This window comes from Rissa tridactyla, chromosome 4 (genome assembly GCF_028500815.1).
Source record: "Rissa tridactyla isolate bRisTri1 chromosome 4, bRisTri1.patW.cur.20221130, whole genome shotgun sequence".
Taxonomy (NCBI): Eukaryota; Metazoa; Chordata; class Aves; order Charadriiformes; family Laridae; genus Rissa; species Rissa tridactyla.
In genome coordinates this window covers 20,836,527-20,976,979 of record NC_071469.1, presented here as the reverse complement: position 1 = coordinate 20,976,979, position 140,453 = coordinate 20,836,527, and the positions used below count along the sequence as shown (strand labels likewise).

General features: G+C 45.0%; 2 protein-coding genes across 8 annotated transcripts; one reads left to right on the top strand and one right to left on the bottom strand.

The window, feature by feature from the left end:
- Positions 1 to 2,724: 2,724 nt before the first annotated feature.
- On the bottom strand, positions 2,725 to 49,437 carry HRAS (HRas proto-oncogene, GTPase). 2 transcript variants are annotated; one of them, XM_054199959.1, is made up of 6 exons: positions 49,060 to 49,437; positions 13,160 to 13,313; positions 8,398 to 8,576; positions 5,928 to 6,087; positions 5,071 to 5,195; positions 2,729 to 2,941 (listed from the first exon to the last, which is right to left on the bottom strand). In XM_054199959.1, the coding sequence occupies exons 2-5, from the start codon at positions 13,268 to 13,270 to the stop codon at positions 5,076 to 5,078; spliced, it is 570 nt and encodes a 189-aa protein (XP_054055934.1). In that variant the 5' UTR covers positions 13,271 to 13,313; positions 49,060 to 49,437; the 3' UTR covers positions 2,729 to 2,941; positions 5,071 to 5,075. The 2 variants fall into 2 exon arrangements, with proteins under 2 accessions (XP_054055935.1, XP_054055934.1); XM_054199960.1 differs by lacking the exon at positions 49,060 to 49,437 and having other exon boundaries at positions 2,725 to 2,941; positions 13,160 to 13,288.
- Positions 49,438 to 71,743: 22,306 nt separating this feature from the next.
- On the top strand, positions 71,744 to 137,988 carry LRRC56 (leucine rich repeat containing 56). Of its 6 annotated transcripts, none has more exons than XM_054199730.1 (15): positions 71,744 to 71,837; positions 73,024 to 73,175; positions 75,760 to 75,981; positions 84,104 to 84,268; positions 94,262 to 94,349; positions 100,607 to 100,667; positions 120,340 to 120,436; positions 120,844 to 121,041; positions 125,132 to 125,309; positions 127,441 to 127,641; positions 129,123 to 129,187; positions 131,668 to 131,798; positions 132,558 to 132,751; positions 135,560 to 135,926; positions 136,717 to 137,988. In XM_054199730.1, exons 3-15 carry the CDS (start codon positions 75,904 to 75,906, stop codon positions 136,907 to 136,909), a joined length of 2,016 nt encoding a protein of 671 aa, XP_054055705.1. In that variant the 5' UTR covers positions 71,744 to 71,837; positions 73,024 to 73,175; positions 75,760 to 75,903; the 3' UTR covers positions 136,910 to 137,988. The 6 variants fall into 6 exon arrangements, with proteins under 6 accessions (XP_054055705.1, XP_054055704.1, XP_054055707.1 ...); XM_054199729.1 differs by having other exon boundaries at positions 71,776 to 71,837; positions 72,997 to 73,175; XM_054199732.1 differs by having other exon boundaries at positions 71,776 to 71,837; positions 72,997 to 73,175; positions 136,697 to 137,988.
- The last annotated feature ends 2,465 nt before the right edge of the window (positions 137,989 to 140,453 follow it).

Below are 140,453 nucleotides of genomic sequence, written 5' to 3'. Positions count from 1 at the left end.
AAACACGAGTATAACCAGCCACCCCAGAAAAGAGACTGTCAATATCTGGTACCACTTGAGATGTACAACAGATCAAAACTGTGAAGTTTCAACTAGACTTTTCCACCGTGAAGAAAAGTCTGTCTGGTGCCTCGTGGTGTGCTGCAAAACACGGACACCAACTACTGAACCGCTGACGGAACAGCTCATTTTCAGCACCCTTCAGTGCAACAGCCACGAGGAGCGGCCCAAGGAAGCAACAGTATTTTGCAACTAGAAAACCCTCAAACAAGTTACCATAACAACATAGGACTTGACCAGACCCAGAGCTTTTCTGAGCAAGCTGGAAAACCTCAGGCTGAGGGACGCAGACATGTCTCTAAAAGGGAGATGCTCGTTTTTTGGCTTCCTGCTCCTGACCAACCTGCTGAAGGACTTTGTATTGTGGCCAGTGCTGCTCCAGGACACCCCTGCCAAGACGTGCCAGCCTCTTGCAACTGCAGCTGCTGCCTGTCCTGCGAAGACACCTGACCCCTGGTACTCCCTAGAGCTCCTCAGCTTGCTTGACCATGGATCCTGGTCCTTGACTGTGTCTTCTGGCTCCCAACCAGAAGATACTCTCAGTAGTTAGAGCCATCCAGAGTCCAGTCCTTGAGAGAGCCCTAAACACTCAATGTTAGAGCCCCAAACACACCAAGGGCCTGGTGAAGGATGGGATAAGCTCTGTTGCAGAAAAAGAGCACCAGGTTCCTAGTGTAGTAACACCACCAAGCAAGGGCTCCCACATTAACCCACCCACTAACTGTTAAGGCTTTTAGTCATCTTCTAGAAGGATGAAGTAGCCCTGCCCTCTGCCCTGTGGTTGCAGGGCACACAAGCTACCAACTTAGGAACAAAACCCGTACTTCCAGGCTTCACACTTGAAACAACTTAAGTTGGGAGGTTTTCTGGGAGCCTCTGGTCCAGCCCCACGCATGCAGAATCATAGAATTGCCGAGGTTGGAAGGGACCTTTCAGATCATCTAGTCCAACCATCAACCTAACTCTGACAAGAAACCACCACTAAAACCATATCGCTAAGCAGATGCAACACCAAACTCAGCATCTTCGGCACTTCTCCAGCACGGGGACAGGCGCTGCTGGAAACAGCACACCCAGGTAAAGGCAGGCCAGCTCTTCCCTTGGGTAACTGCTCCCACTCAAGCTGGGATCAGCCCTTCTTCTGCAGAACTGGGTGCCAGGCAGCTGCAGCCAGGGTGGGGGCTGTGCCCCACAGCAGTTCAGTACAAAAAGCAAGCCATTAGCACAAGTCCTCTCTTGCCCGGGCCAAAAGCAAAGGCAGCAACTCCAAGCAGTGCTGGCGTTTAATTCTGCTGCTGCCTGGCATGACAGACAATGAGGAAGAGGACAGGAGGCTGCCCACATGGATGCTGGGAACCCCTGGGTGAGCTGTGGCTTTGTGCCAGGGCTGACCCGGGTTTCCGTACGGGTTTTGCCGTGTGAGGGATGTGACTCACGCGCTGCCCTCGCCGCTCCCAAACCCTGCCGGCCTCGGCTGCCGAACCCAGCGCCTTTTCAGGCCTGGGCTAGCCCGTGCAGAACGGCTCCCGGCCACTCTCGGCTGGATCACCTCCCCACTTTGATGCTCTTAATTCTGGATGCCAGCTAAATGAGCCTGTGCAATAGCTTGGGAAAGGGAAAGGCGTCAAGCAGCCCGCTGCACTCAGTGCAATGCCTTGTCTTGGCTCTGCAAGTGAAAGGCACGGGAGAGAAAAGCCAGGCAGACTCCAGGCAAAAATCCCAAAGGAGCAGGGCTGAGCGAATTCAGGCTTCCCAACAGATTAGCCCTTATCCAAAACACTCTAACCCACTCTAAACCCGAGGACTGGAAGTCTGAATCCTTTAGTCTTAGTTGTTAGGATAGCCAGACAGCTGTCTGCAGTGCAGGAGAGCCCTTCTGCTACATGCTCACCAGTAATTAAGCTGTGCACAGGGCAGACGAGGATTTGCATACCATTATACACTGCTGACAGACTGGAGCATCCAAGGTGTATGCGCTATGCGGGTGTTAGCGTTAGCTAGGTGCTGGAGGGGAGCAGAAAGGCCTAATTCTACCCTCTGGAGCACATAAACATTTGAGAGGTGCTGTGCCAGAAAGAGCTGCCTAGAAAAAAAATCAAGGAAGCAACAAACTGGCACCAGCTGAGGCGAACCCAGCTCTCAGATCTCCTCCCCGATGCTTCTTCCCTTCCAGGCATCGCATCTGAGGCCATAAAAAAAATCCCACAAGGACTAAATTGAAGGCAAAGCGCCCACGGGAGCGCCAAGAACAGGCTTGGACTAGTCGCACTCTTCCACCCCACCAAAACTTGGGGCCAGCAAAGATTTTCAGGCGGGCTGGGGAGGACGGGGACATGACGACGACTTGCTGGAGACAAAGAGAGCTCTTTCCCTGAAGGATACCCCACCCCAATCGCCTTCACAGTCTACAGCATGACCTCAGTCTGTGGAAAGTAAATCTCAGCGCCCTTCCCTCCCCACCGTCCCACCAGCGGTCCTCCTGGACCACCAGCAGCAGCACCCTCTGGAAGGAGGACACAGCCATCAAGACGGTTTGTCGAGACCATCAAATAATAATTTACTGTGATTCAATCTGTGGCTCTGTACAGTCGCCGGGGAGGGAGGAAGCCAAAGGAGGAGGGGATGGGGAAGGAGGGGGGGGGGAGGGGGAAAAAAAAAAAAAAAAAAAAAAAAAAGAAAAAAGTCGTTTGCGGCAGGCTTGGGTGAAGTGCGAGATAGTCCTTGGAGGGGCTTCATGCTCCCCCTGTCCTCTTCCTCCTCCTCCTCTTCCTCTCCCCCTCCCCCTATACTCCTCCCCTGAATCCGTTTGCTTCTTCCTTCGCTTCACCTCTTGCCTTGCACTCTGCACAGTGGGAACCTCTCCAAGACACGGTCCAGTCAGCTGAAACCAGAAGAGGACACTCATTAGCACCCATTCGCTGTCAGAACCAGTGGGGCCGTTTCCATTACCCACCCCTCACATTTTGGGATAACCCTTCCAGTGACCACAGAGGGAAAGCAAAGGGCTATACAAGTTTTGGAGGTCTGGACCTAGCTCAGCAAAACATCCGCACGTGTGTGGAAGGGAACAAGCACATGGTCTGTGGAGTGATGGGTGAGCCTCGGGCATCTCACCAGACCTTCTGCCTCTGCCCAAACCTTGTCGTCGGAAGGGGCGTTGTTTGGTGAGATCTTTCTCCCTCCTCCAGGGATGATGAGAACCACAAAGTGAGTCCAGGGCAAATACAGCCAAATCTCCCTGGCCACACACCCACCCCTCTCCTCCCCAAAACCCAGTGTGCCCTTGCCTTACTTCTCCTTTTGTGCCCTGATGTTCCTCCCTTCTCTGCTCTTGGCCACTGCAGCTAGAGTAAGCTGGGATGTCTCATTTCCAGTCTCTGCCTGAGCAGAAAAAGATGTGGGCAGTTCACAGGGCATGCTCTCTTAACAGAGGGGAGTGTTTCCAAGAGACTCCTTCCCACTCCTTCTTGCCCCTCTTTTTGAAGGCACTGCCCATGCCGGTGCTGGCCACCAGGCTGTGACGAGGACTGGGATCCTGGCAGTCGGTCTAGGGGAGCAGACACATCCGCCAAGCCCATGCCGTCAGCTGTGAGCCAGAGCAGGAAACGAGCCCCGAGCTCACATCCCCATCCGGAGGAAAAGGTCCTGAACATCTGGAGGACCCGAACATCTGGAAAACCTCCCTTAGCAACGATAAGTGTGCTGGGCACAGCATTCAGCTTGTCCCCCAGGAGACCTTGCACGCCTCGGCTGGGAGCGGAGGGGTGGGGTGCTCGGGTGGTTTCTTTGCTCATAGGAAGCAAATGCTGCCAGCGTTTCTTTATATTTTTTTTTTTTTCAGGGAAGAACTCTGCTGCGCTCACAGCCTTTGTCTCAAAAAGCAACGGAGGAACACCAGCTGCCCACCTCCACCTTCAGTGAGACCCTCTTAGCACCATCTCTGAACACGATGTGCTTCTCTTTAGGACTCCAGCAGTTGTGCAATGGGGGGAAGGGCCAATTCAGGTGCTTGGAAGACTCCCCAAAAGATGCTAAGGGTAATGTTTGTGCAGGTTTTTCTCCCACACCCCAGTCCCAGATGTCCTTAGACGTACTTCTCCCCAGTGGACTCATCCCCCATTGCCTCTCTCTCCACTACTGCCATGGAAGGAGCTGGTTACACAGCCAGATGTTCCCAGGCATTTGGCTTAAGGCCACCCAGCTCACACAGAGTCACCAAGAGCTCCTCCTCACTGCTATCCAGCAGGATTGCAATGATTTAAATAAACTCATCATTAAAAAAAAAAAAACAAAAAAAAAAAAACAAAAAAAAACAACAACAAGGAAAGAAAAAGGAGAAAAACAGGCAAACGAACACGGACAATCTGAACGACACTGTTTCTGGCTCCAGCATGCACAATTCATAAAAGCGAAACAGCCCCCTTATGGCTAGTTCTCAACATTGCATCAGTTCCAAATATCCCAGGGGAATAATAATGGGGAAAACTCTTCTGAGGAACACAAGACTTTCACGGTGAGAACAGGTCTGTTCTGAAGCTTTAGGACAAGGCAATTTGCACGAGTGCATTCGGAGGCAACACGCTCACCCTGCTCTTCGTCTGAACTCTTCCTAGGGCCAGCCTGGTGAATGCGCGGCGAGCCGCACACCTGCAACACCAGCTTAACTCCTCTTTCAGAGGGGTGGCATGGGAAGGAGTTTTCCCAGGAAAAGTATGACAAAGCACATATTTTTTTTTTATTTCAGTTCTGTAGAATTTTGTTCCAAAAAATGAGGAGAAAAAACAAACAACCCTTTCCTCCTACACACTTCCTCAAGAAAGGGGGAATTTTGACTTACCTATGTTTTCACAGAAAAATGCTATTTCAGTCAAAAAGGTGTTTCATTAAAAAAATATGCGTTGCTGGAATTGTTTGTGCTGCATTTCTTTGCAGACGAGTGCATCTGCAGTCACCTCCTGCCCTACGTCTAATATACCCCCGCTGAACCCATCTCCTGCTTCCAAAACTCACCGTAGTCACGATATCACACATTTACAGTTCATGCAGCCGGGGCCGCTCTCATCTGGGGGATTCAGCTTGCGCAGCTTGTGCTGACGGATCTCCCGCACCAAGGTGTAGAAGGCATCTTCAACGCCCTGGAAGAAAAGCATCGCTTGAAGCAGCATCCCACTTCGAGAGGGGACAGTGGAGAGATGAGAGGGCTTTGCTCCCCAGCTAGGTGTCCCTAGCGCTGTCTTCCACCAGCGCGGGTTGGAGACTTAAAGGCATGAAACCAAGTTGGGAAGACTAACAGGGATCTTACTGTGGCCACCAAACAGCGAGCAAGTTCGAATGAGCAACCACAAGGCCAAGGATCTCTTAAGTCCTTGAGATTCATCAGCTTTCAGCAGCCTGAATGAGGTCTACCACTCAAGAAAAAAGCCACCACTAGACCACTGGAAGTATCAGTTGCTCCGCTTCCACCCTTGTGCTCTGGGAGCCCCACATGTTCCTTCCAGCACTGGTATAGTCTGCATGTAGGTCTGCCAAAATAGACCATGGATGAGGTTGGCCAAGTCCCCTGAGCTTAGCTGACCTGCAGTGACTACGGGGGTTATTCCAGAGCCTTGGAGAAAGCCTTGTAGAAAGCCTTGTAGAAAGCATCTTCCCTTCACTGCTGCCAGAGCATGAATTAGCACTTAGGAACGGAGGCTCAAGCCCGGCGAGGGGAGGGAACATCCTGATGGAACATTTAGCCTTCAGGAAGCAAGTAACCCTGGCCCTTGCACCCATCTGTCTGCAAGGTGGTGTCTGCCCGTTCCTCCCTCTCCAGGACAGCACTGGAGAAGCGAAGAAAAAGAAGATTTTGTTTAAAACCCTCCTCCTACCTGTCTGGTTTTGGCAGACGTTTCTATGTAGGGGATGCCGTAACTCCGGGCCAGGTCCTGCGCTTGCCGGGTCTCAACTGTCCGAGCAGGTAGGTCACATTTATTTCCCACCAGCACCATGGGAACATCATCAGAGTCTTTCACCCTCTTGATCTGCTCCCTGTAAGAGTAAGAGGTGCCAAAATGAAGGGAGAAAAGGCATCAGCGGGCAGTTCCAGGACGCTCCCCACCATCTACACTGCACTTCGTTCATGCCAAGTGCCTTGTGTTGGGCTTTCAAGAGAACATAAATGACCATGGCACATACATGAGTAAACAGCAAAATAGCTAGGGCACTTTTGGAAATGAAAACTAAACATACTTCTGCTCTTTAAATACAACTGTTTACAAAACACAACTCGAAATTATGACAATCTATATTAAGCTATGAGTTTAAGATAGTTTAAGTTAAATAAAAATGCATACTTAAACAGTTACCTGTGTTATTTCCAAGATTTTGGATCGAGTAATCCCCCTGAATGGGGATAAAAAAAAAAGGAAAAAAAACAAAAAAATCACCTGCAACCAGAATTTGCTGAGCTGATAAACCAGCTTTTGGCAGCCGTAACCTTTTCTGCAGATGCACAGGCAGAATTTGCTTCCTTTCAGTTTAGTTCAGGTCACTCAAAGTTGAGAAACCAACTGGGAAGCAAAAAAAAAGCTGTAATGCTTGCTTCTTCATTCCAACATCGGATTTAAAATTAGGTGGGCGAGGATGAGATCTACCACTTCTAAAAATCTTAAAGGCCATTATGACCGCAAACAATCCATTCAATTCCCTCCTGATAGATAATAACTTCCTTTGCCTAATAAATCACTTAACTTCAAATGCAAAACAGCTTTTCTTTTTTACTTGCTCATGCACCCAGAACATTTAACGTGGTTTTATTTAACTAATAAAAGCATTAGTTAAAATGCTGATTTCTGCATTTTAATTGACTTCAAATTTCCATACAAAAGCAACTGGACATGTATCACACACACACAAAAAAAAAAAAAAATCAATCATCATTTTTTAATGCAGTAGAACCTAGAAATGAAGTCTGACTATATGTACAATATGCCATAAAGCCACTTACATGTTCCATGTAACATCCTGATCAGCAAACGCAAGTACTAAATTTAGTGCACGGGCTACACTTAGCTGAAAAGAGATACCTCCTAATGGTTGCTAACCAGGGAGAGCCAGCGTTTCTCTGGGGAATGTTCTTTTAAAAGTGCAAACACAAAGAGCACAGACGAAATGAGATGAAAGCCAGCGATTTACATCATGATTAAAACTGAGGCTTGAAATCGAGCCATCCTGCGAGTGATTCACAGGGACCAGCCCCAGCACAAGGATGAATGCTGCTGAATCCCTCAGGTGCTTTAGGAAAATCCCATCCTTTGTCCTCCAGTTCAGTTAAAACAAGCCAAATTAGTCCAACCATATAGTTATTACACGGAACAAGCCTGCTAGCTGAAGACTGAGATATCTTGACAGCTCGGAGCAGCGCCTCTGACTGCGGCACAAGGAAGGGCTGTGCCTGTGCTCGGAGCTACAGGATTAGCTGGGACCCAGGTTTATAATGAGGGCCTGAAGTACACGGTCCCTTGGTGGGCAGTGGACAGTGGGGATAGGCAGAGCCATCTCTTGCATCCTCTCCAAGTGCTTACCATCACAGCCAAGCCTCAAAAAAAGAAAAAAAAGGTGCAAAGCAGAGATCCCTCCCTAAGCTAGCACTGGGGTAACCGGTGAACGTTCCTGCTGCGTTTATATCACCTCCTGGGCTCTCCAGCTCTGCAGGTGAGATGGCAGCAGAGGGGAGAAATGGGACGAGTAACCTGGTTGCAGCCGAAGCAGGACCGTGCCGGGATGGGGTCCCTGCTCTGCCACTGCCTGCCCAGTGGGCATGCTCCTGGGCAAGTCACCTCGATGGGGCTCTGACTCTCCTCCTGCTCCGTCTTTGCCCCGGTTGAAACCGAGCTCCAATGTGCCAGGACTGCCTCTCCCCGCATGCCTGAGGCCGGCAGACGGCAGCCTCGCCAGCAGCACTCCCTGCCCTTCCCAGCCTCCTCTCCCAGCTCCCAGGCCCAGCAGAAGCCGCTGAGATCGATTGCACTAACAAAGCAATTCCATTAATTAGGGAGGGAAGGGAGGGGGTCATAGAGGATCAGCTCTCTCTTTAGTCACCATAAACACTTAAACATTACATTACTGAGTCCCCAAAGGCCACAAGCAATCCCTTCGGATGGGTTTTATTGGAGTCTCTGACATTAGCCGTCTGCTCCTTCTCTTCCCTGGGGAATGGCCACTTGAGCTAATTGTCTTTGCTGGCAGCCAGTGCTTCTACTGCAGGGCCTGATCTAAAAGGGAGGGCAGGAGGGCGCAGCGGCAAGGCCTCCCTTTTGCACAGGACAAGAGGGAAGGGGCCCTTCCCAGGATACCGACCTGTACTGGTGAATATCTTCAAAGGACTTGGTGTTGTTGATGGCGAAGACGCAGAGGAATCCTTCCCCCGTTCTCATGTACTGGTCTCTCATGGCACTGTACTCCTCTTGCCCTGCAGTATCCAAGATGTCTAACAAGCAGGTCTCTCCATCGATGACGACTTGCTTTCTGTAGGAATCCTGCAGGCCAGGAGAGGGAGAGAAAGGGAGGAGGATGCATTAAGGGAGGGCTCGGGTCGGGCCAAGCGCAGGGATGCAGCAAGTGCATCCCTGGGAAGATGCCAGGTCACGCTCTGCCGGGGTTTAGCTCCCATTAAATAGCCGATTTAAAAATGGGAGGGAAAGGAAAAAGAAGTAGTTAAAAAAAAAAAAAAAAAGAAAGGAAAAAAGGAGCAGCTGGGCAGGTTTCCCCTTCTCTGGCAGAGCCATGGAGAAGACAGCCCCTGGCTTGCTCTCCTCATTCCCAGCCCTGCCTCTGTCAGACCAGGGGCAGCTTTGTCTCCACCACACCACATAGCCCTTGACGACTATTTTCCCAAGCTTTATTTAGTCCCGACTAATCCCTTCTGCTGCCGCCCAGCCCAGGTGCTAGAAGGGGACACCCAGGAAAGGCAGCTCTGGCCGGCCAGGGCTTCTAGCCACTGCCTGTGATCTGCAGGGCTGGAAGGTGTTTAAGATCACCTGGAAATCCAGCACCTCCAATGCATCTCTGGTCGGGCACCGGAGGCGATATGCCACCAGTAAGGCTGCAAACTGGGCTTGACAGTAAACCTCTTCTTCAAACATGAGAGAAAAAAAATACCACGCTGTGAGGAGGGTGTTTCCCACAACCAGTCTGTGCCCAGAGGGCTCCAGGAGAGGTAAGGGACTATCCAGGCAGGTCCTTTGAAGTTGGGGGTTTTCCCTGCAGCAGAGGCAATTGCAACTTATCCCAGATGCGTGAAGGCCTGGAAATCACCCAGGGCATTCCTCAAAAGGTTTCATTTTCAAGGCAGGCTCCTCAAAGCACCGCTCCTCCCCACCATGCCTCTCCCCGTGTGCCCGGTCTCATCAGGGGATGCTGATGAACAGCTGCATCCCTCTCCAATAGTGGTCCCCTGGGTACGGTGCAGTATCCTCGACTCTCAGTAAGAGAAGGAAGCCAAAACCAAAGGTAAGAAAAAGGTGCAAGTCAGCAAAACGACCACGACAGCTCTTTGCAGCCACTCACAGAGGCTACGGCTGCAGTTTAAAATTAATTCAAAAGTCTGCTGCTCTTCCAACGACCACAACAATGTTATCAGATGAGCTTTGCAGGTCTGTAGACAAACAGCCGACGCAGCAAAGGTCACCGACAGGACCAGCAGCAGCACGGAAAGGGAATGGGGCCAATGCAGCCTCCACCCTTTGGTTCATTACTGCAACAACATCATCTACTGGGGCTAATTAAAGTCTTTCCTCACCTTGCAGAAAGGGCTACAAAATCAGACGATGACATCTACTCCGCCATGACCTTCTGAGCCGTGCTTTCCCAAAAAGGGGAACTGATGACCCACTGGGAATAAGCGTGGAGTGATGGACTGGCTTCCAGCCAGCTGCTCTGAAGGCAACTGGATGGCTGCCCTGCAGGGATGCGCTCCCATTTCTAATCAATAATGTACCTGGAGCCTCCTTGGTGCAAGGCAGAAGAGCACTGGTTCCACCTCTGGGGTCCCAGTGCCTGGCAGGGATTGGCAAAGGGGACCCCAGTGCTCTGCTGGGCAGAGCATCCTCCCACCCCTCCACCCTGGCTTGTGGCCAGACAACCAGCCTCTCAGCACATGTGCTCACAATTAATCATTAAATTCCCAAATACAGGAGGTCTCACCAGCAGACAGCACACCTATGGAGAAGCAATCCCACACCTTGGCTCAGCTCATCAACAGGCTGCTCACTAACGAAGCAAAGGCATTAGCAGTCTTGCAGAGAATGCTTTGCAACACGCTCCCCAAAGGAAGGGAACAAGCTTCCCCCACCCTTGCTTTGTGCCCAGCTTCATCCGAATCCCTCCGGGATGCTCAGGACGGTAGCTCAGCCATCCCTGCCACGCTGCCAGGTGACCTGGCTGCCACTGCAGGGGTAGCTGCCACCAGCCTACGTGTCCAGGCACTGGCACCCTGCAGCCTCAATGCTCCTCTGTAGCCCCCCATGTCCTACCCCACCTTCTTGCACAAGGAAAAGTGGCCCAACCCAGCTGTGAAGTGCCAGGCAGCAAAAACAATGTCCAGTTGGGGTTCAGACTCAGGATTCCCAGACGGATGCTGGGAGCACCCCATGTATGCTGGGGGACCACGCCAAGAGGTCTATTTGGTAAATGCTACGGTCAGAATATGACCGGAGGCTCAGGAAGCTCGTTAGTACCTGACTGCTAAAAGCTGGAAGACGAACCCAAGAATTTCTCAACACAGTCTAACTCTTTACTCCATCCCTGCTCACTCGCCGTGGGACACTGCCAGCAGCATACATTTCCTTGGTGCCTTGGCCCTCCCGTTCACAAAATAAAGGTCTTACGGGTCCTCGGCAGCCCAAGAACACACATGCAAGTGTGTGCTGTAACAGGTCAGTTGGCACTGAGTTACAAAGACAGGTATTTGCACTAGTCAATCAGGAGGGCGGGCAGGGGTCAGTCAGGGTCTCTGCCCCAGAGGGGGGACAAACTCACTTCTCCATCCCTCCTCGACTCATTTAAGTGATAGGTAAAGCCTTTGCCCCATGAACATATACTTTTTTTTACCCCCTCTTTTATCCTGCTCATTTCAGCATTGTTGTGCTGTTTGTTAGCTGGCTGAACAGTCAAGAGTCAGCTCCTGGGCACAATCCAAAGCAGCTTAGTCACAGCAGGGTGGTTTGTTGGTCACATTCAGATGGCTGGCAGGTAACTCTCTGTGCATCCTAAAATCCCCATAAAATGAAGCGTAAGTGACAGGAATCACCCTGGAATGAGTGAGAAGATGGCCGGGGTGGGAGGGGATGCGGGGCATGACCAAGGGAGCTGCAAAGGCATCAGGGCTGGTGGGATCTGCAGGTGGAAAAGCATCAGGGGTGAGAGGGGTGAAGAGTGGCTCATGGCTGCTTTAGGAAGAGAAGAGGAGGAGGAGAAGAGCAGAGTGGGGCTGGGGAGAGCAGGGGAGGAGAGCAGGCGTCTCCTGAGGCACAGGAGCGGGCAGGGTGAGGAGGGTGTGCTGGGAAATGCCATGCAAGGTTTACATTCCCCACTGCCTGTTTACATGGAGAAAATTCCCTGGAGGGTACGTACAGCAGGGAGGCAGCTAGAGACAAAAAAAATAGGATGCCAAAATCCAACACATCACTGGGTCACAGCTGCCTCTGCCCACCTTAAGGTCCAAGAGAGGATCCATCCATGCAGATGTCTCCCCAGGGCGGTTGCTTTCCATCAGCAGCTCTTTTGCCAAAAACCCGGAACAGGCTTCTAAGAAAAGCCTATGATGCTACTGGTGATGAGCACTTGAGGGAAGAGGAGCAGGGGAAGAAGGCAACGGCATCCATAAGCAAGGTGCAGCACCGAGAAACTCAGGAGCCCTTAAATTAAATTCCAGCCTCTGCCGCGGACTTTCTAGGTGACCTTGGCCAAATGATGTAATAGCACGTGCTTTTAAGTGCTTTCTCTCCTTCTCATCTGTAGGATTGTAAGACTATTTCAGCCTTTCTACCAGGCCTTGTCTTGCTAGTTTATTTAAGTTGTAAGCTCTTCAGGGTGGGGACTACACTTACAACACCTACCAGAGTAGATTTCTGGTCCCAGCTGGGGCCTTTTAGCCATTATGATAATAATAACTGCAGCAACCACAGCTGCATTTATACACATCTGGTAGAGAATCCTTTAGGACTGCAGACAGGAAGGTTATTGTCCAAGAGGCATGACAGAGCTGCAATTTGCCTTCCCAGGGTGGACTTACTCCTCATGCAGAGCCACAGCTGCTGCCCACATCTCCCCTGAATGAAGGTGTAAGTCATGCAGGGTGTAATTAGCATCTCGCTAGCAACGGTGAAAGCGGTCAGAGAATGGAGTATGTTTTTAAAAAGTAAAAGAGAAAACAATAGTGTAACGGAGATTGAAGACCAGACCCTGCCTCTGCACAGCCTGGAGGAGGACAGGGTCCCTGCCAGCTTCCCCAGGCAGGGTGCTGAGCTAGACAGGTCAGTGCTACCATTCACACCGACTATGAGACCCATACATCAACCTTTACCTCCTCAAGATGGAGCAGAGGCAACACTCTGAGAACCACAACAGTTCAGCTGCTCAACCTACAGGACACACATAATACTACCAAGCTCTGATAAAACCCATTTCAGCAGTAAATCTCAAAACATCCTGCGTGAGAAGTCAATATATTTACTCTGATTTCACAGGAGGAGAAATGGAAGCACAGGCACAAAATGGCTCTTCAATCCCAAGCCTTTAACCCCTCCCTACGCTGTTGTCTCATCAGAAAGGAGGACTTTTGCGCTACCTCGCAGGTCCTGCCCAGCTCTGCCTGCTTTTGCCTCCCTCACCATCTCTCTTCAGCAGACACCACTGTCCTTCTGCAGGAGGCACAAGTTGGTCATTGTGACCTCCAAACACGCACCTAGCAACTCAGAACAGCTCTGTGAAGCAGACGAATATCCCTGCTCAAGTTCAGGGACTTGAGACCAAGCCAAATACACTCTGGGTTGGAGGCAAAGTGGAGAAGAGCAAGAGGAAAACACACAGAGAGACAAACCCCATGCCCAGAGCCGCTTACCTCTATCGTGGGGTCATACTCGTCAACGAAATGGTTCTGAATGAGCTGTATTGTCAAAGCACTCTTTCCGACACCACCAGCTCCCACCACCACCAGCTTATATTCAGTCATCTTCCAGCCGACTCCAGCTCAGGAATTCCAGGAGCACCACCACCTGCAAGGAGAAATATGGCCACCATGTTAGTAGAGGGGGTCCCTCCCCATCACCGCCTGCTCTGCAGCAGGGCTGAGTGGTCAGCCCCCCCTTTTCTGCCAGGGAAGGCAGAAATCTGCAAAGCACAGCCTCATTCCTTGGGTACTGAGCGTTCCCAATGCCCTCTGCACATCCCAGGAGCACCCAAGTACTTACTGCAAGGTAGAGACAGCAAGGTCTGGGATCTGGCACATAACACAAGAGACACCTAATTCTGCAAAGCAGAGGTGAAGGGATGCGCCCCTTAAGGTTTTAATCACCTTTTAAGCTGCTTGACTTCGTAGGGATTGAGGATGGGACAAGGTAAACCCACTTCACCGCTATTCTGTATGGCAAAGAGCCAGCCCTCACTCCTTGGGGTGAAAACCAGCAAGCCACCCATCAGGGATGCAACATGCATTTAACATAGGTTTATAAAATTGTCCGTGAAACTGCCACCACAGGGTATCCTGCTCCAGGACCACCCCGGCGAGCCTGGCCTGCAAACGGGGAGATGGTGGAATGGCCTGTGTGCCCCAAGGGTCAAAGGCTTTCTTGCCTTCTTCCCACCCAGCAGTCTGACCACCCTGGGAATCTGGACAGAGAAAACTACACTTACTTCAGCCTGTCACTCCATACTGTGCCTCCAGAATCCACTGTCTTTTTGCTTTTATGCTCTGGGTGTCTCAAATGTGAGATAGCCTCACCTAAAACCATGAAACCACGGCAGCATCCAGAGCTATTTAACCCAATACTCTCCGCTAGTAATGAAGGTTACTTTCAAACAGGCAAAATAATCCATCAAACTGAATATAAAACTATGTTTATCCTGTGATACGCTGCAATCCTTCAGCCTGACGGTCGGGATGCAAATTTCACACATTCCCCGAGCAAACCTCAAGAGCTAAGGGAGTGTTGCTGATAGGAAAACAAAAGTACAAGCTGTGTAAATCAAAAGTAAACCCTACAGTAACAGATTTAAGAGGTCTGGTTTTCCAGAAGTAGTCAGCACTGTCTCTAATTTGCCTTATTTCAAGCTAGCAATTCAAAAATCACTAGATAGAATTGAAAGCCTTGGCCAGTGTGGTTTGGATGTCAATGCCCACGGGAGCGGGGAAGAAGTTCCAGCCCTGCCAAATACACTGTTAGCACCATGTCTTCACCCTCAAGGCTGCATTAAACCTCAGACCACAGGGCTGGTTTGAGATGGTGGCACATCCACACCCTCTGCCCATCCTCCAGCTACCAATGCCTCTCAGTGTGCTGTCCATCACAAAAGGGAGGATGACTGCGGAAGGTGCACCCCTGCTCCCATGAGATGAAGCTGGCATGCCCCATGGATGAGCAAGAGATGCTATGAAGAATCACAGAATCATAGAATGGTTAGAGTTGGAAGGGACCTTAAAGATCATCTAGTTCCAATGCCCCTGCCACGGGCAGGGACACCTCCCACTAGACCAGGCTGCTCAAAGCCCCATCCAGACTGGCCTCGAACACCTCCAGGGATGGGGCATCCACAATTTCCCTGGGCAACCTGTTCCAGTGTCTCACCACCCTCACAGTAAAGAATTTCTTCCTAATAGAATGGCATCCCTGCCCTCCAGCATGTCAACCACACCGCACAGCTTGGTGTCATCACCAAATTTGATGAGGGTACACTCAATCCCACTGTCCACGTCTCTGACAAAGATGTTAAACAGCACCAGTGCCAGTACTGACCCCTGAGGAACGCCACTTGTCACTGGTCACCACTTCGACACCGATCCGTTGACTGCAACTCTTTGAGTGCAGCCATCCAGTCAATTCTTTATCCACCGAGTGTTCCATCCATCAAACCCGTGTCTCTCCAATTTACAGAAACGGATGTCATGTGGGATAGTGTCAAATGCCATGCACAAGTCCAGGTACATGACGTCAGTTCTTCTCCCCTTGTCCACCAACACTGTAAGCCCATCGTAGAATGCCACCAAATTAGTCAGGCACAATTAGCCCATAATGGAGCCATGTTGGCTGTCACCAATCACTTCCTTATTTTCCATGTGCCTTAGCAGAATTTCCAGGAGGATCTGCTCCATGATCTTGCCAGGCACAGAGGTGAGACTGACTGGCCTGTAGTTCCCGGCTCATCCTTTTTTCCCTTTTTAAAAATTGGAGGTTCTGTTTCCCCTTTTCCAGTCAGTGGGACCTTCACCGGACTGTCATGACTTCTCAAATATAATGGATAGTGGCTTAGCAACTTCATCTGCCAGTTCCCTCAGGACCTGCAGATTAATCTCATCAGGTCCCATGGACTTGTGCACCTTCAGCTTCCTTAGATGGTCTTGAACCTGGTAGTCTCCTACAGTGGGCACTTCCTCATTCTCCCAGTCCCTGTCTTTGCCTTCTGTCACTTGGGCGGTGTGGCTAGAGCCCTTGCCAGTGAAGACTGAGGCAAAAAAGTCATTGAGTCCCTCCAGCCTTGTCCATATCGCAGGTGACCAGGTCTCCCGTTTCCTTCCGGAGAGGGCCCACATTTTCCCTAGTCTTCCTTTTGTCAGCGACACACCTATAGAATTCTTTCTTGTTGCTCTTGACATTCTTGGCCAGATTTAATTCTACTGGGGCTTTAGCATTCCTAACCTGATCCCTGGCTGCTTGGAGGATTTCTCTGTATTCTTCCCAGGCTACCTGTCCTTTCTTCCACCCTCTGTAGGCTTCCTTTTTGAGTTTGAGTCTCTCCACTTTCTCCATGCAGGCCTTGGTGGTTTTGCTTTATTTCCTCTTTGTTGGAATGCATCGCACTTGAGCTTGGAGGAGGTGATCCTTCAATATTATCCGGCTTTCTTGGGCCCCTCTTCCCTCCCAGGCTTTATCCCACAGTACCCTATTAAGCACGTCCCTGAAGAGGCCAAAGTCTGCTCTCCTGAAGTCCAGGGCAGCGAGCTTGCTGTGCACCATCCTCACTGCCCTAAGGATCTTGAACTCCACCATCTCATGGTTACTGCAGACAAGGCTGCCCTTGACCTTCACATTCCCCACCAGCCTCTCCTTGTTGGTGAGAACAAGGTCCAGCATGGCACCCCTCCTCATTGTCTCCTCCATCACTTGGAGGAGGACGTTATTATTGACACATTCCAGGAACTTCCTGGATTGCTTGTGCCCTGCTGTGCTGTCCCTCCAACAGATATCATGGTGGTTGAAGTTCCCCATGAGGAACAGGGCTTGTGAACGTGAGGCTGCTCCTATTTGTCTACAGAGGGCCTCATCTGCTCAGTCTTTCTGGTCAGGTGGCCTGTGGCAGACCCCCACTGTAACATCACCTGTCCCTGGCCCTCCCTTTAATCCTGACCCATAAGCTCTAAAACTAGGTTGCTATCACAGAAGGTGCTAATTGTGAATGATGATTAGGGTTAGGAGGAGCAAATCACATTTCCGCAACACCGTGTACTTGCCATGGCCCTTCAGCAGGAGAAAATTCATTCCCACACACCTCCTCCCTTACATTTCTGCCCCAGCTCCGCTGAGAAAGAGGAACTTTAATTTGGGGAAGATTACAAAACCCCAAAAGTTTAAATAGAAATCCACCCTCATCGGACTACAAGCCCTGCCCACTGAAAGTCACCCCAGGGTCAGATACTCCTCCACAGGCATCATCTGCGAGCTCTGGGGAAGCCACCCGAAACACAGCAGGTAGCACGAAGACGAGCTCACGGTTGCCCTGGATGGTCACCATTCAACACAGGCTGCAACACCATTGCAGATTAGACACGCACACACCCCCTCCCCCTCCCCAGTCAGTTAAATCACTCTGCCCTCCTCTCCAGGCTCACCAGCCCTCTCCTGAAACCCTGGAAGCTGGTACAAACTGTGCCACCAAAAGCCACTCTAGACTCAGCCTGCATCTGATGCATTTGCTAACACAGCAAACATCTAATGGAAAGCAGGCCAGAACTTTCTGCTTTCAATCCCTACCTGACTGCAACCTTAAACCACTCAGACAGCTCAATCATCCACTCGAGCTGGGAGCAGTCAGACACAACCACCTCTTGCCAAAGCTCTCTTCTGAGCTGCTGGCTCAGTAGCAGGAAGGCAAACAAAGCTCACGCCATTCTCAGCATCCAGGATCCTGAAGAAGGGCAAGGGAGGGGGTGCAAAAGAGCAACCAGAGCATAAGCATGTTACCAAGGAAGACCTCTGGTTGCTGTGCCGTTCCTCACTGCTGGAGAAGCTGAAGGTCGTTAAACACAGTGTAAAAGCAGCGATGGTGGAGGAAATGAAATGCAAATAATGTGATACTCTAGGTCCATACCCAAAAGTGCCACTGCTTACCTAAAAAGTCTGATGTGCCTCTGTTCTGGCAGCCAAGGAAGAGATGCAGGTTGAAAGCAAGGCTGCAGGAAACAACCTAAATGACCACACGAATTGACCATGCACACGTTGCTCTGCTCTGTCCCCCACATATATGGACTTCTCACACACACTACTTCTCAGGGACAAGAGAAATCCCCACCCCAGGCTTCTCATCTCTCTCAGATGGGAAGGGACAATTACCATGAGGGACGGTGACAGGCTGAAATGGGGACTGAGGAGCAAACACTGACTGACTGTCTCCATCGACACTGCTGGGGATCACTCCTGCAGCAAAACAGCTTCACAGCTGAACACAGAGGGGTCCTGCGGGTCTGAAGAAACTCTGCAAGCAGCTCCCATCTTGCATACAGAGCAGGGAGATCTGCAACCCCTGCAACACACAGAGCTGCAAATAAAGGCCTGCAGTGGCTACAATGGACCTTGCTCTGCATCTGGTCCTGATGATGGAGCAGCTACCGTGATGACGCTCAAGGGGAACTGTACAACCGCACAGGTCTGTGGGCCTTCCTAAGGCAGTGAGAAAAGCCTAGACTCAATATGAGGAGGAGAAGACATGAGTCCTCGAGGAGGCAATCATCCCTCGAGACCACCCCAGTGTCAGGCACTGCTTGGCCCACAGCCCACACAGCCACACCAGCCTCCTGGTCCACACTGCAGCAGGAGGCCGTCACCCACGGCAGCTTAAGGGTCTTCCCGTGCTCCAGAACCCAGCTGAGCTCCACTGCGCAGCAGAGGGGCAACCACACACCAGCAAGCCCTGCACAACACCACCCCAGCCCACAGCTTTGAACTCTGGCTCTTCCAGAGAAACACAAACCCCTGTCTCCCTACTCTGCACTCACCCAAGAGGTGGGGGAAAGGAGGGGAGCAAGAAAGTTATTGTTCCCCACCACTCACGGCCAGCACACAACAATTCACACACAAGAACTCTGCAACGTTGGTGTCTGCTCACTCACATCATACCTAGAAGGTGCTGGTGCCTCGGCTAACTCTTCACAGCTCTGCACGCCATCCTCACCCCAGCAATGGCAGGGGAGAGTCTGCAGCTTGCAGAGGATGGTGAGTCCAGCCCACCCAACTGTTTCATACCATCACCGCAAAACGTGTCCTAATGTAGAGCGGGAGTGTGGGGAATGATGGACAGCTCTGGGCACGAGAGCTGCCTGAATTAATGTGTGCTAAAATCACTGTTCAGACAAACTTGATTCCTTTCCCAGAGGATCCTCGATGCAAGCTCTTCACAGGCAGCATGCAGACCCAACTGCTCATCAGAGCACATGCAAATACCACAGGAGAGGGAGCCTGGCCAAAGGCTGCAGGGAAAGCGGGGATTTCCATATGGCCAGGCTCTGTCACAGAGCTGGACAGCTGGTCTTATCCCTAAATTGACCTTACCAACACCACCTCATAGCTCCTCATCACGCTCTTTGCTCCTGAACATGGGAAGAGCAAGGCTGCATGCACGGGTTTTGATGCAGAGGTGGCTGTTCCTCAACGCCACATGAACATCACGACTACTGCATGGTCTGGTTCAAAGAACAGACATCCCAAAGACAATGTTTCTGTCTTTCCAAAAAAACAGAGGCAGGGAAGGGAGAGTGGGACTCCTGACAGAGCGATGGTAACAGACACCCCAAGTTTTCACACTTAGTATGGGGACACACCGGACAGAGGTTTACAGCCTGTTGGTTGTTGTGAAAGCTTCTCCTGTAGTGAGGATTTCAAGAGGAAGAGTTTTTATTTCTCAGCAGCTAACGCAGAGCCCAGAGCTGACCACAAAATAACAGAGGGAAACATGAAAGCACAGACTCCCAGTCCCACGCTGAGCAGGAACAGCGTTTATTCCATCCTCTGCAAGCTCTTCAAAATCTGAAAGCCTGATGTCTGGTGTTTTCCCTGACTATCCAAATTTATCACCTCTGCAGTACTCAACTGTCGCACCCTGCAAAACCCACGCAGGCCTGTCGAACAGACAGCTGAGCGAGACAGTGAGGAGGAGAGCCGTTCAGGAGCACCGTCCAGGAAGAGGAGGGCTGGGATCCATGTGCCAAGCCAACAGCCCCAGCGTGGAGCTGGACTGCTGCTGCTGTATTTCCTGACCTCGTGGATTTTCTCCTGTAGCGAGAGGGCTCCTGGCTCCCATTCAAAGCTGTCTAGGAAAGCCTCGCCGAGTGCTTCCGCCTGGCAGCAGCAGCTGCTCCCAGGCCAGTAGCTGGAGCCACGCAGCTTCAGCAAACAAGAAACATCTGCCAGCCTTGTGCAGGAAGCTAGGAGCACCCAGTGGGCATCAGCGTCTTTGTCTTGCAGGGAGGGGATGAAGGTGTAGGTGAGGGTAGAAGGCACATCTCCTTATCTTCTCCCCAGCCTGCACATGCGGGACAGCACAGAGGCTTTGCCCACAGAAGTGAGGACCAAGGTACTTGTCACAAGTTTTCGCAGGGCTAAGACCTAAAGCAGGTGTAGGCATCAAGGCTACAGGTGCTACCCAGAGGCTTAGCTGTGTCCTGCAAAGAACAACCTGATGTTCTTTATGGTCCCTCTTCTCCAGCACAGAGCTTTATCTGCAGGGGGAGAGGTGGTTTTGGGGACCTGACTGTGAAACCTCCAGAAATTCACTCAACAGAAGCAGAGATGAGGAACTCAATGGGCTCAGCACCATCAGTATGTCCCATCACAGCATCACATTTTCAAGAAAAACTCAGGTGTCAAGTGAAAGGGATTTGCAGTGGATTTCCAATGCATTCACCATGAGGGAGGCTCTGACACCCTTCCAACAGGATCACTGAAGGAGCTTTTCTCCTGTCGCCTTCTTTCTCCCTCAGGATGGACACCAAGCAAACTAAACAAGCCAAGAGACAGATTTTTGCACAGCACTGCTGTACTGAGGCCAGCCACGACAGAAGTTTTACAACTTTTCATGACTGAACATTTACCCTCTACCTGTCCGTTGGGAGTCTCTGCATTTAAAAGGCATCAGAAGTCAGTTTCACCTCTGCAAATCTCTTTGGACACGTCTCAGATTGGGTGCCCTTTCCTCCAAAAGACCTGTCCATAGGATCCAAAGAGCCCTGAAGACCACCACTGTTGCAGTATTTGATTTTATTTCCCTTCAGCAGAAATGTCCTGCAGGCAGAAGTGGTCTGCAGTCCTCTAGAAGAACAACGCTCATCTCAGCCTTTTACTGGCAGTCCACCACACCCGCAAGTCAGGAATCCTACTCCATGATTTTAGAACATTGACAAGGCAAACCCTGCTGGCTCGCCCCAGTGACTGTCCAGGCTCCTCCATTTGTTCACGCATAAGACTGTCACCAACGTCACAAAACGTAGCCTCTGGAGGGACTGAAGGAATCTCTCCAGCTGTGTGAAATGCCACCTTTTGTTTTCACTCAAGAGTTAAAATGCTGACGTTCTCCATAGCCCGCCCAGCCTGAAAGAGATTAGGGAAATGGGGCTGGCAAGCTGATGCTCTGTTACAAATCACAGCCCATCCAACACTTCATTTTGATTTACTTGTTGCTTTTTAAATTAACAAGTGGGCTGCAAATCTAACCCAGCATGCTTGTTGTTGACTTGCTGGCTGCGTACCCACAAATTCAGACAATGCAGCCCACAGACGAAAAAAGAGAGAGGGATGCCAAAGATGGAATAAAAGTTGCAAATGGTGGCCCTACTTTGGAAAAACAACTTGGAGACAATAAACGTCTTCTAATAGGGGAAAAAAGAAAAAAGCCTAAGAGGAACAGAATGGCTTCTTCCAGCCCCTGCAAGCTCTTCAAGATCTGAAGGAAGAGGCAGCCTGTCCCAAGAGACTGAGCACAAAAATACTGCTTCAGAGGAAAAAAAGAAAAGGGGTAAGGAATGACATAATGTAGGAGGCTCAAAACACAGGCACACATTCAAGGAGAAACCTGGGAGGAAGAATAGCACAAAGCTGTGGGCAGGGTTGAGGCACAGGCAGGTCTGGAAGAGAGGGATTGTCTCTCCACAGCAGCCATAAACGTGTCCCAGCAGCAAGGTGCAAGCCATGGCTTTACACAAGGTCTTGAACAGGCACAGACGGGTCCTTGCACCAGGCCCAGCCCTTGCACAGTTTCCAGTTGAAGCACCTCAGGCAACACAACCCCTCTGCCAGAGACTACCCAACCACAAAGAGCTTGTGAAGTCCCTGCTCGTCTTCCCTCTCCGGAAGAGATGGAAGGACAAAGCAAAACAAGATAGTACCACCCTCACCAACGTTGCTGTCGGTTTTCTGTTCCCTAGCTCCTGCTTCAGCCGTCTGATAGTTGAGTAAAAGACAAAGCTGCGCAATAACCAGCTGTTAGCAGTAAGCAGGTCAGGTCCAGCTATGCTGTTCTTGCTTTCCCTCTCAAACAATAAATATTCTAAATAAATTTCTTTGTTGCCAGCTTACTCTAAGAAAAGCATCTGGTAGGCAGCTATGCCTAAACCGCCCAAACAACATACACAAGTCAGTAATGCAAGAACCCCAAAGAACAAACCAGCTACCCAAGAGCTTTCCCTCTGTATGAAGGAATTGCTCCCCCAGCAAATACAGGCCACCAAAATTACTCTACATATCGTAAAATTAGCAGGCCCCTTATCTCAAGACCTTATAAACCAGGACTGCTCATGGCCATGTCTCCAGCATCATGGACGTGGCATGGGGAACAGCATGCTATCAGCAAGCTCTGGGAGGTGCTGGGACACGCTTGTGATTCATGGTGGGACCTTAACCTCCCACCATGAGCACTCTACCCTCCTCCCTGAAAGCAAGGAGTCTGTCCCACCATAGTCTCTGCAGAAGAACCAATCTTCCAAGCTAACTTCCACAGAAAGAAAGCATGCTGCTCTGCAGGTTACTTGCTGCCAGTCCATGGAAAGGTCTGAATAAAACAAGCAAGCAAATGATACATCCCACCCCACTGCTGAACATAGACCTTTAAAAAAAATCACAACCACATGGAAGAAACCACCTTGGGTAGCACCCAAGTAACCAGCTGAAAACACCAGTTGTCTGAATCTGTCAGGGCCAGCGGTTTGAAGAAACAAAAGACAGTTTTTAAATTATGCCCATGATTTATGATCTAACACTTAAATGCTGTTTGAGACTCTAGATGAGCAAGAGTAGCCTGCGTAAGGAAAGAAGAGACTGGAGTTTTGTCTGAAAGCCCGGTAAAGGTGGATGCATGAAGGCATAAACACACCGTGAAGCAGGCTGGGACAACAGGGGACAATTAAATAAAAAGTGAGCTCTTATCTTGCAGTCAGGACTTAGGACCTAGTGTTGACTCTGCCAACGCATGTGGGGGAGGAAAAGCTCTCACTGCCATGATGCAGAAGACTGCAAACTCCAGGGCTCCTCCGCTTTCATCTCCTCTCCAGCCTCCCAGGGCCAAGCAGGTGGTTCAGAGGCAGACGCTTCCCCGACTGGGCTGGCAGCTCTCCACCTCGCCCTGGAAAAGAGACTTCTCCCAGGCCTCCCAGCCTTTTTCAGAAAAACAAATGAAGAACATACTCTGTGCAACAGAGAGGCCAAGGCAGAGCTCAAGAGAAGAGGCAGCTTTTAACCCTCCTTTGCATTAAAATCCCATCTATAAATATGAATGGGATGGGTGAAAGGCAGCGCGATGTACCTTGAGCATACAAAGAGACAGACAGCTACCCAGGAAAGTTTAAAAACAAGACCCACATTATACATGATAATAACTATAACTGCTAAAATGTGTGGTAGGCAACCACAAACCCAGGCCCTGTGCAACCTCTTGACTTGCTAGACTCAGTACAAAATTGTATTGATTTTCCCACAAGATATAAGGCGCAACAAAGTAGAAACTTGTACCAGAGAAGTACCTAGCGCCAAGTATAACTGGATCTCTCTAATTACAGCTATTAACAGGCACAGAGAACATCAGGCTCTGGGGCAAATGGTGCCAGTAAGAAGCCATCTCCAGGCTGTTTTTTTTTTTTAAGGTACCTGATGTCTTCTGCCTGGTCCACTTGGTGATGAAAGGAGCAGCTGCAGGCAAGCTGCCAGGGAAAGGTACAGCCTCTCCCAGGACCAAGCAGCCCTGCCATCACACTATGGCAGGTCGCAGCCGCCTGGCTCTCTGCTGCAACAGCGTAAGACGGGACAAATTCAGACCTCACTACCGAGCTGCAAGAGATAGAGCATGCAGTGCTAGAGCTAGGGTTGGTGGCCACGCACGAACAGAAGCGCCATCCTCCTCGTTGTACAGACAGGCAAGAGAATACAAACAAGCCAAGGAATGAGCCTAAAGTCATCGATGCATGGTAAAGCTAGGAACTAAGTTCAGGCAGCGTGACTTCCCATCCAGGGTCTTCTCATGAGACAAAACGCTCCTAGTAGAGGTTTTGGATGGGAAAGCCGTTGGTGTCCTGCTGGGTCTTTGTGTTCAGCTGTCAGAGCTGGCAGCTCACCCCCAGCCCAGCTTCCCTGGGCAGAAACGGCTGGGGAGGCAGTGTACATCAAGTGGGAAAACCCAGAGTGCTGCAAGAGGCACCCTGCTCTCCAATAATCTTAATGAAATCACAACTGGGTCATGGCACAGGCAACCGGCAGAGGTGGATGCTCTGATGCACAGATAAGCAACAGGAGATGCAGGTAGGGCTGGGAAAAGAGGGGCAGGCTGAGCACCGCTGCTGTTTTCCCCACTCAAAGCCCAGCTACAAGAAAGTGGAAAGCCACTGGTACAAGGTGGCCTTGCACATCACTTAAGAAAAGGGCCAGTCCCAACCTGAGCACCACCAATGCATATCAGGCCAAAAAAAAAAAATGTACCCCGTAGTCAAGAAATGCATTTCCCCTATGAGATTTCCATTATCCTTTCCCTCCCCATCCTCCCGTGTTCCTCCCAAACAACCGCTGACTAGGAAAAATTAGGAAGCTGGTTTCAGGAAAACACATCCAAGTCATTTTCACTGAGAAGAATTTACAATGGGAACAGGTCTGGCTGTTCAGCTTCCTGCTTGCTTCAAATCCTAACACATTTGTATTTTTACAGCAAACAAATGGATAAGAAAACTGGGCATTTGCAGCTGGGAAGGTTCAAGAATTGCTTTCATAATGCTTTTAGGTTTTTTTATTTTTTTCTTTTAACACTTAATGGATCAGAGACTTTTCAAAAGGACAGGTTTTGGAGCAAAATAATATTACAAGAGTATTGGTGAGCTCCAGTCTCCAGGAATGAAACAGTGCACGCAGCACATGTCCTATAGCACTACAGCTCCTGCAGCAGAAAGGTCCAGACAGTGAGCCAGCAGCATTGGGATCGGGTGGAAAAAGGTGGAAGCTGTTGGCCAGCAGCAGAGAAGTAGAAAAATTAGTGTCTTGGGACAACAGGAGCCTTGTGTGCTCCTGCCCATGCAGCACTCACCCGCTGGATGACTAAGCAGCCCCGCAGAGAAATAGGGTCCTCTTGTCTGGGGACGGCTCAAGTCCCCCCGAGAAGGAGAAGAAATACAGAGGAGCAAGAGGGATCCCTCTCTGCAGGGACAGGCAGCTCCAGCTGGGCTGGACTCAGACAGGCGTATCTTGGGGTATCCTTTGGTTAGTATCCAACTTGGTTCCCCCAGCTTCCCTGGACAGCACCTAGGATCTCGTACTGGAAGGCGAAAAGCAGAGTCAACCCTCACCTGTCCTCTCTCACATGTGATATATCACAAAGCCACTGATCATATCCTCCAAAGTTTTATCTTTTCCAGGGAAAAGTGGTATAGCATCCTTTTTTCCCCTCATTTTTCAAGACAAAGGGTAGAGCAGCACAGGTGCAATAGCGTCAACTGTGCAAGTTAGTTCCGGGCGAGGGACAGTCCATGTTGGGATGAGGGAAGAAGAATAATTTTCCTTCTTGCCTTTCCATTCCCAATGGTACACTGATAAAAGCTGCTCATACAGTTCCTTCAAAGGCACAGCTCAAAGGAACAGCTTTAGTGACCCCAAATAGACAAAATCAGATACTTCCAGAGTGTCTCCTTTATTAGTAAGCCATTTAATTTACGTGATCAAATATAACGATCATCCTTCTACATTCATTTAGCCCTTGCAGCGCCTTTGCAGGCACACACCCTTATTTATTAGCAGAGCAGGGACGAAGGGAAGAAGGCACCACAGCAGAAAGCAAACCTGCAGGGCTCTCTTTAGCAAATCTGGGAGAAGGAGCTGGGGAAAACGCATTAGAAAAGCAACCAATAGGGCATCTTAGGGAGCCAACAAGGGGGCAGCAGAAAGAGGAGATAAAAGGAAGCGAGCAGGCACCTGCTGCCGGGACCCCGTCCCTGCTCTCCTTCCCATCGGGACACGTTATTAGCAGGGTGACACAATGCTGTCACAAGCATGAATATGCATCAGTCATTATGCAGCAGATACTCAGGGGCACAATGCTGATTTACAGACCTGGCAGCTGCAGCACCAGCCAGCTGCAACCTAGAGGGATGGGGACACCGAGCATGGCTGGCAGAGATGTCTGGAGAAGACCTCCAAACCCAGCCCTTCAACAGCCAGGGCGAATGAATTCATCACAAACAGGTTTGAAGCCAGGCAGAGCCAACCAATACATTGTGTGTGCAATAATGAGCAACCACCACACGCGATATTTACGTTTGGATCAGCAGACTTTGTTAAATTTGGGTCCCAGATTACCCAAACCTCACTTTGCTGTTCATGGCAGATCCCAGTCACAATAGGTTTGTTAATGTGATGCTCATGTCTGCTCCCTCTGCAGCAGTCTGGATTTTAAATAAATCCAAGCAATGTTGCTGTGGGTGGGTTATTGAAATGCATCACTGTCACAGCACAGACCTGCTGCAAATAAGACTGAAGATGTACAGATTACAGCTCTCCATACTCGAAAGGGAGGAATATCCCTCTTTTCGCTCTGGAGCAGCAAAGGGACACTGCACAGGGACTCATCCTGCCTGTCCCGCAAGCATCATAGCATAGATGCACAAGATGTGCTCCTTCAACTCCAAGTAGCCTCCACACAGGTTCATGTATCCAGCCTCATGGGAACACACAGTGTAGTAGATCAAGGAAATAGTAACTCCACCCTGCAACGAGGAACCCGCAGCAATTAAGTGAGTTGCTGACGGTCACACAGGAAACTTACGGTACAGCTGGGGATTTCTGCTCCCCCACATTTGAGCTTTTGCCACAAGACTGTGCTTCTCGTCAATGGCTGTGGTTGATTATACAGGGGACAGGAGCACAACGTCACAGCCTCCAGCATCTGCTGGCAGACCTGCACAATCAGCAGAAGCGGGGGGGGTTTCCTTCCAGAGCTTCCTTGGGAGCCCACAGCGACGACAACATGCAGGATTTGGGTGGGCTCACAGCCAGCATCCACAGGCACACCAGGGCTGAAAAGAAACCACAGAAAAGCGAGACACCACGCCTGTGTAAGACGTGGCTCCACCTCAACACTGAAGCCTGACAAGTTGATTAACAAATAAGCAAAGCCTCTGAGAGCAGCAGAGCGGTTGAGGTCCCTCTGATAATGCCTAAAGGTTAGGTATACCTAGGTCTTCTTGAAATCCCTTAACTGATCCCTAGTCCCTCAGGATGTCCCAGGTAGAGGCAATGAGTAGGTCCAGATCCGGCCTTGCTGCTGCACTTGACATGGCCACCAAGCTCCAGAGACACTGCCCTACCTACCTCTTTGACTCAACCTAGGTGCTCCTCTACACAGATCAACAAGAAAAAAGGCAATGCAGGGCTCCGATACTCACTTGGACCAGCATGACAGCACCAGCAAGCGCTTCCTCCAGCCTCATTAACCAGATTTGCTTGTTTAAAAGAGGTATGGATAGGAAGCACACCATGCCCTCAGCTTCAGAGATGATAAATTACTATGGAAAAGAGAATCAGAGGGTTCATGAAGTGAATGGACAAAAAGATGCAAGGGAGCTTGGACACAAGCTCCTAACTGCAAACAGTAACAGGAAAACCTTCAAGTCTTTAGAGGGAGAATGTCTTTAAGCAGGAGGAGATCTCAGTCAGAGACCAGCACCTGCCCACAGTTAGAATCATAGAATGGTTAGACTTGAAAGGGATCTTAGAGATCACCTCGTTCTAACCCCCCTGCCATGGGCAGGGACACCTCCCACTAGACCATGTTGCTCAAAGCCCCATCCAGCCTGGCCTTGAACACTTCCAGGGATAAGGCAGACACTACTTCTCTGGGCAACCTGTTCCAATGTCTCCCCATGACTGCCATGACTTCTCATATATGATGGATAGTGGCTTAGCAACTTCATCTGCCAGTTCCCTCAGGACCTGCAGATTAATCTCATCAGGTCCCATGGACTTGTGCACCTTCAGCTTCCTTAGATGGTCTTGAACCTGGTAGTCTCCTACAGTGGGCAGTTCCTCATTCTCCTAGTCCCTGTCTTTGCCTTCTGTCACTTGGGCGGTGTGGCTAGAGCCCTTGCCAGTGAAGACTGAGGCAAAAAAGTCATTGAGTCCCTCCAGCCTTGTCCATATCGCAGGTGACCAGGTCTCCCGTTTCCTTCCGGAGAGGGCCCACATTTTCCCTAGTCTTCCTTTTGTCACCAACATACCTATAGAAGCTTTTTTTTGGTCCACTATCTGGGCTTTAGCTTTCCTAACCTGATCCCTGGCTGCTCAGACAATTTCTCTTTATTCCTCCCAGGCCACCTGTCCTTGCTTCCACCCACTGTTGGCTTCCTTTTTGGGTTTGAGATTGTCCAGCAGCTCCTTGTTCATCCATGCAGGCCTCTTGGTGTTTTTGCCTGATTTCCTCTTTGTCAGGATGCATCACTCCTGAGTTTGGAGGAGGTGATCCTTGAATATCAACCAGCTTTCCTGGGCCCCTCTTCCCTCCAGGACTCCACCCTCCCAGGGTACTCTGCCTAGCGCATCCCTGAAGAGGCTCAAGTCTGCGCTCCTGAAGTCCAGGACAGCAAGCTTGCTGTGTGCCCTCCTCAATGCCCTAAGGATCTTGAACTCCTCTATCTCATGGCAGCCAAGGCTGCCGCTGAGCTTCAACCTTGAGTTGGTATCACCTGGCAACCAGACACAGCTGGTGCTTACAACACCCCCACACAGGATTTCACCCTGCTCTTCAGCACCTGGTTTCTCCCAAGAGTACACGAAGAAAAGAGACCATGCCAAGTACAGCCGAAATCGTCTGCGACATGAGCTGGAAGACTCACAGCTTGGGGAAAGGAAAACAGGGCAACAGGAGCCCACAGGTGCCCTTCTAGATGAAGCATCCTTTTGTCAGGCACAGCAACACACCTCCATCAGAGATCAATCTCTGCAGAGCAAACTCCGCAAGCAAACCCCACACAGCAGCAAGAAAACCTCACACATAGGGGAGGGGAAAAAAGAAAGAAAAAAAAAAAGAGAGAGAGAGAGAAAGAAAGTAAAACCAGACTTTTGAACTTTGAACTATACTGCACTGTAATTAATGTCATGTAACCACATTAGGTTAGTGTAAGCAACAGCGGGGCATAAAAGACATTGTAGGGCGTTCTTAGGTAGCCCAAAACCTTCTTTTATTCTTTCCAGTGGAAACCATCTTTGTCCCAGAGCAGGGTCTCATCCTGCCACTTGATCTGCTAAAAAAAAAAAAAAAATTTAAAAAATAAAAAAAAAAAAAAAGAGGACTCCTACACCAAAGTTTCCACTTTTGAGAATTTCTTTCTTTTTCATTCTGGTTGTCCCTGCTGTCCATACAGCACAAATCTTTATCTTCTGAAGCCACTCACTTCCCTAAGACCTTGAAGCAATGAGGTCTTCAAGCTATAAACTTTACTTCTTTTTACCAGGCTTGTATATATATGCTTCCCATTTTGTTTCCCAGTGCCCAGCCATCTCCCACTAGCCTCTCAGACTTTCTGATCCTGCTGCACAACCCTGCAATGCTGGGGAGGCACACATTGCAGAGACATTTAAAAAACAAACACAGCAGCATTCATTGGATTTATTCTTGGACTTTATAAGGCTCGTGCAAACAGTTCTGTATTCGCCCTGGAAAAAAATATAACCACAAAAGGCAAACTTAGAACTTCTAGGTTGACTTCTCCTGACATCCCTAAGCCACTGTGCGTGTGTAGTATTCACAAGGTGTAAATTTTTTTTTTTTTTTAGCTTCCCAAAAGAAGGGAGAGGACAGGCCAAGCTGAGGAGTCAGAACCAAACGCATGAGTCCCAAAACTGAGATCTGACCTCAAAGCACCACCTTAAGGAAAGGGTAAGAAGTAGCGTCCCTGCAGTGAAGCTACTAAAGCCAAGACAATCAATACTGGTTGAGGACCTCACTTGGTCTATTTTAATTTTCAACCTTAGCCCATCTGGAGCACTTATCCCTCTCAGCATCTTGAGACAGTCGCAAGGTAGACTGACATTTCCTGGGCAAGGAAGGGTTAAAAACACACCTTCATTCAGCCAGGGAGGCACAGAGAGTGCCTGCAGAGCAGCTACAAGAGTCAGCACTCATAAAGCAGAAGAAGGAAGGAGGTGACAGAGTTGTTTCCTCCTCCCTGGAGATCTGGTTGCCATGAGGAATTGCACATGGTGACAGTGGGTGCTGGCACAAAGAACTTGCTCTTGGAATCATCAGCTCAGTGTCTTCTCAGGACCCTCTGCTAAGAGGCACAAAGAATCCTTTTCTTTCCCCTACCACTGGCTCCTAAGGACGCACAGAGCCTCCCCAAGGAGTTTCTGCAAGGGAGGTGACAAAAATAAGCCAGCACATGTTATATAGCAGTCTCTGGGTTCATCCATCCTAGTGGAGGTGCAGGCGCCTGTGAGACAATGCCTGGGGACCACAGCAGAGAAACTGCTGCAGCAAAGGTCAAGCTGACTCATGGTTCTTTGGCTTTGGTTTAAAATACAATAAATAAATAAAACAAAACAAAACCTGAATCTCCCTTGAGCCCACTGGGAAAAATCCAAGCATCTGCCTTCGATCCCCCAGCATATAATAATACAACCTTATGATTACAAGTAAAATTTATTATATTTTCTATATGCTATTAGATTGGGGGAGTTGGGAAGATCTGTTACATGACCTACATCACTCTGCAAATCACCAACTGCTAGGAGCATTTCACGCTATCACCCTTTGCCATCAGCCCCCACCCCTCAACAAACCAGTCCTGACCTTTTATTCTACTGGTTACCATTTGTGCTCAGCGTCTGCCCTCTCAAACACCAGCAAAGACACGAGAACCGAAGGTCTGATACATAAGCCATGCTTTCTGGAAGGGGGGTTGAAAACTGGACCTCAGGGCACCAAAAACCTCATACAACTATCTCTTGGGCTAGGGCAAATACCACTAAAGAGGCTCCAGGAAGGGCTGGTGGGACACAGAGATGGGATATACACCAAAAGACCACAGTCTACGTGCTTGCTCAGACTAGTGGCTGCATCCCTTTTCACATCTTCAGACTTCTTTTTGGTCTGATACTATAAATATGAATCGTAACAACTATCAAGTCACTGTTCAAGTGGAAGAAGCCTGGTCCTATGAGTGGTGGGGTGTTCCTCTCCAATTCTGCTCACCCATACAATTTGTCCATGGTGACCATTCAAGACTGCAAGAGTGCTTGCGTAACTCTAAATGTCACGAGCCTCTTTGGAGTTTTTTTTTTGTTCCCCGCAGTAGTTAGGAAAAAGCAAGCAAGAAGACAGACAGGTAACGTGAACCGGCACTCTTAAAGATGATCCAGTCTAATCAGATGATGCAAGCTTCCCAGCGCTTGTCACGACACGATCCGTCTTGTGAGCTTCAAGTTGGACTCAGAAATTACTCATAAGATATGGAAATGATCCCCATGAGGAAACAGTCACTAGGAACAACTACAGTAAGTCTTCACTTTTGAACAAGCAGCTCTTTCAGAATTTTGGTGGTGGCTTTTTTTTCCTTAAAGGGAGCAGAGAACCACCAAAGTATCTGCAGTCAGGGGCTCTACTTTATGGGTCCGTGTCTCCTCAAATCCTCAGTAGGACAAAATTTTCCTTCCTTAGAAGAATACATTCAGAGATTAAGCTTGAACTCTGAATTTTTACAGTCTTGCCAGTATTGTGAGATCTCAAACATGATCATATGCTTCCACAAGAGCCTGGTGGACAGACAAGCCACGGTGAGATTTCAGAAAGGAGCAATTTGCTGATAAAGTCTCCCTGCTTCAATCTGACAGCAGGAGAGCTCACCAGTGCTTTTTCTCCGGACTCCTAAGGCATGCACAGCAGTTTCTCACTCTTGGACGTCATTCACACCTAACTGGAAATAAACTGCTGTTTAATTTCCCCCTTAAATCCTCTTATTTTCAGAAAGTAAGTCCCCAAGGACCATGTGTGTCCCTACAATTAACCTTCAAGGCCACGGTGTGGTATAGTGGGTACAGCTCCTACATAGCTCTCATTGTTCCCACACAGGAACTTCAACTGAAAAAATAAAATTAAATTTAAAAAGAAATAAATTAATCAAATGTTTTAAAAAGCTCTTTTAAAAACAGAAAAAGACCATGGAAAACCACCAGCTTGCATGTCAAACCAGCCAACTTTAACCTGAAACACTACTTAAGCAAAAAGAGATGCTGCAGTATTTTGTATGAAGTGAGTATATTAACACAAGAGAAAAATTCATACTCCAACAGCAAAGAAAGCACTGAGCTCCGAAAGCTGGAGATTGTCAACTTACCTCAGAATCCATCCTTAAAAACTTGCAGTAAAGGCTGTCCCATTCTAAATTAATTCCCTCCATCAGAGGCTGGTCAGGGTCTAGGATCTAGACTCAAACCCCTCCTAACCATAAGTATTTTATCATCTCATTTAGCAATTTTTGCCTTTTACCTGCACACCTAAGATAGGACAGAGAAGGTGTAAGACCTGCATTGAAGAAAAGTGTTTTTGAAGTTAGTATTTCTTACCCAAAGGGAGTTCTACCATAAAGAAGCTGTTCCAAGTGGTGACTGCCATTCTACAGGCTTCATTTGCCCTTACTTCCAGGTATTTTTGGTCAAACTCAGGACATACTATGTCAATTCAAACAGGAAATCTGACTTAACAGTCAAACCCTGATGACACACAAAAATTCATGTAGTTTGGGCTTCCCCCCAAACACTTCCACAGGGCTGCAAGGTCTGAAGATGACACCCATGTGATTGGCCGAGATCACTGCAAAACACATAGCCGATGGCCCAGGTTGAGTTTTACAGGGTGACAACTCCTCCACGCCACTTTAAGCAAGTGCTGCTTCTGCTCCACATCACCAAAGGAATCACTGCTCTTGAAGAGCACAAAAAAAAAAAAAAAGGCAAGTTCACAGAGTACTCCAAAAAACACAATAACACAATGAACCACCAACTTCATGAGGTTTACTCAAAGTTTTGCCACAATACCTAAGGATGAATTGTGCATTCCAGGTTTAAACTAGATACCTTTTATTGAACCTGTACTAAAATGGAGGGAATTTACCCTGTAAGGGAGACAGTTTTCATGCAGTAGCTCAGGAGAGAGCATGCATGAATATCTCCATGAGCTGTGTCGGTGCCTGGCACAGCTGTGACAAGCGTACTTCAAACAGCCCTCTTGAGATAACGTTGCCTTAGCTGAACGAGGCGGAGAAAAGATATTTGCAATGCACCAGGTTCAGATTCCTTTGACAGCATCCTCTGGTGTGAACTTTGCTGCTCTAGCATGATCTGGGCGAGGATACGAAGGAGGGAAGCAGGTCTAGCATTTCCCAGCCACCGTAGAGCAAGTGTGGGAATGCACCAGGGAAGAAGGACCATGTCACTCGGCGGGGCTGGCATCCGCTTCAACCAGACCCAGCTCGCAGGCTGGGTAGCTGCGGAGCTACATATTGTCTGTGCCTTGCCCGCAGCAGCCGCAACACCAGCGGACAAAAGCTCCCTCAACCTCTCCAAAGCTGAATTTGCAGGGACATGTAGCTTCTTAAGGAAAAAAACCACTACGTGCTTGTTTCAAAGTAGCCAGCTGCTGAGGAACAACAACAGGGAGAGGGGAAGAAAACCACCTAGCATCACTTCCCCTTCTTTCTCTCACGCAGAGCTGAGAAGCTTATATTAATTGCAAAGCATGAGAATCTGAACAAACACCCTCCTTGGGCAACTGGGGCCAACCCCAGGAAAATATTTGCATCTATGGGATGTGTGAGTTGTGCAACCAGCAAAATATCAAGCCAGATAAGGCAGGGACCTTTCACTAGGCTCTACAGAGACACTCTCGCAACTCTGTGATGCTGACTCAGGCTAAGACAAGTTGTTTTAATTTTCTCTCCCGCGCTCTAGCCTTCACAGGGGAAATAATACCAGCCAACTTCATAGCCAGTTTGAAGCCACTAGACGGTATCTGCAGAGCTGAATCAGAAATCAAAGCAGCCTTTGGTGGAGTACGGGAGGGAACTGGGGTTCCCTGTGATGGGAGTCGCCTTCCTACCCCAAAGGTAAAAATCTTAAGGAAGTTCTTGGTGCAACAAGGTTAGCTCTGCCCTGGACATGATATGCAACTTCATTGTATTACACGATATCCCATGCCTGGGGCATGATATAGCCTTGTCTGCCTAGATTTAGTTACATGTCTATGTTATTAGGGAATTAGGGAAATTAGTTAGAAAGGTCATATAGCTACAAAACCTTTGTGGAAGAGACTGATGGATCCTGGTTTCTCCCACCAGCTTTCAAAGACCTGTACACATGCCTGTTCAACCAGGAGAACAAACAGCCGAGCGACGCCATGGCACATCTCCCAGAGACCTATGGACTGTCTCCTGTTGACAAGGCAGCAAGCGTACTGTCGTTGGCAAAAATTAACAAGTACAAAGCACTGTTTTGCTAGTGCACATCCAACCAGCAGCAGGTTGATTGCAGCAAAAAGCCGGTGCTAGCACAATACCATTGCTGCAGATGGGGCTCAGGGTTTTGCATACGAATAACAGAGCACAGCAAAGCACTGCAGGTATCATTTTGCTAACCAAAACCCTGCGTTAACATTTCCCCCTTTCTGACTTGTTTTTGCCACGTGGAAGGAGTAACAGAAGGAATTACCTTGGGTGAGCAGGCAAAAGGGGCAGGCGCACGCTCGCTGTTCGGTGCCACTGACGATGCACTTACTGACCAGGCAAGAGGCTACGTGCAGCAGAAACGCCGAGAAGCTGCAAGGACCCGATGCTGTGCCAGATGCCTCTCTGCTGGGACGCTCTTCAAACACGGACGCTATTTATTGTACCAAAGTTCAGAAGGATAGGACAACAGGGAAAGTAGCAGAGCAAAACATATGCTGTGGGTCTTAACTACAAGGCCCTGATATACCTTCCTTCATGAATTAAAAGCCTCCTGAAGGTTTTCACACAGCCTCCCTTGCCCTTTCCGTCCCCTAGAAGCCCAAGTTGGAAAATAGAAAAGCTTGTGGTAGACACGTGTAGCCGGAAAAGAGAGCAGCGAGAGATTAGATGCATTGTGAAGCGAGGAAAACAAACTATATAATGGAATGCAAGGTTATTTTTTTGCCTCTGTCTGTAGCGTGGTACATTTGCTTCCCACCTAGGCTCAACCACAAATTTTTCCCCTAATAAATTCCCTGCTATTGCAAAGTTTGAAACAATTACAGTGCACACAGTAGACTTCCAGAGACTGTCCAGAGATAACCACCATTTTATGGGTGTCTGAACTGGTGGGAATTATAGCATGAGTTTCAGTAACAAACAAAAAGTGGGGTACAAAACTGACTCTGGTTTTCTTCAGAGTCCTAGGATTTAATGCTGGCTACACAGGCACGAGACAGAGGGTAAAAAGCTTGGCACAGCACCATTCCTTGCTGAGCAAGCTCGCAACCAGCTGCCAGCACAGGGACTTAAAGGCTGAGTTCAAGCTCTGCAGGCTCTTGCTGTGGACAGGTTTTTCACTCCTGAAACACCCGGCGCATCACATTTCTGCCACCGGGCTAATTCTTCCCCAGCAAAAGGCATGATGGAACAAGTGCTCCCAATCAAAGGGGAAACTCGGCCAGTCAAGAAAATCCTCCCCGGGCTACCAGGCTTTATTCCTTCCACTCGGCTCAGCTTTGTTTTTCCAGTTCTTTCAAGAACAGCTCTGGCTCTCCTCCAACCCGCTCCCTGCAGACCATGCCAGGGTCTTCAGAGCAACCATGAAGGTTCAGCCCAAGTGGGATACAAAACTACAGAAACTGGCTCCACCACCCCCAAAGCCCTATTATGGCATTTAATAGCACTTTAGTGTTAGGAAAAAGCTCTTTTTCCCCCTAACAGAAAGGGTTTTACCCACCAAGGCTGGAACAACCAGATGTGCAGCCTTTGTAGGGGCGCCACAGGGTTCCTGCTGCTATCGTCTGCTAATCCACAATCTGAAGTCCCCATGCCCTTGGTCTCAGCTCCAAATTTAGAGGCCTCATGTCTTTCTACAACTGCAATACAACAGGACTGCTGTTCGGGCACCCGCATGAGGTCAGGAGCTCCTGAGAAGTATCCAAGTAACCCCTGGCCTACACTAGCAGCTGCCTGGCCTCAGCATGAAAGGATGGAGCAGGGATGAAACTGCCTCAAAACTACCTATGCGTTCTGTCTTCACTTGGTTAAAATGCCCCTTGGTCCAGAGCTGGGACAGGCTTGAAGCTCTGAGCTAGTACCTTTGCTAGGATCACCTCCGAGACGTGTTTAACTCTGAGTTGCTGTCCGGATGATGTCCCTCCAGCTCTTGGCCAGCAAGGAATCAAAATGAAGCGTAGCTTCTTGAGCAAAGGAAGAGGCATACATCTACCAAATGAGACAGCAGGCAGCTAAGACAAGGACTGACTACATTCAATGCTATCTTGCTCTCTTTTTGTGCTACCTCAGTCTGCTCCATGTAGGTAGTCAAGGTGGGATTCATCTCACCTGACAACACAGATGCCTCCATGACACCCTCATCCAGGGCCTCTCTATCATCAATGAGAAGAGACAGGCACAATCTGTCTGACCTGTTTCAGGTATCTATCTACATTAGGGCAAGATGAAAGTGCTCCTTTCCTCCACTGCCTATATAGGGGGGCTGAGGGTTAAGTGGCTGGGATGTTAGATGCCAACAATCTGGACAGGTGAATTGCACCCTGACATTCCCCATCTTGCACTCAGCTTGTAAGCTTTTCAGAGAGGGACTATCTCACACTGCACCTAACATGAAAGCACTTCCAGTCCCCAAGGCCCAAAGGGAACGCCACACTTCAGCTGGTAGATGAGAAGTGGAAGATGGAAGATGCCCCGAGGTATCTACCACCAAGAAAACTTCACAATGTCTTCCCTGTAACAATATTCCATGTGGATCCAAGTCATTTTAGGGGCTGGCTGAAGAGAAGGCAGAGCTGCAGGTCTTGAGAGGGGAAGAAAAGAAAATGTCCCAGGCACCAAACGCTTTGTGCTGTGAGAACAGCACTGCCCGGAGAGCCTGCACGGCTCAATTCATGCCCATCAGGAGTGCACCAGGACAGGCAGAGAGGGATGTACACACACAGCAGGGCTGGAGCAAGGACAAGGACAAAGCACCCAGACCGCACGTTTCTTCTATCAGAGAGACTTGGGATTTACAGACCAACCTTGAGGATTCTTCTCTTTTTCATCATGTCTGATATATGATCCTTTGGGGCAAGCGACACTGGAGCTGGATGCAGAAAAATGCAAAATAATGAGTCTAGGGGCAAGAAGCCAAAGCAGACAGCACACATTAAATGGAGCTGTCATGCTGCTAGGCTGGCCAGGGGAGAGACCAGATTTGTGAAGCCATCAGCCCTTGTGCTACAGAAAATAAGAAAACTAATCTCAGACAGGGACTGCAGGCAGAATAACTTCCCTGATCACAGGATGAATGAGGAATAAGTTGTTACAAATGGCTCTCAAATCAAACAGGGGAAAAAAGAAAGCATGGAAGAGACTGCACAACATTTACAAACGGTGGGACTGAAGAATACAAGAAGTTCAAATTAGCTACCTGAAAGGGTGACTTGCTGATGGCAGAGATTTTTCTTCCACCCCAGCATACAATTGTCACTGAGTTTGCAGGCTCCTGCCTCAGATTTTAAATGTTATCCTTTTGCATTCTAGTCCTAACAGGTACTTGCTTCCATTGCCTCTGCAGAGCAAGCCACGCTGAGAAAGTGTGACTGGTGGTTGTCCACCTCCACACATTGACTGTCAGTCACATCCCAGTTCCATAGCATAAGCCGTTTGGTTATTTTAATCTGTTTTGTTGGTGGCGGGGTTTTTGGTATTTTTCGCTTTTTCTCCTCCCCTGGGATTTATTCTGAAGTTGCTCTAAACTGTGGATTTAATAAACTCATTCTAGATGCAGACTTTGAAATAAAGGACATGAAAACACGAGCTGACCTGAGAGATGCTGTACTGCCTGCCAGCCCACAGTCACTGCAGTCAACATAGTTCAACTACCTTCAACAGAATTTGGACAGGACCTCGTAACCCTGTTGCAATGCAATTGCAGGGCTTGCAAAAAAAACGCATACTTAGTAGCATGCTCTAAAAAAACCCAGCCCTCCGCTAGGCACTCAGCTTCCCACCTCTTCACAAGGAGCACACTTCAGACAACACTCCTCTTGAGGACCCTAAACAGGGCTACAGAATCAACTCCATACCTCTTTCTTTTCAAATTGTACGTCTTCCTCTAAAACTTGGGCAGGCTTTCATTTGCTTTCTCAAGAGCATCCTGCAATTGCCTTTTTTCCCCTCTTTAAAATGGTAGAGCTCACAGGCTGGCTTTACACAGCTCAATTTGCACTCGTGGATTAGTGACTGTAACATTCAGCTAGCTGCCTGGGCCTTTACAAGTCCCCAGTCAGGGACTAGAAGGTACAGGGACCTATACCTTACATGCTGTAATTCTCCACCTTTTCTTCTGAATCCATGTCATCTCTAAAGCTGGCCAGTACCAGAGGGTCTTTCCTACCACCCCCCGGGAGAATTACCACCAAAACCTCCCTTGCTGACACAGCAAGGACATGTGAAAGGACTCATCAACAACTGCCCTGTTCAGAAGACGTGAACAGGCTACAGCTCCATTAGAGTCGAAGGAGAAAGAAGATGAACCTAAATTCCAGGAATTATACTTCAGAATGGGCATCTTCCATGGGCAGTTTCATCTGAGCAGCCTCCCTTAACTCACCTCCCATCCCAAACAGTTTCTCATCCACTCCACCGTTACTCTGAATTACTCCAGAGGTGACCGTATTTCAGCAACAAATTAAACTGTCACAATACATTCCTTTCTACGCTGTTTTTTAAAATATGTGAGCCCTGGCTGCCAGAGAATTGTTTTGGAAAGATTAGATTAGGTGCCTCGGAAACTGCTTTGAGAAAAAGTGAAGGTTTTTTTCGCTTCTTGAAGAAATCTGCTTTCTTTTTTTTTTTCCCTGGGAACTTTGTTGTTGCTTTTTTTTCCTTCTCAAAGACTTGGTCAATTAATTGCACCTTTTTTTTTTAAGATCTTTCCACAACAAATGCCTCCACACAGGTGACCAAAAGGGAGATGGCTCATTTTGCAATCATCTGCTGCCAACACAAAGCCCTTTGGTTTTTAAATCAGCCCCCATCCAGAGGGCTGTAAAATCTCTTTTCAGTTGCCCAAATTTTCTTAATGTTCTTCCAACAAACAATAAGCCAAGACACTGGGTTTTAACATAGGATATCTATCCGTTTCTGCATACACGAGCCCCACTTACAACCTGGAAGACTTACTTGGAAAGGACTGCTGTTCCTGTCCTTCACACACATGACTTTTAAGACTAGATACCTAAAATATTAAAACAACAGACAAAACAACCTTGCTTGAAATTATAAAAGCAAACAAAATCCCATCTTCTCAGGGTTCATTGCGATGAGAAAGCATTTCACTTATCAGAAAATCAGATTAGCAACACATCAACAGCTGGGTGATAAATCTTTTGACACCAAAGGAAGGGGGAAGCTGATCTTGCAGTCAAAGCACCGGACTAGGACAACAATTTCTGTTCTCAACTCTTCTCCTCTCCAGGCTCCTCCTGTTAACGTGGATTTCCATTCCTCAGTTCCCCAGTTGTAAAACAAGAGGTCGTAATAATGCCTCTCCTTTCCCTGCCCAGTGTCTGCCCTGGCTACAGGCACTGGTAGATACTTGGGATAGGGACGAGTTACCCACAAGCACTAAGAGTGATCATATCTACCAGCAAAACACTGTGAAGGAGGAAGAAGAAAGAGAAACTCATGGATTAACTCACTTTGTACCGCCAGAACTTGGCACTTGGAGTGCAGTTTTTCACTTTCTAGCAGATATGAGGAGCAGCCAGGCCTGGACACTTCATAGATTAGAAGAGGGTGGCTGCCTGGGACACACTCCACCGAAGAACAGGAACAGCAAAGGTGTAAATTAATGTGGAGTAAATATTCTCTCTCACCTGTACAGATTAATGCATTCATCGTGAAAGGAATGCAGAACAGAGGACATCTTGTCTGGCCCCTGATGTTCGGGTGCAATAGTTGTGGGGACCAGATGACTAATTACTAAGCAAACTTTCTTCAGGGCCTGCAAGTCCTAGCTTTCCTCTTTGCAGGACAACTGCCCAAATTCATGCCTTGGACGGCAGATAGGAAATGATCTCAAGATGAAAACCATGACAGTAGTTGCTGTAATCAGACAAGAAAGGCCATTTTCCTTCTATCTGTATCCTCCTTGTGCCTGCTACAAAATAGGGAAAGAACTGCTCTCGCCCCACTGAGGCATCGCCTTGTTAGACCCACACTGAAGGGCTGCTGACATGGTCTATAGCCCCATGGCAGGAGGACTGAGGTTGGCTTATGACAACACTCCGCCTAGGATCAGCCCTAAGATCCTGTGGTTTGTGGTGGAGGTGCTAGCAAGCCAACCTCTTGGAGGCCAAAGTTAAGCTGCAGTGGTATGCCCACAAAAAGCACCTTGCTGCAGCTCTAAATAACCACTGTCAGTGGTTCAAAAAACTTGTGTGCTCCAAAGCACCCTCCATCCTCAGTCAAGGATGACAAAGTCATCACAAGATGACCAGTGCTGACAGAAGTCAGCATGGTCGGCAGAAGAACAGCAACATTTACAAGGCAGCCAGCTGGTGGACCTCCCAGTCCAACATCAACTGATTGTCTCTATCACTGCATCCACTCAACAGCCCCATGCAGATCACCATCTGCACATCGAATCCAGGCTGTGCTCTGCACAGCCCTACCTCCTTGCATAGTCTACAGCTCTGTCTTCTTGCTTTCCTTTAGCCTTGGTCAATGTTACCAGAGTTCGTGGAATGACTTCAGTCTCTGAATGACCAACTGAGATACAAAAAGGGACAGGATTTTCAGAATACAATGCTTTTCACACTTGAAAATATCTCTAATTAGGTGCCTGAAGTCTTTAGCCACTGATCCTTTGATGCTGGGTGTACTGCACAGATGGGAACACAGAACTGATCTAGCACTGGACAACATGTCTGTGTCGACTTTACCAGCCACTGTCAGAAATATGTCCTGATGTTACCTCTGTGATGGTTTTATGGATGAATACTGTGGCTTTTACCCCTTCTGCACAGGGAACTGTGGTACAATTGTACCAACTGTACCAGATGCATCTAGGACAGGGATCAGCGAAGAGATTCCCACCCTCATCCATCCACCTCCCTGCTCTGCCACAGACCTGGTGAGATCCTGCACATGCCCCTGTGACTATGAGCCACAGCAGCACGCAGCCTCCATGTTTCTGTGGAAAAGCAGGAGCAGAAGCAGTTTTCCAGATCTAGGTCTGGCGCTTTCTCAGCTGTTTCCCACCTTCACCACGGTCATGGTGGTCATTCCTTTCTCGCACGTGTGTGTTTTGAGAATGAATACCTTTATGTTTGGAAATTTATGGGGGCTACCAGAATAGCCACAGAGCTGTCAGATGAAACTGAGTACAGCAGAATGGAGGACATACATCTGCACTCCTAGGAGCAGATCTGACCCTCAAAGACTTGAGTACAAGTCACAACCACCATGTCCCCCAGCAGAACGATGAAGCAGAAAGCTGAGCAGGGATTTGCATGTACTTCCTCATCCGTCAGCAGCTACACTGACTGCCAGATGGGAGGTCACACCACCAACCGGCACAGCAGTGTCCTCCCCCTGCCTAGCCCCCCAGTGCTTATCCTCATACTCCCTCCCACATCAGCGGAGCAAGAAGCCAGCGCACGCCTGTCAAAGCAGGTCAGGGAGCAGACCACTCGCCCAAGGCTGCCTGCGCAGAAAGTGGGACAAGCCCTCCAGAAAAAGCTGGCTGGCCTCATACGATATCATGCAAATCAGTAAAAGGCCGGGGGAAACAAGACTGGGAGAAACCTTGCATGACCAAGGTTATACTATAAGGTTATATATTCAGCCTCTGCACACAAGCCGGGGAGGCAAGGGGAGGTGTGCACACACACAGGCAGGAGGTACCTCCTGCTTTCACCAGTGTTTGTTGGGTCTGCGTGCTACAAAGCAGAGTCGGGTGGTGCACAGCGGACCCAAAATGAGACATTGCATCAACAGACAGATACAAGGGAGACAACAGAAAAATTAGTTACAGGATTAGCACACATATAAGCCGGGGTCTGTCCCATATTTACCTCCAAGAAACACTGATGTTTTATTTACTTATCATGCTCAGCTACTGTTTTATCTATTTATCATGCCAACCAAAGCCTGGTTTCTCAAGTCCAGCCTTCTTTTCCCAGAGGATGAATGCCACTCCCTCACTGTTGCACTGAAGTTAACTTGGTAACACTAAGCTCCCTGACATCTCATTCCTGCTCCAGCAAAGCCAGCTGTCTGGAAGGATGCTACAGTCACTACAGAAATACAGGAGCTACTGCCATACCAGAAGAACCACTCTGGCTGCCACAGTGGCTAGCTGGGGTAGGACAAGGGAGGAAACGTATCATTTGCAGACTACAATTTCATACATTCAAGCTTATTCTATATACATAGTTTGGAGCAGGCTGAGCAGAGCTGGACGCAAGCCACAGAACTGCTGAAGACAGCGTGGAGCATCAGAGCAGACTCAACACTGATACTGGAACAAGCCTACCCGGCAGCAGCCTGTTACCCAACAAACTGCTGATGAACAGAGCTGGCTTCTCAGCAAGCCTCTAAGCAAGATGCCGACTTGTCTGGGGCACAAGCCCTTGCTAGCCAGACTCTCCTTTGGAGATTTTTCTCTGTTCTGCTTTTCTCAGGGGAGACAATCCCATGCACTCCTGCTGACGGCCAGGCCATGCTCCAATTCAGCCTGGATCGTCGATAATCCACCTTGCACAAAGGCAGCCTCCGCAATGCCTTTTTCCACTGATCTCCTCCTCGCGTCTCTGCCTGCAGAGCCTTACCCAGTGAAAACAGCAACCAGGAGCAGGCCCCGCTGTGCACACCCTGCATCCCTCATTTCGCTCCTGCTCCCTGGATTTTTCGATCTCGCTCCTCTCCTCCTCCCAGTAAGAGGACAACGTCTCTTCATTTCACAGGCCACAGCTTCTCCCTCAACGTCTGCTGTTCTCACAAGGATACTAAACAAGCAGAAGGCGTACAGGCATCTTCCCAGAGACACTGCAGCAATGTCTCTTTTTTTGTATTTGTCAAGTTACTGCTCCCACACACGCGTCTAAACTCAGCTCCACCAGCTCTTGAACTGAACTTATATATGAGCAGTCTGATCTGTAATGGGTTTAGCTATGCAAAAGGAAAAATCCACTTATAGTTTGGCTCACAGCACTGTATTATGCAAGTACCTGGGCTGCTGCTGCCTCTGTGTTGTCAGAGTGCCCCTCACCCAGGACATCCTACCCCTTCAGCAGATAGCTGGATATCTGCTCGGTATCACTCCTGAAGAAGAGAGCTCAGTGAGATAAGGCAATCAGCTCAGCCAAGAGCAGACAGGGGGTCAGGACTCCCAGGTTCACGGTCCTGCACTTTAACCACAAAGTCACCTTTCAGCACAGAGCTGAGCTGTTCTGAGAGCCCAGATGGGTGCCACAGGCAGGTCATGCATTAAGACCATGAGCACAGAAAGTCTGTTCCCTCTGTAGGCATTCAGGCCATTTTGCGTCACACACAGCAAGCTATAAAACCATATTCCAGCAGTGAGAAGTTGATAATGAAGTTTTGTTTTTACTGAACCGGTCATTAAATAGTGCCGGTCTCATGTGATAGAGATGCCAAGAAATAGGTGGCAACACACAGAATAAAACAGATCTTGAAGCATTTTCCTCCAGATATCTGTAATTATAAACCAAACACCATCAGCTTCCCTCTCTCCCCGCAGTAAATAATTAACTGCAAAAGAATATTCCTCTTGGCCCCATCCTCCCCAATCAATTTTGCTTCGCAATGACATGCCGCCTGGATCGCTCGCTGTGTCAGTGCACCCGAGTATTATCCAAAACATTTCACAAGACGTAGAGGAGCAGTGTAACTGTTAACTTCAGTGCAGCAGAGACCTTTCCTTATGGGTATGAGAGGGCACCATCACGTAACTCCCAGTACTTAAAGCAGACAGCTATGACATACACAGCTTAGCTCATTCACTGCAGCAACATCACTGCAACCACCAGCGGAGGCGAACTGCACACTCCGAGCGCTCCCATCACACTCCCCTGGACTGCCTCAGCTTTATTACCAAGGCATAGCAAATTTCCTGCCCTGAAATACAGAGTTTTCTATTCCTTTCGCTGTTTTGAGAATACCCTCCCTCTAGATCTCATCCAAGGGAAAAGAACAAGTCTTCTCCATAACAGCCCTTTCATTTTTAAGAGACTTTAATCTTTGAATGCTAGATCTAAGGTGAATATTGTGACTGCTCAGTCATGCGCAATAACCTGTTCGCCTCTTGCTACTTACCCTCAGCAACTTGACGTTCATACAGACTCCGAAAGTAACAAGTGAGCCAGAAAACCTTCAGAGCACTCATTCCTTTTGCCCTACCAAAAGATACCTCCTGGACACAACCCCAGAGGGGACGAAGGATGATGCCAGAAGGAAGGCAGAACAGGCCGGCAGGGAGGCTGACCTTGGTCAGGCAGCAGACGGAAGCAGATTGCATATGGATACATAACCAATAAACAACACAAGATCTACCATTTGATCATAGCTGTTTTCTTAGCATACAAAGTCAAATTCACTTTAAAAAAAGGCACAAGAAGAGCACAAGCAAAAATTAGAGCTGGGAAAAACCTCCAGAATTGCAGGAACACCCTTCCTGCAACAGCCAGAAAACCTGAGGAGAGGCAGAGGAGCCTTACCACCAAGCAAACATCTTCATACTCACACACAGTTTGGGTTTAGTTTTATGTTTTTATGGGTTTAGTTGAGTTGGCAATGAAGCGTTCCATAAAAATTTCCACCAGAAAGGCGGCGAAAAAGAGAAAAATTGGCTAATTTAGACTCAAAAAGCATGGAAAGAGAAGTTGAAGAAAGAGGCAGAAGAAAGGAAAACCATGACACAAAAGACAAAGAATAATACAGGGAAGGGAAAAATTCAGTGAAACAGATACTAAGGACAGTTCAGGAAAGGACAAACCATAGAAAGTGGAGTGAAAACTGGAAGAGAAAGATAAGAGAAAGAGGAACGTGCCATGGCAGAGCAGTTGAATGGCAGTTGGCAAATAGATCATTTGTTTAATCTCATCCATATTTGTCAAATAATTTATTTGATTAATACTCTTTGGTCATCTTCAACAAGCTATAGAGATGATCAAATATAATTTCATAAATATATTATTAGATTAATACAGGTAAAATTCAAATACATTCAACTTCCTTATCTGCTGCTCGATAAGCTCTGATTTTAAGTTTACACTTCAAAAATGTTAAAATAGAAAGCCCATAATAAATTACAATTAGATAAAGAGTGCTTGGAACAGAATCATTTTGCTTTTCCTAGACTGACAAAAAGTACAGCAGCATAGCACATCTTGAAATACAGGAGACAAGACATTTCTACCTTTTTTCCCTTCATCACCCTCCCACAAGGAACCCCTCTCTATAGGTGGTACTTTTTGTCCTGGGTTTTATTTTGTTGAGTATTTCCCCCATATTCAACTTTTTTGCTCCATAAAGCTTTTTTACCCCAAGAAAACCCAGGGAGCTCCAAGAGCAGCCTAGCAGGAAGGTAAATTCGGGGTGCACCAGCAGCAGGAGGGGTGGTGGCAGGTGCCATCTCCCTCCTGCAAGTAAATGTTTATATTTGTAAGCTGAGCTTTGCTGCTCTTAAAGGGAAGAGAATCACGGAATCTTCAGAGTTGGAAGGGACCTCTAGAGATCATCTAGTCCAACTCCCCTGCTAGAGCAGGATTCCCTAAAGCACATTCCTCAGGGCTGCATCCAGGCGGGTCTTGAAAATCTCCAGAGAAGGGGACTCCACAACCTCCCTGGGCAGCCTGTTCCAGTGCTCTGTCACCCTCACTGTAAAGAAGTTCTTCCGTGTATTTGAACGGAACTTCCTATGTTCTAGCTTGTGCCCATTGCCCCTTGTCCTGTCGCTGGGAACCATTGAAAAGAGCCTGGCTCCGTCCTCCTTAAACCCACCCTTTAGATACTTGTAAACATTAATCAGGTCCCCCCTCAACCTCCTCTTCTCCAGGCTAAAGAGTCCCAGCTCTTTCAGCCTTTCCTCTTAAGGGAGGTGCTCCAGTCCCATAATCATCTTGGTTGCCCTACGCTGGACTCGCTCCAGTAGTTCCCTGTCCCTCTTGAACTGGGGAGCCCAAAACTGGACACAGTACTCCAGTTGTGGCCTCACCAGTGCAGAGTAGAGGGGAAGAATGACCTCCCTCGACCTACTGGCCACAGTCTTCCCTATGCAGCCCAGGATGCCATTGGCCTTCTTGGCAACAAGGGCACACTGCTGGCTCATGGATAATTTGCTGTCTACCAGGACCCCCAGGTCCTTCTCCTCAGAGCTGCTAACTTCCTCAGAAGTTAGGTGAAAGATGGCCACGTGGACAATGATGCCTCAGGACCCTTACTCTCACAGGAAAAAGCGTCCCAAGTACCAGCAGCCTTTTCCAAATCTCCCTAGGAGAACTAGGAAACAAAAGGTCAATCATACACTATTTAGCTGTTTTTTTTCTCCTCTCTGGCCCAACACAATAGCAAGGGAGTCCCCTTGAGAGTCCTCAGACCAGGTGAAAACCACCAAGGCAGACCGCCTCCACACACGTGGTGGCAGGTCTGCCAGGGAGCTCCATGAAGCAGTGCCAGGCTCAATGAAGACACCATGGCCATCACTTTCTAGGCCAACGTGAGAGAAACCCGAGGTTACTCCAACCGCTGCTCTACCCTCACCACTGACGGCAGCCAAGAACCAAACTCGCCACAGGAGAGAACCACACCAAGGGTAACTCCTTGAGGCCAGAAAAGCGTCCCTCAGGTCATAAGTCCTGTTTAAATATTACAGCGATACCCCAACCTGAGATGATTATTGCTAATTACAAGATCATTTTTATGTAAACATGGAGGGTACTACCATGCATACTTCATCTCTTTTTAATTAAAAGAAATAAGAGTTTCACTGAGACAAGAAAAAAAAAAAGACATACTGACAGCTCCCACCCCAAAAGCAGACTTTTCTGCATTGATAACACCCATCAGCCTCCAGACCCACCGAGAAGACTGAACAGGGAAATCAATCAGCATCGGCCTCCCCAGTGCTGAAATGAAACAGTTGGCACGTTATTAATCACACAGGGAAAACGTTTGACGAGGAGAAGGAAAGGACCAGACAGAGAGGACACACACATGGATTCAAAGTCACGGGGCTGCATTACAAACACTTGGGGAAAAAAAAAAAAAATCACACAAATCACCAGCTGCAAAATGAAAACACTTTGGAGCTCTGCAAGGATAAACGCATTAGCAATTCTGACCAGGAGAAACCAGCATCCACCGACATGTACCATACAACCCTCTAGCAACTCTTCAGACGAACCTGCACAAAGCCTCACGTGCTTTTCTCCTTTCAAAACCAGTTCCTGCTCCAGCCCGCACAACCTACTCATGCCAAGCAGACTGGGATACACTGTCACAAAGCATCACCTGGAGTTTGCACCCCTTCTGCATCTCAAAAGAGTAACTTCGCGTGATGCATAGGGCATGGAAATAGTCAATAGCTTGACTTGGGTCAAGGATTGACTTTGGTCAAGCAATTCCTGCTGCACCATCCTCCCGCTTCCAGCTGTCCTAAGCATTTCTCCAGCCGCTCCAGAGTTTGCCAGTCCTCTCTGATTTCTCATCGGCTCTTTTGTCCCCAGGCGCGCTCCACTGTATGAGGTGATTAAAACCAGGACCCACATCGGCCAAGCGAGCCGCCAGATGCACCTGCTCCCACTTGGGGCAAAGGGGTTGGACCCCTGGACCCTGGGACGCCCTTGCAGGGCAGGCTGGGCACAAGCAGCCTCCGCACGCCGCAGAGCCCCGGCGGCGAGCGTCCCTGGGAAGAAGGGAGGTGCCGCCAGCTCCGCAGAGCCGCACGCACGCAGGAATGGGGGAGACCTCGCTCACTCGCTCGCAGATGCACGTACCTGCACCTCCGCCACCTGCGCAACCCCTCTGCACCTCGCCCCCGGCCTGACGACGCCTGGCACTGCCATGGAGCTCCTCTCTCTTGGGGGGTGCCACTCTGATGGGGGCAAAGCCAGAGCCCGGTGGGCACCTGCTTTGGCAAAGGGTGGGGAGTCCGGTGCTCCCCCTTCGGAGCATCACAGGGGCAGTGTGGGGGATGCAAGGGGATGAGGGAAGGCGGGCATAGGGGGCTGCAAACTGGGGGTGCAAGGAAGAGAAGGGAGGGGGCCGGAGAGGGCTGCAGCTTGGGGAGGGAGAGGGAGGGAGAAGGAGGGCGAGGAGGGGAGGGAAAGGGGGCTGCAGCTTGAGGGGGGGGAGAAGGGCAGGAGGAGCGCAAAGGGGGTGTAGGAGCAGGCTAAGGGATGGAGGGCAAAGCGGGTGCAGAGGCTGTGGTTCGGTAGTGCCCCACACTCCCCTCAACCTCGGCCGCCAGCCCGGGGCTGGGGTCGGCAGGCAGCGCCCAGGCAGCGCCCAGGCAGTGGAGTCATGGCGCGGCCAGGCGAGCAGGGGGGTCCGCGCCACCGCCTCCAAACACCCCCGGGCCCCGCCACCGCCCACGGCGCCGGGGGTCCCTCCCTCCCCGCCGCCTCCTCCGGGGCACAGTGGGGGTACAAACTTCCCAGGGGGGTGCAGCCGCCCCGCTAACAGGTGGCGGCGGCGCCGTCGGCCCGTCCCCGCCAAACCGGCGGGTGCTGCCCCCGCCGCCCCCGACGGCGCGTCCCACCCCCGCCCCGTCCCCGTCGGTCACTCACCGGCTCGTCCACCCCGCCTGGCGGGATGCGCGTCCTGGAGAGCGGGGCGCGGAAGTTTAAAGCGGGATAATAATATTATTTGCTTTTTCTTCCAACGGAGGAAAATCAAACAAGACGAGGCGCCCCCCAGGCGGGCTAACCCACCCCCCACTCCGCCGCTCCGCTCCTCCCCGCCCGGCCCGGCCCCGCCGGGGGCTTCAGCCGCGCGTCGGCCCGGCGGCGAGGTGAAGTTTCCACCGCGGTGGTGGAGGCGCCCCCGGTGTGCCGCGCCCGCCCCGCATTGGCACCGGGCGCCGGGGCGCTCTGCCGCCGCCGCCGCCCGGACAATGTGCGTGCGGGGGGAGCGGAGCGGAGCGGGAGCGCGCCCCGCCGGCGGCCGCGGCACACGCCCAGGCCCGGCGCCCCGCCCACCCGCCGCTCAACGGCCGCCCGCCCGCCCGCCGCCCCTGATAGGCGGCCCCCGCCGCCACCGCCCTCCGGGTGGGCCGCGGCGCCTGTCAATCAGGCGCCACCGCCCGCCCGCCGCGGCCTGGCCGCGGGGCGGTCCCTGGGGCGGCGGCGGCGGGTGGTTGTGAGGGGGGAGGGTGCCGCGCCACCGCTTCGCCCCGGCGTGTGACCCCCGCCGCCTGCAGGCTCCTTCCCCCGGGAGCCGCGGCCATCGCGTCGTCCCCCTCTCGGGAACATGTCTTCGCTTCCCGCCCTGCGACGGCCCCTCCTGAGGGGCTCCCCGCGCCCGCCGTGAGGGGAAGGCCTGGCGGCCGCTGCGCTGCGGGCGTCGCCCTCCCGCTGCCCGCGGCCCGCTCTTCCCCGCGGCTGCAGGGCGGCTCTGCCCGCGGGGGGACCGAGAGGCGCCGCGGCTCCCGCGGTGGCCAGCGGACTGGAGGCAGAAGCGGCCCCGACGCGGCGGGCGGGGCGGGAGGTCGCCTCAGCCCTGCGGTGGTCCCGGGGCCTGTGGGCCGGCGGCGGGAACGGGGCTGCTGCCGTCGGAAGGGCAGGGCCCGGCAGGTAGCGCGGCTGCGAGAGCCCCGGCCCGGCCCTCGCCCTGCAGGCAAGGCCCGGCGCGGCGGGTAGTGCCCTAGGCTGAGCTGTTTCTGCTGCCCGGGGAGGCCCGGGAAACTGCGCGTTTAGGGGAAGGAAGAGCCGAGGCTGCTGAAACGTGGTGTTTATGACCAATCACATAGCCCTTAGGCTAAACCCGGCTCACAGGGAGCTGTATTCGGGCCCTGGAAATGCCTTAGGAAAATAGACGACTCCAAATTATTCAGGAGCGATTTAGACAGGCCACAAAAGACAAGACACCTGAATTGGCTCTATATAAGACAGCTGGGGTCCCATTAGGCCTAGCAGCAGAGGTACACACTGCGTGAACAGAATTACCCCAATTACAGGCAAAGGTCCGAGCGTGGCGAGAGGGTCTGTCTGTCCGATCCTGTTTGGATCCCACAAGGAACACTGCTAAGTCGGAGCTAGTAAACCTGGATGGACTCAAGCTTCCTTCCATGAATTAAGGTCTGTCAACACAGCGCTTCCCATCCTGTCACAGCACACCTATGTTACCAGGCGTTTTCTGCTATTGGGCACCGTGATTCCCCTGTTACTTTGGAAAGTGGACAGTGGATTGCACAGTCACCGTATTACCCAGGAGCATGCAGAAGTGATCAAGCTTTGATGCAGAATATGATGCCGAATAAAACACCATTCCTGGTACTAGAAAAGCACTATTCACTCTGACATGTTTCAAGCACACTGCCACAATTTATTGTTTCCATCAAAAAAGTATCTAGTAATCTGAAAATGGATCTAGAAACCATTGTTCTAGATACGACGCTTGACACATAATAAAAAGAAAGCTCATGCCCTGCAGACCTTGTAGGGAGAGTAGATTAAGCGAGTTCTAAGGATACCCGTTGAGAGAGTTGTGCAGGTTTTTTCAGGTCTCAAAGACATGTTGCACCAGCACAAACAAACCTGCCAGAGCACTTTCTAAAAGCCAGCATGCAAACAGGCAGGTCTAAACAAAAAGGCTGAAGCTTTAAACCTACCTGGAAATTCTTTGCTTGCTTCTAACAAGCCCTCCTGATTCTGAACAACCTCTCAGTTCTCCACGGAAGCAAGGACCGCAGCTCGCAGGAGCACAGCATCTCTCCTGAGCAAGCCAACAGCAGGAGCAGCAGCACACACAAAGGTGATGGGTTTCTTCACAGGCAGACACACGTACACACGGCGCACCGCCTCTCTGCGCTACCTGTCTCGTCTTGTTTTAGCCGTTTCTGGCGAGCAGGCAGGGTACTGGAGCGTGCAGAAATCTTGCTTTTTGAAGCACCTTGAAAGCGGGCTCATATTTTTCAGTACCTAGGTGGCCCAGAAGAACTTATCAGGGAGCAATAACCAAACAGGTAGTGTAATAGATACAGCTATGGGTGAACCTCAATTTCATGCTTCTTGGGCTTCTCAGCAACCTACAAGAACCAAGAAACACCAGAAGATGAGACCGAAACTGACTCTTTCTTGCTCATTCTTCAGTGCCAGATCACATCAGGATGTAAGATACCTGAAGACTACTTGTTGTTTACAGACTGCTGGAAGACAGAGGCATAATACCTATTGGTGAGTCATAACCACACAATCGCATAGGGGTGAGGACAAAAACTTGCAAGGACACAGAGAGTGATATAGCTTAAAGATGTCTTCTATTTTTGGATAAAAAAAGCAAAATATTGGGACAAGATCCTCAGTTGTTGCAAAGCAGCATAGCTCCATTGCTTTTGGCAAAACTGGGCGGATTACAATTTGCTGAGGTTATAGCCTGTTCCGTCTGTAAAAAGTCATTCTGCCTGGACAGATTCTTCCTTCGTTTCTCTAAACTTGAATTTAATTCTAGGAAAATGTCTGGCCTGTCTGAGGCCTCTGGAAGACAGAACCCTCTTCTTTACTCACGGGACGTGCAGTGCCACAGCAGCAGCAGCGCAAATGCCACTGCAAGAAGGGTGTTCAGTCTACTAACTACCTACTCTGCTAACTCATCCCATGGTGTCTCCAGTTGGACTGGCAACAAACTCCTCCAGCTACCCACCAGGCCTCAGCGCAGCTCCTCTGCTCTATGGCAAACCTCAAGGCAGGCAAAGAGAAATGCGCAGCTCTAGAAATTCTGCAGTGCTACTAACTATTGCAAGCCTTGCTTGACAGGAGAGGAAGGCTAGTAAAAAACTGGGCCCACTGGCAAGTGGAGCAATGAAAAGGAAACGGAGAGAATCTCAGAAGATCCTTATTGCCACAGTAATACTGCCAAAACAAAACCTGCCGTGGGGTTGAAAAGCTGCTCTGTTATTCCCATGCATTCAGTTTTTCCTGATCATCTTCACCATCTTCAAGTATGTAGCTTGCAGGTGGGAGGCCGTAACTCATGGACATGTTTATCTGTCGTGACTTTTTGTAACAGCACTCTAAATTCAGTCTGGGAAGGTACGTCACTGATTTTTGTAAGTAAGTGCTGTGACCCAAAAAATAACTCCTTGATATTGTCATTCCCTCTTTAACCTCTGCAAGAGGGGAGTCATAGACAAGGTGTGAGCTCAGCTCTCCACTGTGTGACATACAAACTTACACCGAGCGCTTAGTTAGCAACTGAACTTGCTCATCAGCTGTAGATCAAGGCTATCCCCAAAATTTTTGAAACGTTAATCTTTTTAAGATTTATTTCTAGTAGAAACACCTAGGCAATGGCCAAGTTGAACTATTCTTTCTTTCCCCCTGAAAAAACCCTAGAGAACATTAAAAGTTCTTGTGATCATTAAAATCATCAGCAAAGTAAATAACACTGCTTGAATACATCCAGATATGCATCATATATTTTCGATATGCTGAAGTGCGTATCAATTCCCAGCAGACACAGAGGGTAGATTAGTGATGTCAGTTGCTTTTGTTGTTCTGAATCTCCTGTTACTTTGCCATATCTACAGGTTCACCTGACTTTTAATTACACAGACTGCTTCCTGGTTCTTTCCATGGCTTTTGAGTTCTCCCTGCACTCAGCTAGTCCATTTTCCTGGATACACGCTTTTTCTGTGTAACTGAAACTTTCTTGAAGTGTTTGGAAGACTCTATCACTGTGCTCTCCTTAACATTGCCTCTGAGAGTGTCCTGAGAAAAGCAGAGCTCCCTGTGAGTTTTGCTTCCCCACAGCACCATATTCTTCATGATTTTTTAATTTATTCCTCCTGCATATACACCAGACTCATGCAACCTGCAAGTGCTTTTCCCATACTGGGATGTTTTTCTTGCTTATCTCTCCCTGAGCGTAGAGGATGAGTAGTGTCGTGGCAGAAGGCAAGCCAATACGCAATCGACTTTTAAAAATTTGAGTTTTCTAGAGAACGCAAATTGTTTCCCTTTAGTCTCTGACAATGCAACACAAGTAACTTGCCATGGCAACCACCTTATGAAACAGAAAAAAAATTATCATCACAAGGTGCTTTGTTGCTATAGCAAGGAAAGAAGCTGAGACCTTATCCATTTTGTTCACTGGTGGGCCATGCATCATCTAGGTATCAGAACCTGTCAGTAGAAGTTTGTGTTTGATTTGATGCAAGTCAGCTGCCTCATGGGCCTATCATATGCTTGGATCGAAAGTGAAGTGCAGTCAGAAGGAAAGAAGGAAGTGCTCAAAAGAATTGAAACAGGGCTGGATTCTCAGAAATACAAAGCCAAATCCATTTCCGCAGCAAGCTGACGCAACTCTGCAGATGCCAGTAAGGGATGAACCAATTTCTTCTGAAATTAATTTGGCTTCCATTCTCTAACAATCTTCATTCTTCCTCCGCCGCCACCCCCCCCCCTTTCTTTTTTATTTTTTATATTTTTTTAAGTGAAATAAGTCTCTGCAGATCTGGGAGTGTTTTGGAGTTACCTGGGACAGAGGGTGGAATAGGCTCGCAGAGTCTGTCTTCAAACCCATTTTCTTTCCAGGGATGCTTCTGGGACGGGCAGACACATTGCTACACAGCTTACTTGTGTTAGTGAGAGAATTCAGAAATGGCAAAGGGAATTGTCTAAGGGCAGAGAGGGGAAATCCTCATAATTATCGCTGTGGGAGGAAATCAAAACTGAGCTTTGTTAGTTCAGAGGAGGACAATTTTGAAAACTGTTGTATGTGCCAGTGGAACTCGCCTGTGCTAGTAAATTTGTAAATAATGGGTCAAGGGTATACACAACGTGTTTGCTTTATTCCCGACCTGGAAAGGATGTCTTCTGCAGGATAGTCTTGAAAAGTGAAGCAAAACTGAAAGTTTCTTAATCCCTAAACTATTCGAATAAGCTACAAGTAACACTGCTCCAACTGTGTGATGGAATGAAGTGTATGTTCTCCCTTTCTATTTTAAGAACACTCTCTCCCAGTTAAAGTTTAGGGTGTTAATATAGTTGCATCAAGCTTGAGAAACAGTGGCCAGCCTTCTGAGCTGCCTGTGGGCTTAGCCGAATTTAAGGGTAAAATTATTGTGACTCATGGACAATCCTCTTCTAGCTTCCTGGTGAAGCTGTAGAGAAAATACTGCTAGATCACAAGCCCCAACAACAGCACGACTTGGAAAGCAGCCTTTGAGAGAAGCTCTTAACGTATCAGATAAATCTATGTGGAGATGCAAGGTTAGAATTTACTCCCAACAATGAATTGTTATACTGTGAGTGACTGACTATAAAAAGACTATGGGGAAAATCTGAGTCTTCTGCAGCACAAGAAAGTCATTTCAAAGAAACCATGCTAAAACTATTCAACACTATAATTTAACACAGTCTCCTAGAGACTGGGAAGAGTCTGTGGGCTAATCCTTACTGCAAATTGCAGCAAGAGACATAGCCACAAGAGACTTCACAACTGTGAAATTCTGCAAGCATGTACCATCATCCCAAGGGCCTGGGACTCTCAGAGATACCACAGGCTTGGATGCAGAAGTCCAACTGAGAGACCACACAGAGGGAAAAAGAAGATGGGTCAGTCCTGGTTTCAAAGGGTTAATTAAGACAGATACTGAACTGGAGAGATCTCCTGCAGTAATCAATTAACAAATAAAACCCTGAATTAATTAATCAACCCTCAATCAATCAACAAAATCTTCCTCTATATCATCTCCAAAAACATCACATTGCTTCAGATGACCAGACCAGTGAGTGGACCCAACCAGTGAGTGGGACCACTTTGTTTATAATCCCCAAAATAATGGTATTAAGATTGGATTAAATTCTACTGAAGTGCTTAGGCCTCTTTGAACCAAGCCATTTGCAACATTGCAGAAGATTCTGGGTGGGCAGAGCAAAATCCTCAGTCCTGGAGGGTTATCTCATCCAGGGCAGGATCTTTCTCATCACAGATTTCCTTTTTGAAATAAGCAAGGAAACCAGGCAGTGCCTTGCCAGGTGCCTGGCCCAAGCTCCACCTAAGCTAGAGAGAGGAAAGGTTCCTATTGACTGAAATGAATTCTGCTACCAGTTGGATTTGATCAATTATGAACTGAAAATAGAAACTTGCAGAGACAAGATGCTCTGGAATCGCAGAAGGGAAAGGCTTTGTAATGAGCGCTTGGAAGTGGAAGGTGGTCTGTGTTCCAGAGTTTAAAAATACAGACAACTGCTGATTCCTTTTTACTATTAAAGAAAACCCAACCCAAACACACACACACAAAAGACGTAATTCAAAGACTGGTCATTTCCACTAGACTCAGCCTCCACTGTAGGAAAGAACAACAATCGTATCTTCCTATACATGATATGCAGTAGTTAGTGACGTGAAACCCTCACCTGAGCGGATGGTGAGATGTTTGGGCTTCAGATTTTGCCGGTGGGCGTGCAAGATGAGATATAGGTTAGATCTCTGAGACTGTATTTACAAGCAGTGTTGCTTTCTACAACTATGCTTTCAGTCTACTGTGAAGCACACTGCCCTCTACAGAAAGTGTCCCATTTGTTCCTCCAGGTGTTTACTTAAGTCCCCAACAAATGTTCTTTTTGAGTTTTTGTGCTTTTTCCCAGGAGTTACAGCTGATCGCATGGTGAGTCTAGAGCCTGAGTTAGTTAGAAATGACACTGATTCCTTCATGAAATGCCCCTACCTGACCAAGAGTGACCAGGGTTGGTAAAGTTCTGTGTCTCCTTCCACTGTCTGCTGAGCCCAACGGTGTAGATCAGCAAGGGGCATGTAGGGTAGGAGGTCTGGTAATGCAGAAATCTGCAGGTTGGGAGCCACACTGATTTTCCTGGCAGTGGTTTGCTTGTGTGTGTACAGGAGCTTTTGTTAGCTGTCAGCTTGAATTGAATGTCAGTCATTCCCTTGGAGCCTGATCCTCAGATGACTGCACTCTGAGGGAGGTTTTTTGCCTTTGTCTTCATACAGCAGTAACCCTTTGGAACTTGAAAGCCTTATTTTTTGTTAACAAGCCCTTGCAATACTTAGGTCCCATGTGTTTTTCATTTTCAAACTTGAGAAAAGTTTGAACACTTTGCAGCTTGTGCGCTATCAGTTTCTCTATGGGATAGTTTGGGTCACTTACCATGCTCTGGGTCATCTGTGTCACTTTTGCTGGCAGGAGTCAGATTTCCAGGAGTGGAAACCGGATGAGTTGCTAAGGGATGTCTTGCGTTCTGTGTCATTTCTGCATTCACTGATGTGCAACAGATTTATCTGTGTAGTTCAAGGCCTCTCTGTACCAGATGAGTTTGTACTGAAATCTCAGACCATCCCACGTGTTCTCCTGGAGGAGACACTAAGATTATTATTATTATTCTTTTAAAAAGAGTCTTCTTACTTCTTTGTCAGCTAATGCTGATTTTCTTCCTCTCGGCATCAAGGAACAATTGCTAACTACATCTGTTTCTCGCAGAAATTTCAAAACAGTGTTGTGCAGCATGATTCAGGCATGCACACATGGTAGAACTAGATAGAATTAAAGACATTTGTGTTTATCCAGTTAAACTACTGGTTTCTTTCCCTTTGATTGTTTTTTAATGTACTGGCTGCCCATCGTCTGTATCTCCTTCTCATCATCAAACCCAAGCTGCTGAGCCTTTTCTTCTTTTCTGTCAAGTCCTTCACTAAATTCTGGTTCTCCTTCTTCTGTGAGGAGCTGCTCTGAACCCTGGTTCCCACCTTTGTGACGAGTAATGCTGATGCAAAGCTGTACTCACATGAAATGTAACCACCCTGTAGACTGGACAGGAGGATGGAATGCAGCCTTCCCACCATCTCTCTGCTTCTTGGTGCTCTTCACTCTCCAGTGTACGCTCTATTCCTGTGTCAACTTTAGTAAAGTTTGCTTATCTGGTCCCTTTCCATTACAGACAGCTGTTTTCCTCTGTGGCAGCCTCTTCCTGATGCTCTTGTGGACCATTTCCAGCTCTTCCTTCATCCCTTTCAGTGATGACCTAAAATCTGCGCTGCTGTGGAAACAAAGTCCATCGGTGACCTCAGCCTTCATGTTATTTATAGTAAAGGTATACTATCCAGCCGTGCAGCTGCTTGCCACCAGAGCTGGAAATCCTGAATTATACAGCTCCCTGTGAGCTTATGATGGTAGTGGTATTCCCACATCAAGTGAGATTCAGGCTAGATATTGGAAGATCTTAACAGTTAGGCTATGCTCTTGTGTCACAATCCTATCTAGGCTGTCCTGAGAGACCCCTACGAATGGTGAGGGCATAATCCTCCCATGCAAATGCCTTCAAGAGCAGCACAGGGGCAGAAATCATCCCTTTCAGTCAGAGAGGTGGCAGAGTTCATCTCTCCAGGTTACTTCTACACCTGTTTCACACAGATTCTCTTTTTGCTGGCATTTCCCTCCTTCCTTATTAAAAGTCTTTCCCACACTGAAGCCATAAAGTGGGCCACCAGCGTCATTTTTTGTCTGGAGTGCAGTCATCCCCTTTCTTCTCCTGCTTCTCCATCAGGGAAGGTAGAATGCAGAGGAGGACCTGCAGTCACTTGCATCTTGCAGGACTGGTGCAGGGTCATTGCATGTTTCTAGGTAACTTTTCAGACAGGTGTTCGTGAGCTCAGCAGTGATGTAAGTGTGTGTGTTTGTGCATGCAAATTATGTCAGATATTGTCTGATGGCTTTCAGAGGGCCAATGCTAAACATTTCTGAAGTCAAACCTCCTGCAAGATTCCTAAGCTGAGATGCCCAAATCAACACGTTGCAAGTTTCTTCTCTGACCTCAGACTCTTTCTTGACTTTGCCTTTTCTACTTCCAGCCAGCGGACTTCAGTTGGGGAAATACTGAGGCCAACGTATCAAAACACCGATCAGAAATGTTACACGAATCCAAGTGAGTGATGGAATTTCAGCCATTGACTATGAAAACATGAGTAAGCTAATGTTAATCTACAGATGTTGTATTAACGCTGAGTGATTTCCTAGTCCTCATTAGCAATACGCTTTGATAAGGGTAGAAAGCGTTTGCTATAGTTTCCCCTCAGTAAGCTGTTTAATCATTGGAGCTTAATGGCAGTGGGATTTGGGGGACTTACACGATCACAAAGTGAATTAAGAGTAGTAATACAATGCCCTCCCTCTAGCTTCTCTGGGATAGCGCGCAGGAGAGGGAGTGGGTTCAGAGCTGCGCTATTGCCCCATTAAACAGCACTGGTGTGCTCCGGTGAGGACTAAGCAGGAAGCTGCTGCCTGCCTCGTCAAGATCTTCCTCGTTTTCGGGAGCACGCTTATACCTGCTCTCCTGCAGTGAACATGTTATAGTGTGTTCAGCAGCACGTTCTCGCTGGCTTGCTGAGCTCTGATCCAAAGCTTACTGTAGATATGGGGAAGATTCATGGACTTCTTCAGTGGCCTTTGGACTACTCCGTGGAGGCAAAAATACAATGGCAATAGATGCATGGTAAGAGGGCTCTACCACCACATTTCACTCTGAAGGGATGGCAAAAGAGATTCTGCAGCCCAACCCCGTGTGTCCCAGAGCAGTAAAATCAACACGAATTCTACTTAATCAGTAATTCAAAAGCAGTTTCTGGTTTGTGAATCATCTGCATCCCAGCCTTTCTGAGGATCTTAGGTAATGAGACGAGAACAGCGCAGCTTCTGTGGTCATCTCTACCTGCTCACGGGGCTGCCAGCCTGCTCTGGCCCTAATTTCCAGCTGCTCTTTTAAAATGCTTTCTGCCACTGAGCACTTCACATCTAGAGATCTCAGACATGAAGTAATCCTCCTAGCTTTTCTAGAAAAAAGCTGACTACCATTAAACCTGTTTTACAGGTGGGTAGGCTGAGCTACAGCCTGCCTGAGATCACAACGGGTTATTTAGGGCCAGACTGCCTGGGCTGACACGTTCCTGCAGCAGGGATGACCGCCTAGCAGGAATAATAACCTCCTTCATTAGAGGAAAAGAGTGCCCAGGCAGAGGGGAGGGCTGGCCACCCAGACTCTGTTTACGTACATGCTTTGCACATGACTACGGAGCAAATAAACCTCGCTGGCTGCATGGCTTGAATCCAGATGTCACTCGGATGAAGACGCAGCATAGGGTAAACTGAAACATCGCGCTCAGCCCTTTGTGCTGAGCCATCCGGCAGGTGGGAATGTAAAACTCTGCCTGATTGCTTATGCCTGAGTCACCTCCTTTAGCATTTGTTATTGCCGAGCGTGTTAGCATGCTGACTGCTGGATAATAAATGACTTCATTCGCTGCGGCAGTGAGGATACGATTAAAAATTAACCCTGGCAAATGGTCCTGCATATTTTTTTCAGTCAGAGACAGGTAAGGGGGGAGAGGAGAGGAGTGCTGTTGAAATCTGGTTTGCAGAAAAGGCAAGTGGTTGAGTTTTTATTAAAGGGGATGGTTCAGACTTCTGTTTAATCACTGCAGTTGTTGGCAATCAATGATCAAAATTCAGAGGGCTTAAGCCACTTGGTAGAGTTAAAAGCAGTGCAGGTAAAGAAGACTCAACAGGCATATTGCAGGGGAGGTCAAATAATGGGATAAATGGGGATTACTATGCTGATGTGTAGTTTATGACCAGTTTGCAGAAAGAAATGAATTTATCACATGAATGTTATTACCATGTATAAGGAATGTGGTCTGTAGATGAAAAACTCTTCCATTTTGGTTCATGTAGTGCACTCTTCTTACAGTATCACATTTATAACCATACCCGATCTATAGCAGCATGCAGAGTATATTTACAGAAATTAAGGATTTGCATTAAAAATCTGAGGAAATAGATCAGCTGATAGACACATCCCTCCTTTTCTTTGCTTCTCCTGCCTCCAGCACCCACACAGTATCCATCAAATTGTCTCGAGTCAAACCCTCGCAGGCTGCATTAGAAGCTCGGGCAAGGAGCCAGGCAGGCTTAGAGAGCAGAGACCTCTCTGCCCGCATCCACTTCCCACTGTCTGTGGGCTGCAATCCGAGGCAGGGGAACTCAGCTTTAGGCTCAAAGCCAAAAAATACCTCCTTACTCCCTTTGCATCGCTCCAAGAAAGGGATCTGATCTGAAGCCTGCTGATGCTCATATTAATGATCCCGTTGTCAACACAAAAATTGCACCTTGTTCTGAGATGTCATTCAGCTGGCTTTGGTACAGCAGCGAGCAGCACACCCCATCCCAAGCCCGCGGTTCCTCAGGGCTGTCACAGACCCTTGAGCAGCTCCATCCACAGGTGGATTGATACCCGTAGATAGTCTAGATGGTAACATAAGCTGTAATGCCTGGTGCAGTGACTATGCAAGCAGACCTACCCTCTGACTGGCACTCTTTTTTTCCAGAAGCATATTGTAGCTGTTGATTTCACAAGCTGTACTGCGATATGACGGCACCTATCAAAGGGCCAAGCTGAGGTCTGCATGTTTGTACTGAGTCACCTGCCCGTCTCCATGTGGCAGAGGTATTTTAAAATGTCAGGCTTAAGCAGATATTATGCTGCAGCAAGGAAAATGATATAAAGTTCCTACACAAACAGTGTTACGAATTGACTGAATGAAAGGTACTCAGATGTTGCTATATCCAAGTTGGAGACATTTCCTACTCTAAGATCTTTCCTTACCTGTGGCATTTCAGGAACCATGGTTGAAATATTCCTCAGATTAATTCTTGCTTTTTATTTCTTTCCTTTATCTCTCCATCCAGACAGAGCTTTGTCATTAGCCCTAGTCTCTGGCTATCTTGATCAGCTATCCGAGCCCCTAGGCACCAAAAGCCTTCTGCCTATTGCATCAATGGGGAGTGCACCTCCAGAACAAGCAGCCCTGGTTCCCATGTATCTGGGACTTGTCCATGCACCATGCCACACAGCAGGAAGGCTTCCAGACTTACCAGCAGGGTAGGGTAGTCCCAGGGTCCTCTGTTTCTTAGCAGCTAAGATGTTTGCCTAACATCTTGGTTAAAAAACCAGGCATATCAGGATGTTGAGCTTGCAAGTACTAGGATACTCCTTGAACATGTTTCCTAGGTAGCTGCTGTATAATTGATAAGGAAGCAATTCAAACGTGCGATCACAAACAAGGTGTGTGGTGTGGTATGGGATCTGTCCTTGCTGGGATGTTGACTTTGTGACAAACGGGGGTTTTCACTCTATGTTTTAAGATCCTGTACTCATTGCAATGTAGCAGGCAACAGTTTCACTGAACTCGTGCTGCAGCCAAGCATGCTGCTGCAACAAGGATTTTATTTTAATGATCACTGACCAGGAATTATCACAATGGTTATCAGTCAACACAACAACATTTTATAAATATGGTCTTCGTGGAGGTGGTAGTTTTGGAAAGCCTGATAGCTTAAAGTTAGTTTGGCATCTCTTTGTAGGCTAGATGGTGGATGTGATCTGAAATCGCTAACTTCAATAGGTTTGGGATCACACCCATGGTTTGGTTATTTATTTATTTATTTATTTACCCCCAGTCTGTTTATTTCCCTCTCCAGGTTGCCAAGGGATGGATGTGTTGGGAGGCACGTATCTCTAAGGCAAAAGAAGTGTCCTGTGCAAACAGCTGTAGGGCTAAGTCCAGCTGCTCAATTCTCTAGAAAAGAAAGTTGTGAACTGCACCTCGAAAATCTGCCTCCCACAAACCAGGAGCTGGCCAGTAAACACTGAATACATAGTTGAGTGTGCACGCTTGTGTTTCCATTGACTTTTAAGGTGAGTGAAAAGGAAATGTATTTTTAACACTAGTTTAATTTGTACCCTGATCTACTGCTGCAGGGAGTAATCAACTGATAACTAAGAAATTAGCCAGCTGCCGGTGTTTGATACACAGGATTATTGCGAATGGTCTGTTAATGAATGTCCCTGTGTTAGCACATCCACAGCATGGCATAGGGAGGGACCAGTGTAGGGCAGGACAGGGGACTCCAAGGAAGACAGGTTCTGGCAGCGGGAGTTGTTGGGAGGACACACATTTCACCACACCACTTGGTAGTATTTTAGATATATCTGTCTTCATTGGCCTCCACTACAAAATAGCAAAAGCCAGATACCACATGGAGTTGTGTTAGTGTAATGCTAATGCAATGCATGAACTTCTGCTTATCTCATTACGGCGATACTTTTAAATGAATCAAGTCTCCGCATTCCATCATATTAGAAAAGGTCAGAAGCAAATCCAGCACTGGTTTTGCCCCCTTTATGTTTCCGAAAAGTTCAGATGCAAATTGAAACAGAGATTGTCAAAGGTCCATCTCTATTGCTAACAGTGGTGGGCAAGCCTGGAAATCCAAGGTCTTTGCTCAGACTGTAGGAAGTGAATGGAGATGAGTCATAGCACTACAGGAGCATCATGACTCCTACAGATAACAGTAGTTTGTGATCATGAGAGGATTCTCATTCTTTATTTTTGTCTTCTGCTGAAGGGATTTGCTCAGCCAAATGCACACCACTCAGCCCAGGTTTCTATTAAACCACTCTAAGGGTTTACCTCCAGTTCTCTTCTAAGGAGTTTCAAGAAAAGAGGATACTGGGATGGAGTGCTTAGCCAGAAGTGCAGGCATGCAGTGATAAAGTGCAGGATTTCATGGCCAAAGACCTGGCCTACAAGCACGGCTGGAGTCCCTTGCAGCAGACAACTTGCCATGTTCACTGCCATGTGCTGTAACCAGCCAGTGGGGCTGCTGTCAGATCCAGCCTTCAAAACAAACTGTCAAGCAAGGTTTTTGAGGCAGGTATGATATTTTTATGAACTGGGGTGTTTTTTATTGTTTTCAATACTCCGAAATGCTATCTGAGCATCTGTCTTGGTCTCACATAGCATGCTGAGTTAGGTAACAGAGCTGAATTTTACTGAAATTTCTAAACAGTGCATAAAAAGTACAGAAGCGTACCAATAATCCATCTTCTCTCATCACTAATCTAACTTAGCTGCTGGAATGACAAAGTACATAGTCCTTTTTCTAAGCACGCGTTATCAGAGCCAGGGCTGTAAGGAGAGTATTTGGAAATCAGGTCTCTCCTGTCATTTTGAGGACAGGGAAACATTCTTCCCTCTCTATGAGGATAGGATTCCTTCTAGTAATCTAGAGGAAGTTACACTTGACAATGACCCAAATACAGATGAATCCCACGGCTTTCCAAAGAGGCTACCCGTGGAAAAGGCAACCTTAAATTCTGGGGGAAATCCCAGTACAGGATGGTGGTGTGTTGCGTCACTTTTGATTCCTATGTAGTATTTTCTGGACTCGAATCCAGGCTGCGTGCAGCAGAGGCAGATGTGTAGGGTCAAGCGTTTCTTTGACAGAGCAGGTAGGACCATTTTTGCCCTTGCTCAGCTTATTCACTGATGCTGAGCCAGAAGCAAGCACAAATCACCTAGTAGACCGTGGAGCTGAAACACCCCTGGGAGCACCAGGAATGTGCAAGGCACTTGAGGCAAAAGAAGCACTTGGGCTCTTTGCATGTTAGAACAGAGAGCCATGTCTTCTTGGCTATAGATGCTGGCCCTAGGATTACATAGGTGTGCCTGGGGACGCACAGGGTATGCAGCGTTTGTCCAGTCTGCAGAACTGCCTGACCCCTTGTCTACCTGCTCATCTCCTCCCTCCACTACTGCAGACTGTGCCCCAGCCACCTATTTCCTCCCCTGTAGGCCAGGGGTTTGGGAAGGACTTTTGCCAAAGCTGTTGTCTGTAGCGTGGCTCACAGCGGTGCTGTTGCAGTGATGGCTGAAAGCCTTGGTGTATGTGAGTTGCATTCAGAGTAAGCTTAGAACTGTGCAAAGTGCATGCAAACTAGTGGTGTAATGGCACGCAAACTGGTGCTTCGCCCTGACTAATTTTTTTAAAAGCCCAAATTTCTCCACTGCTTCACAACCTATATGGTCACTTATACTGATGGGAAGTGAATATAAATCGACACCTTTCCAATTTGGTAACATTTTGTGGTGGCTTTGCACTGGCACAAAAAGCAAGTACACATTGCAAAGCTGCTGGTTCCCCTCCCTGAAGACAACGAGATGAATTTCACAGCTAACGCCTGCTTGGCAAAACAGACCTAAACGCTCGGTGAGGCCACAGGTTTCTTTGCACTGCAAAGAACAAGTGATGCTTGCGAAAAACTGTGGCGAAACAATCATTGACCTTAACTCCTTTCCAACATCAGTTCATTTTTCTCTTAGTTTAATGTTGAAAACAAATTTGTAACTGAATCATTGATGATGGAATTCATCCCAGAAGAAACGCAAGGACCACCAACAATGTGGACCAGGTGTGAATTATTAATAGCACCGGCAAGAAGCCTTTGGTGTCTCAGGGGCGTTAATCCCGCAGTCAACACTATTCCTTTTATATTTTTCTTTTAAGCCTGCCATTTTTAAGCCCTCTCGGCAAGACCTTCTCTTGCTGAGGATTTCTACCACACCAGGCACTGTGAGGCCACTAAACTGAATGAAATCCCTATATTGGTACTACAGTTGTAACAACGTTGGGTTTTGTACCTACCAGTTCTTTAGTTAAAATGACCTTCTGGCAGCTTTATGGCAGCTTTAGCTTTTCCCATACGGTGGGCCAGGGTGCCATACCCTGGAAAAGCAGATGTGTGCAGATAGCATCCTTGAGCTTTCCCAAACCAGGAAATAGTTTGACCCAAATGAAATTAAGAAAGGTAGATGGCCTTGAAGAGAGACACGAACCAATAATCTTCATTTTATACACAGGCATTTCAAATCACAATTGATTGATCTTGGGTCAGGAATGATATAAACAAGCAAGCATGCTTTTCTGGCTCTCAATAATTTTTTCAGATAAGAAAGCTTTGTTTCCTTTTTCCTGTAAAAATGGGAAGGGAGAGAAATCTTACCTTTATTTATTTGTTTATTTCCAATTCTTCATCAAAATGAAGGCAGAATTAGGAGATAAGCCCTTCTGAAATTAGGAAACCCTAATACAGTGCTCTGTCTCACCTTTGCTACCTCATGTCTTTCATCCCCATCAGTCACTTCGACTGCACTGCAATGCAACTGTCGGGAACCAAAACCTGCCTTTCTAAAGCAGTAGTACAAAGGAAGGAAAGACCCCTCTGGTATGGCATCTGCACTGGGCATTGCTTGAAAGTAAGTGGGATTCCACCAGAGTTCTTCCCTCCCAGCGGAGCTGAATCTGATCAGAGTTTAAGCTAATGAGATAGCCCAACATATTTTAAGCCTGTCTTAAGCTTACGTTTTCTCTAAGAGACCCTTCACCATAGGAAGGTGCCATTTGCTGATTTTATTGCCTTCTAGTACCCTGAAAATGTACCTCTGAAAACCCTACCAAGCCAAGGAGGGGGTTCGTTTTCCTTGAGCAAGGATGCAGCAGTGAGAGGAGACAGACTGTCACTCAGGACCTGGGTCAGGATCTCCGGAGTGTGTGGTCACCTTCAGATGCGACACACGGTTTCTGTATGACTTTGGTGACATCAGTAGTGTGCTTTACTTCTTCACAGAAGCAAGGACAAAGAAAAACTATGATTGCCTATCTTTCAACATGAGTGAAAATACTCCGTAAAAACAGTTAGCAAAAGTTTTTCTAGGTCTACTTCAGCTTGAAAAGATACAGCTTTGTACAAAATGCCATATGTTGCCTGACGAAGCTTTCCCTTCAGATTGCAGTTTATAAATTCACATAAGCCTGTGAAAAGGAGCAAAAACAAATGCCCGGATTCAGTGAGTCAGAGAAGCCTTTTTTTTTTAACTGAATCCTCTCATTGCCTTTTCTTTGCATGCCAGGTGCAGTGACAGCAAAATCAATTCAATTCCCAGACTCCTGTCATCCTCCGGATCTTTGGATCAGTTCTTACTCCCTCCCAGCCTCATTCGTCGCTTCTGAGGATGAAGTCCTAAGCACCTGCCGTGGTCAAAACTGTTCTCACGTCACCTTCTGAAGGTAATGACTTCAAGAATTTGAAATCATGAAGTTAATGCCATAGTCAAGACTTCAACCAAAGCTCTTTCTGCAGACCTGAGCTGATTTTTTTTGAAAATGCCATGGCAGTTGCTAGTTCTTAACCGACAGAGGACTTACCAAAGGTAGTCAGTGTTTTGCTTATCATGCAATACAAGAAGATGGGAGAGTTTTCCAGCAGAGCAGCAGTCTGGACAGGGGTGCCAGTACCATAGTATGAATTCCCCACTTAATCCCAGATTAGTGTTGATTTTTGTCTTGTTGTATAAAATGGGGGTAGATGTCCTTGCTCTGTGTTATCCACTTGGAATAAGAAGCTTCTGGAGGCACATCTTTTACCACGCATGGTGTTCATCTGGTAGTTTTAGCTGTATTGACGCTTTTTATGTAAAGATTAAGAACAGTTGAAAATCAAACCCAAATGGGGCAAGCCTGAAGATCATCTAGGTGTGGACTTACAACTTAAAGTAATTCCTGTTCCTTTGCTTTCAATAGAGATGTGTAACACTGTGGCAGTGGTAGGATGGCTAATGAAAACTTCACAGAAATGGAAATTATCCAAGGGGAAAGCAAAATTTCAGGAGTTTAATACACTTTACTTGGGGACTCAGTAATTTCTGCCTTGCTGTACTGAAAGAACATCTTAAACAAAATTGTCACATTTGGGATGATGCTACAGAAATAGAGGACTGCAAATGCATGCCAGTTCTGAAAAAGCTGAGAGGCAAGGGAGAGAAGATGTAGGCTAACACACACCCATCAGTCTGACCCCTAACAGTATGTAACATTTTAGAACAAATTTTGACTGCAAGCATAAATAAAGACATGGGAAAATGTGGCAAGAGTTTACCAAAAGTGGATTTTACCTACCTCTGGTAAGAGGACTAATCTTATAGATGAAAAAAAAATACTACTAGTTTGGGACTTTAGGACAGCCTTCAGTACTGTATCCCAATTTGTAGTTATGCTGGAAAAGGGATTATGACAAGACAAAAAGGTGATTACAGGGCTGGCTAATGGGGAGAAGAGATCATGCTGCAAGGGGGACTATCAGGCTGAAAGGTTCTTATGGACACTATTCATCTTAATTTCGGTTAGTGCCACTGGGAAAAGACAGAAGCATGCTCATGACATTTGCAAATGATTAAGGAGTATCATCAGATGAAGATGGGAATAAGGGGATGGGGTAATAGGAATAGAATGAAATGTAGTGGGTACACAGTGCAGGGTCACATACTTACAAAACCTTTTACTACAGTGGGGACTTCCATTCCACTTACCTTTGCAACCAGGGAGGACAAAGAAAGAGAGGAACCCCATCTTAATAGTTGATGATTATGAGCAACCAATTTGCTATGACCGTGATAACGTGATCCCAGGATATACCAGACATTAACAGTACAGAAAGGAGAGTATTCTACTGCACAAGACATCTGGAGTCAATTATACTGTTCTGATCACTCATCTTCAAGAAAGACAAGCTGGAAAAAAACAACAGGATGATAAAAAAAATTGCGAGCCTGTCTTTAATCACAGGAGATTTTGAGCTTGGCTTGTATGACTTAGCAAAATAAATGTCAAGAGTAGATGACAGTGGGCCCTATAAATATATCAGGAATGCAAACATCATAGGGGAAAAGTTATTTTAAGCTGAAAAATAATTTGGCAAAAGAGCAAGTAGGTATAACTTGGCAATAAATAATTTTAGCCTATAAATTAGGAGGTCTGTAATCTTCATTGGACCAACCTTTCAGAAGAAGGAGTAAGAGACCGACAGGTATCTAATTGACTCTGCCACAATGGCAGAAAACTGGTTCCTCTAACCAGAAAAGCCATTTCTGATCCTGCAGGTCGTAGTACAATGTAATTCCTAAATGTTAATAATGCAAGTAGCAACAGCAATTAGCTATTAATCAATAATATTAATTAGTGACTGGGATGACTGGATGTTGCTTGTGACTGGATAAAACCAGGAGAACTTTTTAAGATGACACCCCAAAGGAAAAGCCCATGTAGGCTTGGTTTTCAGAGGAATTTTCACCTGATTACGGTTCATTTGGATAGCACCAATATAATTGATGCAGACTAACCTGTTTTGTGAAGTTCCTGTGGGGTCAGAATCAGGTCCAACATCTCCAAATAGGTCCAGGGTATACTAATTGTCGATATTAAGACTTGAAAATTTTAAACGTTTCTTGGCAAAACAGAAACATAACTTTTCTTTCCTATAAAGCTTCATGAATGTACAATGTTATTCCTGGATAGAGATCACATCAGCTCCACAGTTATTAATTTACAGGTTTCTCACTGACCTTAGCTCAGCTCTGGGAATGGTGCCAGCACAATTACAGTAACTCTGAACAGCGCAGACATAAAACTCCTGTATTTACCCTGAAATTGTGCCAGATTTTTCTCTTGCTTAATGATGGAAAGATGCATTTCTTCTTTGATTGGTTTCAAATAGTTCAGGCTGGGTTGACCGTGACAAGATTATTTCCAGCAAAAGATGGAAAAGAAGTAAACTACCATACAGATGTGTGCATACGTCTGCATACACTTACTCCATAGATAACCTTTGGGAAGTGTGTCCCAGGAAGAGGTGTGGGGGGAAACTGAGTCAAGGTGAGTTGAGCTACTTACCTGGAAGATAAATGGCAGAGTTGGGAATAAAATTCAAGGGGCAGGTGCTTGATTCAGTGTTGTTTTCACTGAATCACGCTGCCTTCCTGGAGCACGTCAAGGCCCATTGCCTTCCTTCCTGTGAAGATGGGCAGCTGGATTGCAATGACACCAGGTGGAGCTGAGTGCGCTCATCACCTTGGAAAATCAGGCCCCTGGTGATTTTCTCTGACGTTAATTGACTGTCAGACCCTGCAAAAGGGGAGTCAACACATTTCCTGACCTATGGTCTAAGACAGAATTTTCCAAACCCCGGAGTAAATTTAACGTTGTTGCAGAGGAAGCGCTGATGCAATCCGCCAGCAGCTGCTGCTCTCCAACATCCTCGCAAAGGCACAGTATATATTGGAGGTGCGAGGGGGTGAGTGCGTGCAAGTAGGGTATTCAAAACCCCAGCCTCTTCTAAGTGGCAGGCAGGACACTGTGTCTTCCCTCCAGACCTCCTGCCTTCCTGTCCCCAAGAGAAACACTGCTAAGGGCTGCTCCCAAGAAAACGCTGGGTACCATCCTGAAAGTAAACCCCTGAAAAAGCAGGCTTTTTTATATGGGACCACTGAGGGTGTGATCGCATTTTCCTAGGTGCCTGATTTATGAATCCTATATCTAAAGTGTGGAAATGTGGATTCCTCCTAAGCGTGAGTGAGAACGGCAAGAGCAATGTTCTGAATAAATATATTGTGATGAGGCTAAAAGATCAGGTAATGCGTGTGTTTGAAGAGGCAAATTTAATTTATGGACAGATAAGTCTGGATGATTGAATTAACATGATTTAATAAATTACTGCCTCTCAGTGGAGCTGTGAAAACTGACTGCATTGCGCTTTAGCCCCTTGCTTTTTTAAAGAAATCGTTTTAAGGGAAAGCAAACACGTTTGGTTTAGAGAGTGGAAGGGCTATTAATGTGGTCGGTTAAGATGGCTCTGCAGATGCACAGTAACTCGTTAAACCACAGGAAGTTAACCCATACGCCAGCCTGCCTGTGCCCTGGGTGTGCACTTGTCACCGATGGCACTGTGATTTTCTCCCCCAAATTAGTAAGTAGTCTTTATTTGTATCGGGGTTGAATAGTGAAAAAGGAATATGATGATGGCATGGCAATCTCCAACCAGGAGATGGTGAATGGGGAAAGAACAGCACATTGCTTCTCATGGAGCTGCGCCGGAGTGGCACTCCTGCACCAACAGAGATGTTTGGTCATGTCACCAACAAAAGTTGAACCACATCCATTGGATCCGGTTCACAGAATCATAGAATCAAAGAATCATAGAATCATCTAGGTTGGAAGGGACCTTTAAGATCATTGAGCACAACCACCAAGCTAACACTGCCAAAACCATCACTAAACCATGTCCCTCAGCACCACATCTACCCATCTTTTAAACACCTCCAGGGATGGCGATTTCACCACTTCCCTGGGCAGCCTGTTTCAGTGTTTGATAACCCTTTCCACTGTGTATAGTCTTTTGACCATTCTTGTCTGGAGTTCTGGTCTTTTAATCTGTTTGCTTCTTGTTTTTAAAAATGCAAAATGATTGGTGAAACTGGCCTTGCTGTGCATCACAAGTCATATTTTTCAGTCCTCAACACAGCCACTCACCGCTTGAGCTAATGGAGCGATTGCCTCAGGCAAGCTGCAGACTAACGGCAGGGGTGTGGAGTCACCTTCGTGCATGATGGCGTTATTAGTTATCCACCAGCCTGCACAGAAGGTTTCAGATGCTGTTGGGAAAAGGCACCCTCAACACCGCTCCTACTGTCACCCCGACTCCTTCAGCTCTGTGGCCACCTGCCACCCAAATCCCACGCAGTATCCTGCTGCATTTCCTGTCCTTAACATGTAGGGGAGGTAGGTCGAGGGAGGTGATTTTCCCCCTCTGCTCTTGTGAGACCCCATCTGGAGTACTGGGTCCAGCTCTGGAGTCCTCAGCACAAGAAGGACATGGACCTGTTGGAGTCAGTCCAGAGGAGGGCGATGAAGATGATCCGAGGGCTGGAGCACCTCTCCTGTGAAGACAGGCTGAGAGAGCTGGGGTTGATCAGCATGGAGAAGAGAAGGCTCGGGGGAGACCTTATAGCAGCCTTCCAGTACCTAAAGGGGACCTACAGGAAAGATGGGGAGGGACTCTTTATCAGGGAGTGGAGTGATAGGATGAGGGGTAATGGTTTTAAACTGCAAGAGGGTAGATTTAGATGAGATATCAGGAAGAAATTCTTTACTGTGAGGGTGGTGAGATACTGGAACAGGCTGCCCAGAGAAGCTGTGACCGCCCCATCCCTGGAAGGGTTCAAGGCCAGGCTGGATGGGGCTTTGAACAACCTGGTCTAGTGGGAGGTGTCCCTGCCCATGGCAGGGGGGTTGGAACTAGATGATCTTTAAGGTCCCTTCCAACCCGAACCATTCTATGACTCCATGATTAATGCCGTGCCGCCCCTGCTCTCCCCGCTTGTCTCCCGCTCTTTGCATCTCCGCTCCTCCCCGTGCCACCACCGTCCTCGGCTCCTCCCAGCCAGGGCGGGCGGGCGGGGCCTCGTGCCAGGGGGCGGGGCCTCGTGCCAGGGGGCGAGGGCCCGTCGTAGTGGGCGGGGCCTCTCGAAGGGGGCGGGCCCTCGGGGCAGGGGGCGGGGCCGCCAGCGCAGGGTCAGGTGCGCAGGCCGCGCGCGGTGGCGGCCGCGGTTGCCAGGCGACGGTGTGTCTCGGCGGCGCCCGGCGGCCCCGGCCCGTGCCGTCCCGCAGGTAGGAGCCGGCCTCCCCCCGCCGGCAGCGGTCAGGGCCGCGGGGAGCGGTGGTGCTTCTCGGCCCTGGGAGCGAGGGGGGAGCGGGGGTGGCTGCCTGGAGGTGGCTTTGTGTGCTTGGCGGGCGTGGGAACCGGCGTCAGGGGTGATTTCCCCTTTGTCACCCAATATTCGCACACGTAGTTTAAGGGCCTTTAAAAAAGGCCTTTGTGGTGATCACCTCTAATGCTTGAAGACCCCAAGCGTGTGCGTTGCTGTAGCAAGACCTACACGGAGGTGGAAGCACCCAAAGTTCACCCTTTATGCCGGTGTTGATAATGAATCTGGCAGGTTTAATGGTGTGTTTAAATTTCATGCTTTGGTAGAGCTCTGAGGAGAAAAATGCTGATGAATAAATAGTCCCAGGCACTTGCAAGTTGTAGAACTATGCCTGGGTAGTTCACTTTGAGGGAACATGGCTTCTCCCTAGCGTCTCCTCAGCTTCTCTGGAATGACTGCAGAGACTCGCCAATGCCGGGTTTATAGGCTTTAAGCTTTATTCAGCTTCTTGCAGAAAGGGCTCAGTTATGGTCCCTGTCCTACTTATGGCACCTTTGTGGTATGGAGAATAGTTTGGAGATCAACCCCCCATCTGCAAGAGACTCGTGATACTCGCTCAGCAGACAGTTAATTGGATATCTTAAGCGCATTGTTTCCTGACATAAATGTTCCTGCTCACCTATTATTTTCCATTCTGGCTGATTTTACAAAGCAAAATTTTCTCATACTTGATACAGTGAAAATGTATTAAATGTTGACTTCAGCCTTTTACCCCATGCTAGCCTGAGGACGATGTTTTCTCTAACACCGATTGAACTTCTACAGCCTAGGAAATGACCGTTCTTTTAGTAAATAATTGTTCAGTAAATAACTTTTTTTTTACAGATATGTAGATTCTTCTGTACCAAATCCTTCCCCTTCTTATGATCTCATTGGGAAACTGTTTTCAGTTACACTTCCATTAAGCTCTTCTGGCTGTACTGCTTCATGTCCTGTTACACTTTTAAGACCCATTGAGCATGGACTTCTGCTGCTACAGTGGATAAAGTACTTTATTATTATTAATTGTGGAACGCTCAGCATTTCTGGGTTTCTTTTGGGTTTGTTTTTTTCTCTTGCAGATTGTGTTCTTACTGTTGTTTTAGCAGAATATGGAGCAATCAAACTAGAAACTGCGCTCTGAGCATCTGCATCGTTTGAGATAAATGGAGATGAATGGCTGTGTCTAGTAAATGAAAATCTCTGTAGGAAAGGGATGGGAAACGAAAGATGCAGAACAGCAGTGGCATTTGAAGAAAAGGTAAAATAATTTCAAATGTAAAAAAGACTGAAAATGTTGCAGAACTTTTTTTTTAAGTAACTCTCACATTTAATTTTATTTCTCTGCTTTGTGTTATTTAGTCTGATTTGCCTGAATTTGCCTGAAAGGACCTTGATTAAAAGTGCAGCATTTGGGCATGTCAGATCTCAGAGCTGCTGTCATTAACAGGTTTTGTTGGGGGGTGTGGGGTTTTTTTCTAGCCTTTGTGTTCTCTCTCTTGGCTTTAACGCTGAGAAATTACTATACTCCTGTAAGTCTGACCTCTCAAGACATTGATATGTGGATACATCCACGTATGGGCAGTTCAATTCATTAGTTTAATCATATGCTACAGTCAGTGGAAGAGAGAACAGGTTCTGCCCATGGGCTGCGATGCCATCAGCTTACACAACTTGGGGGACCTGATCCTGTATAAAAGCAGGATTCAGATTCAATGTGAAACCAGTTGGGAGTTTAGCACTGGACTGGAGTGATGTTATTATTTATTGTGATGATGATGATGCATGCGCTTATCAAACTGAAGCTCCATAGGGGACATAGTTAAAAGAACCCCCATTTATTCTCTAAGTTTGAAGTAGTAAAATTTGGTGCTGCAAAAAAGAAACATTATGTAATATACCATAAATTTGGGATTGCTACGTTTGTCACTAATGGGAATGGCTTAATATTTATTCAGGAGGAATTATGAAGAGGTTATTTTTTAAATCAGAAAATTTGTGAGTTTTTCACAGAAATTAATTTAGGTACCTGGGCATGATTTTAATTTGCTAGTAAAATGGTCAGTGTTTTTATACCTTCTGAGGATTCAAACGTTGGCTTGAAAAACAATTGGGAGCAAAACCTATCTTATATCAGTAGGGCCACAAGTACTTGCTATAATACAAATCAGAAGACCAGATTTGCCATGGCAGATGTAATAAAGGCTAACATATCTTTATTAAAAGGAAAAGATTGTGGAACCTGACCAGTTCAAAGAAGGATTATCTGATTTTATTTTTTTTAAAGATTTCAGAAAGCACTCGTTCCTTTGATTGTAGTGTGTCACATCAGGAAGCAGTATTTGAAGTATAGCATAACACTCTGTTTAGCTTCCATTTTTGCATCTTGAGTTTTAATTTAATTTTTTAATGTTGAGCTCTAGTACTACTTTGGTTTCTCTTTTTTTTTTAATGCTACTATCATAAGTAGTGCTTGGGTATGTTTTTGTTTTATTTTAATAGACTATCCACCCAAGTTCAACGTGATGAACATAGGCAAAAGAAACATATATAGAATGAAGGGCTTTAAGTAAATTATTGCTAGTTGGGAAAGAGCATTAAGCTACTGCGGTATTTCTCTGAAAATATCATCTTGCAGGTAGTAAAAAAGACAAACAGTGTTAAAACTTATAAGAAGAGGAACTGAAAACAGCGTAAATTCATGTAATGCCTCTGTGGTCATATCTTGAATCTTATGTGCAGTTCTGATCATCCTGGAGGGTAAATGGTAGAACTGAAATTGTTTCCATGAAATACAGCAAAGATGAGAAATGGAAAACAGACAAAATAAATGAGACTTTTCAGCTAGAAAAGAAGATGAAAAAGGAGATGATGCAAAAGAAAGCTATAAATTTATGAATGGTACGGACAGGTGGATGAATCCTCCATAATTCTATCTAACTGCTTTTTACCTCAGTTGTAATTTTACCCTCCACAATAACCTATGCCAGTGTCTTCCACAATTTAAACAAATATGATGCAAAAATGCACTTTCTTCTTTTTAAAAACTGCTTCCTGATAAAATTCCTGTGGTTTCTTTAGTCATTGGATGACTGTTTGTCATGTTTTCAGGCATGATAAATAATTGCTTCCCTATATATCTCTCTGGCTGTCAAGCACATTGCGCCTTTTGGCTTGGGAAGTTACTGAGCAGCTGATTGCCAGAAAATAAAACCGTATGTCAGGGGAAGGATCATTTTGGACTACCTCTGCCTCTGATACCGTTTTTTAAGCATCTGTTTCTGACTACAGTAGCTGGCTGGACATCTGCCTTGACCCAGCAGGACAGTTATAGTGCAACCTCATTAGGAGCCTAAATTGCAATGTCCTTTTCACTGATACTTTTCAGTACTTGCTAAAATTTTGGGGGTGTTTGTTACTAAATAAGCTCCTGCACCATCTCCCACTGTTTAGTATTTTCCTACAAGTTCAGGTAGAATTAATCTCTTTTTATACAAGCAACACATTGGAAATCAGAAACATCCCAGCACTGAAAATGACTCTTCAAATGGCTTTGCGGGCCATGGAATCTCTTGCTTCAAACAGCTTAATTACCTAATGAAACGGACTGAAAATTGTTTGGGGACAACTGAGCACTTTGAAACTCAAAAATGTGATATGTACTGCATTTTCATCCTACACAGAAGTTTGGATTTCAAAGAGCTCACAAATGCAATGCAACAGTAGATGGAAAAAAAATAATCGGGTTTTATTGTCCTTTTCTTAGCTGGAATCTGGAAATGCTTCTAAATGGTAGATACTAAAAATGCTTTGGAGACCAAAACCAGATTTTTTCTTCTCTGCAGCTTTGGAGTGTCACTGAGTCCTGCGTCCTGTGAATGAGCAGCACTGTTGTAAGCTTGATCTGAAACTGTGCTCACCTATGCAGGGAGACACTGCATCTTTTTGTGTCGCAGAAAACTGAGTTGCACTGTGGTATTATTATCCTAATGAATGGAGAGAGCCTGCAAGACCTTTGGGCCTGTGGGAGAAACTGGGGAAGGCACTGGAGAGAGACCAGTGTTCAGGTGACTTACCCAGCTTCTTCATAATGGAGTGTCAACCGATGTGAAAAGCTCTTGCCTTAAAGCCCCAGATAAAGACCTCAAAGCTAGGTTAAAAGCAGTATTTGTACAGGGTCAGAAGGTTTTACATGTGACAGGAAAGGATAATTAGGGCAACACTAAAGCACAACTTAAGTTTTCAGTGAGAGAGGGAACTTTTTTAATATTGTCCCATCTTTGCAACAATTGACACTGCCTTCTATGTAACGTTTTTAAAAGTGGGTGAAATTTTGAGTCTATGTGGGACTTATAACTTATTCTTTTGCTCTTGTCACTTACAGAGGATTAATTTCAAATTTTTTGTGCAGTGTGACCACCAGTGGAATATGGTATAATCTATGCAAATCAGTTGACAAATTAGTTTATTCACTTACAAAAGCTTTATTCAGTAAGAAAGTACCTTTACACTGATAACAGAACATGTCCAAAGGACTCACCCGCCAGCACTAACTCAGGGAGATTAGTGCTTGGGTGATAAATTATCCCTGAGCTGCTCAGATCTTGATTTTTTTTTTTTTTTTTATTCCCTCCTATAATATTATTTCATCTTGCCGCTTCTTACTTTTAATATATATACATTGCAGGCTATGTGCTCAGACAGTAGTGTTTCTTTTTCCACACATTAAACACACATCATAAACAGAGAGCTCCCTGAAAGTAACTTTTCTTTTAATGCCCTCAGACTTTCATAGAGTGGTTGTAGGATGTGCAGAGCTGGTCTTGGGTGCTCAGGCTGTCTGGCTGCCTTTCTTCAGCCCAGCTCTGGCAGCTCAGAAATAGTATGCTGGGATTCATATTTTTAAGCCTTCTCAGTCAAATTGGAAGCTTAAGAAAAAACAGCTTGGACAATTTTACTTCAGTGTGAGCCTTGACCTGTGGGACTTTATGTAACGTGGCTGATGAAGAGCAGAGAGGTGTTCAGCCTGGTTGTAGACCATCTCTTGCAGAGCTGTTGTGAGGAAAGAATACACGTTTGGGGGAGGCTGGTGGGAATGCTTTTGTTAATACTTTAAATGATACTGGCAGATGCTTTTATCTTGTGTTAGCCAAGTGATAAACTTTCTACTTGGGTCATCTCCCTACTCAACTCTGTGCAAAGTTGTTCATGTGAATGAGTCTTTTCAGGATTGAGACCTGAAACTATGGCACTGAGTTACATTACCTCTTTGAGCTTGGAAAGTATGGATAAGTGCCCGTGGCATGAAGTGGGGTTTGTGTGTCCTAAAACTTGTCTTGTTTTCCTAACTATATCTGTTGATCTTAAAAAGATACTGACTCTGCAAAACCTTGCCTTGTTTATGTCCTTCCTTGGTACGTCCAGTAACATGCAATTTAAAGAATTGCTGAATTAGGCCTTTTGAATGCAAGGAGGGTAATTGGGTTATTGTCCTTTAAAGGTTAACAGAATATCCAATAGATATTAAGGTAACATGGGGAGTACTAAACATGAGATCAAATCTTAATTCAGCCTGGCAGGATGCACTTACCTGTACATTCTGTCTTCTGAAATAAGAATAGGATATCCTAAAAAGGATATTAAGCATTTCCTAACAAAAGACTTCATTAAACTGGTGCTGTGGTTTAAATTAATATCTGTACCTTGGGAATAGTTGAAAAGAGTAACATTATAGTTGAATACTTTTTATTTTAATAAAGCTGAAATGGCAATGTTAGAATTGCCTAGAATCTTCTGCTCCCGTGACATCTACATTTAAAGCAGGATCTGTGTGTGTGACAAGCACAGGTATGTTGGTTCCTGTGTACCTTGGCATTAGCTATCCATGACAGGACTCCTACGTAAGGAGAGGAGGATTTTAAATAGAGCAACCTTGTTTTTCCTTTGTTTAACGTCTGGACACTGTTGGATAAAAACCTGTGGCCATGAAGAGCCAAATGCAGCTTCCTGAACCCTGGCTACCTTGATAAAGTTACAATGGTGAGGGACTTACTCTTATCTCCTCCACTAACTGAAATGATCATAAGATCGTTTGGCAACCTTCTGGCAGTGAAGGCATAGGCACCTTGGAGCTCTGTTTTTCCTTAACCCCTGTTGTTCACCAGCTACCCCCACATCCTACTCCCTGCTTTGCTTTGCTTAGGCTGGTTGTGGGGAGGAGTGGGTACAGGCAGCAGAAGAGCCTCTGGAGACATTTTCTTGCAGCAGGAAGTTCACCTATATTTAAAAAAAAAAACAACTAAATTTGTAACATCTTGCAGCTTCAGCTAAGTATTTAGATAATCCATGCTCATTCATAGCCACTACCTGTAGGCTTGCACTGCAGAGAGTATCAATGAATGTTTGTAGCCAGACAGAAATTGCCACTGATCCCCTCCCACCACAGGACTCTCGAAACCAAAACCAATTGATTGGACTTTGGTTTATTGTTTCTTTGACACGTAATAGGTCATGTAATGGAGAGCAATCTGCTTTTTATCCTGCTATCAGGACAACGTTTAACAAGCTAGTTTCGGAATTATTTAATTTAGAGGCATTTCCAGCACACATGATAAAAAATTTCTCATCACCTTACAAACTCCTCAGCAGGATCTGGGAAAGTATTATATATCCTGCTTTTTTAATACATGCAATTTGAAGATATATAAAGGAGAAATGGGTGGCATTTAAATGCATTGCCTTTTTATTGCCATGTTTTTTAAGAATATGAAACGAAACGCCTTTTATCTCAAGGGTGTTGTCTCAAACCTAGTCTGGGTTTGTAGCATGCATTTTCTTCTCTGGGATCACTGCTGCTTTGGATGATGGTGCAGTTTGAACTCAACTCTGCAGGGGGGTAATACAAAGTCCACGAAGCTCCCAAGAACTTTCCCCAAGGACTGTGTGGGACATAGATCCCGAGGCTTACCTACATGGTAATGACAACTGTAGAGCAGGATTTACCTGTAATACCAAAGGAGGGTCAGGCACTCTTACAGCTTGTAAAACTGTAAATCAGGAGTTAAACAATGAGGCAAACTGGTACACTTGCTATATGTGCAAATTTGTGTGCTTGAACCAAGGCCTCAAATGGGCTGAACAGTTAAACAAAACTATCATTGTAAGCATTCAAGTCATCGAATGTTGTTGAAGTCAGTGACTTTTTAATTATGTTAAACAGGATATTGATATCTTGATATTTCAGCATTCTCATAAAAGCTTTTTTTCGTTAGTAGGGCACAAAAGTAGAATATTTATGAATGCTCTTTATAGTGTTTACATGATCCCTTGGTATTAAAGTAGCATTACTGGAGTAGTTGTTACCTTCTGCAAAACAAAACCAGAATATTAAAGCAAGATTGTTTAGACATATAAGGAAAAGAAAGATTCCCATTAATATCAGGTCACATGTTTTATCTTTCAACTTTTCACCTGTTGCACCTGCTAAAACAGTGGTGTGTTGCACGATGCTTTCTATTACATAAATGTATTGGGAACTGTTTTTGCCATTAGGGGTGGATTATTGTAACAGTAGTTTCCTGATGACTTCATAGTAAATTCCAGCTGCCCAAACAGTTATTTTCCAGCAGAGGTTATCTGTAGTGCACTTGCACAAAATTATGCTTAAAAGGGCACTCATAGTTCCCTTGGGATTTACAAACCAAACCTTTTGTCAAATCCTTAGTAAACACGAAATTCTTTGTTTTCATTCTGTGCAAGTGGTAACAGTATGGGTGCTACTGCAATTTGTGATTCTGGATTAAACAAATAAAAATTACATTATGCAGGGAAAGAGAAATGCAAGTCTGCAGTGCAGGCTTCCTGTTGTGAAGGAATAGATAGCACAATGGTTCTCAAATGTGTTTTTTTTTTCTAGAGAATTTTTAGGCTGGTGACATAAAGATAAGGGCATGGAGATTGCAGTGCCGTACCTGAAATGGCACTCCTCCCTGTCCAGTGGAGCCTTTTGAAGGCATGGGTAGCCACAGAGCAGGAGGGGATGCTGGTTGAGAAGCTGGCCTAAGGGAGTAGAGATTAATTTTTATATGGGATGTTAATGTACAGTGGTATATGTCTTTCTTAGGGTAAATCCGGATTGATTATTGTTGTTTAGGGGTTTTTTTTTGTCTTTAAACAGTAGCCTAATTGCTTGTACAAGCTCTTTAGGTAATGTCTTGAAGGCTGCATTAGACATTATCATGACTAGTCATACAATTCAAAGGGTCCTTCCCAGACTTAAGAAGCCATAATTAATATGGAGTCAAACATTTCTGGCAATTGCTGTCTTTGAAATGCGTATTAATATATATTTAATGAAGAATACACGATCCTGTCATTGACTCTTCGATAAATCTTGTGGCAGGAAAATCAAATCTTGGAGTTTTACCAGTTTGTCAGACCCTAAGAACATCAAATAACTTCTCTCTGCCAACTTCTTTGTAGCAAATAACAGTAGTCTGCAGGGATTTTGAATAACACATTGTTCCAAGGATCATTTAATTTTAATAATGATCTTTATTAGATGTATTACTCTATATATGTTGAAAAAGTCATGCAGTTTTTAATGAACTTTCACAACATGTCTGTAAATTGAATAGATTATCATCATCACATTCACTTTGGGAAGGAGAGTGGCAGCAGTGGGGAAAATTGGTAGATTAGCTGTTCATAGAATTCAAGGTCTTCCATCCCACTGCTCTGGTCATTGATTTCTCCTGCACTCACTGACTATCTGCTTCTAGTTATCCATGTGTGAAAGCCTGACGAGTCAAGACCTATGATGCAAATCCTGCAAAAACTAATTCATTGATTTCTTTCGTTCTTGTATTCTTCTCGATGTTCACATGTAGGACAAACCCCCTTTTTTTTCAGCCATTTTCTCTTTCCGTGACACTCTCATCTACTTACTGGTGTTGCTTTGCTCTCCCATTGTATTCATTGAAGGTTTGTGTTAGGTGCAGTTAGCTTCCATCCTTGTTGGTCCCACAAAGTCCTGCAGGAATGATCTGTGTTACCATTCAGTGTATAGATCCAACATATATCCAATATGACCATCTTCTCTGGGGTGTAATCTTCAGGTTTGTGACTTCTCAGACCTCTTTAATGATGAGGAATCTTTCCAGTGCCCATAAATTATCCCACTGAGGCTGACATTAGTTTGGCTCAGTCGTTGCTTGTCCTGTGCATTTGACAGAGCCATAGATTTCTCATTTGTTTTTTAGCATTTTAAATGAGTGGGTGAGGTGGCTTTACTGGAATGATTTTACCTGTCTCAGAAAGTCAGGTGGACCTGATGAAAATCTGACTCCTTTATCTGTAGGGAGAGTAGTTGTGCCAGGACGCTTTCTCACTCCTACACAGCGCTGGAGATTTTGGAGGTCTGTGGATTTTTATGTAAGATTGGTACCTCACCGCTAGGATTCCTGCACTCTCAGCTTTTCTATATTCCTCATTTTGAGGATGTTATTTTGATCCATGTTGAGAAGAAGATTCTTTCTTCTCTGGAGAAAGTTTTGAAGTGATGGAAGCCTGTCAAAAAATTAATTTTGTTTGCTGACAATAACTCAATTTGATCCCAGACAATTTGTAATGAAAATACTTTTCTTCTTGCTAATCCAATGTTATGATAATTACAAGCAGCAGATCAATAGCGGGAAGTATAGAATTGGAAGTGTTACTTCAGATATTAAGCCACAAATTGATTTCCCTGTCAAACCTTAAGTAAGTGCTGTATCAACACATATTTCAAAGATTGGAGGACATTCTGAAATGTAATAGTGATGGACTGAAGAAAAGAGAACAAGGATTTGTTTTATGCAGGTGTATTAACTCTTTGCATCCTGAATCTACACAATCCTGCTATTAACTTATTATGTTTTGCACTCATGCATTACATCAGTGATTTCTGATTATTGCTCCACTTGGTTCTGATAACATACGGGATTATCTCTCGATAATAACAATCCTCGCTTGAATTACGAGGAACCACCAGTACTTGCACACGATCCAACACAAGTCTTATGCAACTGTCAAAGTATTCAAGCATTTATATGTCAGATATTCTAATCCAAGTCAGTTATTGACCAAAATAATTCTTTCTTAGGAAAATAAAGACAACACCAGAAGACCTTCACATCACATAAGATTCTTGAATTTCCTTGGACAACTGATGACTGTTGCAACTCAGTCTGGCTAAATCATACTGACCTGCTCTAAAGAAAGTAGAGGGGAAAAAAATCTGAGAAATTCTAGAATTCTTTGGGAAAAGAAACAGATAATAGAAATTTATGGCTTGTAGTTTTTCTTCCAAAACCTGAGACACATAGTGTTTTTGAGATTACTTTTCCCTCTTAATGGGCAGAAGTATGAAAGTTGTCCTCATACTACTATGGGCACACTGGGGTTTTAGAAGCTGTAAATGTCACTGCTCAATTCACTTTATGGTGTTTCTTTTAAAAGCCATTAAGAAAGATTGAATGGAGTAATGCGTCTCTGAAGAATTTGTTCTTGAATATGTTTTTTAAGCATTCAATGTTGTTGTGGCTCAGACATAAGACGTTTGAGAAGTCAGCTTCTTCTCTAGGAACCCTTGCCAAGTACACGCAGTGATCTGGGAAAAATAGTTTTTGCTTTCTGTGGGTTGTCTCTCCCTTGATAAGCTTCTAGAAGGAGCACTTAGGAGTGTGAGGTTTTGTTTGCTCTCTTCCTAATGCTAGGAGATTCTGCAGGGAGGGGTTTGGTGGATCATTAATCTTTTGTTGTTGTTCTTCTTCTTCAGATAAGGCCTGCTATTTTTTCTGACAGTACCGAGTCTTTTGAATTTCTTTTGCTAGTGCAGAAATGAAGACTTTTGACTGGATGTGAGTAGTCAGAGCAGTAAGTCTCTTTGGTGTAAACCTCTCTCACCTACTAACCGGCCAGTCCTCTTGAGCAGAGATGACTAATTGAGCAGTCAGGACTTCTTGTATTTTTCCTAATAGAAATCACTCCTGTGTTTAACTGTTTATTAGTATGAGTCAGAAGGAAGGTGGTAATTCTCATGTCTTGGCCACCACTGAAGCTCTGTCAGCCAGTTGTGATTAGCTTGATTATTTAATTACTTTTCCAGCACTAAGAATAAGTATTGCTTCACAGTGGAGAACAGAGGAAAACTGCAGGTGTCTCTTCAGCAGAGCAAGAAGGCTTTTCTCTGGTCTAGCCTTTTGTTGTTACAGCAATGTTTCCAGCTGTGATACTTCCTTGCTGCCAAGTAGTAGTAAATAGCTGCATAAATCATAGTAATGGTTGTACCATTCGGGTACAGCTGATTGCTTTTTTTTACTCTAATGGGTGTACATACACTTATTCTCATATTTCAAAGTTAATTGTTAATATTTCTGTAAAAGGAATAGCATTGGGAATTGAAGAATGAACGCTTTTGAAGTGCTTTATCTTCAGACTTTGGATTTCATTCCTCACTTGAAGCATACACAGTTTTGTTTCAATTGTATTTTAATTTTATTTTTAACAAGACTCTCTTCAGAACTAGAAGGCAGTAGCCATGGCCTGCCTGACCCAGAGGGCAGTCAGTAACAGTGCAGGTATGTTGAATTTATGACAGCAAATACAGACTGCTGCTGTCCGTGCTACCTACAGGCAGAGCTCAAAATGATGGAGAGAAGTGATGACATATCTCGGTGCTGGCACTTGCAGCCTGGAGCCCAGCAGAGTTTAGCTGAGTGCTGTTCACATTTCTCAAGAGGGAATGGGTAGGTAGGAGGCCCATGTGGATGGGAAGTTCATAGCCACCAGAGAAGGGTGAGTGAAGTAGTGAGAAGACTAGAAAGGACTAGTGTCCTGAGTTGTTTGTTCTTGACTACCTTCTTTGTACAGAGCCATAGGTATGCCTGGCTTTTTGTATAACTGCAAATGATAGTTTGCCGTAAAAGCTTACACTCAAAGCTGAATGTGGGTCTATGATAGCTCTTGAGGGTGAATAAAAGGAAGAATATATGTTATGTGATGCATTGCTTTGGGTTCTTTCTGGTTAGAGAAACCTGTATCTCCATAGGCACTTGCTGACTTGCAATAGGAGTCAAAATAGATTTTGCTAAAGGGAAAATAATAAATACAGGGAAAAAATCAGACAACTTGTTATCCTTTTGCTCAAAGCATATTGAGATGGACCCGAAGAAGAATCCTGGCAGAGTTGCTCGTCCAGCCTCAGCTGCAGTCCGGGTGACTGATTTGAGTTGGCGAGGCAACCTAAATCCCAGTCCGCTGATTAAAGATGACGGAGAGCTACTTATGGATGAATACCTTTCCCCCAGGAAACTGGTGAGTAGACATCCAACTTTTTAACGAAGTAGAAGAGGCAAACTGGCATATACAGAGCTGCATTAACTTAACCTTCCAGCTGCTCTTGTGATGATTGCAGATTGTTGCATATCTGACAGTTAGACTTCTGCATAAAGTAGATTCTGTCTTATGGAAATTTATCAAATGCGTGTCCTCTTTTCACCTTGTTTCATTTAAAAAATACTCCCAGCATGAATGTTGCTGTCTTTATTGCCAGCTTTCTTGAAACAGTGTGAAGAAAAGTACAGGTCGCATAATTATAATTTAAACAGATGTCATTAATGCCATCTGAAGTACCTTGAATCTTAGCATTAGAAAAAGCTTTTTACATTAACCTTGTTCTAAAGAGTGGAATATAACTTTAAAAGCACAATTTTATTTTGAATTAGTGAAATCTTCTGTCCTGCTAAGAAGCCAATTAAAATATTCTGCAAGTGCTGTAAGTACTTTCTGTATATATCAAAGTGTGCGAAATTTCAAAGCACATTTGAAAGCCATGTTCCTTTTTGACTGGGGGAAATGATTTTGACATGCAGCCTGTTGAAAGAGAGTAACATGCTGAAATCTCTTGTGAAGGAATATTTGGTTGCATATTGTACTGTATTTGCTCAGGACTGATTAAGGGTGAAATCCTTTGGGACCTGTAGAAGCTGAGAAAATAACCTCACTTATCTCTGCTAAAGAAAGGGAGAGCTGAGAGCAGAAGTTAAGGGGAGAAGCTCTAGCTTTCTGTGTTGCAGAGCTGGGTAGAAATCAGTGACAGACAGATGGGGCCAAGGCCGTGGTTTGAATGCTCCCAGCAGGCAGGGTGGTGATCTCGGTGTCTGTAGTCCTCTGTGCATCCACTGCACCGGTGGAGAGACACTACCTTCTGCAGGGGGCATATTCCAGCTGCAGGTTTACGCCACTCCCTAACTATATACCCGTGACAATTTTGACTGTGCACTGTATATTAGACAGCAAGTTGTTCTCAGAAGTACTCCTCCCTTAGTAGCTAAGTCTTTTAGTTTTTATAAAATGTTTGGAGATGCAAAAATCACTTTCTGCAGAGTGTATATTTTAAGCTTTCTAGAGAAAAATTGATATATGATCTTATGATCTATGCCTTTCACTTTCCTTTGGCTCATGTGAACCTCTGACAACTTCCTGGTCTTTTTTTTAAATCCGGAATAGAGTTTGACTAGTCTAATGTGTTTGTGGCCTGCAATACCCTGTATAAATCCAATGGGAAGCTTTCAGATTAGTCTGTTTTCTTAGGGCATGAACCGAAGCCCATTAGAATAACCAAAACAGCTGCCCTCTGACTTCAATAAACTCTGAATTAAACCCTTAGGAAGTTTTTTTGTTGTCATGAAATTCTTCTCTTTCTGAAGCTCTGGCTGCTTTTAGTTCACAGTAAATTGTAAGCGTAAAAGTATGTATGTAAGGCAAAGAAAAATGTAAGCCAATGTTACCCACACGCCATTTAGTTGCAGTTCACTATTTTCTAATATTATTAAAAATAGAAATCAGAAGTTAAATTCTCCACAATTCTGGGCTATTTTTAAAAATGGGAAAACCCCCTTTATTATTCATATGTATTCTATTAAATATAATCAGGTCTTGCCTCTTTAAGATTGTGTGTATTAACATTTGTAAGGAATTCCATTTCAAAGACTCTTTTAAATGGATGCATACTGTCCTACTAATTTTTCTGGACACAGTTATTTCCTGGCCCTAGAACCCAACATTTGAGTTGGCATAGCTGGGATATTTACTGCTCAGAGGAAAAATTATATGGCATTGTCAAGGAAACATTAACAACTTTTATAGCTTGTTTTAATAACGTATCCAATCTATCTATCCTTTGACCTTTATGTTGATCAAATGGAAACGGCTGCTTCCATAAATTTGCTTCATCTGGATTTGCAAATGTAAAAATAGAGACACTGTTCAAACACTTAATCCAAAACAAGTTTTCACATGCATATTTTTTTAAGGAACCGCATGCCATTGATAACCAAATGGTTTGAAAGGTTGTTTTGCTTAAATCAATACACTTGCAATATCTTCTTGATTGTCTTTTAGTTGTGAATATTTTAGGAGGTATTGATAGTAATTGCTGAAGTGCTCTGAAAAGGAAACAAATAGATTTTTAAAATACATGCTCATTAAAGTAAAATTATTTTACATTCAAGTAAGGACATAGGCCCCAGTTCTGCAGTGTCGTGTAGGCAGATTTCTGGACACCTGATGGAGGTTCCTGAGGTTCCTGAGGGAGGTTTTTGTTCTGAGACATATACTCAGCTTCACTTCTTGCCCTTGCACCAGTTCAGCTTGAGCTCGGGGAGGCTGGAAGGTCTAGCTGTGTAGAATCTATGAAGATTGGGTGCCTTGGATTGCAGCTTTGTCTCTACCTGCGCATTTTACTAATTTTGTCCTTTTTCCAGGGGAATAGCACTCTGTTTAGTAGTGAAAACATTAGCAGCCTACACTAGCGGTGTGTATTTTTACGGTGTCATTATTAAGGACACTCTAAAAGGTGTGATACTTTTATTTCTTCACTTTTTTCCCAGTTGCCAGGTTGTTTTCCTCCAAAGAAAGGAAAGTTTGGCTTAAACTGATTCTTCTTTTCTTTTTCTTTTTTTCCTTTTTGCTTTCTTGGACCCTGTAGCACAGAAGACAACTTCTACAAAACCATTTGTTGCTTGCCCATTCTCTTCCTCTCCATAGCAGATCCTTACCTCACCTCACTTAAATCTTATACTTGCAGGGTTATACCACAGGGTTTGTGGTCTCCTGTGGCCTCGTTTCAACATAATGTTCACTTTGAAATCCTGTGTCATTCCATATCCCCATTATGTTAATCCCATTTTCTGTAGTTTCCGCTTGCTGCCATCACTCTTGCTGCAATGTCATGTAGTGCCCTTTTATATTTAAATACTCTTCATCCAAGCTACAAGTCAAAAGCTTTTGATGCAAGGGTTGGTATCATTAGATGTTCTTTCTATTCTTTCTGCTAGTATCAATGTCAATTTTCTGTTGTACTGTTTAATCTTCATCTATATGAATAGGCATTCTTGCTTTTCCATTTGTGCCTGTCCTATAAATATTTCTAGCTTCCTGCTCTGGCTGTACTTGTGTTGTGCTTATGTGTTGTTGTTGGGTGTTGTAGAATACCAGGGTGAGCAAATTCCCCATTCTCTCCTTGTTCCGAAAACTGCCTATTAATGGACAATACATTGCAATTAATTTTTAACTTTATTACTTCTGTGGCACAGATTTCTCATTAAGTGTGGAGCAACTGAAATTAAGTGCTCCACCTGTCTTGAATCAGCTTTTTATGTTGTTCTATTAACCCCCATCCCTTCCCCACTGTCTGCAAAGGACTTTCCTGACTTTCACAAAAATCGTTCCACTTCTCAGAATAAACTCATTTTCCAAGGTCAAATGTCTTCCAGATATTGTCACGTTATCAAAACTAATCACGTTTGTGCATGATCTTTAGAAAAGAAAGGAAGTATTCTTATTTCGCTATTTATTGATCCTGCTCCAATTAATCATGTTTTCTAAACTTAGGAACATGTGTTCGGAAATGGTGTTTAGTTTTGTTGCTCAGGAGGTTCGGGTATATTTCATACGGTATGCACTCATCCTCATGGGGAAAAGAAAATCCTGGAGGGTCCTGGAACAACAGATTGGATTCTTGCTGAAATGACTCAATCGTTTCCTTTTTTCCTTGGCAGAAAGTTTTCCTCTCAGTTGTAAGCCAAATGGATTTGAGGGGAAAAAAAAAGGAAATCAAGGAAGCAAGTGTAAAATCTTGATAAATTAAGTGGAATCAATGAGATGGAAGTAACTGGCTGAATTCAGATCTGCCGAATCCTTCATTAGAATTGCATAATCATTCAAATATAATAATTTAAAAAAAGGTTTGAAGGGATCTCTGGAGGTCTTCCAGTTCAATCTTCTGCTCAAAGCACAGCTAGTTTCAAAGTTAGATCAGATTGCTCAAGGTAGCAGATAGTAGTAAACATCATACTGTGAACAGGAAAAAAATTACAAAGCCTCATTTAGTTTCAGAGCTTTCCTTTTATATGTTCTTATCCTAACAATAATGCCTTTACTACAGTGAATGCTTGTAGTTGTTATATTAGTGTTCATCTTGCTACTTAGGCATTTGATGCTTAACATGCAAATTGTCACATCAGGAATCTTTATATTTAAATGCATACACGCAGATATGCATGCCTTTATATGAAAAAAACCAGATTTTCATTTGCATACAGTCACAGCTGCTTAGCTAACATAAAATGGCAGATTAGTCTTGAGTTTTGTGTGTTCAGTGATATAATATTGAGCAATATTTGTAGCTACTTATTATGCACCGAATTGCTAGATAGGAAAAAAATTAATATTGAGGTACGACTTTTTTTATATCTATGTGAGTGAAAGTAAATCCTCAAAACAAATTTAAAGCAAAAATTGATGTAAGAATATATCTACTATCCTGTCTACTCCTGACCTGCATGTTAATTCAGTGCAAATTAAAATTGAGCTTGTTTCCTCCTGTAGAAATGATGCAGCCTATATCTGGAAGATCAGCAAACTTCTCATATAGTTTCTCGTGCCTCATGTGCCCTTTGAAGTTTGTGATAGTTAGGAGATGTCCCAGCAGCTTGCAGCATCAGACCCTTAATACTGGTTTAAAAACAGAAGGTGTCAGTACTGTGAATCCCCAGTACTGGTCAGTCCCCAGTACGGGTCAGGGGGCAGTTGAACTGGAGACAGCAAGATTAGGCAGGGCCTATCAATGTAGAGTTGTTGGCATAACTCAGAGGCTGCGGCACAAGAATAAAGACATTTTTACTAATGCATCCACCACCACTTAAATGTCATAATTATTGCTCTCATCTACACTTTTCGTACAAGCCAAGAAGTTCTGTCTTTATCGCAGATTGAACACCTAGCTAATCTCTTCATCTGAGCTGAGAGAAGAATGTATTTGTACGTATATGTAGAAAGGAGTGAAATACAGCTATATATTGTCATGACGGGCATCTGCAGCTTGTAGCCATTTTAAACCCACCTGGACGCGTTCCTGTGCAGCCTGCTCTAGGTGACCCTGCTCTGGCAGGGGGGTTGGACTAGATGATCTCCAGAGGTCCCTTCCAACCCCTACCACTCTGTGATTCTGTGACCACAGGGAAGGTCTGTTCCCGCTCATTTAAAATCCCTTGACTTAGAATCACTCAAAACCTTGTTAAAGTTCTAGTAATTTTCTTCTTAGAAGAACATACTTTGTTATCCTTTTAGCAACACTAGGGTTTTTGTGCAGGGAGAAATTACACTTGAGTTGGGAATTTGAAATAAAATCCTTGCAAAAAGCAACAAACACATGAATGGACATGAATCTAGTATTTGCATACAGGTGCAGTATTAAAAGAAAATAAGCTCACCATTCAGGAATTCCTGTCTTAGCCAAATTAACCAGGAACAGCAAAATAAATGCACAGCTGGAAATACTTCTCTGACAGCTGCACACAACATGCTCTTCAGCACTATATCTACTTTTCTTAGAGTATGTGAAAAATCTAGGGAAGAGAGAAGAAATCAGTTGTATACACCAGCTTTAATTGAACAGATATTATTTGCCAATTAAGGAATTTACAGAGAGCTGCAAGTGGGGCTTGAACTGTATTTCCCTGCATCCCCAGGTGACCGTTCTGCTGGTTGGGAAGCTCTGCAAGCACTGAAGTATTTTTCACTTGCAATTATTTGTAGAATACTTATTGGCTCTTCCTGTCAGTCAGAAGAAAATCTTTCCAAACTAGTGCACGCTCTGCAGTTAGATATTGGCCAGACGTTTTGCATGATGGGAATGGTTTGTGAGCCATCATGGAGTTGCTTCGTAAAATACTGGCTAAATTGTTTACCAATAGCTTCTGCATGATCTCATGGAAAATAGTTTTACTCCTATTTTGAAGGAGGTGCAAAAAAGTAAAGCAGACTTTTCTCTGTCTTTGTTTTACTTATCATTTATTCATCTTCAAAGAATGGTGCAGTGCTTTACCATGGAAATTGATCCTTTCAAATAAACAAATTTAGGGTGGAGTATAACGCTCGCTGCCCAGAATCAAGCTGTCAGGCCACCTTCTTGAACGTCATGTGCTGGAAAGATTTTTCGTGTTTGATTCTTCAGAAAACAACCTCCTTCTCTGTCTAACTGATACCTGCCTCACCGGGCAGTAGATCGCAAGCAGAATCCTCTCTGGACACCAACAATCAGCCTGGAATTATAGTTAGTTTTTTCAAGGTATGTTTTTGATGTAAAATAGCTCCGAGTATATCCAGCTCTTCGCCTAGAACAGATCCTTGGTCCCTTTTTGTCTGCGCTACGTTGAGGCTGAGCAGCTGTAAACAGCCAAAGAAATCCCTAGATGGCACAGCACCTTCATGTCTGTAAGCATTCCTGGGGCACAGGCACAGAGACCTTCTGTCCCTGGCTGTCAGAACAGCCCTTTAAATTAGGGCAGGAGCTTTCCTGGACCTGGCATGGCCAGGAACGAAGAGATGGAGAGCGCCTGAGCATCACTTCTACCCGCGTGGTGCCAGACATCTCTCTGTCCAAGATGATGATCCCTTCAGTGTGTTTGGCCATGATTTTTTTTTTTCTTTTGCTACCCAATAGCAGCAAAATTCTTCCTAAATATCCCTCCTTTCAAATTTTGATGAAGGTTCCCATGCTTTGAAATTAAACAACGACATAAAAGGGAGATCCTGCTAAATATGTGTCATCTTTATTTTAAATGCTTCCACATCCTTCCCTAAATGTCCCCCATTCCTGGTGCCAGAATTTTAGCTGTGACGCGTGAGATGTATCACACTTCCAGCTGCACCAGTAAGCCAAGAAAGGTGTCTGGGGAGTAGGAGTGTCCTAACTATCTTCCACAGGAACCGTTCACCACGTAACATTCTCTTGAACTGCCGCCCTGGCCTTTTGCTTGCTAACTAGCTTGCAGTCAACACCTGGGGTCTCTGTGCTTCTTTAAATGAGCTCATATCTTCAACCCAAGAGCGTTTCTCGTTTCCTTCATGCAGTACAATAGCTTTTGCATCCCATGGCCAATCGGTTCCAAGCTCTCCAAGCACCTCCTCGGCATCAGCAGATGGAAGGACAGTGATTTTCAGAGACTCTTGGAAAAGCAGAACAGGGAAGTGGGGACTGACAGCACATGGAGTCTGTCACATCTGGTTAGCACATGCTTCAAGGCAGCTATCTATAGTTCAAAGAGCTGGTGGTGGCAGCCAATAACCCTTTCCAGCACTGGAGCCACAGCTCTGCTGGTTGCAGTACAAAATATGGAAGTACTGAGCAGCTCATCTCTCAGGGGAAAAAGTACTAATCGTGGATCTGGAAGAGTAAAAGGAGGGCAAAGAAGCACACCGGTAATCCCTGCTATGAGGAAAAGGAATAGGGAACCCTAGAAGAGGAGAGAATATAACTTTATGCAGCTTTTATGCTTGGATTTTGAGAGAGGAGAATAAGGAGTAGAACTGTGAAAGGAAGCTGTCTAGAATACAGCAGGGGGAAGGACAGTGTGCAGGGAACTTGCAGACAGCAGAGGAGAAAGGCAAAGGCTCCTTTTGGTGCCAGGACCTTCTGCTATTCTACTGACAAAGTGTATGACCTTATGCTTATTACTTGTTCTGGAACCTCTTCTGATTCTGTCTTCTAATGATATTGGCTCTTAAGACTATTTTGATGGGGAGAGGGGAGGTATTTTTCAGAAGAAGCTTCCTTTAATGACAATGAGCTTGTGTCCAAGTCCAGAAAAGCGAGTGCATGGTTGTGTGCCAGGATGTCAGCTAGCTCTCGTTTCTCACATACTCTCATGCTCTATGACAGACAGTGTCATCTGCTTAAAAAGGATTAATGCAAAATGTGTCTTGCAGGGAGGGAACTTGTGTTTACTTGGTGGGAGGAAGAAGTCTGTAGTTGGTAAGATTGCCTTCTTTGCAGGACCAAAACCATTTTTGTGGTGGCTGCATCTGGGGATAGAAAGCAAATTTCTGTATGCCACTGGGGACTCCCAAGTTTTCACCTGAGACCGTTGTTTCTTATACTCTAGTGGTGAGGCAAGAAAGTCTAGAAGCTTTCTTAGGCTCAGCCTAATTAAAATCGCAGTTTAAAAACATAAGTTTAGAAATAATTTTAAACACAATGTTTTAAAGACGATTCAAAAACAGTCGAAGATTTTGGATAACTCTGTTTCTTAGGAGTCCAAGTCAAGACCTTACAAAGGGAGTCAGTTTTTCAAGGATGGATGCTCAGCCTTTTCGGGAAACCATGCCCTTTTAAACTGTCACCTCAGTTACACTCAGACTATGTTTGGTCCTTGGTAAGAGGATGTGGAACCATCAGAGTGAATTAAGTTGCAGTCGCTTGTGCGCAACACAAATTTTAGTTGGAGCAGGAATGTCGCAACTGCCTTTTTCCCCTGCAAAATGAACTAGATGTTCTTGTGGTTAGTTTTTCTCCCCAAAACTCATAAACAGAGGTGGTCCTACACATTCCCTTCTAATGAATAATTTCCCCCTTATTAAACAAACTCAAGAATGTTGTAAGTTTTTAATAGTAAGAAAACTTGTCCCCTGTACATGGAGGTTGTTTAATGACTTCCTCCCTTCATCTTAGAGGGGTAAAAGGCAGGTGACAATAATTCTTTCAGCCCATGCTGTTGATTCATCATTGAGGAGGAGACACTGATGCCAGGGTCAGACATTTCTTTGAAGTGGACTTTTTTACCCTCACGTGCTAGTTCTTTTGACACAGAAAGGTGAAAATTTAGTAGTTGTATCACTATGCATAGCATCAGTTCTTTCAGGCAGTTATTGTGACACAAAAACCTCGTTTCTTGTCTCTCAAGGAGTGTTTCAGACCCTTCATGAACGGCTAACACATCAGGAAGAAAGGACCCAGTTCCCTCCCTCAGTTTTGTTGAATTTGTGTGTGGAAGGATCCACTAAGCACCCAAAGCTGATGCAAAGGAGGTGGTAGGACATGTAGCCTGGATGAGGCAAGCGAGGGAGTGAGGATCTGGGTCATAGGAGGAAGGAACAGTGGATGAGAGCAGTGCTAACATGAGATTGCTTCAGCTGCCCGTGGAATTGCAGCCTGGTATTTTAGGACTTCACAGCCTTGCTGTATTTTTCACTGTCTGTCCTAGAGCTTCCCTCCCTCCTCCGCATTTCTGTCCTCCTGCTTACCTCTGTCAAGGCAAAATCTATATGTATGTAACAGCACAAACTTTAGGATATTAGGAAAGATCCAGTGATAAGGTAGGAAAGATCCTGCATTCATACACAAACCCTTCCTTAAAGCAGTGGTTGATCCTGTTACTAAGATTTTGCAAAAATAATGAAATATTTTGGAGACTTCTGTTTGAATTGCCTAGATATTTTCAAAGGAATTCGTAATTCTTGAAATTAGTGTTGTCTTCTTTCAGAAAAGGGAGCTTCTTGAGCTAAAATCATGTTTCCTTTTCATAGTTTTGGGTTAAAAGGCTAAACAGTGTGTTTTGTTGAGTTTTACTGCCTAGTGCCATTTTGATTACAGGTGACACTTAAGGGTAACACTTCCTATCTGCTGAGTATTAGCACAAGACTTATGCAAATCTTAAAGCATGGACATACTGTTTAAATTAAGTTAATTGGCATGTAGGTCTGTTGTTGATTTGCAGCTTGAATGTAACCCTCAGCCTTGACTCTTTAAGCAGTATAGAAGTTATGTGAGACTAGAACAATTCGGAACTACAAGGAAGAAAGATCTTTGAATACTAAATTTATTTCAATGTGATCGCATGTCTAGCCATTTTGACCTGGAGTATATGTTGACAAAGCACTGGTTGAAAGGCTTGTTACACCTTTTTGCTCCTGTGTCAGCTGGTTTATTGCACGAGAGTACACCTTTATCTCTGCTTATCTTTACAGAAAGTTTTGACAGGGGTAGATGATCTGCAGCGAGTGAAGGCCCTAGAGATGCGAGTAGATACAAGAGAGAACAGCTTGGGAAGCTTTGGTAAGAAAACACTTTATCTTCTGATCACCACCTCAGATTTCCCTTTATCGTGTTTTGAAGCAGGACTGGGGACTCAGGAACAGTGTAACGTACTGTCCTGCTCAAGAGCTCTTGAAACATGATCTCCCTGGTACCTCTCACTCCTTGATCTCTGTTTTCTTCTGTGAGGCTCTAAATAGGACTGAAAACTATGGCAATGGGATGAGTGACACCGCTTCTGTCTAAAGCAAATTAGTTTGAATAAATTCCTCTGGAATGACATGCCTCTAGGCCCTAAATGAGCATTTACTGATTACTTTGCCCTCTAGAGTACTTGGCGCTACTCTAGCAAAACAATAGCCAAGTTCAGTTTCTCACCACTATGAGATTCCCCTGTGGCTGAAAAATCGCTGGTGGTATCAGGCTGCTCATGCTGCCAGCAGCCTGTCTTTGCATCCTGTACTGTCTCATCGAGCTGTGCTGGATGATGCGCTTGATAGATATGTCATTTTGGTGAGCCCCAAACAGCCTTAATGCTTGTGTCTATGTCATGGTCACTGCACTGTGGAAGTAAGGAAGTATGAAAGAAATTCCCTCTGTAGCAGAGTTAGCACTGAGAATATGAAACCTTCCTTTTTTCTAGTACTGGCAGTCATTTTCTGTCATGTGGATTCCCATCACAACCAAGTCCATCTTTTGCTACACTGAAGCTGAGTAACTACTGCAGGGTAATATTTTCTGTGCCAAAAGGAGTTGCATCCCCAAAAGTGTGCTGGTATTTTCAGCCAAGCAGTTCATTTTCATGTGCAAGTGACTATAATGTAACAGGCGATTAGCTTTAGTGGGTCTTTTGATGTCAATTTGTCAAGAATGGTTAAGCACGTAGAGTGAAGGGGGCTTTTGTCTTGAATTATATAGCCACTTTGTATTGGTTATTCTGTTTATTTCATAAATAGGTCTCTTCCTGATAGGGACTTGATAATTTAAGGTAAATTACATCAATTTCTTTCAGAGATCATAATCTATTCAGTCATGTTTCCTCCAGTTGATAAGAAAATCTCCTTATGCCATTTCTACAATGCTCGAAAGTGGTGCTCCCATTCCTATGCCATTTTACATTAGCTGCGGCAAGATAGCAAAATGTTTCACCTTTTTCACTCTGTACTTCCCTTTCCTTTCTACTGCTGGAAAGTAGTACCCTTTCTTTCTTCTACCCTTTCTTTCTGCTCCCCGTGGTGAGGCTTTTGCAACTTTTACAGAATACAGAGCACTATTCCCATGTTGCAAACAATTTCCATCTTATTTATGTCCCACCATTTCCACCAAGAGTTGGCCCTTGAGGCCTATAATAACCAGCAGCTGCAGGTCCCCATGGCTTTTGAGAATAACAGAATATCAAGACCATCCTGAATTTCCTTTAGTCTTTTTTTTTTTTAAAGTGCATTTCTGAATTTCCTCCCTGTGAACATCTCTTTACAAATGTCAGCAGGTGGTTAGGACAGACTGCACATAACTCTGGGTCACCTGGAACCCTTGCAGCACTTGAATCCCAAATTCACATTGCAATTTCCACTTGAGAAACGTTTCAATGCTCGCAGCCATACACAGACTGTAACACAAGCACTGTGTTAACCTACATCTCCTTTAGCAAGATTTCCAGAGTGATTTAAAACATGTTGCTTGAGTTTTTCTTACGAGCATTCCACTTTGGGATGTGCTAAACTTTAAATTTTAAACATCCTGCTAAATTTTCCCAGTTCGTCAGGTCAGCCTCGACACAATGGTGTGACATGGTGGGGAGGAATGGTTACGTTTCTTAGGGACAGGTTGTGGGCTAAAACATGAAAAGGACAATATTAAAATATTTTCACGTGATCAGTTTTAAAATTTAGGAAAGGCGTCGTGCCAGAGCTTGAATCTGAGTCTTAGCAGGGCTCAGGGTAATTGTTGAAATCTCTAGCTGTTTGTTTTCAGTGCACCTTGCTGAGTGACAGGCGAAACACTAAACCGCCCTGGCAAGTCTTGTAACCAGCTTTGCAGATCTTGGACTTCACTTCTGTGCTCTTCAGCTGCATGTAGGCTTCAGTTCATACTCAAACAGATGGACTATTTCCTTTTCATTAGCTTATCCCTTCGGTTTTGATTGCTGACAGGTCTGGGACCGAATTCATGACCAGCTCGTAAAAATTCCTGTTGAAAGTAATGGTGGGAGAGAGTCATTTAAGACACTATATAGTTCTCTTATTTCTAAGTGATTTTAATAGCTACAAATCAAGTTACCCACAGTGCTGTTCGCTGGTACTTATTGAATTGTTGCCTGCTGGTGGCCAGGCTAAGTTGATTACATGTCTGGAGACTGCAGCTTCTCTTGCACGCGTTTTATCAAGGATAAGCTCTGCTAAAGGTTCAGAAGTAGGCACACGTTATTTTTCAGTCAGGGTCATCTCTTTCCTCTTGCTCTATTTGTTGGTATTCCTGTTGCAAAGCTGGGAGATGTCTGTCGGCAGCCAGCATCGCAGTGGCAGGTGCTTGCGTGGTCAGGAAGCCAGTGTGGAGGCTGGAGGTGCGAGCCCCCATTTGCGTCCCTGCCCACAGCTGGTCTTGGTTTAGCTGGTGCTGACAAGCCTCACTGAGAAGGTGCCACAGCACCCGCTGCAGCAGGGCTTGGGCAGGTTCTCCAGGAGTCACAAGTACGTACTGGGGCAGCGAGCTTATGTTGAACCCTGTACTGATGTGGTTTTTTGGGAGATTCTCATCTCAGGTAGCTAGACTGCAGATAGCTTGGGTTTACCTGCAAGTGCTGCGGTCTTATGTCCAATTGCATTGCCCAGTTCACCCCAGAAACATGTAAAAAATGCACATTTAGAACATGCACGGAAATAAAATCAAGGTGATATATCTTACTTGATCAAATACAGCTTAAGTGAATTAAATAGCCAGTTTAATTTATGTATCAGGTTGCTCTTGCTAGAAGAGTGCAGCCTGTGTTCACATGTCTGTTTTGTACTGCAGGATCAACAAAACACATAGGTTGCCTGATGTCAATGCAAGTGTTTGTCAGTAATTTCTTTTGTGTATGTTTTTCACTAATCTGTATTCCAGAAGGCATAAAGAAGTCAAGCCACGATGATTTTTTGTTAATAATAGAAAACCAAAATATATGGTGCTACCTCAAGAATACATTGTAATGTAAACAACAAGTATTATAAGTGTTGTAGCTTGTAGAATATAATAAAACCAGCATCTTGCCTGTTTGCTCCTTACTTCTAGTTGGTTTTCTAAATGTCACCTGCTGTACCAAGGCAGCTGAGAAAGACATCTGCGTTGCTAACCTGGTTAAGTACCCAGCACTTAAGGCAATATTATTGAGCATGCATGTATCACTTTTATTCACCTACACCTACCTTAAACTTTGTTTTCTTTCTGCTCTTCATTTAGTTTTGTTCCACTGGGATAGTACAGTAGAATAGTTTAGTACGTTGTTGGTGGTTAGTAATTTCACAGCCATATAACAAAAAGGGTATTAAGTGAAAGGGAATCGTAGACAGACGAGATAATATTGCTCACCGTTCTGAATTCTCAGCCTTGTACTGCAGTCATCAGCACTTTTCTGGACCATTCTCGTTTTTAAAAATCAAAATTATACAGTATGAAGGCAGTTTCAGGATGAGGAATATATTGTTTGTACTATTAAGATTAATATTAGAAGTTAATATTGTTGATATCTTAGAGAATTTTTATGTTACTATAAGAATAAATTGCATCCTTGCTCTCAGGAAAGATGCCATGAGGGTTAAAATTAAGACAATTAGAAGTATGTTGTTACATTTGGATAGATCTCTTATTTTGTCATCTTCATTTTACAATTTTCTCTTCCTAACTTAATCTTCCAGTCTCCAATCTATATATAAGGAATTGGGACTATAAAAACAAGCAAAATCAAGTGGATAATGAATTCTTAGCACCAAAGAACAATTACATATAGAATATAAAACTTAAAGGAGGGAAGAACCTGCAGAATTGGAGAAATACATTGCAAAAGTCTTACTGGCAGAATTTTGCACCACTGCACATAGTATACTTTTATTTCAGTCTAGTAAACAGCACATTAGAGCTTAACATTCTGTAAGTTCCCAGGGATAGATTGTGCCAAAATACAATAAAATGTCTGAGATGGAGGATTGGGTTACAATAATGAAATAACCAGATGTGAAAATTGTATCGTCAGCCTGTCAGTCTGCCTCTTTGAATCTTTTAACAGTTGTTTTTTTTTTCCTGAACCAACCCTAAATGCATACAGTGGAAAGCTTTTTCTAGAGCAAGTGTCTCCATTTCTCCTGAGCTAGTCTTCTTGACTTCTCATTCAAATCTTCTGCTTAATACTAGTTTTTAAAACCCATTTACTTTGTAATGCTTTGCAATAGCCTTTGCTTGGTAACCCTCTAACCTCTCTGAATCTGTGTCAAGGCTATTACCCGCTGCTGTGCTGGGGCTGGAGAGGCTACTGCATCCTTCCTTTTTTCCTTTACCGCTTTGGGGGGAGGTCATTTCATCTCTCTGTGCTTCAGGTTTCTCATCAGAAACAGGACAGCAGTTCTTTTTTAATCTAGATTTTGATTTTTTTCTGGGGGGAGGGGAGTGGGGGGGCATTTCTTAGTGCATGGATTATATCCGAGGAAGTCTTTGCTCAGTAGCTAGTATGACTGCTGTGAATAATTAACAGAGATCCTAGTATCTCCTCTGTTGGGATTCCAAATTATTTTGTTGCCATACTTTATAAAACTGGTTTGACATGAGAAAGTATGCCCTGCAGGATGAGGATGGTGTGTTACAATTTGAACTACAATTTTTATGGATTACGGAAAGTGATTAAAAAATAAGACTAAAAAAATTACACAATGTGTTTTGAATTTTTAATATTTTCTAAAGAGCTTTGAAAAGACATGAAGTTAAATATTTGCAGTATAGCATGATCAATATGTGGATTATAATCACTCCCAAATAGCATTAGTATAGATAGTGCTTCTACTAAAACATGATTTAGTAAAATGTTTTTGCCATAAACATTCTTGTTCTGTTTAGGGAAATGGGACAAACAACATGATCTCCTTTGTTTGCCTTTGAGATCCCACTCCCTTCCACTCCCTTTTTCTTTTTTTTTTTCTTTTTTTCTTTTGATCCTTTGCAAAGAGCTGGAATGATGTCCTTCTGCACACTGCTAAATCACCCTTGCCAGAGAGAGATTACTCAGAGGACTCATAAAAATATTTTCTGAGAACAGATTTTAATCTTTTAGAAAAGATCCAGTTTGTCTAAAATTGGTATTACCTCTATATGGTTGCATGTTATACTGGAGAACGCTCACCAGCCATGGGTAAACTCTGCTAGTGGGAACGGGTAAAAATTTGCTGTTATTAATAGCAAAAGTTTCCTGGGACTTCAGCTTATATGTAGATTATTCTGTAGCTTGGAGAGATTTGTCCTATGATTTTGGTTCAGAGATACCTTTAGATGCAACCAAAAAGGCAAATGTCTCTTGGGAATAGAAAAAAGCATTAGTCAAAGTAATAACAAGTACTGAGTAGTGAGGTTTTCATAGATATGAAACTTGTACAATTGAATAGTAAGTAATAGATCACATCCAGAAATTAAAAGGAAAAGGCAATGCCTAGCAAAACTAAGTAGCATTTGGAGACCTCTGAACTATAAAAGACGGTGTTGTGACATAGGAAATTATGCTTTTGTTGTTTGACTCAAAAGCACATTTTGAACAAGTGCTATTTATCTGTATATCCAATAAGTCCATCACTACTTGCCATTAAATAGGTAGAAAAAAGATTTCTGGGGAGAGAAGCAAGAGCATTATGTAGAAATCAGGGGTCATGCAATGCTATACTCTAAAGCATCCCTTACCTCCTCAGAGTGTCACTCAGTTAATAGTCAATAAGGTTTGGGAATCAGACCAAATTAAACAGTCACTCATCAAGCCAGTTTCTGTTGTTGTCTGTCTGGAAAGGTGCTCTATCAGAATTGTCAGAGAGGGCTTCCAAAAATTATAATTATATGCAGACAATACATACGTGTTGCAAAAATGCAAATGGTGAAATATTTTTGGAGTGAAATAATCTCATTAATTTTCTTAGAAGAGGTCCAGCACAGATCTGGCAGAAACAGGTAGGAAATGCACGTAAAATTAGATGCTTCAACTTGTAATTGTCAGAAGTTTCCTTTACTCTACTCCCAGGTCTGCAAAAAGATTCTTTATTCTGTTCCCATAGGTGCCTATCTACCTAATCTGAGAGAACTGAAGTTGAACAATAGCTTGCTTGTGTCTGTGAGGTAAGAAATGAATGATAACCGAAATAAACATAAAGAATATCAGCCCTCAATTTTATTTAGGTGATAAAATCTTCATTTGTGCTGCTTTCATTTCTTCCATTTCCCCATGCCGTGATAATGGATTAGGTCATGAATATATGCTCCGCAACCGCATAAGTTTAGGGAGAGGACCTGAGCTGGAATAAATCACTGTAGCTGCAATGATGCCAATGAATTAGCCCCAGTCTCCCACCAGGGAAGTTCCTGCCATGCCGAAGTCCATGGAAATTTGTTGCAAATTTGAAAGGAGCTAGAAATTCCCCTCTTATCTATGTCTAGGTGCTTGGATTTCAGAGTGTTTCAGCCTTTGGGCTTTTATTCTGCACAGTAGCCTGTTCTATACAGGTCAAACCAGTTCCTCAGCTGATGAAAATCACTTTGGCTTTATTGAAGTCAATGAAGTTGGGTTTATGAGAGCTGCTATGAAGACTGCATGTCCCTGGCTTGCTGAGCTCTGTGAAAGCATCACACATTTTCTCCCAGAGAACTGGGGACTTGGCAGGTTGGGAAGCTAGAAGTGAAAATCATCGCAGAGGGGAGGCAGAGCTGTCTTCTCTCTCCTGTGCTGTTATCTGTATTATCCTTGGTAATTAATGCATAATGGAAAAGTATGGTTCATATTAGTAAAGAAAGAGCTGTGTAAAAGGACGTCTTCATGTTAAACAGGACTGGTTTTGGCTTTGTATGGCCATCTGCTAAATTTGTGGGGGAAAAAAAATAGTGATTTTGCTCATTCTTGTTAAAGAGAACATGTTCCCTGGAGGGGAACGGCAATAAATCCTTCTCAGTCTCATGCATCGTCACTAAAGTAGCTAATGAACTTCAGTTGTCACACTTTGATCTTATTTTTCCTTGTTCTGGTGATGAGATGAGAGAGAGAGAAATTTGCAGTCTAATTTTTTTTTTCTACCTCTAGTCCATAACATGGAAAAGTGGTGATTCTACATTGCTGCAGTTATTTTAATGGCAACCAGCCAGTGTCATAAGCATGAAATTTCTCCATTATTGCAATGGAGAAGTAAGTAGTCAGTGAAAAAAAGTTATATTTTTGACAATATCAAATGACACTTTATTGAAAAAAATTCAAAAGGGGGGATTTGGTCAAAAAGCCATATTCTCTTAAAATGTGTCAATGGAAATGTTTTGAACAGTTCTGTTGGTATTGAATACAGGATGCAGTTTGGGAAAACTAAACTGTTTAGTTTATTTGACTTACGGCTTTAGTAGGATTTTGCACATCCCTTTGTATTCTGAGGCTCTAACTTCCGTCCTGAAAAGCTTTGGCAAACCATTTTCTGTGACCTGGCATCCTTTTGGTCCTTGATTCAGGTAACATACGGTCTCAACTTGAGTTTTGTTTTGATCAACTATAATGTAAATAAGTTTTGGCTTGGATATCAAGTCTAATATTGTGACGCTTCCCAGGCACACAAACCCCGGGAAAAGCTACCTGCTCCTCCTTTAAATGAGTGTGCTTTTTGTGTGTAAGTTAAATGCAATTGTCAGGGAATAGGTAAAGGAAGAGAAGACTGTTAGCTCTCCCAGACCAGAACTCGGTCAGTATAGTACAGCAGTAGCTTTCCTTTCTTAATTTCCATCTTCGACAATCTGTCATTGATAAACACAGATCACTTAAGGGCACAGCCCATGGAAGCACAGCCCGAGTACTTGAACTTTATTTTTGGATGTCTGCATCATGTCAATTTAATGCCCATTACAGCAACATTGCTGTCCGGTGGTTGCGATGTCTGCTCTAGCTAATGTAACATAGCTGCTTCCATTCTAGCAGGCTGTTGCCATTTATTAAAAAATGTTTAGAGATCTTATTTATGAATTAAACTTGTTGATGTTTGAATTCTGCCCAAAAAGTGATTATTTTGTTGTATTCAACCAAACCCTTGCAGCTGAGGTTTTTGAGGATGATAGAAAAAATGTTCTTCCTTCTCACTAAAGGTAATTCCCACAGACTTTCTCAGCCATAAGGTCAGAATCATTGTGGTTGTAATTTGAAAATGAGCAGCAGATAACAGGAAATGTCTCATAAAGACAGGCTGGAAGATTGGTTTGTTTACTGAAAAGAAGGTAAGGACAGAAAAGCAGGCAAAAGATAGAGGATGTTTCGTATATACTTGGGATGTTGAAAGCATTCTTTTCATGTTATATTATGTGAAAAAAATGTATTATGGTGAATCATTATGAACAAACGACTGTCAGTGTGTATGCATGAGTGGGTAATACGATAGGAAACTTGCTTTTTGTCACTTTATTTTTGTTTGTTCTGTCTTGCGGAGTAGAATTTCCTAATTATTTCAGAATGAAATGAAATTAAAACATCTTTTCTCAGTTTGAAAATGGGAGAAGAATTCTCTTGATAGTAAACTGCATATAGGGAGATGTCAAAATAAGGATTTATGATCCAGACTTTAGTTACTGATGTTTTTTGAAACATTTACTCCCGTCAGCCTCACATAGGAACGTAAGTTGCGAGGATGCTGAGGTGTGCAGTGCCATTCACCGTTGGATAGAAATCAAAGGAGGGATATTCTGGCAGTGAGGAATTAAGGTACTTGTGTATTACAGTTTTCTATGGGAGAGTAAGGCTTGTTAGGTCGGTGAGTTTTTATATTGGCTTTTCCTGGTAGTTCCTGAAGGAGTTCCGATTCCTTTGATGAGGAATGTGGTTGAGCTACTTCAGTTATAAATTCATGGTCCCTCCCCACCCTCCTAAAGCTTGCATTACTTTTGAATACTTGAAACCTTGAAAGGCTATATATAAGTACAGGATATCATTATCAACTATTTAATTTAATCCATAAGGAAAATATATCCAAGTTTATTTGCAGATAATCCATCTTGGCGGCTGAAAGGGAATTTCTTTTTTTGGCTTCCTGGGTTTTAGTTTTCTGCTAGCCCTTTGCTAAATGGGAACGGCTCTGGAAAATCCAGTGTACAGTGGAAAGAAATTAGTTCAGATTGTTGTTACTTTTCTAAATTGCACTAATTTTATGAGGTCCTTGTTTTTTGACCTTCACCCATCTGTTAGCAGCTAAGAAATTCTAAATTTATGAACTGATAATTGAGGATGAAACGTGGAGCCTATTCTGAAGAGTAACTGTTAAAAACTGCCCTTTTTGGGGGGGAGTGATGACACATGGTCCTTGTCTTTGTAACATTTCCAGTAAAAGAACTATATTTCAAGGCCAATGAATTACTACTTCTGCTTTGGCATGTAGCCTATGTATTTTTTATCAGATTGCTTTTATTCTCAATTCAGGGATGAATGAAAAGATCTGTTGAAAAATGTTAGATAGATACCTTTATAAAAGGGCTTTTAAATCAGACAGGGGAATCTCAGGAACTGGTTCCCATAAGTTTATAGCAGAAGCTCTTTCACCAGCTGAAGTTCATTTCCTCCCATTCAGCTCTACGCATTGTAGCCAGCAGAAGCGTGGTCTGCTCCCAGGGCTACTTAAGCAACTGCTTGTAACAGAGAAAGGTTATTATAATTTAAGTGAGATGAAATGCAGAGACTGCAAAATGTGGGTACAAAAGTAAGCATGAGGTATATAGTGAAAGGAAAGCAGATCTCCTTCATCTGGATGGAGTTAACTTTTCTTTGCTGCAGTCTGCATTGCATGCAGCTCTCAAATCGCTCTTGCCTGAGTCCCCCAGAACAGGACAGTAATTCTGGTCCATTTGGGTCAGGAAAGTTGTCATGAGAGAGTGGAAATGAGTCAGCTGCCCTGACGGTTCAAGTGAGCAAGGTGCAGAGTACATTCAAATTTGACAATTCTCATGCTTTTATGAGTCTTAGGATAGAATTTTTTTTTTCTTTAACACCGGCTCCTAAGAACAAGACTGGCTACGCAGGAATCTCTGTATTCACTTTTTGAAAATTTTCAATCCCTCTTGACTGTGAAAAAATAACTGAAAATGTGATCCAAGTGATTTGAGAAAGGATTTTGCTGATCATTCCATGACTTTAAGAAACCAGAGCCAAACTAATTCTTTCTTAATTAAGGGCAAGGGCTTTAAACCAATGTTTAAAAATATTTTTGAAACCTGAATCAGGATCTTTAGGAATTCGAACTTAGCAATATTACTCCTTGGTACTTATCCAACAAAGAGTTTAAGCAAATGCTCACCTCTTAAAGTCACAAGAAGTTTGACTTCAGTGGAACTGCTCACAAGCTGAAAATTGAACATTAGTCCAAGTGCTTTGCTGGATCTGGACCAAGTTACACCATCTTGTATAAGACTGAGACGTGACACTGATCAGCCCAGAATTTGATGTCTTGCTGATAGAGTGTGTCTCGGCACCCACTATTTGCTGGATCATTTTCTCTCAAACAGAAGAGATTTAAGGGCATCATTCCCCCAAATTTGTTCTTTCCATGTCATTTTGACTTATTCCTTTCTGTGCTCTTTTTTTTTCCAGTTTGCTTTTTCTTCTGACTGTCATTTCTAATTTTTTGCAATTACTGGATTACTATGTCTTGTGTGTGTAATATAGGTACTACACATAAATGCAACAAGTTTTGTGTGGATCACAAAGGATCAGCATTGCTTTTATGATAGATAAAATCCCCAAATATTTTCTAAAATCAGTTCTGTTACTTAGTTTGCATTAAAGATACAAATGTTTGTTAACAGGTGGTTTATTTGTATTACATTAGTTGCTTACAGTGTTTCATGAGGGATCAGAGTGCTCTTGCTCTAGGTTGTACTTACACATGCAGTCAGAGAACCACTGCATCTTTGGCCTGGATGAATCTCTTCATGCCCTTATTTCAGTGCGCGGAGCATCACTGTTTGTTTTGACATTTGCTTTTCTGGATGCAGAAAGCATTTAATGTCAAATGCATGCTAATTTCTTTAGGAAGTGTTTCTGTTGTTTCTTCTGTGTAGCCAGCCTGAAAGTCCTTCAGCAGTTAAGGTTGCTATGAAGGCTATCTTAAGAACATGTTCTTTGAGGACTTTGAGTGCTTGCCAGGAGCTAGGAAAGCATTCGAGTTGAATCTTAATCTCTGTATTAATGAGTCTTCTCTGTATTAATGGCTGCGGATCCCTGGGAATATTACAAACCTTGGGAAAATTGCTATGACCTCAGGTTTTATTTAGCATTGCCAGTTTTAAGGACATTCATGTTACTGATAAAATGTAATGATTTCGGGACAGAAATACAGCTACTTTTACTCGAGTGGATTATTTTCAGTAAAGCACAATCAGCCTGTCTGCGTTAGGCCCTAGGGAAGTCTGATTGCTTTCACCATTTATCAGTTCTGGGTAGACTTCTCTGAGGTGCCGAGCTTTCCCTTGACTAGGAAGGTAATGTAATCCTTCTATCTTTTCTTGGTTTAATTTCACCAGGTCAGGTGCTGAAAATAAAGACTGTGAATGTCTTTATGACTTTAGACATCAGGGAGTCTGACGGGCTGATTCACCAGCAAGGGAAGCTGAACTTGTTTTCTGTACAAATGCACCGTTGTGGTTCTGCAGCTCAGGCTCCATTCTGCAGCAGGCACACAGGACATCAAAACGAGTTCATGGCCTTGCAGCATCTTTCCATGGTTCTTGCCTTCAGCGCTACGTTTTATGCAGCCTTCCCTAGCTGAAACTCCCCTTGCCACCTATTTCAGGCTGTCAGGTACAGAGCGTACCTGAAAGGAACAGGGTTATGAGGCAGGTCCTACCATTGCAGCTCCAAGTTTAAAAGTCTCCTGGTCATGACAGGGTCAGTGGGGAGTGTCTAGTGCATTCACGTCATCTTAGACAGAGCAGAGAGAATCTGCTCTCATTGTCACCTGAGCAATTCCACAGAGGTAGGTTTCTTCCCCCAAGGGCACCGCTATCATGTTTCTATTTTGTGATCCAAGCTGCGGTACAATACAGGGCATGGAAACCATAAGAGGATCATCAGAGACCACAACGTTTTTTGCAGCATGAACGTGGCCAGTGAAATAGCAAAGTAAATAAATAATAGATAATGCGTGCAGCAAGTCTGCCAGTAAACATCTGCAAGGTAAGGTTAGCCCATCATTTAATAAATAATTGTCCCCCTTCTCTGCCCACCATCTGAATAGACACACGGCTTGCAGTATGTTTGGTAAAAAGTGGCCTTCCCTTTCAGGTTGCTGTCTCATGCCGTGCACCCACCTGAGATGAGAAGTCAGCTCCTCTTTACTGCTGCCTCAGCCACTACCTTGATAACGTAGCTCTGTTGAATATTTGAGCAGTAAATACCTCTGCTGGAGCCTGGGCATATTGACATGAAGGCCTCAAACTTTTTCCATGTACGATTTTCTCTGGGGTCCAGCTTCACTTGATGTTGCCCAGCCAGGAGATGCAGCTCATCTCGAAGTGAGCACTCCTTGAGCTGCGGATGTGCTGACAGTATGGTGTGTTCCAGGGGGTTGGGGACTAGAGGGGAGATGGTGGACACTTCTCAGCTTTTCTGTTTTTGTGACAGGGTCTGAGGACAGAGGCATCCTGCCTTCCTTCTCTAGCATTTGAGAGTAGACTGTTTTGTCCCATGGGAAGAATCCAGCCCTCACTCTTTTCAGGTCAGCGAGCAGAAACAAGCGCATGCATTCACACCTGCAAAAGCCGCGTCTCTGGCTCTCACCCTCCGTGCACCATTTCTCCTTTCCTTTCCTTCAACAAGAAAGCACACAGATAAAAGCTTTTGTCATTTCCAGAGGGAATCCCTGAAATTCTGTATTAATCAGTGTTTTGGTCTTAACAAATGCTGTTTGCTTACAAGTAGTAATTACTTAAGATGCACCAATTGCTTTTAGTGAATGAGGAACCTTTTAGGGGTTCACAAGCTCACCTGATTCCAGTCTCTGAGATTACAGGGGCAGCTTTACCCTTTGAACCAAGTGGAGATAGTAATAGCAATAACTAGAGGCTTTGTAGCTGACTAGGCTGTGGCAAGACTAGGCAAGATTAGGCTTTGTGGCTGAGCCACTGGACCAGGACTTCAAAAATACAACTCACTTCCTGGCTTAGCTGTTGTTTCTACAGCAGCCTGCATTAGCTGTAGGAATTTGCTGTATTTCCAATCTCAGTTGTTTACTTTATATATTACTTTGGGGCAGGCACAGTTTTTTTGAATGAGTTATGTACAAGGCTTTGCCTAATGGGATCATGATCTCGCTTACATACTCCGGATGGCTACTATAATATGATAAATAAAAATGTTGGTAATAACTCGCTGATTTCTGCCAGCAAATAAGCACTTACATGCCTGGCTATTAGGGTTTGCAGCTGCTCTGTTTCAGTGTCAGGGATCACTTATGAAAATTTACACCTAAGTGTTCATTTTAGTCAGTGATGAGAAAGAATGGTTATAATCATCATCTGAGAAAACCCAAAGAACTGAGTTGGGAAGAAGTAGTAATTAGCCCATTGCCAGTGCAGCTATCCAGCTGTGCAAGGGTTGTCTTCATGGAAATAGGTAGGAAAATAATCTTAGCATTAGTTTAATGGGTTTGTAGGTTGTTTTGCCTCTTTCCTACAAGCGAGGTGCTTGTCTGCAGCTTGTTTGGTTTTTTATTGAAAATAATTATATTCAGTGGGAAATTATGTTTTTGGAATGCAAGGTAAGTGCTGGTTTTAAAAAAGGGAGGGAATCACGTTGGGGGGAAATTAAGCTATGTGGTTGTATTTGTCAGTTTGTAACTGCCAAGCAATATGAATAAGGGATGAAGAAATTAATAGAATTTCAGTGTACAATCAGTTTTTATAATCTAGTTTCTAAATCAGTTTTTATAATCTAATTTCTACAAAATATTCTCCACGCAGGAGTTTGTTTAGTTGTTGTTGTTATTGTCTGTAGACACATTACTACACACAAAGGACCCGTTGCTATTTTTCCCCTAAAATACAGGCACACTGCTTTTTCTGTAGATTTATTTCTGATTTGCTGTTTTCCAAAGTTTTATCTGCCTATCCTGAGATCTTTACAGGGTGCATCAGGTCTCTCAGGGGTAGATCAATACCTGCAAAAAGAAATACAGAAATGTCTCTGTGTTTTAGGAGGCGAAGTTTGCAATTCCATCAGTAGGTATAATGTGTGCACGTGCTTCACCCTTTGCCTTAACCTGCACGGTATGTTCCTCTTGTGGAGGTGAGAACCTGAACACAAAGGTCTGATAATGAAACCTACCACCCACTTTTGGTAGAAGTTTTATGAAGGATTGCGTGTTTGAAAGACCATTTGCTTGAACTTAATCAGCCTCACGGTCCTACCACTCCACTTTCTACTGCTTCATCTCACCATAAGCAAGAACTTAGAGAGGTTTGGTTTACTCTGCGTATTGTTGCTTAGTTTATCTTGCCCTTATTTATAATTATAATAATTATCCCTACTAAGGTCTCACAGACTTTTTTTTAAAGTTCTTGCTCTCAGCGTCCTAAGGTAAACCCAGTTTTAAAATGTAACATTTGTTCCATAAGAACTTCTTAAATCAAAGAAAAAAAAGTTTTATTGTCACATGTTAAATTTTGACCCTAGAAATAGTAAGAATCAGTAGCATAAATTTTATCCTTTATAAAATAAACACATTAAAATATGGTTGCTAAATCATACTGCAGGATTTTACAAATATTTGAAAATGCGCTTATGTGTATAATGAGTCTTTTTTTGTCCTCTTATGTGTTTAAACAATACAACCACCATTGTTAAAAGGACCTTCTGTGAAGTTCATCTACGTGAATAAGCAAATTCTGTATATTTTGAGTATTTCCTCTAATCTGCAGTATGCAATGATTCTTCCCACTACTTTAAGGTAAAAGTGCAGGTTTTTTCTGAGTGGATTGGGGTTTTTTGTCTTCAAGAATCTCATTATTTTTTATTAAATAGTTTAGGTTAACTGGTATTTACTTTTAAAATCACAAAGCATTATAATTAGGGGGAGTCATCTCTCTTGCTTATACACTCATTAATATTAAATACCACTCATAGCCATCTTCACTGAAGTTTTTTTTCCTTTTTGCATCCCCAAGCAAACTTAATGGTGCAGAAGAAACATTAGTCTCAACACAATTTGAAAGAAAACTATCTATCTATCTATTTGTGTCTTGTGAAATACAATTATTTCATTTTTTACCTTCTGTACTTGAGTGATACCAGATTATTTGTACAAAGTATTTGAGTTAGCTTATGTAGAAATTGGTAAGTATATAAATTTAGAAACCTTTGTTTTCGCTGGAGAGATATAGAGAACCATTGACAGTCATGGTGTGAGTGTCCACTTTTGAATAATGTAGCAGGTAGTGGGTTACATAGCTGTTTCGGGGAATATATTCCCTTACGTCACAGCCAAAAGCCACCCAGCCCAAGTTAATAAAATTGCTTTTCTCAAGATCAGTATAGATACTAGCCAATGAAGGGTTTTATCCCAATTCATGAACTAGTTGGAAGTCTACGTGGTATACGTTTCTCTTGCACAAAGACTGTGTACCATTGTGGTGAGATTGTTGGTAGGCTGTAAAGGAACCATTGCAATTAGTTATACCTGCAGAGGAACCATTGCAAATTAGTCTATAAAGTATTGTTACTTGTAGGTGGCAACTATTGTTGCCTCCAAAGGTAGGTAAAGAAGCGTGGGAGAATTTTGTGTGAGCTCCTCTGAAATTGTTTGTGCAGGCCTTTTGAGACTTGTCGTGGCAGGAGGGCACTGGGGAGCTAGAACAATTAGTCCGCTGACATGTGAAGTCTCTCCATTGATCAGTGAAGCTGATCAGTGGCATCTCTGGCAGCTAAGAGCCCTTGTGAGGGTTTGCACTTCTGCTATAAGGCTCATCTCCATGACTGAGGACACATTACAACATCTACTGCTAGATCTCCCTGGAGTGGGAATTTGTTTGAAATAAGTCAAGGATGGCGTGTGGAATTTGCTGTACATCCAGTTAGCACACCTGCACCAGGTTTGGGATGTCTGTTGGTGTACTGTGAAATAAATGCCGAGGTTCTATCTTATAGTAACACCCTCAGTATGGAAATCTAGAAGGTCTCGTCTGCCTCAGTGGTGGGCACTGAGGTCCCCCAAGCTTCTCTTCTGCATCTTGTTTGCCTGTTGTGAAAGAGCATCTGGATGCCAGTACAAGCACAGAAAGCCTCCCTTGAAGCTATTATTTCAGGAGAAAGTCTTGACTCAGGGCATATGGAGACAAGTCTATCATGCCAAATCTGGGGTGAACGTTAGAGGCTGAGAGAGAAAACAAACTTGGAGGAAATCAACTGGCATTTGCCAGCCATTCACAGGCCCAAGTTGTACCTGTATCTGTTCCTGCAAGCTTCTGTATTTCTTCTGTTTTCTTATTGAATGCACAGGTAAGAAAAGAAGGGAAGGAAAAGGTACAAAGAAGAAAAGACCGTCAACCATGGGAGAAAATCATTAGTGTCACACAAATGTGCCAGATCTAAAGAATCTTGAGAACTTGCATTCCCACCACTGTATATTTGGACTAGATCCCTTTAAATTACAATTTCTCTCTAGGTTTTCATATCAGCCCATTTCTGGAGTATCGCAAGTATTTTTTTTTCCAGTGGAAACTCTATAACCGTTACCGTGACAGAAGTTGAATAGCGACTCACAGCTGATCCAATTATTTAGTTCTGTCTGGTCAATTAATCTAGAATTCCAGTTTTTCTGGCACTCAGAAAAAGGGGCTTGGGGGGCTTTTTTTGTGGTGTGTGTCTTAACACCACTGCATCTGTCAACCGATTTGGATCTTTTACAGAATATTCCTTCTGCTTACCCTGCAGCATTAAAAGTTTCGAGCGTTGATTTTGAAGGATGAGATCTATATTAAATCAAAGTTGCAATATATCTGTCTTAACTCTGCCAAAGCTCAGACATACTGTGAAACAGGCACACAACATGTGGGAGACTGAAAAGTTATTCATGCAGGAAATTTTAAAGCGCTGTGGGATTCATTCCTTCAATGTAAATAACTCATTTGGTAACCACAGTTTCATTATCCTTAGTTTTTTTTCTACGTAAACTTTCAACAATGAGAATGAACAATTGCCAAAGCTATAGGAACTGTCATTAGCTCTGAGGCTAAACTGAGGGGCAATGGATATGTGGGTGTGAGAGTTTTATTTACTGTGTGTCTCAGCTTTATCCCATTTGAAAATTCACTTGCTCTTGTGGAAGTTGTAATGTACTCAGTGAGATGCAGCACGATGTGTTGAGTTTCTACAGCGTGTCTGGGGTGCAGCTTCATGCCAGGGGGGGTAGGGTGGAATTCCAGGGTGGTATTCCGCCCTGGAATAGGGTGGGAAAAAAAAGATCAAGGGCAGGTCTTGGCCCACAGAACTGCATCTTGGCAGCCCCTACTCCTTTCAAATTTATGGGAGCTGAGTTAAAGCAACTGATCTTTCATTGCTAAAATGCTACCAGTAACTAAGCTGACAAGCAGTTTTAATGATCAAAAGGAAATTAAGACAGAATTACACTATCCTTCCCATGCACACTGTATATTCGTGTGTTGGGGAATTGCCGTTCCTGACTCTTGACTACATCAACATTGATCAAGCCTATTATTCTGCCCTAGGTTTTTTGACAGCAACTAAAATGAGACCACTTGAAACTAACGCTATATTTCATGTGATTTTACTTTAACAAAGTCATAGAATCATAGAATAGAATGGGTTAGAAGGGACCTTTAAAGGTCATCTAGTCCATGTCCCCCTGCAAGGAGGGACAACTTCAACTAGATCAGGTTGCTCAGAGCCCCGTCTAACCCGACCTGGAATGCTTTCAGGGACGGGGCATCCACCACCTCTCTGGGCAACTTCTTTGAGTGTTTCACCACCCTCAGCATAAAACATTTCTTCCTTGTATCTAGTCTAAATCTACCCTCTTTCAGTTTAAAACCATTGCCCCTTCTCCTATTGCAACAGGCCCTGCTAAAAAGTCTGTCCCCATCTTCCTTATAAGCCCCCTTCAAGTATTGAAAGGCTTCTATAAGGTCTCCGTGTAGCCTTCTCTTCTCCAGGCTGAACAACCCCAACTCTCTCAGCCTGTCTTCACAGGAGAGGTGCTCCAGACCCCTGATCATTTTTGTGGCCCTCCTCTGGACTGACTCCAACAGGTCCATGTCTTTCCTGTGCTGAGGGCTCCAGAGCTGGACCCAGTACTCCAGGTGGCGTCTCACCAGCACGGAATAGCAGGGCAGAATCACTTCCCTCGACCTGCTGGCCACAGTTAGAAGTAAGCATCTGGGTTAACTTAGGCATGATTATGGCTAGTTACAGAAGCACGTGTATCCGCACTCAATTTAATTTACAAATGCCTCTCTCCTCTTGGTCTCAGCAAGGACTTTTGGTTTCAATGAGGTATAATGTGACATGGAAAATAAAGTATTTGCAAATAGCATAGAACGTAGTGTAATACTTCGGTTGCTACAGTGAGTTCAATGAGACAATGAGAAGCAACAAAGACAAGTGAAAATGTTTTAAGCCCAGAATGGCCCAGAGATGTATCTTGTTGGGGTTGGCTTTTTCCTCTGTTGTCGTCTGTCTCCAGTTGCCATCTTCGCCAGCTGGTACTGGAGGGGGGATCTTAGCCCCACTGAAGGCAGGGGCAGGTTTGGCACTGGAGTGGAGCAAGGATTATTATGCAGCGTCTCTGGTTGAAGCACTGGTCCCAGACGTGTCTGTGGCAGAGCTCGAGTACTGTACCAGGACCGCCAGTGTGGTCTCTGGCTCCAATCCTGGACAACAATCAAATTGCCTTGAATGGTTTGTGTTTTTGACTGCTGTAGTCAGGTAGTCTCCAGTCCTTGTTTTCAGGCTTTCGGTTTACAGAACGCGCTGGCCAGAATGTGGCTCCTTGATAATCGCAATTTGCTTTAGCAAGCTCACGAAAGCTGCGGCAGCTTGCTCTCACTTCGGTGTAACAAAGCTGAGAAGGCAGGGTTGCAGGCTGGACAAAGTGTGAAACCCTGAATGCTCTCCCTGATTTACCCCTTGCGCAGCACCGGGGGAGCTGCATTTCCTCCCCACAGATCCATTTTGCTGTCAGTGAAGTGTGCAGCAGAGATCCACAGGTAAAAAAAGCAATATGCTAAACCTTTGCCCCTTTCCAAACTTGAAACTTAAAACAAAAGCAACCAACCAACCAAAAAATACCCACCCTGGAATAAAACAGTGAAATCCTTTTGTTGGGAGAAATATTGCCAGTAGCATCAGCACTGCAGCCCATTTGGAAAAGAGCTTCTTATTCATGTGAAGGTTGCCTCAAAAAGATAGGACAACAGAGACACCCTACTGGCAACAATAACTTTTCATTCACACATAAATTCTTCATTTGCATGTAAAAGGGAGTTATGAAAACAGAATTTCATAGACAAGGTTGTTATTTAAAAAGACCTTTGGTAGGTGCATGCTTTCTGTTCAGCCTAAACACGCTTGCCTTCCTCTGAGGTGTTTAAGTTTATGAGTTGAGAATTACCTCGTAAAGTCTCTTTTTGCTTAGTTTTTGAAGTCTCCAACAACGTGTCTCAACAGGGTTAGGAAACCTTACTGTGAAAAAGTTGCACAGTTGAGAAGGAAGCCAGAATATTAGGTTCATTTCAGCCTAAAAGCTGTCTTCTGGCAGCAAAAGATGGGACGTGATTCTTATTATCTTACACCTTGGGCAGTGGTTCGCACTTGCGCAAGGGAGCGTGAGGTGCTAACGGCAACCTGCGTGCCATGGCTGGGTGAGGTGCACACAGAGGAGGCCCAAGCCAACGATTTTCAGCATAATTGCTACTTGAATTTGGAAGTACAAAACCAAAGAAGGCTGCCATACTGCAAAGCAAGTCAGGCCTTCACATTCATATGACATTTGTTCAACTGCAAAAGGACCCTGCAGGGACATAAGGACGTGGCCTCAGCGCCGCTCGCAGAGTTGGGGGCTGCGTCATGGATTCGATCAACTATGAGCAACACATGCATACAATCAGTTTTACAATTTTGAATACTTTACAGCTATTTGAGACTACAATGAAACTATTATGTAAGCTTCCTATTAGTACATATGTTACTGATTTAAGCGCCGTTCAGGCTTTAAAAGTTTTTGCTTCTGATGTCAGAATTATCTGTACAACCAAACCATTGTGTGCTGACATACGGACTGGATCATTGTTATCACAGTGTGGCTTGATAAAATTCAACTTGATTTCTGTAGATCAGAGAGAAGGGGTTTTTTTCTCCTTTCTTTTGTAAGACTGTAGCTTGGTCACTCTTTTAAAATCTAAATCTCTCAGAATACCAGTGCATTCGTTTTCAGAGCAACCTTTAAAAAGAAATAATATCCAAAATAATGGCTATTTTAGATATATTGCTACTGAAGATTTATTCAACAGATGCGTGTGTGCTTTGAGATACTGTTTGCAAGTTCAGTGGATTTAGTGTTTTATTTCTAGGTGAATGATTCGAAACCAGCTTCCAAAAGAAATGATGGTTTTCAAGCTGATGGATGTGTTCAGGGTTGTGCTGTTCTAAGTGTTTACTGGGTAGCTTAAGCTCAGTGGAGCAATTCAAGATTTATTGTGGTGAAACCAAGAGCAGGATTTGGCTCTCTAGGTCTGGTCTCAGTCCAGTAAAATTTTGGCTGGAGCAAATAAATCCCTGAAGAACGAGGATGTTGGATTAATGGAAGAACACGTTATTATTTCTCAAACTTGTTATTAGGTGTTGTAAGCCAAACTGTTCCTTGCCCCTGTGCTCTCCCCCCAGTCTGGGGAGTGATGACAAGATGGGAGCATCAAATTTCATGGGAAAAAATCCTAAATGGTCGTGCACAAGTGGGAAGGGTGTTGCCAAGACCCTCACAGGAACACAGAGCTGTTTGATGAGTTCCCATCCCTGCAGCAGTGTCTGGAGATAGTTGTAACCCAGGTTTCAAACCCTTCAGTTTATTAATATTACTTTTTAAAAATAATTATAAATGCAAGTTTGTGGGTTCAAGGTGAAACTAGGGAAGTCTATGTTGGTTTCTGGGCGCTTTTGGATACTAAAAACGTGATTTGGTATTCAGTGTGTGTTCTGCAGGCAAGTGCGTAGGTGTGCATATGGAGTAATTACTCTGGAGGACACTGGTTTGGCAACCTCAAAGGCTGTAACCCTCTGTTTATCACAACCAAAGATATGACGTATTCATTCCCACCCCATGCTCTGTCTCTCTGCTTCAAACCTGACCTGTGTGAACCGTAGCAGAAGTGAGCAGGATATATAATTGCTTTGCCTATTAGTTCCTTGCCCTTTCTGTAAAGTTACCAGCTTCCACGTCACTCGGGATGGGACACTTGTCCACTGGAATTGAATTATCCATTGTGTATATTAATGTGAGTTACAGGCACAAGCTGGAACATAGGAAGTTCCGATCAAATATGAGAAAGAACTTCTTTACGGTGAGGGTGACAGAGCACTGGAACAGGCTGCCCAGGGAGGTTGTGGAGTCCCCTTCTCTGGAGACTTTCAAGACCCGCCTGGATGCAGCCCTGAGGGATGTGCTTTAGGCAATCCTGCTCTAGCAGGGGAGTTGGACTAGATGATCTCTAGAGGTCCCTTCCGACTCTGAAAAGTTCCGTGATTTCCTCTACAGTGCCCTCTGGTTCCTTCTATATGCTCTTTGTTGTTTGCCCATCAGTATGACCAACTGCTACCAGCTTTGTACAATGTCTCATCTTTTTCCTATTTCAGCGGTCAAACTTCTCAGTCATATCCTCTACCCTATTTTTGGCATAGCTGCTGTCATTTTCTGTACATTTATATCATGCCTAATACAGGAGGGTTCTGGTCTCTGACATGTGGCTCATTAATTTTAGTCTCAGTCAGTGATTATTTTGGGGGGGATTGCTGTGTTACACTATCTGTATAGTGGATTTTCTCTCCTACTACCCTGGTAAATTTTTACTAAGAGTTTATTATTATATTAAAATAATTTACCCTGGTAAATTGTTGTCAGAGTGCAGATTCCCATTAATTCCATTTCTTGTTAAAAAGCCATGAGAATCATCTCCCCGTTTTGGGCTGATCTGACCCTCTGCACTTAACATAAATGAAAACATACCGGTGTGCACAGTTGCACGCACATGGCGGTCGTGCGTGCTCACACAACCCCTCGCTTTGCTCTGACCCCCTCGAAGGTGGACGTGCCAGATGCAGTGGGGCTGGAGGCACTCCCATCTGTGGAAAGCTCTTAAATTCTCTTCTCAGTAGCCAGAATATTTCAGAAGTATTTTCAGAAATGCAGGTGCATGCAGTTGTCGGGAGCAGCTTGCTTTGAGTTACATTGCTGTCTCACCTGACAGCAGCCGTGCTCGCGGGGGCAATTATCTGTGTAGTAATTAATGAGGGAGTTTTCTCTGATGCTGCAGCGTGATTCACGCAGCTTCCAGAAGATTAGTTTATTAGTTACCGAATAAAATATTTGCAGATGTACTTTGCTGTGATAACATCTCTGACTGGAGGTGACTCGTCACGAATGCGGGAGTAAAGATCTGCAAGGCCAAAACGTGACTGCATGACCCAGGATTTTAGGCTCCTCCAGCAGCTAGCACAACCCCAGAGTCAGCAAGGGGAACTTTGTTCCGGCCTTTAACTTGCGGCGTAGTTCTGCGGTGGAGGCTGGGCAGAGGAAAAAGTCACTTTGCCTTTTCTCCTCACTGCTACTTGTCTACGGTAGCAGGGAAGGAGGGACAGCAGTCACTTGCTCTCTGTGAGAGCTGGACTGCTCTTCTAGGGGGCCAGGGGGTGAAAATGCCTTGGCTTGATAGCTCCCTTTCCTGAAACATAGAGAGAAACGTTAGGAACAAGCGTATTACCAAAAGCTCCTTCCGGGGCAAAAGACCTTCAGTTAGGAAGTACAAGGCAAATGAAAAATAAAAATAAAATTCATTAATCATACATTACCATACCATATGTAAAGTAATCAGGTTAGGATTGTCTTCAGTTTTGCTGGCCTGATAAACAGAGCTGTCTATCAGAAGCGCTTGTTTCAATGATACAAAAATGAGAGCGACCGTTTTCCTTTACCTATGTTGAGTGGTTTACAGAAAAGAAAATTTTGCACCAAAATTAGCCTGAAATTTGAAAAACTCATTAGTGCTTGAAGTGGGTCATGAAATGAGCAATGTAATTCCTTCACATTACTCCTAATGCCATATTTGTGTTTATGGATGTGTTCGCCTTTGTTGATGGTAGGTTCTGCTTTTGTAATTTAATTTAATTTCTTTCTTATTATAGGCACGCAGCTTGCAAATCTAATAATAAATTTCTTTAAATATTACTTTGGGAGGCATCTGTTCCTTAAGGAAGCCTTAGAACCAGTGTTTGCTTTATTTATAAAATATGCACAACGTAAATAGTCCCTGGAAGATCTTCTTCAAGGCTGGGAATGTGATGACATACAGGGACATTATGATCCTTCAGGTCAGACAAATCTGAATAAGTACTTGGAAAGAAATGTGACAAACTTCCATCTTTTTAGGGGCTTGTCTGGTCACACGTACAGTGACACAATGGCAAGTGTTCCCCGTTGCCCTGATAGCTAAGGGACGAGGTAAAGTAAATTTGCAGCGAGTTCGCAGAAGGAACTGTATTGTTTATAAATGGAGTTTGTGTGTGTGGCTTTCTTTATCCTTGTGTCTCTGTACTAGACAGCGACGTCCTGTGTCAGTACGGGCAAGCTGCCTAGATGCACAAAATTCAGCGGAGGAGCTGTGGTTTATGTCACTTAAGGGTTTTCTCCTGTAAGAAGGAGTAGCCTTAGATGGAAAGAGATGTCATGTGACTGAGATTTTCCCTAGTTGCTTTGTTCTGGCCATTAGATCAGCTGCACTGCTTGTACTTCAAAGGCTATAAAATGTTACATAAACACATTGTATGGTGTATCCATCGTGAGCTTACTTAGGTCTGCAGCATCCAGGGAAGAGATGATCGGAGGCACCCAATGCCTGGGACCCCTTTGGTGGCAGATGATGGATGAGGTGAGACAGGTCTGAATGACACCCATGGGCAAACCGTTCCCCAGAAGGCAGAGGAGTGAAAATTCTGCATTTCACCCTAGAAACTCCTGTTCAACCCTGTATTTGGCAAATCGCAGGAGAGAGGCACCTGGGGACATTTTTCCGTGCATTCATCCTTTATTCAGCCTTATGCAGTCTGCTTTCTCCTGACATGGCCCTTCCCATCTTCAGATGGTGGAAAAACAAAAAAACACTGACAGGAATACATCTGTCCCCTCTTGTAAAAGCACTCCTTCCCGACCTCTTGGACTGCCTGGCTGTGCAGTATTCCCAAAGCAGGCAATTTTGACTGTGGGGGTTTTTGCTCCAAAGCTGTATCAAAGCTGCAAGAGGTTCTCAGAGGGCAGTGCGAAGCTGCTCTTTTCCCCATGGTCCATAAAAAGAAGACATGAGTAAGGAAACTTTTACCTTTATTCTAAGATCAGAAGGGACCTCATGACCATATTCTTTTATCTTCTGCAATTTTCCTTAGACAGTGCATTAAAGTATGTATTACTTATTATAATGTATGTTATAAAAATGGATATTATAAAAGATAGCTAATCCTCAATTTTGAAGTCCAAGAATCTCTATTTAAGAACTATTTTAGCTTTTGGATGTGGTCCTGGGCAACTGGCTCTGCCTGAGCATGGGGGGGTGGACAAGATGACTTCCAGGGATCCCTTCCAACCTCAACCATTGCTGTGACTGTGGGAACTTCATGCTAGTCTCTACCTCCTCTGATAAACTGTCCTTGTATTCAGTTCCCTGCTGTTTAGTTCTTTATTATTCAGATAGTCTGATATCATGGCTACAGTAGAGAATTCTGAGCTTTTGGTTGGTTTGAGATTTGATAAAGTGTTGTATATTGTTTATGTTCGAGCAGTGACTTTATGCGACTTAATGTTACCAAAGATGGAAGGTGGTCAAGCCCCCAATTTAATTTGCTACCGGTTTTGCATTTTGCATTATCTTTGTATTGTGCACTGTTGCAATGTCAGTGGGACATTACACATGCATGGAGTTAAGCAGGTCAGTATGCGCTTTTCTGGGTTAGGACCCAAAAGTTTGGAATTCATACAAATGATCCCTTATTTATATTTTAGTAGACCTAAAGGATAGGAAAATGGGATGGAAAGGATTATAATTTTCTGATGATTCGAAAAATGTTGTTTAGCAAGAGTGCTATTCCTTTCAACTGCAAAATCAGAAGAAAGGTAACTCCATAAGAGGGCAGAGCGAGACAACTGTGCGATAAGCTCCAATATGTTAATTTGCGTTATGTGTGTAGAGCAAATGATGCCAGCATAAGCAAACCTCACTTAATTCTTAGCAATTACCTGCAATTTATGACAGAATTACCATGATGTAGCTCTTGGAAGAATCTTAATCAAACTGAAATGGGGTGACATGTCATACAAGAACAAAGACGTCTATAAGAGAGAGAGGTAGAGAGGGGTATAATTTTGTTCTCCACCTTTGATGGTGAACATTTTTAATGACATTTCTTGTAAACAATGTGAGATTTGAACAAGTAGCAGTGACCTAGTCTTACGAAAAAAAATCAAGTTGTGAGTTCTTTCATCCATTCAAATAGAGCTTGAATTGTTTCTTTTATAAGGGATCTTGGAACCACGTTATCCCATCTCCGTGTCCTGTGGATGGCTCACTGTGGGCTCTCAGATTTAGATGGTATCTCTTCCTGCGGGTCTCTAAAAGTAAGTATAGGTGTGTCCTGCCAAATGACGATCTCAAAACTATCTTCAATTGGTGCTCTTTACTTGTAGTCTTTGTTCTCTTCTCACCTTTTGTTTTTCTAAAGGACTTTGGTTGGATGCTTTGAATTGCATGTGTTAGCCTAAAAGATGCTACAGTTGTGGGGTTTTTTTAATGAGGTGTAACATTCAAGTCTGATCCTGAAGATGCCAATGCAGCATAGCATTCATTGCCATATTAGCCCTAGTTATTTAAGGCGGCAACAGCCACACTTGGAAAATGTTCACTTCCGTGCTAATTTCACATTGTGCCATGTAATATTTCACATACTAGAAAAGATTTTGCAAAGCTTGAGTGTTACTTGTGCAAGCCTGTGGTTTACATATTTATTCTGTTTACTTCTGCTGAGGAACTCTACGTAGCCTATAACAATATCTCTGACCTGAGCCAGCTGACCTGGTTGGATCATCTTGAGGTTTTGGACCTGGAAGGGAACAATATTGAGGACATCAGCCAGATGCAGTACCTGGGACTTTGCTGCAAGCTGAGACACCTGACAGTGGAGGGCAACCTTATTTGTCTGAAGCCAAATGCAGAATCTGCAGAGGTGACAATTTGGTTTGCACGTATTGTGTTAATTTTTGGCAGTGCTTTTTTAGTTTGAGTTGGAAATGAGAAACATTTCTGCATCTTCCTATCGTATCATTCTGAGGGATGACATGGGATGCATTTCCCATCTTTCATTTCTGTTTATTTTATCCTCTCGTGGGTACTGTCTCCAAGATGAGCACAAATGAAATACAAGGAGCGCTAGTAAAGACTCAAGCCTGTTTCCTAGCAATGTGTTCCTTCTTAACATGTGAGAATGGGATTAAACCAGAAATCAGCTGTTCTGGTCCGTACAGCTCTTCTGTCCTCTCCCTACTTGCAGTGCAAACAGGCATCTTAAAGGCAGACCAGGGAGAGCATAGACCCCAGTTGTACAGATCCTTCTCCCTGTAGAGATCTTGCAGTGGGTTAGAAAGTAGCCAATATTTTTCTTACAAGATATGCCAATTGCAATGTCTCCATTAGATATTTGTCTTTGGGCTTTTGCATTTCTTTTGGAGGCTCTCTGGTCCAACAGCAAGTGTTCCAGTACCACCATGCTCAAAAGTTGAACCCTCAGAAAAATGATGCTTGAGATAACTAGGAAAAGCTGTATTGTAGGAACTGCTTGTTGTCCTTTCCTCTGAAAGGTTAAAATCAAATGACCAAAAAGATCTTCATCAAAACCTGAAGATACAAAATACAGTGATCCACCTCTTATGTACTGAAATGATAAAATCATTTCTGTGGAGGTATTTTGTTGAGGGCATGAGATGCTCTGTGTCACAAAGATGAAAACACAAAAATACATGATCTGCTTTGGGTTTCAGGGCACTCAACAAGATAGGTAAGGGAGATCTAATTCTACGTGAATAGTATCAGAGTTGTATTACTCTCACTTTCCCCTGCTTCAAAAAAAGGCATTGTTGGGATATAGAAACAAGCATCTTGGCATATACTGAAAAGGTAACTGCAGGAAAATCAGAGTTTTAAAAACTTGGGTGAATAAGACTCTTTCTCATTTTGGTCACATAATGTCTAATACATATCATCAGAGGACAGTTTATGGCCAACACATGATATATTGTCATCCGGGTCTTTTGGAAGGTCCCCGGCCTACGCGCACACACACAGCACTCACTAAGGGTGGCGCAATCCCCAATGGCACTGTAAAGAGCTGATAAAGCAGAGCAGGAGTTGGCGCTGTGACTCCACTGTGCCATGTTCCATAGGTTCGCTGTGCATTTCAAAGTGATCATGCCCATGCCATTAATATGCTTAAAAGGTTGGGTTTGATATTCATCCTGGATTTAGACTTGAAAACAGAGATGCTATCACTAAAACTCAATCATATAGTAGACATGCACATATTCTAAATCTTCTCACTTTTTAGATTCATAAGTTATTAGCATTTTTCAGATGTAATTGTTGGCTTTGTCATATCTCTCAGAAAAAGGAGCCACAGAAAGTAGTGCTTTAGCTATCATAATTTTCCAAAAGAAAATATCATACACTTGCCTTTCTGGTTTGAACTGGTAGAAGTATACTTCAGAGACCACGCGTGTAACTATTTGTAACCAAAATGATTTCTCCATTAACATTTCTCCCTTACGGAAGATGCAATCCTGAGAGGTAAAAACATATTCCTACAGTAAGGAAGCTTTGCCTGCTTCTGACGGACAAAGGGTGCCTACTTACTCTTTTTACTCCCATGGAGACAGATACAACTTCTGACACTTCCTTATCATAGCTTCCTACCATGAAAATGGTGTAGTATATCCTAGCAGCATAGAAAGTCTGTTTCTGCTACCTTGTCATTCCCGCTCAACAAAAGTGGTATTTCTGGAGGACGTAGTTTTTAACTTGACATCATCGGGCCTTAAATGTACTTATAATAGAGAAATGTCAGATTGCCCTTGGTTTGTTTAGCTGAGGACATCAGTCCTTGGGATGCTGCTGCGTGTTGTCACATAACGGGAGTTCAAAGAGGGGTGGTATGTGGTGGTGTGCCCTACTGCTCTTCTCCAGGCTGAATGGCCGTCTCTACTCCTGTGCCAGCCCGAATTTGTTGAGGGGGTCCACACGATGGTGTGTTTTACTCCGAGCTGTAGCAGAGGCAGACTGCAAGTTCACTGTAGTCTCACACCCAGTCTCCATGTTGAGAAACTGCTTAGCCCTGGGGCGGTTGCAAAGCTGGCCCTGCCTTCGGCTGCTGAAGAGTTTCTCCATGGGCTTTGTCACTTTCTTGGTTTCAGCTATGTTGTTTGCATTTCTTCAGGGTATAGAAAAGCCACCTGAAATATAGAAAAGAATAGATGAGGGCTTATTTTGGTGTGCCCTAGGTGGCCAGCTCTAATTCCTCAAGCTCCTGCTTGTAGTTTGTTGCTGCAGCTCTGTAAAAGCTCTCTTATTTATTTACTTTTAATCTACGGAATGGTCCAGCTAAATTTACTGCTGTTTCTTCAGATGGCCTGTTTGCTGTCTGTAATTTGATTTTCAGATGAGCTCATCTTTCCCTGTTATCTAAACCAAGAGCAACAACCTGATGATAAATTCTGCAGCCTCTGTTGCAGTAACGTAACATGAGCGTAACATGATGCTTCCCTCCAGCAGGACATGGCTGGAAATTGGCTGTAGCCCAGGCGCTGTTCAGAGTACATGTAGTACAGGGTAGCATGGCGATTGGTTGACTCATTTTCTAAATTAAGATTAAAAGCTTAGTTAGGGAAATCTGGTGTCTGCCTCTTAACAACAAAAAAATATGAGCTTTATTTGGCGAGTTCCCTCTGCCAGCCTCAGTGCTGCGTCGTGCAGAGGGAGGGAGCATACAGCCAGCCAGGTCCCACAAAAAGATTTCTGTTTCTGACAACTCTGTGTTGAATGAGGACTTGGCTTTGTGCGGTTTTCTGATATTGCATGCAATGTCTGGAAAAGCATAACACTTATCTGCATGAAGTAATTGATTTGTAGGTAGCTGTCCATTCATATTCTGCCAGTAGCAGTGCACTTTTGCTTTCTACTTTCTTTAAGTAGAAGAGATCGCCATCACCATTTGATGCCTTTTGTAATCTGACACTATTTTAACCAAAAATATTCCCATTGCAAAGCAGCATGACCCAGTTGACCCTGAGGTATTGCTAAGTTTTCCCAAAGACAAAGATGCCATGTGAAGGTGCCTTTCTACCGCCAGAATCCACCAAAACAGCCTAGTTTGCAATGTTCTGGATTGGACTTACTGCTCAGAGGTCCCCAGGCATTAGCTTGTGCTCGTTTTATACATGTCAGTTCCACCCATGCATGCAGAAGGGGGCTGCACCCGTGCTTTCCCCCATGGCTGTCACACCGAGTTCCTATGCCTTGGGAGCAATCACGTTGTTTTTCCAGCACACAGAAAAGAAACCCAAGTGCAGTTCGCTTTAGCCTTCTGTGCACCTGCTGTTGGCATGCGGCCTCTTGCAGAAGAAAATGTAGTTTGAAGTAAGCCATCGCTTCTAACAGCGTATGATATCACACACCAAATTCCTGAAGACTACCCCAGAAAATCAGTGCAGTTCATTCGCTGTAGCTGGTTTATGGGTATGCGTAAAAACATGATCTATGGAAATGCTCTTTCTTTTTCCATCAGCTGGTGTAGCAATGCTCATAACATGTTCTCAAGTCTTCCTATCATCTGAGTATTGATGCAGCAACCACACAACTGCAAAAGCAGGGAGGGAGGCTGGCTGAATGCTGAGAGTGCCCAGGCTTTCTGTGGGCATCAGTGGCTTTCTACGCTTTATACGTTATACATAATATAACAAAGACAAATGCCAGTCATCTGTGGGTAAACAGCAAAGCAGCCTTTTTTTCTCGGGGGCGGGGAGCATGTGTTTGCTCTGTTCAGGATGTGTTCACAATCAATTTGAGTAGAAATTATGTGAGGAGAAAGCACAGTAAAATGAAACTCCTGACTGTATTTATTTCCATTGAATGAGGTGAATAGGTTTGCCTCACAGAAGGCATTTCAAGTTATATGGCAGTCATATAAATTGAACACTGCTGTGCTGCTGGTGTAAGTCCACAGTCTGTTAAATGAACTATTCAAGTGACCACTTTCTCAATTTTTCCAGGAACCAGATTATAATTACAGAGCTGAAGTAAAAAAACTCATTCCCCACTTGGAGTATTTGGATGAAATACCAGCAAGCCAGACTGCTCTCCTTCCTTCCAAGAAGATGCATGAGGATTGGCTAATCATCAAGGAATCCATCAAGGAAGGTGGTTTAGCTGGAGACGTTTCATGGTTAGGTATGTCAGGTTTCCTATCAGGGTTCATTTTTCAGGTTATGATGTGGGAAAAAGAAAGATGAAGAGTAAGCTGCCCTCTTCAAAGCCAATGTTTAATTATAGCAAAGGGATAAAGAATGTTGTCTTCTTCATTTGGGAAGTGCGGAAGCTGGAATTGAGCACAGTGCGGATTTAAATGAAAGCTTTCCTAAACTGGGCATCAAGATCAGAAAAATGCAGATGATTTCTCGATGATCAAGCAAATCCAGCGGTAGCTGAGAGTCTGTACTTAGCGTTCATTCTGCACGATGGGAAGAAGCAAAGCTTGGAAAGGAATGTTTCAATAACAACTGGTCACAGCCCTTTCCATAGTAGCAGTCGATCCCATGTAGCATGGATGTAGCAGGAGTTCCTACTCCAATTTAATAATAGAAAAGGCGATTTAGTCACCACCTTTCAGTGGTAGCATCATCCTAGCAACTGAGATTGTATGGTCTTGTAAGAGATCTGTTCCATTTTCTTTGCCTCTGTGATTAAGTCCCTTACATTCATTAGTAGAGAGTAAATGGTTTGAAAATAAATCTGTTGTCCCCTTGCCTGTGGCCTTGGCTATAGTTCAAATGTCCATGCTTTTATGTATCATGCTACATGCACTTTACCACTTACCATTAAATATTAGAAAGTATTTCCTATAACTGCTCCTGTTCCTTCCCATTAGTGTGGGCAATGCAGTTGGCTGCCCAGCCCCCCCAGTTGTGGTTTGCCTGCCAACTGTACTCCATTAAAAATTTAGTTTGTTTCGGAATAACTACATACATTTGTCATTTATTTAATCCCTGTGGGTCCAAATCATTAGTTGTAATAGTAGTTATGGTAGGGAAAAAATCCATTAAAATCTGATCCTTCAGTGATCCTGCTTTGGCAACATCAGCTATGGTTCAGAAAACTAGTTAACACAGTGAGCTGACAGAAACAGTAGGGACAGAGCACAAAATTGTGGATTTGTATTGTTTCCTAGTGTAAGCAGACTTACATTCTTGTTCTAAACTGATGAGGTCATATGGTCAGGTTCAGACATCTGCGTATTTTTTTCTTTCCTATAGCAATGTTGACTCAGGTACTTTTCATGCACTCTGTATTTCATGGGTTTGTATTAACAATTATGGCCAAGATATTCTAAAGGTCCCTAACACTCTGCTGTTAAGGAAATGGCCATGTTATTACAGAGCTGATGGCTCTACTGTGGAGCTGGTAGATGCTCAACACTTTACAAAGCACGCTATTCATCTAGGCACTGAAATGAAATTCCCTCTCCTATGGGTTGTTGGCTGCACATGCTGCTCTTACAGCTGTGCTGTGCTCCTGGGACAGTCGGTGGTTGGACAGGTAAGAGGACAAGGCTCTGTCTGCCTTCGCTAGCTTTTGTATAATCCACCCTGCCCTGTAGCATTACAAAAACTCGGTTTTCGCCTTTCTTTCTGTGGTGGAGAAGTATCTGTCTCTGAGGCAGTACTGGAAAAATCTGTTACTGCCATTCCCAGATTTCCATGATTCCTGGGACGTGATTTGCATTTGGTTGAGTAATAGCTCCGGTAAGGTGGCCGTCACCATCTGCGTTGCGCCTGGGCATTTAAGCAGTATATTTTAAGACTGGGGGCTTGGACTGTGCCTGTGGCAAGCCTGCAGTGGTTCCCCTGCAAGCAGGTGGGCAGCAAATGAGAGGCAGCTTACTCTTACCCTAGGCGTGCAGGCAGGGGAAGGAGCAGAGCCCTGGACATATCCAGGCCCACCTCTGGGACAGTCAGAGGCAGATGGCGAGCACAGAGTGGTTTCTGACCCCATATTCAGCCAGTAGCCAGTCTCTGGTGTCCAGGAGCAGGAGGAGGGTGGGAAGGGACTTTGGTTTAGTTGGGGGTCCCCAGGTTCTTCTATCTGCAGAGGGCAGCTATGGGGGACTGCGTGCAGCACCAGGAAGCCCTCTGTCTCCAGGTGTGACTCATTCCAGCATGTTTTTTGTAGCTGCAACGACATGTTTTTCTGTCCCCTACAGCTCCGGGTGTGCAGAAGCAGTCACCATATTGACAGTATATGGTGATGGTGTGGTTTGAAGCCTTGCATGACTATGCTTACACTGGCGAAACCTCTCTCTTAGATCCGTATCTTGGGGCAGTAGCAAGGCAGACTGGATGCAGCCCAAGACCCCCGACAACTTCCAGACCTGGAACTGCGCAGTGGTCTGCTAATGCAGGGAGATCTAGCAGTGCCCGCCTCTTGTACAGTGGTTGTCCTCTTCCAGATCCCACTGTTTCTAAAGAGCTGTTCACAGAAGATGACTCCAGTGATTTGACACATGGTAATGTATGGTTTTTAATCCTGTTCTTTCCCACACCTCCACCTCCTTCTGAACATTACTATTGCTGATGAAAGCCTGGGTGCTTTGAATACCACCCACCCATCCCTCTGCTAGATCAGGTTCAGCATATGTTTTCTTCCATGGGACTCACATGCTCTAGTGTGGGCTTTCCTTTATTTCCCCCTGGAGCAGAAGGTGGAAGTCATCTGGGCTTCCCTTTCCTCAGCCCCTCACCCCCATACGTTATGTGCTGCTGTCCCTCTTGACAACCCCATACTCCAGTGGTGCTCCCTTGCTGAAGTTACCTTTCATACCTCATCAAAAGCTGTCCTGCTCTGTCCTTTACGTTACACGTCAGCCTAGCTGGGGCTCATTTAAGTCACATCTGGGCCCATCTTGTTCAGTCATAGGAATGTAGTCCAAGGTAGTCCCCTAGAAAGGTGTGGTGGTGCACATTCACTCCCTGTTGGGTCATGTGCTCAGACTTTGTGTACTGCCGTCTCACACTGCAGCAGCACTGCTGCTGTCAATGAGCACTTTCTTTTGGGTTTCCAGAGGTGGGTCCCTCAGCAAGAGGAGTCAGGTCCTTGACTCCACATACCTGATCTACAGGCTAGCCCAAAACACGGGTGTACCACTGACCTTCATGCCCTGGCCACCCAAAAGTGCTGCCAAGTTAGCAGCTGCTGGGGACAGCTGGATGGAAAGGGAGTTCACTTCTCGTACAATATTTAGCACTTCCCAAGACATCCTTCCCTGGATCCTGGAAAGAGCTTGAGGGTGGAGCTCCACCTGCCCGTAGAGTGCAGGTTAGATAGGAAGATGGTGTTCGTTTTCCCAGTGTTGTGAGCTGCTTCTCTCAGATGCCAGTCCCACCTCAGTTCCTTGCTGTAGGTACGACTCAGGATGACGAACTAGATGCAGTGCAAACAGCTAAATGCACATTCGGAAAAATACGTGGAAACTGAGTACAGAAATTATGAGACCATAATTTCATGTGCACTTTTAGGTAGCTAGCAGTACTGATAGAGACAGTTTCACCCAATGTTCTATTGCTGCTTCCTTCCCCTTTGCTGCCTTGTCCCTTGTTTTGGCAAGAGCATCTGCGTAGTCACGTGGGGAACCTGATTCTGATCAAGATCCATCTGAAAAATAACCCAGCAAAAAAAAACAAAAAAAGAAACCCTAAAAGCATATTTAGTTTTAATCTGGATCTGTTCCCTGATCTGACTCACCATGTCGCCACACAAATGTTTGCACCAGCACAGTGGAGGAGGCAGGGCAGGAGCAGAAGGAGAAAGATTCTGGTAGAAACAGAAACTGCCTCTTAGCAGCAGTGTCAGGCCATGCCAGCTGGCACTGTGAACCTATGCCATGAAATATTACATCTTCCTATCTATGGGAAATGATGTTCACTGATGTTGACAGCACCATTTGTTAAACGCTGGAGTAAAATTTTTTTTTTTCCTTTTTTTTCTTAGGATTCGGTCAAGTTATATGTGGGAACCCCACCAAGGCCCTGCGTGCAAGGAGGCAAAAGCTAGGTGTATGTTTTTCTTGTATTTCATATTCCTGCTTGGTGACCCCCAGAAATCCTGGGATAAACTGAACTCCCACTGTGGCTTGTGGCGGCTCACTCTCTTCTGTAGCCCAAAAGCCCCCCAACATACAATCGGTCTTGAGGACGGAGAGTCTCGTGCCCTGATGTCACAAAGATGCCCATGTGCTACCAGCAATTAACCATCAGTTTAAAGGAACATGTGAAAATCACACATCGGCTGCTGGCGGTACATTTCCTATCATCCTGGCTGAGCAAAGCGCAAGGCAGGATTGCAAAATTTGACGGCATTTCTATAACAGCTGTGAAGCAGAAGATTTTTTTCAGCAGTTTTTTTTTGATGTTAGTGTAAATAGTCAGATCGCTAATCATAGAATCATGGAATCAGAATGTGTTGGGTTGGAAGGGACCTTTAAAGGTCATCTAGTCCAATCCCCCAGCAGTAAGCAGGGACATCTTCAGCTAGATCAGGTTGCTCAGAGCCTCATCAAGCCTGGCCTTAAATGCCTCCAGGGATGGGGCCTCCACCACCTCTCTGGGCAACATGTTCCAGTGTCTCACCACCGTCAGTGTAAAGAACTTCTTCCTAATGTCTAATCTAAACCTACCCTGCCCTAGTTCAAAACCATTGCCCCTTGTCCTGTCGCTGCATGCCCTTGCAAACAGACCCTCCCCAGCTTTCTTACAGGCCCCCTTCAGGTACTGGAAGGCTGCTATAAGGTCTCCCCGGAGCCTTTTCTTCTCCAGGCTGAACAACCCCAACTTTCTCAGCCTGTCTTCATAGGAGAGTTGCTCCAGCCCTTTGATCATGTTCGTGGTCCTCCTCTGGACCCGCTCCAATAGGTCCATGTCCTTCTTGTGCTAAGGGCTCCAGAGCTGGACCCAGTACTCCAGGTGGGGTCTCACGAGAGCAGACTAGAGGGGGAGAATCACCTCTCTGGATCTGCTGGCTACGGTTCTTTAGATGCAGCCCAGGATGCGATTGGCCTTCTGGGCTGCAAGGGCACATTGTTGGCTCATGTCCAGCTTTTCATCCACAAGTATCCCCAAGTCCTTTTCCGCAGGGCTGCTCTCTATCACATCATCCCCCAGCCTGTATTGATAACGAGGATTGTCCTGACCCAAGTGTAGGACCTTGCACTTGGCCTTGTTGAACTTCATAAGGTTTGCTCAGGCCCACCTCTCTAGCTCATCCAGGTCCTTCTGGATGACATCCCGTCCCTCTGGCATGTCGACTGCACCACTCAGCTTAGTGTCGTCTGCAAACTTGCTGAGGGTGCAGTTGATCCCATTGTCTATGTCATTCATGAAGATACTGAACAGCACCGGTCCCAGTACAGATCCCTGAGGGACACCACTTGTGACCCCTCTCCATCTGGACATCGAGCCATTGACCACCACTCTCTGGATGCGACCATCCAGCCAGTTCCTTCCAGTGCTTCAAGGTTGTTCCTATTGGCGGAACAAACAGGCAACGTTTGTTCCTCTTGACAGTCTGGTGGTACCCCAGCCCAGCAGATCAGCCTGCTCATTTCAGCAGTAACTTAGTGAGAGGATACCCGTGTGTGTAATGGGGTGCAGTCTGGCTCATCATAGAATCATAGAATTGCTGAGGTTGGAAGGGACCTTTAAGATGATCAAGTCCAACCTTTAACCTACCCTGACAAAAACCACTTCTAAACCATGTCCCTAAGTACTACATCTACCCTTTTTTTAAACACCTCCAGGGATGGTGAATCCACCACCTCCCTGGGCAGCCTATTCCAATGTTTAATAACCCTTTCAGTGAAAAAATGTTTCCTAATATCCAATCTAAACCTCCCCTGACATAACTTGAACCCATTTCCTCTTGTCCTAATAGAATTCATGGTTAGCTTTTGTGGGCCCTGAGGTTCAACATGGCGCGGATGCATGTGCGTATGTTTAAACAGGCTGCATTAAATCAGGGAAATGGCATGCACAGGACACCTGCATCACTGTGCTGTCGGCAGTCTCAATTAATGCTGACAACAGATGTTAAAGAACCGCTGGAAAAAACGTATCCCTCCCTTGTCTCTCTGCTGCCACTGCCCGAGCACTGGAAGCTTTTCCGAAACAAATTTGAACATTCGAGTGAATTACTGTGTGTTATAAACTAGGATGTGGAAAGGAACTGTGGTCACATGCGGAATGATGCAGCTTCTGTGGTATGGGTCTTAATATGCTTATTGGTATAGATGCTACAGGCTTATATGCCAGGGAGAGATAAATCAACATTTTTGTTACTGCCACTCTGGGTTCTTCAAGCTGTAACAACGCATGCCACTGGGGCGTGGGGCTTCTTAAAACCGAAGAGCAAGAAAATGGTGAGGGGTGATCTGAAAACTCAGGACTAATAACGGACTTTGATGCCTTCTAAAATCCACAATCTAGAAATTGAGCTGGGGAGAGCTCCTGAGATTATCAAGATAACTTCTCTCATTTTGCAGCCACTTGCAGTGAGCTCTTTGAAATTGTGCCATCTGAGGACAGAAAACATTTGCAGGTCTGGAAGAGGAGGAGCTCTGCACCAGGAAGATGTGTCCCCTGAACTGAGAGTACAGAGAGAGCAGCACAAGCGGTGAGACTGCGGGAGAAATCTTGTCGTGCAATAAAACAGGCATTCATTTTCTGCTGTAATAATAAAATAAACTCTTTGGCCACCTGGTGGCGGTTTCGGGGAATAGTCTTGCCCTCCTGCATCCCTGTCCCTGCGGTGGCAGTCGGTCCTCCCTGCTGGACCATCTGCGGGGTGGGCAAGGGGGAAGAAACCTGGGGGAGGCTTTCACCTCCCTCTAGAGCAGGCTGAAGACCAGCATAGGCAGAGTGGACTTGCTTGCTTAGAAAGAGCAAGGAAATGACTTTTCATAACTGGTAAGACATTCTTGGCCCTGACAGTGTCTACCTTCAGACAGTAAAAGAAGTGAAAGTGGATGTGGTTTTCTGCAACCATCGTATTGGCCTAACCAAATGAAAGGCTGAAAGGAAAATGACGCCATGCTGAGATTCCCCCATCTCATAGACAGATGACAGTGGCTTTGGAAGTTTTTACTTTATTTGGCTTTATTTCTCTGAGCTTACTCCACTGTGTAGTATTTTATATCTGCCCCATTTCACTTGATTAACGTTAGGACACTTTCAGATAATCAGACACAGGCAGCTTAGATGGATGATCCATTTAGAACGATTTTCCGTGTCTCCAGGAAAGTGGGAAATCACAGTGTGTGACTAAATCCACTGCCTGAGTGTTTGCCTGTGTGGCCACGCCAAGCTGCACTTGGCTGGCTACATATTCACAACTCAAAGGCTAACTAACAGTGTGATACTTGATGTTGTCCAGGTGCCTGCAAACAGGTCAGCAAGAAAAAGCCGCCCAAGCACTGAAGGTAACTCTTAGTGATGAGGAGGAGGGTGAAGGCTGCAGCCTGAGTGACAGCTGCGAAGATGAGTTGAGGGAGACCTGTCATGAGGACCTCATTGAAAGGATTTCACTTGATTCTTCTTGCCACTCCTGTCTCTCCCAGTCTTCTTCAGGTACTGGACCTAAACCTCCGGGGAAGGGTTAAGATCGGGTAGTGACACATGCTACTAAACTTTTGTAGATAGGTATGTTATGAGATCTGGCTTCTGTGCTCTAGAACACCAATATGGAAATATCATTGCAGAGCCAGACTCTAAGTAATCTGTTCCAGTTTTTAGGCAGGACATGGTGGCCAGCTGTGTTGACCATCAGTTGATGTATTTCAGCATGGATCTGTAGAATTAAGAGGAACAAAGCTGATATTACACCAGCATAGCATCAAATCTAGTGGAAGGACATGCCACTGTCTTTTACCTTGTGTAACTAATTTATGGCAATGCCAGGTAAGTCTAAAATACTGTCATTCCAACTGAGCTATATTTTACCCCAGTTGGCACTGGTGGAAATAATGGCTGAGCTAATGATTAAGGTTTAACCGGGCAACTGGGAATTCTGGAAAGGTACGCAACCAAAGGGATGCATTCAGTAAAGAATTGAAAAATGAAACGTGCTCTTTTACTCAGGAGCAAAGCCAAAGGCATCTCTGGAATTGCATTTACATGAACGAAAGTAGAATTCCTGCTCTTCACTACTTGTTGAATATCATATTTAAGAATATTAGAAACATTAATAATGGTTGTTCCAAATACATATCAAGTAGAGGAGCATACAAAAGTACAACTTTAATCTATTTCTATTGTTAATAATCACCTTTTTTGCCTCAATAAATATTAGCATGTGAGGTTTTGTTTTACATTTCTTTCAAGGGCAAAAATGGATCTATTAAAATTTGGAAAAATATAATATAGTTTAGGTAAAACAGCAGTATCATTAAACTATTCAAAGCCTTTGTGTATTAACAGTAATATAAACAATATCTTCTTAAAAAGAACAAAAGCTGTTGGTAAAAATCTCAAGGAATGGCCAGTTGTCCAGTGACTGCAGAACTCTTAGATTATGATCTCATGGTCTCTTTAGATTTAATCTGATCTTTTATGGATTTAATATAATTTCTTTAGATTGAATATGATTTATTATGATTTCATCATTTTTGTAGATTGAGTAGACAATGCCCCAAACATCTCAAAGGCTACCAGTGTCATGCCCTATAGGACTATGAAAGTGAGCGGCTGGGCATAGATCTGCTCATCTTGTAACCAAATCTGCTAGGATTTGGTTACAAGATTGATGGAGCAGTTTGAAAGCTAGTATTACCTAAGGTGGGGGGGCAGGGAGGGGGGAGGATGACCCAGATCCCAAATCAGCTGGCCATAATAACCAAGATTCAAACAATCACAAACACAGCAGCGTTTGCCTTCTGTCACTAGTAGACATATACGTTTTGCAGAGCAAATATCTGACAAAACTTTAGCAACTGATAGACTTTATTCAGCAACACAGTTAAAAATACACTTGACCTCTGTGACTTGAGACTGTGTCAAGATTTGGAGAGGTATTTAAATGCCTCAACACTTAACTTCAGAAGTGTGTCTTACCCAATATGATTTTCTCACAAAAGAACTTGTTGCTGGAAACAATCCTTCTGACCAGGAAAGGACAAGTTATCTGAGCAGAACCACTCTCATGTAAAAGTGTTTGCAGCATCAGATCCGTACAATCTGCACTCTTTGGAAGTCACTGAGTGTTATTTCGGGCCCTTGAGTCAGGCATACTAGTCTTTCAGAATGTCTTTACTTAAAAACAAAAAAAAAACCCTATGAAATTTAGGCCTTTTTAAAGCATATAGTATGATGAAAACTGTTCAGTGGAAATTTTATATCAGCTTTGTGTGGTTACCTAAGCAGTAAAATACATCCCCATCAATTAGGAGCTATAAAGCTGAACTTTCTGGGCCTGGGTTTGGTGGCACATTCTTTAGATTGTGTTCCCGCCCCAGACCCTGCACATCAGGCACTTAGGTACAGTTGGATCTTTTAATAGACAAGAGCAATCAGATCCCTGCTATTTATAGAATGGTTTTAAGCATATATGCATGCACGTTATATTCATAAATCAGCAACAAGATTTTTCTTCTCTTTATGTTGCTCTGGAGGATTACATGGGCTAAAATATGACCAGCCAGATAGCAGCCCTGCATGTAGTGCAATATTTTCTCTAGTGGTCAGGTGCTTTCCATAATTTTAAGGCTAATCTCAAGATCTTATCCTTACACCTCTGCCTCTGATTTTAAAAAAGTGGATCCACTCATTTGTGATTGTTCCTGTGCCTTGAATTTCAGATTGCTGGATGGGGTCCTCAGGTATTTAAAACAAGTGGGTGTCAGCTCTCACCAGGAATGATGCAGGTGTGATCCTGCCTGAGAACAAGAGGATCAGTGAGCTGGTCTGTCCCTCTTGAGCTATGCACAGGTCTAGTTCTCTTGGCACATCACCAGCAGTACTGGCAGGGAGGTTGCTGAGTAACTCAAACTCCCAACTATCAGAGGAAGCAATTCACCAAGGCCAGCATCACTGTATGTCCTGGGACGCATCTGCCCACCCAGCTCCATCGCGTAGCCTTCTCCAAAACTTTTTACTCTCTGGTCGTTTAGGAGTAAGACAAACTGGACATTAGAAAAAAATTCTTTACAGAAAGAGTGGTCAGACACTGGAATAGGCTGCCCAGGGAGGTGGTTGTGTCACAGTCCCTGAATGTGTTTAAGACTCATTTAGATGTGGTGTTGGGGGATGTGGCATAGGGAAGAACTTTGTAGAGTGGGGTTGATGGTTGGACTCGATGATCCCAAGGGTCTTTTCCAACCCAAATGGTTCTATAATTCTATGATAAACTGCTGAATCACTGCGTTTCCCTGCCTGTTTCAGGTTCATCACAGGCTCAGGAAGGCGCAGTATTCTCCAATGCGAACTCTTGTGTAATTCCGTCCCCTCCAAAAAGCCCTTCACCTGCATCTGTAACGGGTGTTGCAGCAAGACCCTGGCAAAGGAGGAATCACAGGGTAAGATGCCTAAAAATACCCAGCCAAGAGGAGGACAGGCAGTGGACACAGCGATGCCAGTCAAGGGGTCATCAAGAAATTTCAGCCCAGCCTCTGGGCAAGGAACTTGCTCTTCGGAGCCAGCGCAGCATGCCAGCTGCCTCCAGATCCCAAGGGCAGCACCAGCCTGCTGGGAGCACCGGCCGGCAAAGTCCTATTTCAGGACAAGCAGCTGTTGGATCAATAAGCATCAGGTATGCGCCCTGCCAGCAGCACTGCCTGCAGCGTGACTGGGGAAAACAGAAGGGTCTTCACAGCAGGAACATGCAGACTTCTGTGTTGTCTCGGGAGTCTCCTGCCTGTTCTGTAAAAAGAACTCCTTTTAGTTGTGCTGACGTTTACCTTTGTCTGCTAAATGAAACATTTTCTCATATTCCTTATAGCTTGAGTCTTGGAAATTTTGTATTTTCTTGAATAATAGCCCAGAAATTTCCTGTGTTCTTACTGCTCCATTCTCATGTTCCCCATGCAGGGCTGATGCCCATGTTTGTTGCAGAGCTCTTGTAGTGGCGTTTGTTCAGGACTCTCCTTGGGTCCTGAACAAGTTCTTGACAACTTGACAAAGAACCCCAGAACAAGTTCTTGACAACCTACTTAAGTTTTTTTCCCTTGAAACTTCCATTAATTCATGTTAGAAACAGCTTTGGAAAATAAAGTAGGCATTAGGGAAGTGTCACATGCACCAAAACATGGTTATTTCTGAAACTGCTTATTGTAAGATTAGCATCATGTTGCTTCTTTGAAGAAATAAAGCTGAGGAATTGTGACACGACACCTTGATTTTGAAGTTAACGTGGTCATTATAGAGCAGTATAGGCAGAGAGTGCATGCCTTGTGAGGGAAGCTGTTGTGCTTTGTGCTGCTCTCAGGGCTGGCAACTTTCGGTTCAGTTTTCAGAGCAGGAGACAGCAGAGGTGGTGGGGAGAATGCAGATATCCAGACCCAGGGTGCAATTTCACTGCAGTGTTTCTCTCTTTTCTTCAGGCCCATCATGGATGAGAGCCCTCCTGGAGGGATCAACCACCAGCAGCCAGCTGTCTGCTCATCCACAAAAGCCTTGGAGAGGTTTGGGCTGATGAACGCCTCTTGGCCCCTGACTGCAAGGGCCATGCTGCAGTCATTGCCAGACAGATCCGCTGCCTCAACAACATCTCAGAACAAAAGTCCCCGGTCCTAGAAGATACCCAGGTGGCAGCGTGTGTTGGAGCCATGTACACAGCACAGTTTTGAAGGATCAATGCTATCTTTCAGCTTCTTGTGCAAGCTAAACACAGAGCTGTGCAAGTAGAGCAGTTCAAACAAATGACATGATTTGCCTCAATTAAGGCTACAGCTGGTCCAGAAATGCTTTCTTTAAAGAGCACCCGCTGATCAAGAGAAGAGCTAATCAACCTCTCATTACAGAAAAACGTGGTTATTTTTTGCAGCCTACATGCACTAAAACAGGAAAAGTCCTAACGTATTTCCTCTCATCCACACCATGCCCTGCTCTGTGAGTCAGGCAGGGACGCTGAACCAAGCAGAGTGTGGAGCCTGCAGTTTGTGGAGTGCACTGGAGGAGGCGAGGGACACGGCATTCCCTCTCACGCTCAGCTGCCTGACCTAGCAGCAGCACCGCACTGTATCTTTTGCAGTCCTGGATGTTTAACTTGCCAGGGACAAAGCCAAGGGCTTAAGAGAGAGCGTTGGCTGGAGCGGGGTGTAAGGGAGGGGCGCATCGCCCAAGGAAGAGCCCAGGAAGGCTGGGTGGTTTCAGAGTTTATGCCCCCACCAGAGCTCACCCCATTCACAGGCATCTGAGGTTCTCGTTGCCTGCATCGCTGGGGGAGCAAATACTGACCAAGTGGCTCATCCCAGTATTAACATGTTTCTTTGCTCCATAGCTACCTGGAAGGATTTCTCTCGCGTCCTATGGATAGACATTGCATACCGGAATTTCATTAGCAGAGCTGACTGCTCTAAGCAGGTGTCAGAGCATCCCTTGCCTGTGCCTTTAGAGTCAGGCATCCCACCTCTACTTTTTTAAGATCAAATAGACTTTCCAATTTCATATGACTGGATAATTTTAAGTAATGCTGCAGCAAAGACAAGGCAGGGAAATAAGGGAGTAATCTCTTGCTTTTTCAATAGGGCGTTTGCTTTATATTTGGTTGAGATTCAAAACATTTGTTTCAGTGACTGCAGACTGTGAGATGCTGATCCAAATGACTGTGCCTTACAACTTTATTGCAGTCTGAAATCAAGCGTCATCACATTTTTTTCCAGTTTAAATTACTATGTTAGATATATATTTTTAAATCAGTTGATAAAACAGTAATTACATGATGAGTTAATGAATTGGTTTATGTCTCCTTTCTACTGGTCAGCTTAATGTAGAGGAGCAGAATAATAGAGAAAGCCCCAAACTTCATCTCATCATGGTAATACTTGCACCACTTTCTCCTACAAAACAGTCTGGAGCTTGAAACTAGTTTGCCCAGTTTTGGTGAGTCCTAGAGGAAATCATCCATCAAAAATCATTAAAAACTACGTGGCATGTGATTCTGTGCAATACTATGGATGCAGGCAGGATTTCCTGCCAGATGTTGCCCAGAAACAGTCCCTGTGTCCCTAAATGGGTTCCTAAAATTGACTTTTTGCCAGTGTCACTGACCATGACCATCACCCAAAAAAAATCTGACCTTGTAAAAGAAAGAAGAAAGTGGCAGCATAGTTTTCAGAAATGCTCTGCGCCCTCCCCGCCTGCTTGAAGTCTGCAGCCCTCGCTGGCAGTCGGCACTGGGGACAATCAGGCCCTTCTCTGTAGCCAGGGTCGTATCAGTGGGTGATGGGTAGGACTGTCTTCTCCAAATATTCGGAGCCTCCTTCTCAATTTGCATCTTTGATTTCAAAGGGGTGGATGGAAAAAAAAGCATAAGTGAGTTTTTGTGCGTGGAAAGTGGGGCAGCTAGACGGGTCTGCACGTGCGCATCTGCAGATGCAACACTCTGGGTACAAATCTGGAAAGTACCCTCAAAAGCGCCCGGGTGTTCATCTCGCAGCAAACACAACTTGGCTCTGTACGTGTGTGGGGCAAGGAGCTTCTCTGTGGTGGGGGAGAGGGCTTGGAGAAATGGTCAGAAAAAAAGCTCTGCCCTCATGTGTGGGAAGTAAGAGTCACTGAGGGCTTCATCAAAACCATTTAACTCAGGGTTTCCTGTTTTAACTTCCCTTCAGGTACCCCAGTGATGACTCTCAGGGGTGCAGGCAGTGTGTGACCTTCAAAGCAGCCACCCCACCCCTTACTAACCAGTTCTGCCCCATTGATGGCCTAACCAAGGCAATCGCGTGCTGTATAGTGGCGTGGCACGTGTGTACAGAGACAGGAGAAGGTGTCTGCTCTACCCATTGATCACTGCATCAGCTGGTGACCCAGCACCTTCTCAGGTGTGTATTGGTAGGGATGAGTATGTGAGACGGGCTTGAAGCCATGTGCTTCTGTGTCCTGGCGATGCCACCATGGGGATTTAGTGTCCAGAGCTGACTTGAAGGCCTGAGAAGTGAAGTAGTTGGCATGAGCTCTGTGACTCTAGTGGCACTGTGCTGCAGCAGAAAACGGCAATGCCGAGAGCTGGGGGCCCTGGGTCACTTGCAGGGCAGCCTGTTGATGCCACTCTCCTCATTTGAACCTCTGTGTTATGTGCAGGAAAGCAAAAGCTCTGCTGGCAGATAGACCTTGTGAGCAGGTTGCCCCATGCTTTTCTGGAAGGCATGCTCAATTCGAGCTGCACTCCTGTCCACATGCCCAGAGCACAGGGCAGGAGGCCAGAGAAGGATGCTCCTGTGCTCAGCAAAGCCACAATGCTTAGCTCTTGGGCATTGCTTTCCCAAGGTGGATCTCCAGATGTATTACCCAGCAGGACAGAGTTTGGGTTTGGGCATACGGAGAGGAAGGTGAAGTGACTTGGCAATAGAGCAGTGGCACCAGTAGGAATCTGACTTCCCTCCATCATGCATGCATCTTGTTAATATGGTTTTGGCACAAAGAGTGGAGGAAGACTAATTAGTTCTTAGCACATGAAAGCTTAACAGGTAGCAGAGCCAAGCATTGGTGAAAAACTCTGTCGAAGCCATGAGGTTTTAGCATGCCACCTTCATTGCACCCTTTCTGGGCGATGTGACCTGCTAAGTGGTATGTGCCAAGAGTATGTGCTCTGAAGCTAAATGCATAACGAGACCCAGTGCCAGGCTGTTGTGCATGTAGCAGCAGGGAGGCTTGTTAAGAGAGCAAGCTTGTGATCACAGCCTGACCTAACGCGGAAGAAGGGCTGGTAGTCTCCTCTGTGCCAGTAGCGGGTGCACCTCAAGGTTTCCCAGAGCTGCCTTGCGGTTGTCTGTTGCAGTTTCTAGGACAAGCAAAATAAAGAGGGCTGTTGCAGATCAGATGTGAACAGCTATAACAGATCCACAGAGGAAATTATTGTTCTGGTTTTAGCCTCTGCTCATCCACCTTCCACCTTTGTCATCTAGAAAATGTAAAAGCCAGGCAGGGCTTTAAAGGGCTAATTAGGAAATGTCAGGCATGATGGGATATCAGTGAATTTGATTCTCTTGTGTCAAAAGGGAAATATATGGGGAGCTTCTTGTTGCTGTTTCCTCTGTAGAAATCCTGCATTGGTCCCTTGAATATGGACAAAGTCATTTAATGAATGAGCTTATTCCAATCCCTGCCTTTGCAGACT

Excerpts from the sequence above, each read along its gene's own strand:
- HRAS (XM_054199959.1), bottom strand. The coding sequence starts at position 13,270 with ATGACTGAATATAAGCTGGTGGTGGTGGGAGCTGGTGGTGTCGGAAAG. Across the intron at positions 8,577-13,159 it reads AGTATGACCCCACGATAGAG|GATTCCTACAGAAAGCAAGT; the intron begins GTAAGCGGCTCT and ends CCTGGCCTGCAG. Across the intron at positions 6,088-8,397 it reads GAAGATATTCACCAGTACAG|GGAGCAGATCAAGAGGGTGA; the intron begins GTCGGTATCCTG and ends TTACTCTTACAG.
- LRRC56 (XM_054199730.1), top strand. The coding sequence starts at position 75,904 with ATGAATGGAGAGAGCCTGCAAGACCTTTGGGCCTGTGGGAGAAACTGG. Across the intron at positions 125,310-127,440 it reads TGGAGACGTTTCATGGTTAG|ATCCGTATCTTGGGGCAGTA; the intron begins GTATGTCAGGTT and ends CCTCTCTCTTAG. Across the intron at positions 129,188-131,667 it reads CAAGGAGGCAAAAGCTAGGT|CCACTTGCAGTGAGCTCTTT; the intron begins GTATGTTTTTCT and ends CTCATTTTGCAG.